Source organism: Temnothorax americanus, unplaced genomic scaffold (genome assembly GCF_048541705.1).
Source record: "Temnothorax americanus isolate GAGA-0224 unplaced genomic scaffold, ASM4854170v1 Scaffold118, whole genome shotgun sequence".
Lineage (NCBI taxonomy): Eukaryota > Metazoa > Arthropoda > Insecta > Hymenoptera > Formicidae > Temnothorax > Temnothorax americanus.
Window position 1 is genome coordinate 1 of NW_027509251.1, and position 106502 is coordinate 106502.

At 34.6% G+C, this 106502-nt stretch overlaps 3 protein-coding genes across 6 annotated transcripts; 2 read left to right on the plus strand and 1 right to left on the minus strand.

The window, feature by feature from the left end:
• Window positions 1-11178: 11178 nt before the first annotated feature.
• Spri (Src homology 2 domain-containing protein sprint) lies at window positions 11179-72227 on the plus strand. 4 transcript variants are annotated; one of them, XM_077426682.1, is made up of 17 exons: window positions 11179-11527; window positions 19377-19683; window positions 38082-38205; window positions 48554-48745; window positions 52703-52887; window positions 54351-54526; window positions 54819-54923; window positions 55243-55823; window positions 56453-57101; window positions 57961-58437; window positions 60404-60554; window positions 60882-61117; window positions 65628-66097; window positions 66235-66366; window positions 66692-66934; window positions 68275-68467; window positions 68880-72227. In XM_077426682.1, exons 2-17 carry the CDS (start codon window positions 19544-19546, stop codon window positions 68981-68983), a joined length of 4158 nt encoding a protein of 1385 aa, XP_077282808.1. In that variant the 5' UTR covers window positions 11179-11527; window positions 19377-19543; the 3' UTR covers window positions 68984-72227. The 4 variants fall into 4 exon arrangements, with proteins under 4 accessions (XP_077282808.1, XP_077282807.1, XP_077282809.1 ...); XM_077426681.1 differs by having other exon boundaries at window positions 19445-19683; XM_077426683.1 differs by having other exon boundaries at window positions 11179-11416; window positions 19445-19683.
• A 10144-nt stretch (window positions 72228-82371) lies between these two features.
• On the minus strand, window positions 82372-87509 carry LOC143908865 (uncharacterized). Its single transcript, XM_077426694.1, has 2 exons — window positions 86742-87509; window positions 82372-85800 (listed from the first exon to the last, which is right to left on the minus strand). Exons 1-2 carry the CDS (start codon window positions 87507-87509, stop codon window positions 82372-82374), a joined length of 4197 nt encoding a protein of 1398 aa, XP_077282820.1.
• Window positions 87510-89028: 1519 nt separating this feature from the next.
• On the plus strand, window positions 89029-92975 carry LOC143908866 (uncharacterized). The gene is made up of 10 exons (XM_077426695.1): window positions 89029-89164; window positions 89343-89603; window positions 89726-89816; window positions 90157-90429; window positions 90563-91022; window positions 91110-91187; window positions 91265-91556; window positions 91643-91805; window positions 91899-92091; window positions 92451-92975. Exons 7-10 carry the CDS (start codon window positions 91322-91324, stop codon window positions 92871-92873), a joined length of 1014 nt encoding a protein of 337 aa, XP_077282821.1. The 5' UTR covers window positions 89029-89164; window positions 89343-89603; window positions 89726-89816; window positions 90157-90429; window positions 90563-91022; window positions 91110-91187; window positions 91265-91321; the 3' UTR covers window positions 92874-92975.
• The last annotated feature ends 13527 nt before the right edge of the window (window positions 92976-106502 follow it).

Here is a 106502-nt window from a genome sequence, read left to right on the forward strand (position 1 = left end):
AAAGCGTGAAAAAAGGGCCGTCACGGTACAGTGTTTGCCGAAGAATCGTCAAAGGAGAGAAAAAACCCGCTGGGAATGAATTTTTTACCATTCTCGGGGAAAAACAGTTTTTGGGGGGAACTTTTCCCTTACTTATCTCCCGGTCCTCGCCGCTGATCGCGTTCGGGATTTCTCTGTCCGGGGTTTTTGGGGACGATGGGATTACACGTGGGGGCACCCCTTTCAAATTTTTTTCGAGGGCCTTAAAATGTGCGGCGAGTAAATATTCTTTCGGAAACCTGTGAAACCCCCGGGTCCCCCCCCGTTTTTTTTTTGTCGAGACACTTTACCCGTTATAACTTGGGAGAAAAAAAAGCGGTTTCTTTATGTCTGATCCGGTTTAAAAATTTTTTTCCCTCATTTGTTATTTAAATGATACAAAATACATGCTAGATAAAATATTTTTTAAAATACATCGAAAATAGGTTGCCGAGCTAAATGGGCCCCCGGATAAAAAAAAAAAAATTTTTAAAATTAAATTTATTGTCAACTTCCCCCGTTTTGTTTTTAAAAAATTGTGCATTTAGTTTTGAGAAACTCCCAAAAAGGAAATTTTGGAAAAAAAGGGTTTGCCATTTTCCCTCCCCAGGGGGGGGGTTGCCGGTATAAAAAGGTGGTAACTTTTATTAATCCCCCCTTTCATTTTTTTTTTAAAATCAAATTATTATATGAAATGAAAGTTATTTAATTCACAATCCAACGTATTAGGTTGCTTAAAAAAAGTGGATTGCTCGGGGGTTGAAAAATTTTTTAAAAAAAATTTTTTTCGGGGGCTTGAGATGACAGGAAGCGTTGGGCGCAACTCTATTTTTAAGTGGTATAAATTTTTTAAGAATCCCAAAAAAAAAAAATTTTTTTTGAAAAAAATTTTTTTTGGGTTTTTTTTGGGGAGCGAAAAATTTTTTTTAGGAAAAAAAATTTTATATTTTTTTTTAAACGCATTTTCCTCCCCAACTCTTCCCCTGCTCTGAGCCATAAGGTCCCCTGGGAAAAGTCAAAAATTTTTAAAAACCGATAAAAATTTTTAAAAAATACTTAAAAGTAAAAAAAAAAACTTTTTTTTAAAAAAAAAATTTTTATTATTTTTCAGGGAACCAAAAAACTAATCCCCCAAACCACCCTTTTTCGTGCCTAACGAAATTTCGAATCGTTTGCCATTTCGAGAATAATGAGTTGCGGCTCTGAAATTTCTCCCTTTGGGGTTTTTCCTCTACAACAATTTTTTTTTAGAGGGGAGGAGGACTGTTTATCGATCATTTTTTTTTTGAACAACGATTGTAAAACCAGGGACACGAAAGGACATGGTTGGAGGGATTAGATTTAAAAAAATGAAAAAAGTGTTTTTATGGGGTTTTAAGGGGAAATCCTGGGAAGAAATCTATTATTGATTTTAACATGAATCCTTTTAAGATTGTTATTTAAAGTTACTGTTTCGGAAAAGAAAAAATTTGTGCATGGTAAAGTTAGGTTATTTTGGGAATCTATTGATAATTTTGGGTTTTCATTCTACTTGCTAAAAAAAAGTAACTGTTCTAAGCAAGAATATAATGATAAATACCCCCAAAATTTTGGGCAAGGAACAAAGGGGGGAGTAAAAAAAATTTATTTTCCCTTTTAAATTTTAAGGTTTTTGGTTTTTTTTTTGGGGCCCCCCCGTCCCCCCCAAAAGTAGCAGGAAATTTTAAAAACGGGGGAATTAACCTCCGGGGATCCCAAAGACAAAAAATGTATATAAATAGTTACGGAACTCAAATAGAATGAAAAAGAAAATAGATTTATGACCGTAAATAACTGTTACTTTTTTTTTTTTTCCAAAAAAAAATATTTAAAAAAAATTTTTTTGTAAATCTTTTTAAAATTTTGTTCCCTATTTTTTTGGGGTTTGTTCATGATCATTTTTTGTGTAAAAATTATTATTTGGAAATTTTTTTTTAATTTTAAAACTTTTCTTTTTTAAAACCCCCTTTGAAAAAACGGATATTCAAAAATTGTTTTTTTTTTCCACTTACCAATCAGAAAAATACCCTTTAAACGAAAGAGAAATTTTAAACAAAAAAAAACTTATTTTTTCATAATAATTTTAAACCCCCGCTGATAAAAAAATTGAGTAAAAAAAATTTTTTTTATCGTTTTTTAATATTTAATCTGACCCGGGAAACCAATATTTGATGAATGGAACGCGCTTACGCATCGGAAAAAACTTATTTAAAATTATTTGACAAAATTAAAAAAATTTTTTGACATTCCACAGAGGACCATTATGGCTCAGAGGCAGGCGGAAGAGTTGGGGAGGGAAAGCATTATAAAAAAAAAATAATTTTTTTACCTAAAAAATATCTTTTACGCTCCAAAATTTGTCCAAATTCGCCCTTTTTTTATTCAAAAAATTTTTTTTCTGGCATTCTTAAGTCTTCTTTACCACTTAAAAAAAGAGTTGCGCGCCCAAACGCTTCTCTGTAAACTCCCAAAGCTCGCGCTGAAAACTTTACATCTAAAATCTAGGTAACCATAAATGGGAATCCATTTTTGATAAAAGCAACCTAATACGGTTGGATTGTGAATTAAATAAGCTTTTATTTCATTAAAAAAATTTGATTAAAAAACCCGATGAGGGTTATTAAAAACGCTTTTTCTCACCTTTTATAAACCCGGCAACTCCACCCCTCGCAACGGGAAAGTAGGCAAAACCCTTTTTTTTTCCAAATTCCTTTGGTATGTTCTCTCAATAATGCACAAATTTTTAAATAAAAAATCGAGGGAAATTGATCGAAAAAAAATTTTTTTAACATTTAGTTATTTTTAAAATTATCCGGGGCCCGATTTAGTCGGCAACCCATTTTTTCGATGAAATTTAAAGTAATTTTTTTTAGAGTTTTTGTACTTTTTAAAAAAACAAAGAGGGAAAAAAATTTTAAAAACCCGGGGTCTCGGACTTTTTTTTAAAAACCCAAAAAATTGTCGGGGGGGAAAAAGCGACGCGAAAAGCCCCCAAAAAGGGGTTTCGTAAAAAAAATGACGAAAGGGGCATTTTTAAAACGAATGTAAGGGTTTTAAAAGTAAAATATATATGAGAAAACCCCTATGGGGGGCACATTTAAAGATAAAAAAGGGGTTTTTTCAAAAAAACCAAAAATTAAAAAAATAAAAATTTTGGGGGTTTTTTCGGTTTTTGGAAAAATTTTTTAAAAAAAATTTTTTTTCCCCCCCAAAATTTTTTTCCCCCCAAAAAAAACAACATCGTTTTTGTTTTAAATTCGGTAAGGTATTTTTTTTGAAAATTTTAAACCTGCGCGGGGAGCATTTTAAAAAAAAAATTTTTTTTTTCGTTTTTAAATGGGACTTCATTCCCCCAAAAAAAATTTTTAGATTTTAAAAAAAAAGGGCCTTTTCCCCCCAAAATCATTTTTAAAAGCAAGTAAAAAAAAAATTAAAGATAAAAATAAAGAAACCAAACGCGCGAGACAAAAAACCGTTTTTTTTTTTAAAAAATTTTTAAAAAGGGAAAAATTTTTAGGGTCTCCACCAAAAAACCCGTTTTAAAAAAACCCCGGTTTGGACACCTCGGAACGTTTAAAAAACACAAGTTTCAAATTTGGGGATAGGGGGACGACGATTAGTTGGGATCGCAATCTTTTTAAAAAATCCCCCAAGGGTACCGGGTTTTCCCCCCCGGGAAAAACCCCCGGGCCTTTTCCCCCCTCCCCTTTGTCGTAAAAAATGTCCCCCAAAATTAAAAAAAGCTTTTAAAAGTGCGATAAACGTTTAAAATTTTAAACCCCCCAACCGTTAACCCTGGGGAAATGCCCCCCCTTCGTCGCCTTTAAAAGGGTCGCTTTTAAAAAACCATACAGGGAAAAACATAGCGACGCGGTCTTTTAAAAAAAAAAATAAACCGGGGAAATAATTTTTGAATTTCTATGTGGGGGCTTGTTGAATTGTAAGGGTTTTTAAATTTTTCTCGTATTTAAATTTTTTTTTAAAATTTTCCCCCTTTTAAATTACCACTGGGTCCTATATTTTATATGTTTAATTTTAAAAAAAAACCCAAAAAAAAAAAAAATTTTTTTTTAAAAAATATTTTTAAACCCATTTACTTCCAACCCCCTTTTTTTTTCCCCCTTTTAACCTCCCCCACAACCCAACGAATTTTTTGAAAATTTAAAATTTTTAAAACGCAAATTAAAAAAACTATTTTAGCTTTTTAAAATTTTTTTTTTGGGGGAAAAATTAAAAATTTTTTTAATTTTTCGGGTTAGTGCGAGGGTTAAAAATGGGAAAACGAAAGGGGATGGGTTGGGGTGAATAGGGTTTTAAATTTTTTTAAATGGGGAAAAAAAAAAACCAAAAAATTTTTTTAACCCCTTATTTATTTAAATTTCACCTTTTTAAATTTTTCCCAAAAAGTCCCGAAACCCTTTTAAAAATTTTCCCCGAAAAATTTTTCTAAACCCAAAAGGGGGGGGGAAGAAATCCCGCTTTTTTGGGGGGGCCCCCGTCTTGCCTTTGTTTTTAACAAAACCCTGGTTTAAAATGTTTTGTGTTAAATAAATTTTTTTTCGACAACTGGTAAAAATTTCAAAAAAGTTATCCACCCCTATTGATTTAAAAAATTTTACCTTTTCAAGTGGGCCCCAAAAATTTTATAATATTTCCTCACAATGGGGGGGCCCCCCCAAAAAGAAGAATTTTAATTTTTTTTTCCCTCTTTCCTTTTCCCCTCTGACAAAAAAAATTTCGTTTAATTTTTTTCCAAAAAACCCCCAATCCCGAAGCTTTTTTCAAAAACGAGAATAAAAAGCGGGGTATTTTTAAAACGATCGATTCCGACGTCGGCCAAGGGTGTCCTCAATTTTCCGGACCTGGTTGGGGGCCGTGAAGGAAAAGGGAAAGAGGATAAAAAAACCGGGGAAAATCGAAATGGTATTTCCCCCCCGTTGTTTTCAAAAATATTGTTTTTGATAAACCCTTTTTAAAGGGCCCTTTGGGCGGGAAAAAAAATTTAAAGCAGAAAAGTTTTTTACTTTTAAAAAACTGGAAACAAATCGGTCGGAATCCGTGCATAAAGTTAAACAACAAACCCCCCCTTTAAAACGTTCATTTCGTTTTATCTCCAAAAAAATTTAACGAGTTACTTNNNACCATTAATGGCTGATTCCTCAAATCAATTACCATATATTTTGCCGCATAGTCCATAGCAGCATCGACAAAGATAAAGTTGGCGCTATAGTCCACCAGCATGAGACTCAAAATTATAATCCAACGTTAAGAGCGCTTTCGGCTATCGCAAAAAAAGATGATACCTCTCATGCCTTGCAAAAGAGTCGAATCAAAAAGGATAACGAAAGTCTTCAGAGTATTATTGAGACTATAAAAAATACACTGAATCCCTTCGTTGAGAGTATTGATAAAAATGTCCTGTTTAATATTTCAACTGGTAAGGCAACATCTCCTGAAGTTTGTGATAATCAACGTTAAGTCGGTTGGAAGTCAACAAAAATTAACGTTTATTTCAGAATGCAATTCTACTCCCAAAAGGTTCGAAAAAACCGATAAAGCGTAACAAAATCCTAAATTTTGCTTCACAGTCCGCCGTCAAAGCTCAAACCAGCAAAGATAAAAGTAAAAGAGCCGTTCTTAAAATGGAACGAGACATCTTCGGCCGATTACTTGCGATTAGTATTGAGAAAGACATCAACATAGAGCACTGCTTAACGTTTCCGTTAGCGCCTATGCCGCCTGCTCTTTTCTCGTTTACTGGTGAGTTCCTGAAAACTGATAAATCCAAACTAGCCCAAGCATTGAAGTCTAATGTCAAAACGGTTGAGCCTACCGGTGTCGATATCGAAATTATAGACGGTTTTTATTATTTGTATGTTATCGGATTATCTATGCCGCAGACATTTGACAAGGTTGCTGAATCGATCTTAGTAAAATTGTGCTCAACTAACGCCTCTGAATACACCACATAATTTTTGATAGGCACATAACACCCTCTATCAAAGACTGTGAACGTAAAAGTCGGCTGGAATTCGATACACCATATGTCATTCAAGGACCTCTTTAACCAAGGCCTAGCGATTTTCTCGGAAATCTAAAAAATTACAGTTTCAAAGAAGCCCTAGTTCAATTCTTGGCTAATTACTGGGAAAATGATAATCTAGCGTCAATAATCAAAAACAAAAAAATTTTTATAACGGTTGGAGAACACTGTTTTTCTTACCATACAATCGAAAATCACGTCGTGAAACGTCAAGAAGAAGATTATTTATGTCAACATGAAGAGGCAGATACGCGGATAATGTTTTATCTGTCAAAAGCACCACCTAATTCGAAAATATTGGTCAAAGCGAATGATACCGATGTCTTGGTAATTTTACTGGCCACAATCCATAAAATTCCACAAACTCAAATTTGGTTGGCGAGTTTATCATCAAAAAAAAGCAATAAGAAAGATCTTGATTGTATTAACTGTACTGAGCTTGCAATGAAGTTGGGTCCTACTTTATGCTTGGGTCTGCCAGCTTTCCACGCATTTACGGGCTGTGATTATACAGCTGCATTTTATAACAAAGGAAAACTCAAGCCTTTTAAAATATTTTCTAAACGAACGGATTTTCAGAAAATATTCGCATCATTGACGGACCCAGTAGATGTACTCGTAGAAGAAAAAATTCAATGTGTTCAGGAGTTTACTGCCCTTCTGTATGGGATCAAGCATTGTGATAACATTAATGACGCCAGATATCAGCTGTTCCAAAAAACATATGCAATAAACAATAACAAAGAGCAATTTATGAAGAAGATTAAAGGCATCGACTCCAATCTGATTCCACCATGCTGGATCTCCCTCAAACAGAAAATTTTACGTACAATCTATGTAAATTCAATGTGGCTTCATGCAATAGATGCATGCTGCGTCAAACTAAATCCTGAAGATTGTGGTTGGTTTTTAGATGCTACATGGTTCGTAGGGGACCCAATACCCTTACAAGTTGGGGATATACTCAGAGAATCAAAGGAAAAAGAAAACGATGAAGAATTAGAATTAGATTTTGACGGAGACGTTTCTGACGAGTCAGAATCAGAATAAGTTTTTTACATAAAAATTTTTCACTGAGATATTTTATTAATTTATTTAATAAATAAATAATTAATATTTGTTAATTAATTTATAAATTAATAAATTTATAAATTTATAAAAATGTTGATATCATTATGTAGTATTCTATCTAACTTTTACTAGTATTTAATCCGCACTTACACAATCAGAAAAATATCCTTACGAAAGATGTACATTTTAAACATAAAAACTTATTATTTCATAATAATGTGTAACCGCTGATAAATAAATGTGAGTAAAAAGAATTTTATATCGTTGTTAATATTTAATCTGACTTGAATCCAATATTTGATGAATGGAACGCGCTTACGCTATCGGAAAAATCTTATTTAAAATTATTTGACAAAAATTAAAAAATTATTTGACATTCCACAGAGGACCATTATGGCTCAGAGGCAGGCGGAAGAGTTGGGGAGGAGAATGCGATTATAAAAAAATATAATTTTTTTACCTAAAAAATATCTTTTACGCTCCAAATAGTCCAAATTCGCCTTTTCTTATTCAAAAATTCTTTTTCTGGCATTCTTAAAGTCTTCTTATACCACTTAAAAATAGAGTTGCGCGCGCAACGCTTCTCTGTCATCTCAACGCTCGCGCTGAAAACTTTACATCTAAAATCTAGGCAACCATAGATGCAATCCACTTTTTGATAAAGCAACCTAATACGGTTGGATTGTGAATTAAATAAGCTTTCATTTCATATAATAATTTGATTAAATAACTGATGAAGGTATATTAATAACGCTTACTCACCTGTTTATACCTGGCAACTCCACAGCTGCGCAGACGGGAAAGTAGGCAACCTTTATTTTTCCAATTCCTTCAGGTATGTTCTCTCAACTAATGCACAATTTTTATAAATAACAAATCGAGGAAGTTGATCGAATAAATTTAATTAAACATTTAGTTATTTAATATTATCCGGACCCGATTTAGCTCGGCAACCTATTTGCGATGTATTAATGTATATGTTATCTAGCATGTATTTTGTATCATTTATAAATAACAAATGAGGGAATAAATTTATAATACCGGATCTTAGACTATAAGAGCCGTTACTGACTTCAGAGTCGCCGGAGTCGCGACAGCGACTTTATAGGTATACTGGGCAGTATCGAAACTACGTGTGGAATCAGGTGGTTTCCAGAAGGTTGAACAGACCGATCGAGCGCGAAAACCATTTACGATTTCCACTCTCCGGGCACGAAAGAAACTCTCTAGTCGCCCCACTGCCGGAAGAAAAAGCTTTTATTGCCACCCCATTCGCGAGACGTGCCATGCAGCGACATATACAGAGTGAACCGCATAACTCATCACGGTCTACAGCGGAGTAATCGAATCTTTTCATTTTAAGAAATTTTTTAATTTAAATTGCTTACGCGATGATTATCTATATTATTTTATCAATTGTCTCTTGTAAGAAGTAAATATCAGACATAAAACTTACATGACATTAATGGTATATGATGAAAGTATGTTGTTTACCTTGTATGTACGAAGCATTCTAGAAAATTTGTCTTTCTTGTAGACTTGAATTTTTCCCGAAAACAATGTGATAACGTATTAATTCTCGACAGCAATTACAGTTCCAGTTTTTACCAAAGCGAACTTTACTGGATGGTTTTTTTTGGACTATTCCGAATAGGAAGTGAGAACATCATTAGAGAGAGAAAATATATGTATATTGGTATGCGTGATAATCAGTGCGTGTCGACATTGCCACAGGATAAATATGTTTCGCGGCGTGATTTTCAGGTCGATTTATATATACGGTGCAATTTTCAGTGCTTCCAATACAATATTGTTGCAAACGTAACTTCCGGATGCAAAACAGCATTCGCTTTGTTGCTCGTTCAAGATACTAGTCCGAATTTATATTCGATACAAATTTATCGTCCGGTAAAACACAGAAATTATCGATAAATTCAAATAACTAACAAAATTGGAATTTTATAGAAAAATTATGTACATAAAGTAAATCCAATAAAATGACTATAAACGGTAAAAAGAGGATTTTGGCCATGAGTTGAAAATATGGAATAAAATTTGTACATATATAAAACTGCGTTTTAGAGAAAAATAACTTTAAAAATCAGAAAATTAATTTTTTTTCCAAAGAAATTTTCAATACAAAGCTTCGTATTCAAAATTTTATTCTGCAGTCTAGATTTATATTTTTATAAAGAATTATTCCTTTGTCGATTGTATTATAGGTTTGATGGGATTTACTCTCTGTTTAAGAATTTTCTCACTTGCGAAATTTTGGAAGGTTTTTTACTTTATATTTGTCAGAAACGCTATAAAAATAAATATATGAAAAAATTTGTAACTAAAAGAATATGAATTAAAACTATTGTTGCATTCTGTGCAACATGTAATACCATATTATAATTTGTATTTTATGTAGTCAGTTTAGAGCTTTATATCAGTTTTAATGTTAATTTTATCTAACATTTTTCTTTGTGCTGCTCGTGCTGCTCTTCTCATTCAAAAAGTTAATATATTCCACATATATAATCATACTTTATATACGATTGTTACATATATATATATATATATATATATATATATATATATATATATATATGTATATAACTATAAGCTGTGAGGTCGCTCAATGACCAGACCGGGAAATAATAATAATAATAATATTATTTTATATCATAAATGTACAGGGTTGGGTACGTATACAAAACGCCCTTTCAGACCCCTTGAAGTAATAAAGTATCATTTCTAATTCTAACTATATGTATATGGACAGTTTCTTCTAATTTTCTCACACTTTACTTTTAACAACAAAAAACAATGCAAAAATTACACTTTTAATTATATATTTTTTTTTGTATGTACACGAACAGAGATTATATAAGAGAAAAAACACACATATATGGACATATATTTATACTCAGTAAAAAATTTTTTGTTAAATTTAACACATTTTACATGTCCCAATTTATCCACTCTAATCTTTATGTTAATTTAACAGAAAGCAAATATGTAAATAAATAACACAAGTAATATGTGAAAAATTAACACAAAATTGTGAACACATGGAAACTATCTAGAAACAAAGTTTATGTTAAAAATTAACATATTTATATTTAATTAAAATAAAATGTCATTCTTTCTTCTCTTCTTCTTGCAAAAAACAAAAAGCAATATCTCTTTATAATATACAAGATAAGAAAATGTCGATTTAGCAGATGAAAACTCTTATAGAAAGGAGAAAAGTAACGCAACTTGGGTGTTTATTTTAACACATAAAATATGTCACCAAGTATATTCGTGCATTTACATACCTATAAATTGTGTTATTTTAACTCTTAGAAACGTTAAATATTAACTTAACGCAGAAAAGTCAAAATAACACAATGACAATATATGTTAACATTAACACCAATGTATGTTACAAATTTAACACAAAAATTTCTACACGGATACAAATCCACTCAAATACGAAATATTTCTTTACCGCCGTGTATATATTTATACATGTTTTTATATGAAACATTTTTTATCCGGGGTGTATCATTTTAGCATCGAGTCATAGCCAATCCTCTCCGTATCAGTCCTCGATATCAATATCAACATCAAAGTATTCCTAACTATTCGCTTGTCCATGACATTCGTTAATATTGGTTAATATGCTCTCCCTTCGGGGACAGTGTCGATGAGGAAGGGTGGAAGGGAGGAATAGAGGAAGGGATGGGAGGGAGAGAGGACGGGAGGGAAGAATGGATGGATGGATGACAGGACGGTCCAGGTCCAGACGTAACAGATGCCGGCGACATGCAGTGTCGGTCCATCTCCAGCGGACCGCCGGGACCGGTTCGGAATGTTCGAATGGTCGCTACGGTCCTGGGTGACGGCCGGCGGCCGGCGCGGCGTGGCGGCGGGATCGAGCATCTCTAGAATGAAACGGCGCCCGCACGCGCCTGCGCGCTTCCGACATACCCAACTCTCCCCTCTTTGTCTTCCCCCTTTCGCGGTACGCCGCGCGAGCGCGAGGAAACCCTCGTCCCGCTTCGGCCGGCAGTCGGCTGGCGTTCCCGTACGCGTTTTACGTGTCGTCGCGACGCTGCTGGTAGTGCGTCGTCGACGGGCGTCGCGACGCGTCCCGTCGTCGCCGTTGCCGTCGCCTTCGCCTTCGCCGTTTACGTTTACATATCGCGTTCGATAGTGCGTGACAAAAAGAGAGAAAGAGAGAGACAGGAAGAACGGTACGCTGTGCTCCATTCGGTGCATTCGGTTGAGTCGGTTGGTGATACGTTACGGTTACGCGATACACAGCGTGTTGAATTTGAGTTTTTTTATCCGCTAGTCTCTGGAGATGCGAGGACTGTAATCCACAAGTCTTGATACATACATGTATAATATATTACATATACATATATACATTAATAATAATAATAATAATAATAATAATAATAATAATAATAATAATAATAATAATAATTTTTATTAACGGGAAAAAATACCCTTTGGCATACAGTGAGAAATAGAACATACATTTTACAAAATCTAATGCGAAGAGCGTTTTTATGTCAAGCCGAGACTAGATTGATTTATGAATTAATATTACGAGAATAATCTAGAAAAAGCTTTAGTTTGGAAGCATAGAAGATACAGACCCGCAAAAGAAGTCTACCCTATTGGAATAATTGCTCGCAGGGCATTTAATTATAATTGTTTTAGTGAACTGTCAGTTGCAGATTATTATTATGTTATGCTAATCAATTTTAAAATGTATGTACATGTATAATTGTCGTGATGAAAGATTGACACGATGATTGTCAATTTTTTGTTGTCAACAACGATCAATGAAAAAGTTCAGTGGAAGATAGTTTGATTTACGGCGACATGGAATTTTATTCGCTACGATAATTTTCGTGAATTTTTATGGGAAGTGAGGTAATATATCGGAAAAGAAAGAGGAAGGAGAAAGAATGGTTATTATGCTCCACAAGCTATTCATACAAGAAGAAACTGAAATTTATATAAAGTTAATTTTGGAAAAAATTGAGCTAAAATAGATTGGTTCTATATCTATTCATGGGAGATAACGTGATACGATATCATCAGAGACGTCGTGATTGGAGTAAAAAGTGTGAAGCCCAGTCTAGACGAACGACATTTGCTCAAAGTTAGCAATAGTATATCTCCCTTTAGCTGCACCATATTACATTTTGAATTCTAAATAAGAAGGGTTTGTTTCCAGGAAAAAGCAAACAAAATAGTACAAAAAAATTGATTAAAATCAATTTTATATTTATTTAAAGAAACCTCTAAAGAGAGAGATAGGTACCTACATATCTTTCTCGTTGCGATAAAAGCTGTCAGCCTATAGGCTGAAACACACATCTCATATGTAATGCATAAAAAAAAAAAAAAAAAAATTTTGTGACATTAAGACTTATTCGACAAAACATTTCGCTAAAAAACAGTCAATATTCTCTGAAAATCGGAAAATAATAAAAAACAGAATGTTAATAAAAGTGCGCAGTTTAAAATAATAGATTCGGTATGTAACATATCTATATTTCTCTTTTTCAATTGCATAGACCATAGAGAGAGAAAGAGAGAGACTAATAATTATTTACATTGAATTTTTTGACAAAATTTGTCCAAAAGATGCAAATATAAATAAAAAATCCTTGAAACGGACATTTATTAATATGATGAAATCATATTTCAGATGTACAAAATAGACGTGTAAATATATTTTTGCAATTATTTCAGTTGTTTTTCATGTTTGGAAAAAATAATGTTTGATATAAAAGTTTTACAGTGAGGAAATATGATATATGCGACAGCTCTTTTATAAAATATGCGCATTGTTTATGAAATATTAAAATTATATATATTTTTTTTTAACGGAACACTGATTTTTTTTATTACAATTCGATTACTCTGATTATTTTATGTTTAAACATGAAAATAAAGTAAAAAAAATTAATAGTTTACGAGACGTTATTTTGACATATTTTGAAACATATGAATTATATCTCATAAAATATCTTTTTTTGATCAATTTTTTATTTTACTTCAATATTATTTCATGTAGAAAATTCTGAGATGACGTAATGTCGATTGACATAAAGAAAATATAATCGCGTTTAAGAAAGAGCATAGCACAATTTGCAATGTGCAATTGTAGTTCTGTGTAAATAGTTAGCGCGTCTCTCGATATAAAAAGGGGAAATGCTGCGTCATAAAGCAACTCCGGTCGGCGACATCCGAACCACTTTGAAAAATGCGTCGTTATTGATTGCCGTGATTTTCGCGGCGACGCGACGGGGGGGAAATTGCTACTGTCGTTTTCGCGAACATTATGGGCGAAGGGATCGTTCTCTCCACCGCCACCGACCGACGCGATGAGCGACTTCATCTTACTTTCGCTGCGTTGGCTTCCTGATTGCGCATTCGCCTTTATTGCCCGTCTATTTTTTTCCGCGAGGACAGAATAAACAGTATACAATAATAGAAACGCGAGGTTTTATGGCCCCGGAAATACCACGAAGGTCGCGCGTCTCGAAAAGTCCCATTCACTTTCGTTTCGTAACAAAGACCGATCGGTTTCTTTTCTTATTTTTTTTTGTGCGTCCATTATTATATTTCAAGGTACGCAATAAATACTAATCGCTGTAGTTAGTCCATTTGTAACAATCTATTATATCGTAGAAAAGTTTTTTACAAAATTTTTTGAATAAATATTTTTTGAATTAATATTATTGCACATATATTTCTTTTTTCTATCTTTTTTTAAGAATTATATAAATTATATATAGTCAAATATTTTCAATCTTTGGAATTTAATAATTTATTATACATTTGTTCAGTAACTTATTAGTTATTGATTTATATTACTTATTTATTTTGTATGAAAGTAAATTGTATACGATATTGTAAGAAAGTGCGTTTAAGTAATCTGCTATGAGGAAAGGCGTTATTTCCAATCGTGAAGTATGCAACGCGAATATTCTGACAATTCTGTTTTCAAATAGATTGTTGGAAAGTTATCCGGCGTGGAATTTGCCCGACTATCCAGATAAAACGGCCGTTCGCATAAAGTATTGCGGAGCAATTAGCATTGGATGGAAAGTTGTTTGATCGTTTAATATATCTATATGCATTTTATCTATTTGGAAATATTTTTACCTAGAAAATTTTATACTAAAAAATTATCTCGAAAAGAGATAAGAGGAATTTATAGTATAAAAGAGATATATTTAGTGCGAAATCTACTGTTGGAAAAAATAGAGGAAGTTCGGATATTCTGAAACTACCCTAAGCCTTTTTCAATATAACTTGAAAACTATTAAAGATAGCAGAATTTTGTTTACGCTTGTAATGCCAAATGTTTATTACAACGTGTTTCTAACTAATTTCGTTTATTTATAGTGAGTTTAATGTTATAACAAAATTTTCGAAGGTAAATTTTTGTCGGATAATTTGAACCATGTCGGGCAAGGTGAACCACTTTATTAATCTTTATACAAAAAATAATTTTTATCGTACGTGTTTTAAGGTGTCAATAATAAGTATTTAAGGTGTTAATAATAAAACAGTATAATAATTATTATATTATACATTTATTTCATTGTAATTTATTACAATCTTTATCAACTTCTCTATTTATTTATATAAAAATTGAAATTTTTAATTACGCAATTACGTAACATTGTTATAATCAACATCGTGCATAAAGAAATTTTTATAAATTTTAAAATCTTTGAACGCATATTATCTTAATTTTCCGAAGTTTTTAACGTTAGCATTTTGCATTTCTCGGACATTTAGTGAAAAAAATTCGATTAAGTATACATATATTTAAGGTATAAACAACTAAGTTAGATCAGATTCATTTACAGCACAGATGACTCAACAATCTTTTATGAACCTTTATTTTCACAAAAATGATATCGCACTCAATCATAACTTCGTTACTGATCTGCGCACAGAAAATCATCGTGCGAAGTTTAGTCTTCTTATTGCTGATACGAACCGCACACGTCTGAGCGTGATAAAAACGGCAAATCTGCTAACGGAAAGTGATATGCTTTTATGACCACTCACCACAATTGTAGGTATTGTTACTTTTACTTTTAGTCAAACAAATTATATTTAAGACTTTATTTTGCATTTTTGTTTTTATTAGGGGAAAGTTATTTCCAAATTTTTCATAAATCTATAATAATTTAAAAAATATTATGTTACAAAGCTTTTAAAAATATGTATTTAGGAAAAGTAGAAAATGGATAGTATGTGGAAAAGGTGACTATAATATAATCTCAACTTCGATTTCTCTTTTCTCTTATTCGTCAAAGGTAACATTCCGACAAATCTTAAAATTGTGTTCTTTATAGCAATAAGTTCGAGTCGATAGCGCTTATATTCCTGGAAGGAGATGCGCTCTTATCGCGAATAAAACAGCTTTATCTCTGGGCCCACCGTGAATGGTAGCTAGCTTGCTTAACGATCAGAATGCAGTAAACTGACCGATACGATGAGTAATCGCTCTATTGCCGGGATAATGCTCAGACTTGTATGCAGTTTAACGGCTTTGCTCCGGGGAAACAACGCGAAAGGATGCTATGTCGACAGATATTTAGTTCGAAATTCAATCTTAAAACAATCTTCTATTTTTAAAATAATATAACAATCGACTTTATTTTTTTTATTTTTTCTTAAGTTACTAAATAACGAAATGATTTGGATCTTTCGCGATAAGCAAAAATATGATTTTGAGATGGTTTGAGGATAAGTTCTTCGATTTATATCTCGTCTCGAAACGTAGAACATGAGATCCTTGAATCGTCCGATGCTTCAGATGAGATAATAATTCATTTGGATCGTATCGTCGCGTTGTAGATAAAGGGTGCGAGAGATTAATAACAGTCCACAACGTATGATTAAGCGTTCGAAACGCTAAGAGGAACGCCGCCCGCCGCGTCTGTTTCTGTTTCGCATGCAGCACATCTACATGTACATACGTCCTTCCTTCTTCAAACTATGATTTTTCACGTTTCATGTCGGTATTTTTGCCTTCAAGTATAGAGCAACAAGCAAGAAAAATGATGTCGCACTTATTTAGCTATAATACGAGTTATCAAGCATCCAGTTTAAGAGAAACGAGAAGGGGACGGAGTATATGATTTATCGTTGTACCTATATATAATCAATCAAGCGTGAATAACAAATACAGCGATGTGTCTCAGTCTGTTAAAAATAATGTTAAGAAGTGTTGGTATGTACAGAAGGCGTCATTAATGCCTTCCTAGCTGTGTTCTTGGGATTTCTATAGTGCACGTGACATGTACTATGCTTCAGGTGGAAGGCATTAATGACGCCTATACTATACAAACGCGAGGTACAACGTGAAATTATGTATGACGTTCAAGTTTTTCTAGGAGTTACATGTTTTTTCCAACAATACGAAAAGAGAGGGAATGGAATAAATAATATTTGAATGAGGAAATTATATTTTTTAATAGAAATTAAGCATCTCGTGAGAGATGCATTTCAAATCAAACATTTTTCTAAAACAATCAATTTTGCTATATATTTTGATAGAAATAAAAATAATTCATATAAAGTAATATATTATATATGTATATATAAACATTAAAAATACGTGTTTCTCTAGAGCTATTTCTTCAAAGAAAAAATATTATTATTGACATTTATATCATTATTTGACATTATATTTATATTAAATTATGTATAAATAATTTACGAAAAAACTTTACATCAATTTTATATCAATATAAACTAGCGCGACTGAAAATAACTGGAAGTCGATTAATAGTCGGCTATTTCTATCATGCTTCACGAACAATTAGATCGAAATAGAAAGCATGTGGAGAGAAAAGTCGTTCGTATCTCTCACTGATACCAGTAATTATATAGAATATCCGACAGGACATTTCTTTCGGAAATTCCGTGATCGATTCGAAGATAATTTTTCCGCGATAGAAACGAAACGAACTCTATTTAAAAAGCAGAATTTTACTTGACACACAAGCAGATATAGAATATTTTTGTCTTTGTGTGTAGATCGAGTTTAATTTCACGCTCTATATACGGCGGGACTCTAAATTATTCGCCCATCGATCGTCATTAAGTCTCGTCGCGACTGCTGACGTCGGTATATCGTGTCGGACTTGCGAAAACGAGTCGTAACTCTCTCGATTGAGCAGCGAGAGCAAAACCATCAATCACCATTAGAATGTATTTTTTTTCCATCGGTGAAAACGCGGAATTAATAACGAGAGATAAATTACAATTTTCGCATATGTCGCTTCGTCGAAGTAATTAACTTGATAGAGAGGTATTAACATTATACTCTTAATTATGTAAGACAATTATATGAGACGTCTCACTTGATATAATATTATATAATTATTTCCACGAATTCTATCACAAATAATAGTTTTATAATTAAAAATACAATATATAAGTCGAATTATATTTTATTTATTATATTTATTAAAATTTTGTATATATTTCTTAAATATACAATTTTATATTGTTTAAAATTCTATATTTTTATAATTCTAAAATTTATAAGCACATTATTGTGTTAATAAATTATTTTTTAATGAATTTTTTAGATTTTACATACCTTTCTAAATCTGAGAAAAGAGCTCGAGAATCAATTTATAGAATTGTTTGCGCAGTTTGAGAGAGAAAGTCTCAGTATTCTCGATTCGACATTCGACATCTTATTGTTAATACGATCGCACAATTGTCCGCAACCTTACGATCAAAGTGCTGAAATAGGATTGCGATAAAATCGATCCAATTTTTGGAATTGTACAAAAGAAACTATCGAAAACTTTGCGGCGCGGATCTTTATCGGTTATCGCGCAATGTAAGCAGAAAGTTTCGGGTTATCGCTATAAATACGCGAGAATCAAACAGAGAGAAAGTATCAGCTTTAAAACTATAAACACAACTATTGCGTGTTTTACTCTCAATTACTGTCCACATATATTATATTACTTTGTAAACAAAAAAGAATTTAACATAGATTATGACATGTTATGATGTTTAATACAAATTTTAATTATACTGTACAATAATACCGAATTAACATAAATGCAGGGCAATATGCAATGCGCGCGCGCGCGCGTGCACACACACACACACACACATACACCACAGGTTTGAAAGCGTCGCAAACCACTAGTCCGCGTTACGCTAGTGTCGAAAATATGAAGGCCGGCTCTATACGACGAAGGCTGCTCGCAGACGTAAAAAAAAAAAACGTGGTGATCGTGGAAGGGGAGCGAGGAACGTGTGTTATTATCGATATCGCCTCGGTGGGCGAAAAAAAGAGAAGGCCTCCGGAGCGCGTCCGTGGATATTGGCCGACCGAGAAATGAAAGAGAACACGACGGAAGTTGCCGGCCGGCCGGTGCAAACACGATATCTCATTCCCAGCTCTCTTCTCGGCGTTTAACTTCGAACCCACCTTTTTCTTCATCGTCGTATAGCTCGATTGCTGCCATTATTTTTTCACAAAAATTGTAGAACGTTTTTGAACCATAATAAATATTTTCTACCGTTATTAACTGCATTTGATTTGAGATTGTAGTATACATAATTGCAATTTAAAACGATTTTTTTTATTATATACTACTATTGCTATGTATTCATTTTTTGAAGCTTTTATATTAATATTGGAATTATTAAATAGTTTATAATTTAGTTTAGAAATTAGAAAATTAGGGCGGCGGTGTGGTCTAGTGATAGAGCGCCAGACTCGTAATCTGAGGAACCAGGTTCGAGTCCACTATAGAGCCATGTAACATGGAAAAGTTTTTTTCCGAAAAACCGCGCCCCTTCGTGCAAGATGCGGAGAAAACTGGGCTCCGTCTTTCGGAAGAGACGTTAAACCGTTGGTCCAAAGCAGGAAACAGTTAAGGTAGTGAATGAATTGGAGGTTAGGGTTGGGTACGTCTCTTCAAAACGCCCTTTAAGGCCCCTTGGGGTATATGAAGTAAAATTCTTTATTCTTAGAAATTAGAAATTGTTTTTAAGGAAGATTATATTTAACATTAAAATTATTTTACTTATAATAAAATTGTCCCAAAAACGGGCCACCGATTATATTATTAATAAGTTGACAAGTGATGATGATGATAATGATGATAATAAATAATAATAAGTTTGCAACCGATATTTCACATCTCAATCGTCCATGAATCTCCAGAGATCCATTTTCGTCGATAAATTTTGAAGCGATTGAATAATCGAACGGAGTCTTTTTACTATCTAAAGAATCGCAAAAAGCTGAATACCGACTCGCATCATTGCGTCTGTAAAATGCTGATCGTCGTTGTTCAATCGTGAGAAATCCGATCGTGGATTCTTGCCATAATGTTGCCGCCGATCATCGGCAACATTAACAGCAGCGACATACTGACATTGTATACGAATCCCGGCAATGGCAACGGCAGAAACGTGGTGGCAACGCGAACAGTCAACAGAGGCCGCTATGCGGAAATTGGCGTTAAGAGGTAAATTTTTTTTTGTAAAATAGATAATAAAAATCTAAGACTTATACTATAAAGAATAAATCTAAGACACTATAACTATCAACACCGAGAATGTCTATTCTATTTCATGTTTTTATAATTTCTTCTCTTTGTCAAACAAACGGTATTCATAAATAAAGATAAGATAGTGGAAAATGATGTTGAAAGTAGCTCGAATTTATATAACACGTATTTAATTATTATATTAAAATTATTATGTATCTTATATAGGAATTTACAGCGTGTTTACATGTTCTCGAGAGTTAGAATGTATTATTTTTCGATGTAAAAATGATGACGCGGTACACAGATGATAATTGAAGCATGCCTTCTAGCTAGAACGTAAACATAAAAATAGATCGGTAAATTGTGTAATCGAATTTAAATAAAGGTCTATTGCACGAGCAATCCAGGATCAATAGAGTAAGTTAGAGGAAACTGGGGATCTCGCGCGCTGTGATTGGTGCGAGGAAATCGATTTTAATCAGTAGTTAATATGAAATATGATAGCAAAATGGCCGAGCGCGAGAGGAAGCCCTTCGGTTGATTCTTATGTAAGCCGCTTTAGCCATAATCCGCTTACGGTCCCACGAATAGACCCCGGACGAGTCTCGTTATTTCTTTTTCTCTCTTGTTTTCGCGAGGAGTTCGCCCTGTTGTTGCTTCAAAAATCTTCAAGAAGAAACAAGATTTTTTTTTTCAAATTAGAAATTAAATTGATTGAGATTGAATTCAAAATAGACTTTTTACTTCAAATAATAGTAAATTATATTGTATATTATACATATTAGACTTTTGTTTTAAAAATACAAAAAGCGCAAGATATTTTTGCCAATTATAATTTGTTTGCTGAATAAATTTAAAAAAATTGAAATAAAGATACTTGCTATAAGCATTACATCTGTAACTAAAAATTAAATAATTTAACACAACGAATACAAATTGATGATAATTCTACCTTCGGTTTTCTCATAAACGTCAAAATAAAATGCAGTATTTTTTGTAATTATTTAAATAATTACGCAATTAGACATTCGGCAATAAAATAAGGGATTCTAATACTGATTCATATAATCTTTGTTTATATAATCCATATTTATTGGAATAATGATATGCATACAATTATTTTCCATAGAAAACTTCATGTACGAAAAGAAATAAATACTTTTTCAATTTGATACCTAATAATTAACGTGGCGCGCAAATCGTCCAGAAATGTGATTCCAATGATTTTCCACGATTGTGTCTCTCACTTAAACAAAGAGACCTCCGTGGAGTCCATAGTTTCCCAAAAGGCACTCCTCTCTTTCTGGAAGCCATCAGATTGTTTCCTTTTTTTTATTTTACGGCCTTCTTCCGCGATATAAAAAAAAAGCAAAGCCTCTTGCTCGTCGTCATCATCACCGCAAGATTAAATGATCGCTGAACTGTGCGAGTCTCTTGTAACGTTAGACGGAGCGTAGAATATAGTGTTTCGCATGATTTCCTCGGTATCTTGACGAGTTGCTTCATTCACAAAGTTAGTATTGTTCAAACAAATAGGATTTTTTTCTTGATGTTTGACCACAATCGTGGTTCGTCAATATTTATCAAAATAATCACAACATTATAATTAATAATTAAAACTATTATATTAATTATATCTCATATGGTTAGAATGGACTCCATTGACGTCACATAAGTTATCACAAATAATGAGTGAATTATTATATATTTTACAGAATACTAGACTAATGTTACTATATAATCATGTAATATAATCAGGGTTAAATTAGTATGTACCTACTTCAAAATTGTGTGAATTGTTGATTTTCTAACAATAATTTACTGAATCCTAGCGAGTGAAATTCCCTTTATTCCAAAGAATCGTGTAGAGAGTGGGTGGAAAACATTTTCACAAATCCACGAGGACGTGTGTCGAAGGATAATAATATCAATGCAAGTCTCGCTTTGACGAGATCCTTTCTCCGCAGAATTCCTCGCGAGCCTACGGCAGAAAAACCCATTTCTACTCTGTGGAAATCGAGTCTGACTTCCAAATCCTCCAGGGGAAAAAAAGAGAAGTCTCCCGGTATTTTCCGAGTTGCGGATATATCGACTCGAAAGTCTTTTGAAAGTTGTACATTGAGTCTCCACGGGGATATGCACGTCCGCCCGATGTTCTTCCGGTTTCCCTTAAGCCGAACAGCCACTCGTCATTGTATTCGCTTTAAGAACGCGTATCGTTATTCATCGTCGAAGAGGAAAGACGAAAATATTACTTGCGAGTTGATATTACACAGGACAAAAGTATGCGACACTTTGGCACCGTGCCATAAACGATGACGATGAGGAACAGTTTGCAGAGACACACGTCATTGGAAACTTTTTTTTTCATTAAACATACAGTTTCATTTAAAAAATGACTTGTTTTCAAGAAAGAAAATTAGTTATTCCTCGTAGTTTTTAAATGTACCTAATTGCTTTTGAAATACTTTGTCACGTTTGCAATTTTGAGAAATTTGAAATTAAAATTATAAAATAGTTATTTGTGCAACAAGTGCTGTAAGATGAAAATTCTCGGGTGCGGAGTGACGCACGACTTGCACACCCTATATGTTGCAAGTGCGTGGAAAGTGGTCTATCACGCACGCGTAGCGTGCGCAATAGGCCACTTTCCATGCACGTGTTACATAAAAGTATTTTAACGCATATTTATTATGCTTTACAGTTATGTTATGACATGTGAAAGTCTTGGAACAGTTTTTGTTCCATTCAAAATGAAGTATATCGTTAGAAAATCAAGCCATTTTGGAATTTTGGATCACAGACAATCTATATTTTTTAATTGCTTATTTAATAAACACAAGTAAGAATTTTTCAAATTGTTGAACACAAATTCGATGTTAAATGATAAGTAATACAGTATGGCAAATGATAAATACAATTCTCGTAGATTGTTTTGATAAATCCGTGTTTCTTTATTTAAGTTTCTGCAATGTAATATAGATTCAACATTTGATCACACAACTGTTATTAATCTTTACAACAAATTTTTTTAAATTAAAAATTTTAACAATATTATTAATTTTAAATAGGAGTTTCTAATACATTATATGTGGCATTATAATTACATTAAAATAGATCTTTTTTATGATTTAATCTGAAATTTTGTAAAATTGTAGTATATATGACAGGATATTTCTAAAACCAAAATTGTAGTAGGTGTAAAAACTATAATAATTATTCTTTTTTTCCGTGTCTTTTATTGAACTGTCGAATAAATAGTGTAATGTTTTTAGTTAATATTTTCAACTTTTGTAATTTAACATTATTTTTTCTGTTCCACGTCTTTTTGGACAATTTACAAAATGAACAATACATTTTTAACAGGCTTTTGTTTTGAATCATAGACTTAAGATCAGTTAAGCTTATTATATTAGTATTAAAGGTATTCATTGAAGATTGCAAACGTAAAACAGAAAATTGTATGGACAGTCGAAACCGTCCGTAATGCTTAGCGAGCGGAGAGTGTCGCGTATTACAACTCGGGTAACTTAAACTCGCTGTAATACGGTGAACGGGTCTCCCAGGCTGAAACTCAAGGAGACGCTCTTCGGCTTCGGTTTCGCTCTATGCAAGAAACCGGATAGGCCGATGCACGAAAGTCGTTCTAAAACACCTGACTTCTGTTCTCCTTGCCCCGTTCTCGCTTCCTTCTTCCTGTCTACCTTCTTTATTCAAACTTTTCTTTTTACTCTCTCTCTCTCTCTCTCTCTCTCTCTCTCGCGAGAATAAACGACATTTCACCTCGTAAGTCGAGTATTGTCCTCAAGAGTATCGTCAAAGATCTGTAGAATTTCTGAAGCCTTATTTAACGATTGATTGTAAGAATAACTATTATTCAATTCTTTTTTATGTTTAATTATTATATTATTATATTTAATCCTTATACCATAAGAAATAAAATACATTTTTTACGCTATAAGCTATTTTTTCTAGATAATAAAATATATTTTTTATATCTCCAAAAAAAATAGTATAATATATAGAAAATATAGAAATATTTAAATCTACCTAATAATATACGAAAAGTTAGGTCATATGAAGGAGATTAAAACTTAATGTTAAAATTGGAATATTCGCAAATCATTTTATTCTGACATATTTTAATTTCAAATCTGTTTTAATGTGTAACATTAATTTTCCTACAAAAATTATATCAGACATTTTGCCGTCGGACATGTTGCAACTCAATACTTTTATTTTTACATTTTTTTAAATTCTACACTGTTGGAAAATTTGTGTTAAATATAACATAAATCACATGTCCCAAACGGTCCACTCAAATTGTTGTGTTAATTTAACATAATATGCATATGTTAAATAGTAACACCGCGATACTATGTTAAAATATTTCAACAGAAAGGAAATATAATTCTGATCGTAATTTCAGGTTAATTATGTGTACAATTAACATAACTTTTATGTTGAAGTTAAGATTGTAAGATAAAATCAACACTCTTTTTTTGTAAATTGTTATTCCCACTTCTGTTATAGAGTAAAATCAACATTTTTTTTCTGTAAATTTTAACATATTTAATAAATACGTTCAAATTGTGTTACTTTAATATATTTTTTAAATTATTTTAATAATTTTTTATATTTCAAATTTGTTAAGTTTAATTAACATAGCAGGTATATGTTTAAATTACACAAATTAAATCTGCACATATATGTATTTGTTGATTATTTTACACAAAAATTTTAACAAGGATCTTTTTTAACAAAACTACAAAAATTTTCTAGCAGTGTAGAGAAATATTTTAGTAAAAAAAAAAACAAGTAAGTCAAAGACAAGATATAAAAATAGAAAACTAGTAGATGCACAAATTAGATTTTGCGCTCGAGAAAATGATTTTCACGAATCAAAAGTTAACTGTGCTGGACAAATATAAATTTTCTATTTGTCCTAAGTCTTACTGGGAAGAGAGAGTGGCATTGATGTCATTATCCTTTCTCCGTCAACGAGAAGCGGAATTTAATGGCACACGTCGGAATACACCTTGACGCGTGATCGATCGACAATGAGCTCACTTTGTCGCACGTCGTTTCATCTCTTCCCTTTTCTTTCTCTCTTGTTCTCTATTTATCAACGATGCCGACCGTTAGATCAGACCCTTCCGAATGAACCAAGAAAAACAGCGCCCATTTACGAGGGGCGTTTAAACCAAACCGGGACTTTTGAGACATAGAATAACAGAACGTATTTAAACAAGTAAAAATACAATTATATCTTGATATGATTTCCTAGCTGCTACATTTTTGCACTTTTCCTAGCATTTTATTAGTGCCTGAAAAGTATCAGCATAGAAAGATTTGTCTAGATTGTAAGGAGATCGGTCAGCGTGTTTTACTTTGTCGTTAGTGCTGAAATGCTGATGGCTTTCCAAGAAGTTTTTTAAGGGCCCAAAAGGAAGGAAATCACTCGAAGCGAGATCCAAACTGTAAGGAGGTTGAGGCAATATCTTCCAGCCGAGTTCCAGCAATGTGCAGGTAATGCGTATACATGGGCAGTATATGGAGTCGTGCATTGTCCTTTAGAGAAAAAGAACGCTCTTGGTTATCAAACCAGATCTACCGATGATAGGAGACACATGCCACTTACCATCATGAATAACGTTTTCTCGTTGCAATCACATTCGTTTTATACCCTAAACAACCTAATTCCGGTTTGGCTTGAACGCTCGTACTATACGAAAAACTTAGCTATCAAGCGATATGTTTTTATCGATGCAGTGATATGGACGACATTCTATTTACTACTATTTGCTATAACTGTTACTATATGAGGTAATCGTGTCTGTGCCTTTATCTTGTTGTATTTATGATAAATGTGTGATAAAAAGGGTTATTGCAGAAAGTAAAAGATAGTATATGTATATTAAACAAGAAAAGAAATAGTATTATTAGTTACAGTCGACAATAAAGAGTAAGCATATTACTTGATTTTGACAGGTATTACTTGGCTATTACCATGGTATCAATAAGCTGTATTTTAAAAATTCTCCTTAAGAAACTGGCATTACAGTAAGCATTGATAAAGTAGAGTGGGGAAAAGTACGCACTTAGTTTTTGATCCTATACATATCTATCGTTGAGATATAGCTATAATATAGTCTTGAAATTTGAACTGTAAAATTTTCAAACATTCTTTTTTAAAATTCATTAAGGCTCATGTTTATATTTTGAATACATTCCATGTAATAAACTTTTCTTGAACTGATTACAAAAATGCACTTTTGCCCCACCGATGGGGCAAAAGTTCGCATGCAGTAGGGCAAAAGTGCGCAATGCAGATATATTTGTTTTCGTGTAAATTAGGTTGACAATACTGAGTTAATTTGTAAACTGTCATGACTGAGTGGCGCCGTATGACAGCCGATTCAACTCACTTCTAATAGTTTCAACAGCGTTGAAACTATTAGTATTTTTGATTTGTTGACTCGATCCGACTCGGGTCAGATCAATAGTTCAGTTTGAAACTCGATGACTCTAAACTATCATGGTAGAAAGCATTTATTAACTTTCATCAAATAGGTATTCTTATTATCATATTTCGTTATCATTTTTCCGAACTTTTAATCTGACTCGAGTCGGGTTGAGTCAACAAATCGAAAACACTACATGAGGTAAGTTTTGTTTTTCTTTTTTAATTTTCTGATATAATATTTTAATTTCTTCCAAACTGTATTTCATGAGTAGAAATAAACTTAAGTAAATCATTGATAAGATATTTTGATTACCTTGTTTCTGGCGTGTGTCATGCATGCTATATTAGACATTTTAAATTGTTATCCGTAATTTGAAAGTGTCTCATCATGCCACTTAGAAAGAGACGAAGAGTGAGTTAACCTAAGATTAAAAGTTAACTGACGTTTGTGGAACTGAGCCTTAGAGTTAACTTTGGATAGCAAGTGCAAACTTTTGCCCCACGAGAGACACTTTTAAATTACCCGTAAGCGTTACTGTTTACGGATAACAATTTGAAATGTTTACTATACCATGACACACGCCAGAAATCAGTTAATCAAAATGTCTTGTCGATGATTTACTTAAGTTTATTTCTACTTATGAAATACAGTTTGGAAAAAATTAAAATATTACATTAGAAAAACAAAAAATAAAACTTACTTCATAGTTTCAATGCTGTTTAATTAAATCGGCGGTCATTACATATGGCACCACTCAGTCATGATACCTTATAAATTAACTGAAATTAGTGTTACCAACTTAACTTACAGATAAACAAGTATAATATCTGCACCTGCACTGCGCACTTTTACCCCACTCTATATTTTTTATGTGAGTGAGAAATTATATAATCCTTGATCAATAACTTGTGTCTCGATTAAAATGTTCCATTTTGTATAACACTTTTAATATGTATGTAATGCTTTTTTTAATGCATTTTTTTATTCTATATATTTTCATTAAATATCAAGATTTTTATCCAATAAAACAACTTTCTTAATTTATGTCCGTATATATATCATTTCTGTACATTGTCTATTTATCTTTGCCCCTCGCAGATTTTAAATCGTTGCTAAGAAGAGATGTTTGTCTTTCTCTCTGCAGTTTATCAGATGCCGCGCACGAAAAATAGTATTATGACGTACACGATCGCTTCGAAACTTGATTCGAACTCCATAGGACATGATCTCTCAAGACGAGGAGTAGCGACGAAAGTAATTGTCTCGGAGAGAAAGGAAGCTCTCGCGTACGTCGCTGAACATAACCGAGTTATCAGGCGCCATACGACATGGTGTTAATCAAGAGAGAGATTAAATCGACCAGCGTGCGCGGGGTAGTATCTCATCCTTCTTCTTCCGTTAGACAATACCGGATATTGGCGGAGGCCGTCCCTCTATTCGACGTGTTAATTAAGTTTGCGCTTATCGAAATTACCGACTATGCGGAATCTGCAAGGTGCTCCTGCAGTTCTCGTGACATTTGAACATATCACGAGATAACGGTGTTCGCAAAATTGCGAACGTAGAGTTAATTTTACGATAAGCAAGTGGAAAGGGGGGAGAGTTCTGTCTACTTTTGAGATAATCGTAACATACTTTTTGAGAAATATTTGTATATGTAATATATAATGCATATAAAAGATGTAGAGTAGAGTGGGGTAAAAGTGCGCGGCGGATAAAAGTGCGCAGTGCAGAGGTACTACTTGTTTTCCTGTAAGTTAGATTGGTAACACTAAGTTAATTTATAAGGTGTTATGACTGAGTGAGTGACGCCATATGTAATAACAGCCGATTCAATTGAACAGCATTGAAACTATATGATGTAAATTTTATTTTTCGTCTTTCTGATGTAATATTTTAATTTTTTTCAAACTGTATTTCATAAGTAGAAATAAACTTAAGTAAATCATCGACAAGACATTTTGATTAACTGATTTCTGGCGTGTGTCAAGGTACAATTTCACGATGACGCTCGACGCTGGATTTGAGCGTCAAAAAGCTAAACTGCGTTTAGCTTTGACGGTCGACGCTCATTTCAGCCAATCCAGTGGTTAAGTTATATTTCGCGGCCCTCTGAATTTATCACGTGACCAGATTTGACGCTCGAATCGAGTGTCGAGCGTCGTCGTGAAATTGTACCTTAATTCATGCTTTCAAATTGTTATCCGTAGACAGTAACGCTTACCGGTAATTTAAAAGTGTCTCGTGGGGCTAAAGTGCGCATATCATGGTGGGGCAAAAGTTTGCACTTGATATCCGAAGTTAACTTTAAGGGCGCCTTGGCACATAGAAAAACTTAAGCAGTAAAACTTAAGCAGTAAGACATCAACTCAACGGTATGGATTCGCTACCGCTTAGGGTCGTGCCTTAAGTTCTTGACTGTGGTTGGCTGATTTGCTTACTGCTTGAGTTTTACTGCTTAAGTTTTTCTATGTGCCACGGCCTTAAAAGGCTCAGTTTCACAAAAGTCAGTTAACTTTTGGCGGAGAGCTGACGACACTTTTGGCCAAGTGATTTTATAAATCACGATTTTCCGTTATAACCTGCGTGGACGACTCTCTTTCGATAATCCGAACACCTGGCTGGCCGTACTTAGGGGGTTTAGAAGTACGCAGGTGAGAAAAAAAACAGATTTTCAAGTCATAGTATAAGTCTTAATTTTTATCGGATATTGATAATTGATCACTCAGGAACATGCAAATAAATTGCCAGTTCGATTGCTCGGGGAGAATTAGTCGCCAGGCTTAATTTAAAAAATATTAAAAATAATTATTTTCAAGTCATACTATAAAAGCTGGGTTTTTTTATATTAACAAGTATAGTGCTAACACATACCACCCAAAAAAGCCAAGTGAAAATTTTGGTGGCAACATCTCTAAAAAAGTCTATCTAGTACGAGTGATATGCTGATAATAATTGTTAATAATTATTTAGAGATAATTAATGGTCAGAACTGTACGGAACTATCGTCAGGGAGTATAGAACTATTGTTTAAAATCTCAAACAAGCCGAGAACTAGTCGCAGAAGCATAGCATATCACTCTAATACGAGTAATATGCTTATAAAAATTGTTAATAATTATTTAAAGGTAGCCAGTGGTCAGAACTGTACGGAATTATCGTCAGAGGGCTTAAAACTATTTTTTAAAAATTCGAACGAGCCGAGAACTAGTCGCAGAAGCATAGCATATCACTCTAATTCGAGTGACATGCAGCTGATAAAAATTGTTAATAATAATTATTTAAAGGTAGCCAGTGGTCAGAACTGTACGGAACTATCGTCAGGGAGTTCAGAACTATTGTTTAAAATTTTGAACGAGCCGAGAACTTTTCGCAGAAGCATAGCATATCACTCCAGTACGAGTGATATGCTGATAATAATTGTTTATAATTATTTAGAGTTAGTTAATGGTCAGAACTATGTTACAGAACTATAGAACTCGTCAAGAACTATAAAATTCATTCTGAAAAAATTATATGATATACTAACTTTGCGGGAAGTTAGCATATCATTTCTCAACTTCCGTTTATTTATATTTAATGACCAGAACTATTGTTAAAAATTATCAGGAACTATAGAACTCGGTTATATGCAAAGAGAACTCTACTTTTTTTATGTGCTGACAATTGATATGCTAACTTCATACACATGCGTCAAGTGAAATGAGAATTTCATCGGGCAGGATTTTCATGTTCTTAATTTTCTCCACAAAACACCAACTGTCTTTTATGTGCGAACGCGGCTTAGGAATGGAATTATTCAAAATTTTATGGAGAAAGAAGGCGATATTATATAAAGGGCTACCCACAGTGGAAACAATGAGGCGTAGTGGAAAGCCATTTTTGTGAATTTTTAGGTATAGTCCGTAGCATCGGGGTAAGTTGCCGCAAAAAAAAGTGCTGCGTAATTTTTTTAATATAGGCTTGTCGATGATTTCCGAATCATACCATGAGCGAATCAAACTATTAAGTTTGGTGGTTAAGCGTTTGATAGAGTCACGATCAAGTTTTTTATATGTCGTCTGGTCATTGAGTAAGTCAGTCATTTGGTCAATATAATTATTTCTGTCCATGACAACAGTAACTTGGCCTTTATCGGCTTTTGTGACTAGAAGATCATCGTTATTTTTTAAGAATTTTTTACATTTATTAAAAGAGTCAGAAATATATCTATCTTGCATGTAGTTGATATGTTTTTTGTTAGTGAGAAATTCTTGCAATATATTAGAAATTGACAAGCATGTTTCCGACCGACAACCTTCCGGTGATATATGACAAAATAATAAATTTAATGTAAGCGCTTTCGGTTACCTCTGCCTTTGTTTTTCACTCATTGTCAGTCGTCCGTTGTCATCTGAGGTGATCTCACACTGAACACCACACGAATATGACTCCTCAATTAATTTATTACCATTTAACACACAAAACACGTAAGCGGCGCTCTCTTTATATGTATAATCTTTTTATCAGACTCTTTCCGTATTATATTTTAGTTCGTAAACTCATTCTCTTTTTGTCGTTTAGTTCGTAGACTCATTGCAGCCACACTGTGTACAATGAAGTGTTTTGCAAGCGTTTAAATTAATATACGCACTTGATATAAGAACCGGAATCTTGGTCGAAACGCGTTGTGCTTTTTAAATAAAGAATGCCAGTTTGGTTGAAGAAAAGGATTTTGCTCGATTTATTACTCACTGGCGAAATAAACAAATACGTAATTACTTTCTAAATATATTTTATTGTTTCTATTAAAAAAATACAATGTGTGTGTGATCAAATAGTTTATTTTGTATTTGTAAAATAATGGCGTTTCATATATAAAATTATCGTAATTGAATAACTAGAATATATAAATTGGACTCTTGTCGCACTTCGTCGCTGCGAACATATTTTAAACACACATGCATGACTCAGCTGCGAACTAGAAATACTTTTCTCATAATGCGTGATTCTCATTTCGGTGTAAGAGCTGTCCGCTACATATTGCGAGAAGCACTTGAGAGTTCCTCGAACTTTTGTTATATGTAGTGGCGCGTGAGAAGCTGCAGGTCCAGTTCAGTTTCTCTATTAGTGAAGATTAATAAAGAATAATATATAATATGTATTAAGTAACTTAATGATAATGAAGCGAAATATCATATAGTAGTTTTATTAATATTGATATAACAAACTAATCTTTCATGCACATACGCAAATTTAATAACACACTTTATTCTAATTGAAACTGGCGTACTATAATTATTTTGCTTTGTCGCGCACAATCGCGTGTATAATAACTATCGAAGATATTTGCGGTCTAAATTTTTCTTGAAACTTTTACTTTTAGCTGTCGATTCCATCTTTCTTAATATCCTCACAACCGCATTAATTGTAATATTTTTTCCACAGTGATAGAAAGCTTTCTATCAGGTGACATATAGAGAATAAATGAGGAAGAGAGAAAATAAGAGAAAACATCAGGCAAAGGAAAAAGAACAAAGACATTGCCGGTGAGAGCCCGAATTTTTCCGGTCGATGATTATCATAATCGACAGCTTTTCTAATTCCCTTTCGCTCGCAAAGTCTCGTGACTGGAAGCTGTTACGAGAGTATACCACTAGCCTGCTTTCTGGCACTTTTCCGACATGACATTCGATTACCGTCACGACGAGAATTCCTTTGAATCACGACAACTTTATAAAGTAACGACGTTTCTCTACATCAAAATACCTAAAGATGCACAGTCTGCAGCGTAAAAATAATTTTTATACTAAATAACCAATACCGTGACATATTATAAGATATATACGTTTGTTATTTATATTTATTAAGAAGATTTTCTACTGCATAGCTTGCGGATATAATCTTAGCAAATAAACAAAATTGCTTTAATAATCCGCAAAAGGAAATCACGGATCGTGTATGTATGTGTACATACATATATACACCAGGCAGGCGTGCGAGAGGAATCGGACGAATTCGCCGTCGCGTCGGCGCCATAAATTTTCCTCTAAGATTGGCGGCGTTCCAATTGTAACAAGACGACCCTCCCCCTCTCCCAATGTCTGGAATCGCTTTCGAGCGCAAGCCCGCACTTTGAATACGAAACCAGATTGCAATTCCTATATTTGAATAGATAAACCGCGTTTTTTATTGCATTCCCATACTACCGCTAACTTGCCTCACGATCACTCGAAATGCCTCGATACATTGTAAAATTTGCTCAATATAAAGAAAAACCGAAAGCATCTTGGATATTGTACATCAAATATCTTAATGTATTTACTTTTATTTTAGGCTAACTTGGGTAAAATACATTATCTACTCTGTATGAAATGAAATTTGGAGACTATAACCCGAAGAATACAAATTTTTTTATTAAAAACCAAAATAATAAATAAAATAAGTTGAATAAATAATTTGCTAGTCATGAATTTATTTAATTATAAATTAATGAAATGCGGCTTTTTTATTTAAATAAAATTTATTCATTATTTAATGCATTTATTTAATTATTACTAATAAGTTAATTATTAAGAGTTATTTATTTACTTTAGATCAAAAATTAAGATTTCGCAAATGCAGAATATAAATAAATCTGTAATAAGAAAAATTGAATAAGTTTGACAGATCTTGCGTATTTATGCAAAATTACACGTTTAAAAATTAAAATAATCTGTAAATGTACTTTGATTAATGAGAAAAAATAAGTTTTAAGTTTTTAAATAAAAATGTCTATTTTTTAAGATTGACAAACAGTCAAATTTTACTTACTCAAATATTTTTTTCTGAAAAAATTGCAAATATAAATTTAGAAAGTTTGCTTTAAGTTTAAGTTTTTTTATTTGTATTATGTCGAATTAGTTCTTTGATACTATATATATATTAGATGCTATATTGTGGTCAAGGTCATATTTGGCAACATTTAATTAAATTGTAGAATTTTTACATAATGCACCTGCTGGTTTTGGTTTAACCAGGTTGATATTTTTTTTAATGTATTTTGCTCGTGCGTGCTTATATCCATTGCGACAGAAACCTCGATGTTCCGCCCCGACTACTACCTTACGCTTTCTGTTTATGAAAGCGTTATATGCTTCCATCTCAGAGGAGCGTATTCAAATCAACGCGGCTCTGTTAGGATACACAGAGATTCGTATTTACGAAAACATCGAAAATGTCCCGAGACATCGCTGCCTTTTGCCACTCTTTGATCATCCTAAAGGAAGACACGGGGACGCAACCCCAAACATCCCCAAATTTTTATCCTTTATACGCCCTTTCTTTCATCACGCACATCGCTATGACAGCGCGTTTGAAGTTGCGCGTGCTTAATTACTTAAATATCGCGAATTCCTCACAATGAGATGAGAATATTGGAATTCTCATGCGCAATTTCTTGATATATTGTAGCATGGAGATATTGTTTTATTATTCACATGCATTATAAAAAACTACAAAATTATTAAAGAGCGAAAAAAGTCGTAAGAAATTGCTATTATAGTTAAACAATTAATTGGAATTCGCTTTTTTATAATTGACAATAATAAATAATTAAAAGAAAATTTACTTATAATATAACAAAGAATCATATAAAAGCGATATTTAATTAAAGTATTTTTAGTAAAGCATTTTATATAATATTAATTCTTTTAATTTTACTAGTTCAAGAATTATTGCTTATTGAAGCAAATATACAATGTGACGCATAATTGTTAAATGTTCAGGTTTTTCTACTATTTTATGCTATGTATCCTGTGTATCTATGAGTCAATAAGAATTATACACCATTCTGCCGCTAAATTTCCGCCGTCTTCGCATCCTTGAACGAAGGAGACGCGGAAGAAAGCGTGTAAAAGTCTTTCTTCTTTAAACTCTTGTCTTTGCAAGAGGGTGCGACCCTTTTTATGCACCCGAATGCACCCCGCGGCTCGTTAATAGGTAAAAATGTCACCGGCGCTCGCCAGCGAACCACGTGTTGAGAACCATCCCATCGCCATGGCAACCCCCATAGTCCGATCTCACAGACGGCCAACATCACTGTCGGTCCAGGAATGTATCCTCAATATCATCACCCTTGCTTTCCACGTTATTTTCAGTTTGAACGTTTCAGTTTGCAACGTAAAACCTGCTTGATTTTTAAGAGTCCAAAATGTTTTACTGAATTGCATATACACGTACAAATTATTTTATAACAGATTTTCTCTATAGACACTTTAGGAAATTTGTGTGTCGTTGATTTTTTATAGCAAAGTTTTATAGAATGCCATCCTTCTTTATTTCGCAATCTTTATTATTAAATATCGATTTTTAACCTTACATTTTAATGTTAAAATTTTTAGAATAAGACTATACGTACATTTCAATATTCTCGTTAAAAAAAATATTCACTCTAAATTGCACAAAGAATTTGTAACTATAATAGCAAAGTTCGTCGGGCAGGTCGCGGAACATCCCGTATATGGATATTGCGCTTCGTGGACTCACGTATGTATTCAGGTTCATCGTATATAGTCTGTAATGTTGGCTCGAGGATCCTGTAAACAAGACGTATGCAGACTACTACAGACTTCACGGAGGAATATATTACTTTTTGTGCCGTCTATCTCAATATATATTATACAGAGAGATCGATATACGTCTCAACATGACATTACGCTTTTTTTCATACATCATTGCGTTAGTCTATTTTATGCAAATATACGCAATTGAAACTAATAAAACTTTATATTGTGTAGAAACTTTTAAGGAAAAAAAAGGCTTATAGGATATTATAGCAAATATATTTCTTATGGAAAAAATATATTAATTTGTTGTTGTTTGTAAACTGTAATAATATAATAATTATGTTATTTATAATAAAATATTTTAAATATAATAAAATATATAATATGTAAATATTTAAATAAAAATAATAAAACACAATATGAGATAATACATTAACATAAATAATACAAATATAATTTCACGCGCAGCAAATATAGATTTACAATTGAAAATTTTAATTGTAGACACTGCTTATTATCAATCTATTTTAATAACATTTTTAATTGTCAAAGAAATTATTTTTATTATAAATTGTTATTATGTGATTCAAAAACCATTTATATATATATTTATAATATATATATATTTATATTTATATATATTTATAATATATATAAATATGGTTATATACATATTTTTATTAATTGTATATATTTTTATTAATTTTTCTACTTGTTAAGAAATTATTTTGATATATTATTGTAGGTATATTTTAATTGTAATTGCGAATTTTTTAATATTTTTTTTCTCAACTTCCCAAAGCTTATTAGACACTCATCTTTCGAATTTTATTCTTTCTTTGACTCAGAAACTGTCATAAAGCATCAAGTACTTTATAAAGAATTTATTGACGGCAATCGGAAGTCTATTAAACACAAATTTATCGTGGATTTTATCAGAAACACGCCCTTAGCGATTCAGTCATCGTGGAAAATACACCTAGCTGCCAAACATAAAGTAAAGAGAGACCGGGGGGGGAGCACAATACATCGTGCCGTTTATACCGACAATGTGGGCTTTGCATCGTCCACGCCCCAAATTTGACATTCAACTATCTCACAAAGTTCGAGACGAGAATAATGCTGTCGCGCGAACTTCGCCGGAAATAAGCGCTATGCTGTGAAATCCATGCAACGTCAGTTATTCATCGTTTCCGGGTAACTTTGCCGTCCTGGCGCACAAAACTTGAAATCGACACGAAATGTTTCTGAATATTGCAGGACGGAGTAAAATCTTTGAAGTTGCTCAAATATTAATTTTTACATATTCATATATCTTTCTAATTATTATATTATGCAATTTGTTATATGTTTATTATCATATATTGCTACATGTTATAAATTAACGTAGAAATAAAAATTGGATATTGAAAAAATTTTGAGCAAAACTATTTGCTATTAAAGTAATTTTAATAATAAAATTTAAAAAATTAGTCATAAGATTTTATATAATAAAACTAATAAAAACAAAATTTTGTATATGCATAATTATATATTACATTTTTTAATTATTGCAATGTTAAATATATAATTAGAAACCTCTTGCAAATATGTATAGTTAACTTTCAAATAATAAGCTTTGACAGTAATTATAATAATGTATTAATTCTTAATTATTATACGATTTAAAAATTTCTAATAATAATGCTAATAACAATTCGCGAGAGAGAATTGAATTACTCTCGTAAAACACGACACAGAATTCGGCGAAAGGCAATTACCGAGTTATACTTCTTTGTCCTTTCATGAAATAATTCTATGGAAATTACATAAAGGCCTATTTACATCACAACACAATATATCCTCACTATATAGCCTTACTTTTTTTCCTCTCTCTAGAATTTACCTGCAAGTTTCCGAGCAATTACTAGTACGAGGGTACTTCGTATAGTATGCGGTATAACAAGAACTCGCGCGCCCAATAAGCGAGTCCTTCGTAGGGGGTTAGGGGGAGACATCTTTGTCCGCTGGTTCTTTCATGACGCTTTCCAGATTGTAAGAAAAGCGCACGCGCTCGGCTTCCGAGCCTTCAAGTTAAATTAAATAGAAAATCTAGAATTTCTATCTTCAAACCGCTTGGTCAACGAACGAGGGTTGATCATATTTATCAGAGCTTGTGATGATGAATCCATCAAATAAGATTAATATCTCGTAAAATCAAAGTTCGCTCTATGCAGAATGCATATGCGATTCTCCGGGATACAACCTGTTAAATTATTAAAAATTATTTAATTCAAATAATTTATGACGACCAATATATCCCAGTTTTAGGACAAACCATTTTTATGTTGTTATTACTTTATTAAACATTTTTCTTATTTTGTTAATTGTATTTTTTTTTATTTATTAAGATTTTATTATCAACATTAAAAAAATTATCAAAATGATTTTAGTAAATAATTTGTTTCTATTTTTATTTTTTTATTTTTTTAGATTTTTTATTTAGTTTTATTAATCTTATTATCAATGAATGAAAAAAATGTTAAACTGATTTTAATAAATAATTTGCTTCAAATCGGTATTAACGTATAACGGCAAATCTAGAAATTGAAGAGATTTCGAGATGTCATCATTTCATACTATCGTCGTTACACCTCGTTACCTTTCATGCCGCAACTAATAAATATTACGTTCACACAGCGGCAAACAACAGATAATTCTATGTACCGTACAACGTGGCATTTTCTTTCCGCGTGACGCGTAAAATTTGTTCAAATCAACTGAAATAATCTATGATTTATTATGAGATAAAAATTTGACTATTAAAATTATTTATGAGCGCTCTACCTTGCTATGTATAAACAAATACATATTCCGCATCTTTATTTTTATATGTGTTAAAATTATTTTTATTAAATAGTTTAAACAAATCAAATGAAATTCAAACTTGACAGAGAAATATATAATATATGCGTAAAATAGCATTTTTCTTGTGTACAATTCTTATTAAATCAATTATTTTTTTTTATTATCAACAAAATTTTTACATAATATAATCTTTTCTTTTTAAAAATTGTTCGATTTTATATCTTATTTTATATTTAGCACAGATACAATATTTTCTTTTCTTATTATATAAGCAGATAGAATATATATATCCAACAACATTGAGCGAATTTTATATTGTACGACCTGTCGCCGATTGATCGCGTGTACCGGCTGATACGCTATATCGAGGCGCAGGTAGGTAGGCGCTCGCGTGGGAAAACCAGTGTTGCTCTGCGTCCCTTTCCGTGACACGACCATCTCCGCGTCGTAAACCCGTCGTAAAGCAATTTAATTGATGCGAGGGACACGAGCTGGCGACAGATTGTAATTCTTTTTCCCCCCTTTTGTGTTGCAGAAGCGATGTTTTTCTGGAACCGTACCTGCAGCAGCACGGCACCGTTCAAGTGGTCAGCTCGCCGAGCACCCCGCCGCCAAATCCGCTGCAGCATCATCAACTTACGCAGCTACATCATGTACAGGTGAGTCGTTGAAAGCGGAAAAGGTGTAAAGAAGATACTGTAATGTCTCCCCTTGAGTTGTAATATTCGAATTAAAAACCTTTCCGTCTTTAATGCACATCTAATTTTATTTAAAAAATGGCTTTAAAAAGTTGATCTCAATTCTCGAGATATTTAGCTGAAATGTTTAAAATGGGACACCCTGTATACATGTTTGTGCGACATTCCAAAATTACAAAAATATTAATATTTAGATAAATATTTATAAAGTATTCACGTGCACTCTAGTTTCTCCCCGAGAAAATCGAGCGTTGTTAGAAAATATTTGTTCAAGATATGAAATTGACAATTGATGTAAACTCTATATACAATTTAATTCGGAACGCATTTATATTAATAATTATTCACAAATTATATATTGGAAACATTGTTCAATTTGCATGCATACGGTAACTGCAATGTTGCATGTGCTAACATGATTAACAATATATCACGTTTAATTAAACGTACTATAACGTGCGGAATAAATTTGCGGTTAAAGGGCCATATTCATCAACTTTGTGACGGTACTCGTTCCACAAAAAAGACATTTATGTTTCTATACATATATAATAATACAATATAGTGTCCACACGAAAAAAATGTACAAGAAAATATTATAATAACTTGAAAAAGATTTTGCTTTGTTGCAAACTCAAAGATAGACGTATATTTACAATGTAATAAATTTAAAAAAATATAATTTTAATGCTCAATATACAGTACCGGTCAAAAGTATTGCATCACTATGGTAAGGGAAATCATTACTTTAAGGAAGACGTACATAAATGTTATAAAATTTTATTTTAGTACTGTTATTTTATATGCTTTGATAGGAATACTTTGAGAAAAAAAACAGAGATTTTAATGATTTAATGGACTTTAAATAATTACATAATTATTCAAAGCATAAAATAACAGTACTAAAATAAAATTTTATAACATTTGTGTACGTTACTTATTAAAAAGTAACGACTTCCCTTTCCATAAACGATGTAATACTTTTTACCGGAACTGTATATTAAATCTACATTGTATATGTGTATTAATATTATTTATTTTGTTACTATTTTTTTTTTTTTATTCCTTTTTTATGTAAACATCAACATTTATTTTCACACGTAAATATCAAATATTTTAATTATATTTTATATGTAGGTATAATATAAATACTTATGATATAAAAAAAAATACAAATAATACAGAATAAATAAATTACTACAGTTTTTTTTCTAGATTCTTTTTTGTGTGATCTTTTACCATTTTCAGAGATTTACTAGATAATATAAATATAAGTGAAAAATGAAATAATTTCGTTTAAGAGGTCTTAGCAAGAAATATTATCATGTTTTGTTAATTTGAATTCTTTCGTCTTCCGTGGAACTTTTAATTTTTCAGCAAATAAAAGCTATCATAAAAATATCATATAGAGTATAACTGGGGGAATATGCGAGTGTAGAGAATATGCCACTCGTTATGTTTTAACAAAGCTATACGGCTAAAAGCGCACTTATAAATACTATGAAATTGTATTATACATAATTTTATATCTGCAGACGTTTTGCATAAGTTTTGTTTATTTCCTCTGGCAGTATTATAGTTTTTATGAAATAAGTACATTTGACAACGTGCTTCTTAGAACTTTCTTAATGCTTTATGTAAATTATTTTTTAAGCGTTACACTATTTTTAACTCGATTAACTTGTCGTTCTGTTAGTATTGATTAGGATGAAAGTATTTAATATAACACTGATTTGTTTTACTGACAGCCATATTGTACAGACTCATTACAATATAAAGCTACGTCTTGGAGGAATATGCAACTACATGAGTAGGGATAAAATCCCAGTACTGTTTGCAGCTTCCTAACTTACAGTAGAGATTAGGAAGTTGTAAACAGTATAAACATATTTTTTTATTATACGTATAAATATTGAAAGAGAATAAATCTAAATATTTATTTCATACGCGATGAATAAGCTACTTTAATATTTTGCAAAATTGTATTCCAGATAATTTAGATTATTTGTAGTACACAACACTATTAAAATACAAAGAAAGTAAAAATAACATTTTTTACATGTTTTAAACAAAAATGTCTCGAATGTAGGGGAGACCGCTCGTTGGCACCGTTTTCACAATTTCGGCATTTGAGTTTTTAAACAACTAATTATCATGGGTAATTATGCAGTATAGGGGAGGCACCTCAGATGACCTTGACCTTGACATATGTTGTCAAGGTCACCCTCTTGAGTGACCTTCAGAAGGTTTTAGCCGTCGCTCGTTTTTTATTAAAAAGTTATTAACAAAAAAAAGTTTGGCGACCTCACCGATTTCAATGACCTTGATATATGTTGTCAAGGTCATGACCACGAGTGACCTTCAGAAAGTTTTAGCCGTCGCTCGCTATTCGTTACAAAGTTATTAACAAAAAAAGTTTGGAAAGTATAGCATATATAGGTGCATATATAGGTTAGTTGACGCGCTTTAAACACTTAAATACTTTTAAAGCGCGTCACTAACCTACATAGGTACGATTTACTGCTTTAAATGTTGTGTTTTGGTAAAGCAGCGATTTTTTCGCAAAATAATGTATTCTTTGCTTTAACAAAAAAATTTTAATTTATCAACAATTTACTGCTTTAAATGTTGTGTTTTGGTAAAGCAGCGACTTTCTCGCGAAATAAATTATTCTCTGCTTTAAAGAAAAACGTAATATTAGTCGTTTATGCCTCTCAGTACTTAAAATAACTGCTATATTTTCGAAACTTTTTTTGTTTATAACTTTTTAATAAAAAACGAGCGACGGCTAAAACCTTCTGAAGGTCACTCAGGAGGGTGACCTTGATAACATATGTCAAGGTCAAGGTCATCGGAGGTGCTTCCCCTATACTGCATAATTACCTTATCATGATTAAACAGTACTAATATGATAGAGAGAACCTTTCTCATACATTTTCGTGCTAAGAACGCTTCTTTATACTGTATACTGTATAGTTTCTTTGTAATAAGTGAAATACGAAACGAACATGTTGCATTGTAGTCAAGTTGGCTATGCGACAAAAGTCCATGTTAAATTAATGAAAACGTAATAAAAACACAAAACAGGTAACAGATATGTACTTCTTAATAAAGATTGTATATTTTAAAGTTATTTTATAATGATTGAATAACAAAATGCTATTGCAAAAGAAAAATTTGTGAACTATTTTAGATGTAGTTTTCTTCAATATAAAAATATTAATATAAATATATATCTAGCTTCTATCAGCATTGTAGGTAGCAAATCACATGCTCAAACAGGTCTCACGCGCGCAGCAACACAAGTCAAGCTAATAAGCGTGTCTTGATATAAGCCAACATACCCCATCCCTACATACGTTTTATTTCAGTCATTTTATTACAATAAATTACTGTTGTTAGTCAAAATAACATGTCTATAGTAACAGAAACTTTTCTTTTAACATAATGATACGTCACTTTGATTTACTTCTCAAGCTGAAGAACATTAATAAGATATTTTGGAAGCTCGAAAATTTACTTGCCACCTCTTGAATCAGAGTTTTCTCTTTTTCTGTTGTAGTACTTGTTTGATTAAAATAAAACTTTGGGAAAAGTACCTATGTCATATATATAAGAAATATTTTGTGATAACTTTTTCATTGTTTTTTTTGCTATAAATACATAAACGGAACGCATTGCCAACTTGCCTCTTGTGCCAACGAACCCCGGTCTCTCCTAGACGCTCTGTAAAAATCAAAATTTCCTATGTGTTTTTTTTTTCTTTCTTTTTCTTGGATCGTATATCAATAACCTTTAATATATATATCTCTCTCTCTCTATTGTTCTTCTATTTTCTTTTTAAAATTTTTTAGGTTTATAATTTGTATATTATTCTTACATCTTAATAAACTTCTTACACACAATTTTTATAACTTATTATGACATTTTATTGCTTTATTTATAAACATTATTTGTAATTTTTTATAAGGCATATATTTCACCCACGAATGTCATACCTCTATCCCACCCCTAAGGGATATATGGTAAAAAAATGCAAGAATTTATTAAATACAAAATACAAAGAATGAATATTTTATATTTCTATTTTTTTTACAGTATTTATTGGTATAATTAATATTTGCCTTAAACATCTAGTAAATAATACTCGATAAATTAAGTTTCCCTTAGCTGCGGCGTATATACCGGAGTTGCCCTATATATAAATATGGTGAAAACACTTATGAAAACACTTGAAGGACAAAATTACTGTGCATGTGTGCGTATGTGTGATTGAAAAGAATTGGAACGCAAAAAATTGTCACTTTTTGTGTAATAGATCTCGAAATTTTGGGATCGGTTGCACCGATTTTATTCACTGATCGCAATCGAATGATTATATATCGAAATTATATAAAATTATATATTATATAAGAAAAGTGGTTTTTTGTAAATGGTGATTTAATTTCTGAGATATTTTACTTAGGCTATACGTTCGGGGAGCGCGCTATTAGCGCTATATTGCATCATTCTATTTTTATCATTTATCAGGTGTAAAACAAAGATATAGAGAATAAACAAAAATAGCGCTAATAGCGCGCTTTAACAGAAATTGGTAACTCCTTTATTATTAACAATTTTTATCAATTCTATTATATTCTTTAGTCTTTTCTACCTCTATTTCATATATAATTCGTTAAGATTAGTTCTGGATTTGGTTGATTAGTTACCAATTTCTGGTAAAAAAAACAGCCAAATTTACTGAAATTTCTATAACTCAAGAACTAATTAATTAAATTTTAAAGAATTATATATGAAATATATATAGGGGTAGAAAAAATTGAAGATTATAATAAAATTAATAAAAATTGTTAATAATATAGAGGTTACCGATTTCTGTTTAAAAAAATCTACGTGATTGCTCTAATTTCCGCAAATTTTGAGATATCAAGCCAAATACAACACCAATCTATTAAAAAAAAAGTGTGCAAGTAGAAACTTGCATATTGCTTCCTCATAGTTTTTAAGTGTGCAAGTAGAAACTTGCACATTGCTTCTTCATAGTTTTTAAATGTGCAAGTAGATACTAGTACATTGCTTCCTCATAGTTTTTAAGTGTGCAAGTGGAAACTTGTACATTGCTTTCTCATAGTTTTTAAGTTTGCAAGTGAAAACTTGTACACACACATTGCTTTCTCATAGTTTTTAAGTGTGCAAGTAGAAACTTGTTTAAGTGAGCAAGTAGAAACTTGCACATTGCTTTTTTATAGTTTTTAAGTGTGCAAGTAGAAACCTGTACATTGCTTTCTCTATGAGGAAGCCAAATTAATAAATATCTACTAATAATTATGCATAAAAAACAGGCTTTCTCATAGAAAAAGCAATGTACAGGTTTCTACTTGCACACTTAAAAACTATAAGAAAGCAATGTGTAAGTTTCTAATTGCTCACTTAAACAAGTTTCTAGGTACTTGCACACTTAAAAACTATGAGAAAGCAATGTACAAGTTTCCACTTGCACACTTAAAAACTATGAGGAAGCAATGGTACAAGTTTCTACTTGCACATTTTTTTGTTTTTCAGCCTGTATATAAAATACTTGATTTTTTTTATTTTTTGAACTTTTAAAACATGTATTTAAGAGAAGTCGATCTTTTTACCCCTTCTCCAGATAATAATATTCTCCTACAACCTCTTTCAAGTAGTGTTACATCCCGATTATTTTATTTTTTGGATTTTGATTCAAGAAATCGGACGATAATTTTTTATGCAAAAATAACTGCTCAATATTTAAACGTAGCAATTATATCATGAAGTATTATTTTTAATACCTAATGGAATAAAATACTTCAGAAATAACGCATTTCTCTAAAAAATGTTTTAAACAAAAATTGTTTGTTTTTGAAAGAGATAAATTACTTTTTAGTTAAGGAGTATATTTTTTTGTTATTTACATTTGCATGGAAGCTTTACTTATATAATAAAATGTTTATTTTTAATTATAATTAATTTTATTGCCGTCTGGCTATTTTTATAAAGAAGAATTGATTGCTGTATAAATAAAAGTAAACAGATATAAATATATCCTCATAGTATAATATACGATACGGCAATACGATCCGTAACTTCATATATAGTTGTATCGTGTTTTAAATTCAGACAAATCGTCAGAAACAGCATCTCATCGCGGGGCGACTTTTTCTGACGAGCAATTAAGGGATTTGCAATTAGCTCTTTCGCTCCTCCCTCTCCCCCTCCTCCTCCCCCTTTCTCTTTCTCGAAGAGAGAGTATTCAACACGCGACGCACGTCTGCATTTAATCCCGTTAGCTAGAAACCGTGTGTCAGTCTGCATTTCAAATTGAATTACACTCGAACCCCTTCACTGGTGTGCCCTTGCTTACTCTCCCGCTCCCCATTTCCTTTTCTACCATTCGTTTCGCTTTGGCCATCATCGATTTTCCCTTTCATCTCCGTTGATATGAAGGGGGAGGGGAGAGGGATATGATAAAAAGAGTTACCTCAAGTTGGGAGAATATAGAAAACGAATCGTTCGATCAATATCGATCAAATCATTGAAAATAAAAGATGGGGAAAATCGATAGTTTTCAATACTTTGAATACTTAATCTTCATCACAATGCAGTTTGCCTCTAGGAGGGAGATTAAAAAACGATCGATTAACCATTTTTTTCTATAGCATGATTCTATATCTCATGTAAAAGTATTGAAATAGGAAGAGAACGAGAACGATAAATAAATTGCGACCGGGCACGTTGGCTGCGAATAAAGATAACTGCACGCTGACAATGAATATAATGTGGAATTAGGGGCGCATTGTGTGACAAAGCCGGCGGGATTTACGGCCTCGACACCCGAAAGAGACGAAGATTTCCGTGTCGGTGATAAAACAAATCGCTGAAAATTCGCGATTAAACATTGAAAGATTACAATCGCGCAGATATAGCGAATTAATTCCGGCAATTATTTAATTAGCAGATTTATATATAAATTAATATTTGCAACTTGTTTGAAGTATAATATCTCAGAAAACACATTATTTAAATTATTTATATAATTTACGAAAGAGAGAAATTTGTCAGTTATTAATTACTAAATTTAATTATTAATTATTAATTAATATTGATGAAAAAAGTTTAATTTAGATAAAAATGTTGCAGTAAGTTATTTCTATTCACAATAAAGGATATAATTTAGATAAAAATAATTTAAATTGTTGCTGAGATCAAGAGACACGGTAGTGTATCGCGCCAAGTACACGCGGAGCGAGACCGACCGTGACTCTTTTACGCGACGCGACGGGTTGCGAGTACTCGAGATGTTGAGATCTCGATAACGAGTGAACGGATCAAGTTCTAAGTAGGCTTGATCGATAGCTTGGGGTCCAATTAGGGGGGGGGGGGGTTTCTCTTATAATATTGCGCTCCGTACCCTACGAGCGGAGATATTGCGACGCAAAGTCCAAATGTGAAAATTTTTTATTAAGATATTTCTTCTTCTTCTTCTTCTCTACTTCTAACTCCGACGTTTTATATGATGACGTCATAATCAGAAACGTTACTTTCACTTTTTCGACACTGGCGGCTAGCGGCGTTAGTATCGCAGTGCAGTGCAGTGCAGTGCAGACAGTGCGTTCGTTTAGAGCGCTGTCAGTCAGTTCATCTGATCAGTTAACTTGTTTCGATCAATCGAGAGACACGGTAGTACGCGCGGAGCGAGACCGACCGTGTGACTCTTTATTACGCGACGCGACGATTAATTCAAGGTAATAGTTTTATGTAATTATCCTATATATTGAGTCAACGGAAAAGAAGATTCTCTACGCTTGGCAGAAAGTGCCGCTAGGGAATTTTTAAGTCGATTCTTATGAATCAAGCTTGAATTCAATGTCTAGGTATCCCAGGTTGCCGATGACGAGGTCCACATAGTGCGCTTCGTAGTTTTCGGTGTCCAGGTGTAATAATACGTTGAATGCGATGTTTAGGTGTCCCAGGTTGCCGATGACGATGTCTAGATAGTGAGCTCCGTGGTTTTCGGTGTCTACGTGTATTAATACCTTGAATTCGATGTCCACGTGTCCCAGGTTGCCGATGACGGGATCCAGATAGTGCGCTTCATAGTTTTCGGTGCCCATGTGTAATCGTACGTTGAATTCGATGTCTAGGTGTCCCAGGTTGCCGATGACGAGGTCCACATAGTGCGTTCCATAGTTTTCGGTGTCTACGTGTATTAATACCTTGAATTCGATGTCCACGTATCCCAGGTTGCCGATGACGGGATCCAGATAGTGCGCTTTATAGTTTTCGGTGTCCAGGTGTAATTGTACGGTGAATTCGATGTCTAGGTGTCCCAGGTTGCCGATGACGATGTCTAGATAGTGAGCTCCGTAGTTTTCGGTGTTTACGTGTATTAATACCTTGAAATTGATGTCTAGGTGTCCCAGGTTGCTGATGACGAGGTCCAGATAGCGCGCTCCGTAGTTTTCAGTGTCTAGGTGTAATAATACCTCGAATTTGATGTCTACGTGTCTCAGGTTGCCGATGACGAGGTCCACATAGTGCGCTTTGTAGTTTTTGGTGTCTGGGTGTGTTAATAACTTTAAATCTAAATGTAGGACACGTAGACATCGAATTCAACGTATTATTACACCCGGACACCGAAAACTACGAAGCGCACTATGTGGGGTTACAGAGCAAAGGGTTACAGATTATTATTTTTAAGAAACTAAGCTAAATATTAAATTGTTGTTTTCTTTAGAAATAATAGTCCATAACACTTTTAGCTTCATACCTTGTATATACTGTTTATAAAATTATAAAATATATTGTTTATAAGATTAAGAGGCGTAACACTACAAAAAGGCGTGATATCCGTACAAAAAACCTTTTAAAAAAAAGGTGAAAAAAGGCGCCAAGTACATGCTTAGTGTATATGTATTATGTTGTTACCCTGTTATGTTGTTACCTCGAAAAAAACAAAGTGGTAGTATTATACCTCCAAATAGCTTTACCCTGTACATATTATTTATAAAATGCGTAATACTACAAAAAGGCGTGATATCCGTACAAAATATCCGTATAATTAAGTAGAGGATAAGTTTATTTATTTATTTAAAATTTCGAGGTCTAGCAGCGCAAAAACTTGGCGCTGCTGCAGCGCCAAGTTTTTTTACAAGAAAAATTTATGTATTTTAATAAAATCTTTTTATTTTGTACTGTTACTTCTGTAATTCTTTGTGACCACTAAAAAATACACATGTAAACTTTGTATTTAAATATCTTGTATTCCCTTATTAAATTTAAACACAATTTAAAGATTTTTCAAAGTAATGCAACAATTATTTTTTGAGGCAATATATATGTTCTCTCTGTAATTGGCGCTGTAATTTAAAGAGATATCATTTCTTTTTTGTAATTGTAATAGATCACTTGAAGCGCGACTCTTCTTTTTGATAAGGTAACATAATTTTGTGATGTGTCTTGATAGATCACTTGGGTTATAATTTTTCGGAAATAAAGATACTACTGCTTAGATTTTTCCGAGATTTTTCGAGATATAAAGATTACGTCTACCACTTGTTACTTAAATTTTTTCGAGGTATAATACTACCACTTTTTTTTTTGACGTAACAACATATAGTTATTAAATTACTATGCGTGAACTTGGCGCCTTCTTTTACCTTTTTTTAAAAAAAGATTATTTTAACAATAATAATCGGGATTAAGCGACCCAACTGGCCAATTTCTATGTATTCGTCTCACAACGTTTCGACCCCGATTGGGGATTATTTTTATCTACGCACTGACGGATCCAATAATTTATTCCATTGTTATTATTTTAACAATTGAGATTATTTTACATATTTAAATTTATATATCTAATAATTGATAGGTGATAAATAAATTTATTACTTGTTAATTATTAAATGTATAAAATTAAATACAATGTATAAATTTATCTCAGCAACAATTAAAATTAATTCCGTAATATGCTGTATAGGCAGGTGTACTTCCCGAATAATTAAAATAATACCTTATATAGTCTTAATTAATCAGAAACATATTACATAGTTTATGAAAATATTTTTATAATAATAACATTTAACATTGTATATAACAGAAAATTATAAATGTAAGATACAATTGAATAAATCTATCCCAAAAGTACACTTCAGAAAGAAACTTGTATATAATCATAAATTTAATATTTTTTTTATAAAACTATTTATTTTGTTCTGACATATAATAAGTGTATTATTTTATTTACGTTGTATATCTATTATTAATATGGTAATATTTTTTTTCTTATTAGAGCGAGGAATCGCTTTCATCAGAAGAATCGGCCACTTCGGGAGGATCTTCAAGATTTACAGAAGATTCTGGCAGCGAAGTGGCTTGCGATATTACCCTAATCGAAAGGCTCATACGCTCTCATCCGATCTGGTTCTTACCGGGCATTCAGAGAGCCGGGGCCTTTCACTTGTTGCAGGGCAAAGAGGAGGGGGTAAGTGTACACTTACATCATAGAATTTCTCTATTCTTAACATATTGGAATTAAACAAATTTTTATTCTAAGTATTTTTCTTCATTCCCAATTTTATTTCGATAATTATACAACAATAATAAAAATATTTTTGAACATGCGCGGTGATATTTTCATCCTTCATATTCTATGCATTGCTAATTCTTATTTTTATTTTGAAGTAGTGTGGGAACACAGCAAGAATAAATACTAAGAATATAAAATTTAGAAGTACTAAAAAATAGAAGTATATATTAGGAAGAGAGATTTGAATATAGATTAAAATAAGAAATTTAAACGTGTGTCATACTGCATATTTGAGATAAGATCTCGGAGATAAGATGGATAATTTGAAATAAATATCATTTTTTTAGAGAATTGCAATTCATCTTTAGTGAATACCATGCATTTTTGATCGAGATATCTATAGGTATAGCATGAAAAGTGTAAATCCGTGATAAGAAAATTGGACATTATTAGTATGAAGTTACTAGCTCATTTTTCTCAGGTTTTTTCATAACGTAAAAATTCCTTCGTGAGGTCTTAGATTTGTCTTGCATAAATGAGAATATTATGTAATCTCGGCAAAAGAATATAGTAAATCATGTTTGTAATATATTACAAAAGAATACATTACAAAAATATTAAAATGTTATAGCTAAATTGTATTAATAACTTACTTATTACTTACTAAATCATTACGTATTTATTATTACAGAGTTTTAATATTCATAATAAGTCTATTAGTCTAGTGATTGATAGCTAGTCTAGAGATTGATAGCTAATTTAGTGATTGATAGCTATAGTCTAGTGATTGCCTAATTCTATTTTCATGCAGAATAAGCTCCTCTCTCCTAGCAAGAAGTTTAAAATTATTAATGAAAATATAAATAGTTTTATTAATAATTATTAATATAAAACTATATTATAGTTTTGTTAATAACTATTTATGTTAATATTATTGCACAATTTTTATACTGATTATTACGCAGTAAAATGGTGAAATTTTTATTTACCTAATATTCGCCTTTATCGAATCATAACAAAAAGACATTAATATAACAACGCAAAAATTGTAAACAACGTATTTATTTTTACACATGAAATTCACAAACATCTTGCAGAAGTTAAAGTATATTTTTTGCAAAAGAATAATACTCTAAAATTTATATGTATATTTGCATGGATATTGGATTGTAAAAAAAATTTTATATTTAAATATAAAACATAATAATTACAAAATTGAAAATTTCAAAACCCAGTATTTCCAATTTTTATGGAAAGAAATTAATTTTTATTATTCTCTCTTGTTCTCTCGTTCTTATTCTCCTTGTGCCAAATATTATTTTTCTGAATAAAAGGTCATTTCCTCTCAGCACCGTTTTTTTCCTCCATCTACGTATACATCTACTGCAACATGCCTCAGAACAATGAGCGTGAGTATGTCGGCTCGTATCTGACATGCCGTCGCACCGCGCCGCACCGGGCGGCTCGAAGAATAATGGTGTTCTCAGACACACGGAAAACCGTGTCAATGCCTGACGGCATGCAATCGACGCGAAGTTGTATTAAGGTGCCTTTTCATGCTGACGCTCGACGCTCATTTTCAGCGGCAAGAAGGTCGCATGACCACAATTGACGCCGGCGTCAATTGAAATTCATGAAAAGGAAAACAGCGTCAAAATTTCGGCGTCTTCGCGCTGCTTTGGCTTTGACGCTTAAAGCTGAGAAAATCCAGCTTTCTTTGCTTGACGCTAGCGTCAGATCGAAATCACGTGATCTCGCGATACGCTGAAACGGAGCGTCCCATGAATTCGCACCTTTAGGACCCTTTACATATCCGGTGTCTTACGTAAAAGATAGCGAGGTTTGATGAAGCGCAAAACTCGTTATTTACGGACACATCGTTTTTTTTTAGGATGTGACGTTAATGCGCGTACATAAAAACGTCCTTCCAGCACGTGTCCAAATTCATGGAACTGCAATCTATAACTTCTTTTTTATTAAACGTGTAATAAATTCAGCACTAACTAGTATGTTTTGAGATTAATTAATATTCTCTTTTAACGTAAAGATTGACAAAGATTATTTTCTTGGTGTTTCGACTAGCAAACTTATTCCGGAAAAGGTGAAGAAGAAAGGGATTCAGATGCACACTCTTATTCTTATGCGTGCTCGTAACGTTCTCAATGTATTTCGCGCCGAGCGCTTCTTTCTTGGTACACTGTAGCCAACTTAAAACTAGGGACAAAATCTAGTGAGGATCTTTGTCCAATGAGATCCTTGCAGAGATCCAACACTTGGTATAATTTATATCTTGTAGTCGTATGCACGTTAAATAATTTCCGAATGTTCTTTTCTAATTTATTTAGCAATAAATTTGAGATTTTTTTTCATATTTCGAGAGTATTTAATTTAATAAAAAATATCTTAGGCTGATATTGTTAACTTTCTATTTTTGGTCATTTGCTGGTGCGATTATGATAATGCATATCGGTGTACGTAATCATTCAATAATGCTGACATCTATTTGTAATATTTTAGGCATTGTAGTTAATTAAATATATTTATGCGTTTTTTTATTCAAAATTTCTATATTCATTTTTCTATCTTCACATTTTTAAAAATAGAAGTATAACTAGTGCAAATTAGTCTCACTGCACTAACTCCCAATTTTAATATTAATTCTCTGCTAAAAAATTGGTAGGGGTAATAAATTCTAGACTAATTTAATAAATCAGCATTGAATTTTATAATTATATAAGAGAGCATTAAAAATAATATTATAAGAATTAAATATTAATAAAAGGATGTATACATATATCTAAAAATTTATTATCAAGATAATGAAAGATTTCTTACTAATTAATTAAATAAATTTTTGGCTGCATTATAAGAATTGAGCGAGAAATAAGAGCAATAATTACGAATATTGCAAAATATTTTTTGATGAGATTAACAAAAGAATCGATTAAGACATAGCGGTAAAATGTTTGCCGTCTTCTCTCTTCCACGTCAACTTTCTTTTTTTTTTCTTTTTTTTTCAACGTTGTGTAACAGCGCGTAGAGCTCTACACTGTAATCAGCACGAAAATGACTGCGAACAAACGAGTGACGGGCACCGCTCTTTTGCCATTGTTTCTACCAGCGGGTTATTGTTTTGCACCTTTCTTAATTGTCCTCCGTCATTTCCATTCCTTCGGGGCCCTTCCGCGGCCTCATCGTCGTTTCGAACGAATTGCACTGTCGAAAAACAATGCGCCTCGCAATTACTTTCCATAGATAAGAAACGGAACTCCTTTTATTTCTCTGCAACGAAACATGTAACAACGATTGCACGCAAACGCTTTTGCCATCAAATCTTGAATTAGAAAAATCTTGATTGTTTTCTTCTTTTTTGCTTTCCTTTTTTTTTTGTTTCAATTAATTCTTATTTTAATTAAAATTTATTTAATTGAAAAACTTTTTTGATTTGTTGTCTCTTAAAATTGAAAAATAATAAAAAGCTGGTAATATATATAGATAATAATACAGAAATATTTTTCATCTAGCTCCTCTTTATAGCTATTTGAATTGCATTCGAATTGCTTGCTGGAATCTTTCTTTTGTCTCAATTTTTTTAATCATAAAAATTTATACATTATACACTTTTCGGAATCTAAATTGTCATTTCTTCCTTGAGTCCTGTTTTTTTGAAGAAACATTTCAAAATAAAGAACTTTTAGATCTTTAAAATGGAAATTTTAAAGATCTAGTTGATCGTTGAAAAGAATAATCTTAATAATTAATGACAAATTAATTATTTATTAATATAAAAAAATGATTGAATAATCTTTCTCTTATATTTATATCATTACTTCTTAAGTGTCATATACCTATACACATTACAATTTTATTAAACATAAGTCATTGTTTATTATAAATATTATTTGGTTTCAGAATTTCGTAGTACGACAATCGAGTCAGAGTGACACAATGGCTCTCTCAGTGAGATTACCTGTCGGGAAAGGACCCTACATCGAGCATTACCTGATCCAGGCCAACAAGGGCAAGTTGAGCTTGGAAACGAGCGAGAACAGGTTCGACAATATCCCCTCGCTGATTGCTCACTACTCACAGTGCTGGTAAGTGCCTTGTTTTCTCTCTCTTTATTTATATGTGGATTTCCGCTCCAGAAATGGCATATGCTATCATCTTCTTCATCATTATATTCTAATCTGTAGAAATTCACCTGTCACAAATCGTGATTTTGATTATATATTATCCAACCTCGTAACATTTTTTTTTTTTTACTCTTCGTCGTTTTATTAATCTTTCTATAGCTACATGTATGCTCAATTAAATAACAATAATAATAGTTTAAAGTTATATACAGTTGAAGAGAAAATATAATTTTATATTGTATACATATATATATATATAAATATGGAAATATGTGCGTGTATATTACACACACACACACACACACGCACGCACGCACGCACGCACGCACGCACGCACGCACGCACGCACGCACGCACGCACGCACGCACGCACGCACGCACGCACGCACGCACGCACGCACGCACGCACGCACGCACGCACGCACGCACGCACGCACGCACGCACGCACGCACGCACGCACGCACGCACGCACGCACGCACGCACGCACGCACGCACGCACGCACGCACGCACGCACGCACGCACGCACGCACGCACGCACGCACGCACGCACGCACGCACGCACGCACGCACGCACGCACGCACGCACGCACGCACGCACGCACGCACGCACGCACGCACGCACGCACGCACGCACGCACGCACGCACGCACGCACGCACGCACGCACGCACGCACGCACGCACGCACGCACGCACGCACGCACGCACGCACGCACGCACGCACGCACGCACGCACGCACGCACGCACGCACGCACGCACGCACGCACGCACGCACGCACGCACGCACGCACGCACGCACGCACGCACGCACGCACGCACGCACGCACGCACGCACGCACGCACGCACGCACGCACGCACGCACGCACGCACGCACGCACGCACGCACGCACGCACGCACGCACGCACGCACGCACGCACGCACGCACGCACGCACGCACGCACGCACGCACGCACGCACGCACGCACGCACGCACGCACGCACGCACGCACGCACGCACGCACGCACGCACGCACGCACGCACGCACGCACGCACGCACGCACGCACGCACGCACGCACGCACGCACGCACGCACGCACGCACGCACGCACGCACGCATGCACGCACGCACGCACGCACGCACGCACGCACGCACGCACGCACGCAGACGCGCGCACGCACGCACGCACGCACGCACGCACGCACGCACGCACGCACGCACGCACGCACACGTACGCACGCACGCACACACACGCACGCACGCACGCACGCACGCACGCACGCACGCACGCACGCACGCACGCACGCACGCACACACACACACACACACACAAAGTTGTTATAAATTAATTATTTAATTAATTTATCAATCATCCTAATGTTACATGTAATACTAGTATAGAATTATTAACTCAAGCCATAATATTTTTATTTGGCACACAGTGACGAACTGCCAGTGCAATTGATTTTACCGAGAGCGATGCGAGAAGCGAAAAATAGGCAGCAATTATCGTCGCTGGCGTTGCTGGGCCAAGAGTTTTGGCGATATCCAATGGCGAATCCGAAGCCACCGGAAAGCAACAGCAGCAATACCTCTAGTCTGAGCAGTTTCCATGGGGGTGTGTTTCTTAATATTTTTTTCGCGTAAATAATTTTAAAAAATAAATTATAGATATAAATAAATAAATTTAACGAGACAAAAAAAATTACAAATTAATTTAAAATTACAAATTCCAAATTACAAAATAATTTTCTGATAATTATGATTTTTAAAAGGCTTATAAATTAAATGCTTGTTACATTTATTTATTTATTACATTTGTGTTAGACACTTATATTCAAAGTTTAATAACTTACATAGGTAAACAAAAATAATTAACAGATATTTTTATAGAAAAATTTTTTTTGCAGGTAACAATAATCACCATATTAACAATAATAATAACATGGATAATACGCCAATCACGGAGAGCATAGTGCTTAATCTGGCCCCAATATCATCCTACAATAATACACGTGAGACATTAATATTCAATTTTTTATTTTCACAACACATTTTCTTGTTCATTATGTTAGTGATTTTTACTAAAATATTTATTTTTTAATCGGAATTATATGACTCACTGTCAGTCCTTTCCTAATAAGTTTTTTATCTAAAATTTTTTTAAAGTAGATTATTACTTTTTTTTAATTCTAAATTTAGCATTGTCTCCCACTTATATTTGGAGTTATTATTATAGTTTCTGAAAATCAGAGTCAAGACAATATCCTTCGAAAAATAATCCCAAAATTGTCTCAAAAATAATCTATTGTTTAAATTTATATTTGTGTGCAGATACTCCCTCTCCGACAAATACCGTTAACACGAACACCTCAACTTTTGCGTCGTCGTTGCCGCGTCAGCCACGTCCAACTCCGCCGAACACTCTCAATCTGACAACTTTCAACGAACCTCTGAATGATACCAAAAGGGACCGGATCTCGTCACCGACTGACAAACTCTCTCACAAACTGATCTCGCCGAATCTCGTGCAAAGCGTGCGATGTCCCTCGCCGGTGGTCCACAACGTGGAAAACAACGTTTTGAGTCCTGTTCAGGATATGAGAAATTTTGACGCTCTAAAGAATAGTCTGGATACGCCAAAATTAACGACGATTGAGTTTACCAAGAGCTCGGGGAAGTTCGCGTCCGTCTCGAGTTTCCATCAGAACAACCTGTCGTGCACCACGTCTCCAGAATTGCCGGATAATAGGAATAGCATCGCTGAAAATCAAGGAACTAGGCAAAGTGTGAAGACGCCGCCACCGCCGCCGCCAAGATGGGCCAAGCCCGGCATCAATCAGAATCAGAATAATTTTACTGTGACTACGACGGTGACATTCAACGTGAACCAGGGCAACGTGAATACTTCACAGGTAAAATTGAGAAAAAAGTGTTGTTTTTCAAACTTTTATAATTACAAAAATAATTTTTAACAAATTTTAAATTTACATAATTATAATAGAGGTATTCAAATAAGTTAATGTTTTACGGTTTGACAGGTTATGTCGGGTTAAAGTCGAGTAAAAAGTTAATTAATTAACTTTGGGCGCGCTACTCTTTAAGGTTATGCAAAATACATAAGTGACTCATTAACCTATCACATTAATCTTTGGGTTAAAAGTGTAAAAATTAACTTTTTACCCGACTTCAACCCGACATAACCTGTCAAACCGTTAAACGGTAACTTATTTGAATATCCCTATTATAATATTTATAAAAATATAATAAATTTTTTTATAATACACTTGTAATATTTTTTTGGTTTATTTATATTATTATTTTATTTTTTATATTTTATAATAAATTTTGAGTTTTTAATGTAAAATTAATTTTCTTATTCTAATTTTATATACACACATCTATTTTATAACGCATCATGTCTTATGTTGATTATTGTTATTGTTATGTGAAGTAATTTAATTAATAACTAAAAAATTACAAATCATTTCTCTTTGCTGCCATTGAAATAATTACAACCTCCTTTCTCTCTGTTTGCCAACAGCAAAACACTCCATCAGATCCCAATATGTCGCTGCTGAGTCCTCAATCTACTAAATCTCTCAATTCCAACTTTTCCATCAAATCACCTCTTTCGCCCACCACTCCGATTGTATCCCCCACGTCAAAGCTGATCCCAAAGACACCCAACGTGCTCTCCCCAAATACTCCTTCTAGCACCAGTAAATCAAAAAGGCGGCGCGATCGCGAGAAAAACTCACGGAAAAACTCCCAACACTATCAGGAATCGGACATCTTGGAGTCGTATTATCGCAGCTCGCCGGCCGATAAAATTTCCGATTACGAAGACATCTGGAACACGACTGACCAATCGACACAGTCGACCTGGAACGACAGGTTGAAGGATAACAGGGTCGTCTGCACTCCACAAGATTGCGCGAGAAATTCTAATGACCGTCTGATGAGTCCCAGAGAATCCGAAAAGAGTCTTGTCAATGAAAGATCGCCAACGGGAGAACAGATAGCTCTGAAGAACGACAGATTTATTCCAAAAAACGACAAAATGCGATACAAAGAAATGATGAGTCCGGAATTTAGTAGTTTTAAGCCTGTTCCGGAGATGAAGAGTCCTGACCAGAGCTCGCCGGAGGAGACTGGTATGGGGAAGAGGCCCGATCTGCTATCTAGAGTTTGTAAGAGTCTATTAGATTGTTATATAAAAAATAATGCAAATTAGAAATTTGCACTTGGCTTCCTCATAGAGGAAGTGATGTCTTAAGATCACGGTCTTACATACAGGTCTCTCAACTCTGATGTGTGTATGTGCCAAATTTACCGAAATTTCTATAACTCGAGAACTAATTAACCAAATCTTAACGAATTGTATATGAAATAGGGGTAGAATTTTCCGGGGAGTACTATAGAGTGTATAGTTTTTTGTTACCGATTTTCTGGAAACTGTTTTTTTTTATTTTTCTAATTCTTGAGTAAAAAAATTTGACGAAGCAAAAAAAAACCCCTTTATTATTAGCAATTTTTATTAATTCTATATATTCTTCAGTTTTTTTACTCCTATTTCATATATAATTTGTTAAGATTTGGTTGATTAGTTCTGGAGTTATAGAAATTTCGGTAAATTTGGCACATACATACACACATACACACATACATACACACATACCGATATTTTTTAAAATAGCGATTTTTCGACGTTTGAAAAAGAGCTTATAATCACATAGAAATAGAAATTTTATTAATTGGAGATTATTTTATAATTATAAAGATTATTAAAATAATTAGAAATTTATTTTAATTTTTTTTTATTATAATATTCTTGTGTGTAACTTTATTAATAAAAAGAATAACAGATATTGTGAAAATAACGAATATTATATTGAATATAAAGTTAATGTTTCTTTTGATCATTGGTTTCTAATTTATAGTGATTTCTACTTTCTTTTTTTTATTATTGAACTTTTTAAGATTAAAATTAAAAGAGTGTCTTTTAGAGATTTTTCAAAAAAATTTTGAGATTAGAAATCCTTTTCGTAGGCAGTGCCAACTCTTTGAACAGCCCCAATACGGTGACGCCCCCGAGAAACAAATTGGGCCTTGTTTTGTCGAAGTCGGAGAGTAACAGTCCCCGGACCCCCGAATCTAAACAGAGCAGTCCCTTCTACGCAGAACCGGCCGATGCCATTGTTCAAAATGCCATTATAATCCCGAGAAGACGACCAACCAAAAATAATCCGGCGTTGAACAAGTACCGACACAGCGAACCAGGTTGGTTACAACCGACGGGGAATGTCAATCAATTGCATCCTATTGATTGCTGGGAAGAGCCCTCCGAAGAGACGGAGGAAAAAACGCCATTAATCTCGTCGTCAGTCGACAACCTAGCGAAAAGATTGGTTCAAGCTAAGGAGACGAAGAAGATTCCTCGGGCGAAGCCCGTTCAACCACCAAAGATCAAGACCAAAGTGTTTAATGACACTTCTTGGGCGGTAGATTCTAGTTGGGAGTTTATCGGTACGTTCTACACATATTGTAGAAAATATAGATTACTCGAAAAAATTATTTTTTTAAACATGTTATAAATTACACTAAATACCCCAGCGATCAAAAGAATAAAATACTATAATTAAATATTTATAAACAATTATATATTTTATTTATTTTATAAAAATGACTTTAATAGTACTTATTTTAGGAAAAATGTATAAGGCATTTTTTGCTAAATCGGTTGGTCGCCGACCTTGATTTTGCTCTTAATTTTTTATTTTAATCATGTAACTGAAATAAATATCTTTGATTTTTTTTTAATTTTTATCTCAAGGCGTACTTGAGATATAGATATTCAAAGTTTTGAAATCCATCTTTTCCGGAAAATATTTAAATAGCTGTAACTTTACTTCTATTTATCGGATCGTTAAAAAATCGGTCATGAAATTAATCGGAAAGAAATGTACTTTTTGAAGAAAAATGCTTCAGAATGCTATGTTTTAGTTTTCACAGTTAATTTTACGTTCAAAAACTATAAGTTCTATTTTCAAAATGTATGTTATTTTTTATTTTTATACAAAAATGTTTGCGTCAGTTATCAACATTTTAAGTTTGGTTCGCTGATGGGAATCTTTTTTTTCAATTTTGTTAGAATTTTGAAAAATTATAAAAATATTTTTTTCCCGACTTTAATCTATAATATTGTATATTGCAAACTGTTTGGAAGATATCGTTATTTTGTTTTTTAAATTTATAGATTAGATAAATAAGGTTTGCTGGGGCAAGTATAACAACATAATTTATTACTGTATAATGATAAAATAGGATTAATCAATTTTTAGATAAGTGAATAAAAACACTCGTGTAATATGGTTTTATGTAAACGCTTATCGGGATTTACATTTCTTTTTTTAGTTAGATTTAAGACAATTATAAATCTCTGATACTCTTTTTAAAGTTCGAAACGTTTTATTAGTGAAGTACTTGATGAATATTGCAATGAATTTTTTTAATACTAGGTACACATGATTTACTTTTGCAAATTGAGTTTCAAGTTTACTTTTTACAGTCTCATATCGCTCCTTTGGAGAAAATTTTAAAAGGAAACGTAAATCCCGATAAGCGTTCACATAAAACTATTACATGAGTGTTTTTTATTTACTTATCTAAAAATTGATTAATATTTTATCATTACAGTAATAAATTATGTTGTTTTATACTTGCTAGCAAACCTTATTTATCTAATCTATAAATTAAAAAAACAGAATAACGATACTTTCCAAACAATTTACAATATATTATATATTAAAAGTTAAAAAAAATTTTTTTTTTAATTTTTTAAAATTAAAAAAAATTGGAAAAAAAAAGATTTTTATTATTGGACCGGACTTAAAATGTTGGTAATTGACGCAAGAATTTTTGTGAATTTTTGTATAAAAAAAAATAACACCTCCATTTTAAAATTCGGACTTTTAATTTTTGAATGTAAAATTGACTGTGAAAACTCAAACATAGCATTCTGAAATATTTTTCTTCAAAAAGTACATTTCTTTCCGATTCTGATTATATGACTGATTTTTTAACGATCCGATAAATAGAAGTCAAGTTACAGCTATTTGAACATTTTTTGGAGGATGGATTTTAAAACTTTGAATATCTTTATCTCGAATACGACTTGAGATAAAAATTTGAAAAAAAAATCAGGGATACACTATGGGGGGGATACACAGGGATACACTTATTTCAGTTGATTGTAATAAAAAATTAAGAGCAAAATCGAAAGGGGTCAGGGCCGGCTATTTGGCAAAAAATGCCCCATATGTGTATATTATATTTATATAAAGAGATCTATATTTATTAATGGTTAAGCTTGGAGATTAAGAAAAATGTTTAGAACATCAAATATCTGTTAAAAATTTTATTAAAATATTATTTTTAGTGTAAAAACTGAAATATTGGATACGCTATAACAATTTTTAATTATATCGGATAGGCAATGAAGCTGAAGAGCCAAATTGCGAACCGGACTATGACTGTGATGCTGATTATGATGGCGACAATGTCGCTAGAAAATTTCCTAGTGACGAGGAATGCAATAGAAACATTCGGAATACCTTGACTGTTCAAAATATCATCTTACAACGGTAAGTTTTCTAACGTGAACGAAATCGCAAATAATTTTATGACAACTTTGTATAAAGACATTAGATACATTTTTGAAAAGATTTTTTTTGCATTAAATCTTTACTCTTTCCTATATTATATACCCAATAACAGGTAATTTCTTGTTCAAATCTTAGAAAGCACTTATCATGATTTTAACTTTTTATATCTAAATTATAATATAACGATGAAAGACAAAAATTATCCAATTAAAACTTTTTTAAATAGTTTGCTAAACTAACAAGAAATGTTCATGTGTAATCGAGAATGTTAGAATGTTGAACTCGATGCTTCAAATCTCCTTACAGGCACCCGGAACTACTGAAGCCGCCAGATACGTGTGAGTCGTTATACAGCGACCGGAACTCGTCGTATGACAACGTGGAAAAGCGGAATGTGGAGCGCGAGGATACCCCGGACTCGCGGAAAGATCGCACGTACGATCCTTCAGAGTGGGAAACCATGCTGGATACAGACGCGGAGAGCGATGTGGAAAGAATCAAACAAAACAAGAGTTTTAAGGAACGACTGGATCCTCTCTTGTGTAAGTTTTATCTTTTTTATAATATATTTAATGTGTGCACACAGAGAAAAAATCATAGTGATGGCTATATAGGTAACAACTATACAAGATGTATTTATAGAATTATTGTACATAGTTAAATGAACTATTTTGTAGTTATTGCAATTAAATTGGTTAAAATAATTATTTATTAGTTCTCTTAACCATCAATTTAGTTGCAATAACTACAAAATATTTCATTTAACTATGTACAATAATTCTATGAATACAACTTGTATAGTTGTCACCTATATAGTTGCCATCACTACACTGTTGGAAAATTTGTGTTAAATACAACATAAATCAGATGTCCCAAACGGTCCACTCAAATTTTTGTGTGGACCGTTAATTTAACATAATATGGATGTGTTAAATGGTAACACCGATACTATGTTAAAATATTTCAACAGAAAGGAAATGTAATTCTGATCGTAATTTGAAGTTAATTATGTGTACAATTAACATAACTTTTATATTGAAGTTAAGATTGTAAGATAAAATCAACACTCTTTTTCTGCAAATTTTTATTCCCACTTCTGTTATAGAGTAAAATCAACATTCTTTTTCTGTATTAACACATTTAATAAATACGTTCAAATTGTGTTACTTTAACATATTTTTTAAATTATTTAGAGAGGAATTTTAATAATTTTACATTTTTAATTTGTAAAGTTCAACAGGCACATGTTAAATCTATACATGTATGTGTTGATTATTTTACAGAAAAATTTTAATAAGGACTTTTTTTAACAAAACTACGAAAATTTTCCAACAGTGTATGATTTTTTCTCTGAGTGTGTGTATATCCGTGCGTACGCATTAATTTATAAATTATATATATTTGTGAATAATAGAATATACATTTGTTTACATTAATTTTAAATGTAATAATTTATATTAAATTACTATGTTTAATAGTAATATTAGTAATTTACACATTATTTAAATTATTAATATACATTAACGTAAAGTTTAATAATCTTCGAAGAAAATTTGCCCTTCTTAAGAGGTACTCTTATTCATTATTCCTCGAGACTATCTAAATTATACTCGGTATAATATTGCATCTTTGAATCGTGGAAATGCATTTAGATATAAAGAAATTGTTGTTATTCTGGTATAAAAGAAAAAGGAAAAAAGCGAAGAGATCGAAGAAAAGCGAAATGAATAAAAAACTGAAGAGACAGAAAGTATAACTTAACTTTATTGCGATTATACTTAAATGATAACAATAAAATACCGATGAGATTATCTCGTTATCTACCGATTGTGGCTGATTGATTGGTTGTAAAAAGAAGAGCTCGGCACTTCTTGTCGCTAAAATGCAGCAGCGACACCAGCTACTAGCGTTTCTTCCTGCTACCTTTGACAGTGACGCTTGGTCAGTCGTTAATCGGTCGACCGTTAATCTGATCGCAGTGTTTGAAGTGATGGGTATCTTTTGTAGCTGCGTTACGTCGCACTTTCCGCATTTAAAATAAGATGGATACTTAGACGTTGGAGAGGAAAAGAGGAAAAATGATAAGTACAGCTGCAAAGGACAAACCTAATGTGAAGTATCTTCGTGAGTGATGATTGATTGTAAATCTATTAGTGCTTCCTTGACCTTGTTGAACTCGGAGTTGTTTATGTTTAGTTTTTACACAAAGCGTAGAACTTTGCAAAAAATCTGCATTGAAATATTAATACTATCGAAGTCGAGAAGGAAAAGGAAACTTTAATTAAATTTAAAGAATCTTTGGTTTCATCTTGAGCTTTTTCGCGATGTAAGAGTTCTTAAAAAATTATTTGAAATATTTGAGATAATTAAATTTTAAACTCAAAATTAAATAAGAAAGAAAACACTTTATATTTGATTGATTAACTCATACTTTCTTTGATAGTTTATGCCTATTCTCTATTATGTTGCTATCTTTAAAGAATCTTATTTATCCAAGTTTTAGGAATGCTTGGATTTCTTTGGATTATCTGAAAAATACTTGATCTGAACCGATCAAATTCCAGTTCCAGAACCGGAAAAAACTAAAGAATTTGCACACATTAATTTGTAAAAAAAAAAAGTAGATTTATGAGACAATAAGTTGAGAGCTTTCAAGTGGATCATATCAGAAGGAGATAATCTCATGATGGAGAAAAACAGAGTCCAAAAATCTGTTCTATGCCACGATATTCATCTAATTCTAAGACAGTCTACGATAAAGCTCATAAAAGTGTGTCCACGTGCTAGCAAACGCGACAACAATTGTGATATGATAATTTGTGACGACCAAAGAAATTTAGAACATACATAACTACATTAGACAAATAACTGTAAACAACAACATTGATAGAGTAAGTTTAAAAGTAAAGCGTAAAATGAAATGGATCGGCACCTTGAATAAATCATCCGACAAGAACCTTTTCGCACGCTGACAACTTAAGTACATCTGAAAGGAAAGCGCGATATCTGTCCGTTCCACGCTCGCGAGTGCGATAAGAAGTCGTTAAACTCGATAACGATTATTTGTACACGTAATTGCCGTCTTAATCTTTAGCACTGCAGACATTTGTTGTCACATAAAAGGAAAATTACTTAAATCTCGTGATAGTTGAATGTATTCAAATTATTCTTATTTAGTGTCTTTATTTAATTTATTTTTAATTTACAAATTATTTACTTCGAGTATATCTTATTTGAATTTGCTAAAATGAGATAATTAACCCTTCGAGAACACAAAGGGTCAATTTGACCCTTACCTCGAGTTTTTACTACATTTTTAGAATATACACGTAAAGTTGTAGCCAGAAATATTAAAAATAAAAAAAATAAAAAATACAATTTTTTCGTAAATTACATTTTTTTCAAAACAATAATTTTTTTCTTGACTTTTTTTAAATGGGGGTAAATAATTCCAACGGCACTTTTTATTTATATCAATTGATTTAATAATGTTCCAAGTACATCTGGAAATTTCTTCAAGCTGATCGCACTCGTCAATTTAAAATGGTGGACGATCAAAGTGTGTGTAGGGTCAGATTGACCCTGAGTGTTCTCCGTGATTGAAAAAATAGGTGTGTTCTCGGAGGGTTAAATATCACAATACGTATAATTGATGCTGATATTGGTAAATTAAAATTGCTGGAGAAATTCCAAAGAAACTTTTATGATTTTCGCTTTCTATAGCAAATATATTTCTTTAATTACACAAAGTAGGAATACTTTGAAAAAGGAGAAAAATTTTATCTAGAATATGCTGACCTTTTATCTGTCATACGAATCGATAGCACGATTTTAATGGCATTTCACATGGACGAGATGGATGGAGAATGGATGATGATTAATTGTTCGCTGGAGGAGTCTAGTCGCTTGGAAATGGAGATGAAACGCGAACTGAAGTTCTCTGTTAAGAAACTCTTGCAGAGAATTATAAACTGTATCCAACGTTTTTTGAAGATGAGCGTAAACATTTTTGAATGTAATTAATAATTAGCAACAATTAATACAGTTAAATGCGGACTTTGTTGTTTTTAAATATATTTTAAGGGTTTGTTTATAAATGTTAAATTTAATTTATAATTTTTGATTGGAAAATTTCTAAATTGATTTTTAGAAATATTTATAATTTTTAATTACCAATTGTTGAAAAAGTATTTCACATTTATTTGAGCGCAATAACATTCTTTACGTAACTACAAAATAAAAGTTTATGCTGATCTCTGATAATCTTGAAAAATTATTAGACAATAAAGTTGTGAAGTACTCTAACTTTTTGTTGAAACTGTAAAACTGAAAGGAAAAGTATCAAAAACTCTTAATTTTGATTTGAGCAGTTAATATGACATTTTAAATGAAATTTTTATATGGAAATATTGTAAAATATAATTTTCTTTAAAAAATTTAATTAATTTTTTTATTATAATAATATTTATGTGATACCTCATTAGAGACTTCCATCTTGACTAATATTAAACGCTTGGACAATGTGTCTTTTATATATGTTTAATATATCTATCGATTGCAGATGTGTGTGAGATTCGAAGGGTAATAAAAATAAGAGTATTTATGAAATTATAATAAGAAGATTATTGAAGATTAATTTTCTTTGAGGCTAGTTTGAGACCACTTGTTTAAAAAATGCTTTATTAATAAGTCTTGGTTTTATTAAACTATTTTTACTTATCTAAAAATTTTTTAAAATTTAATATTTATGAAACTACGAGAAAAGTGCAAAAGTTATGCAAAAGTGTTTCATATGTGAATTTAAAAAAAAAAAATAATTACGAAAAAATTTATTACACGAAAAGTATCATTACTATAAAAATCATTGAAAATAAAATATTGCATAAAAAAATATTACATGTATGTACATAAAAAAAAATACTATATATATATAAACTATATTATATAAATAAAGTACTATTAAGTACTGCTAAAAAGTATTATGAATATATAAAATATTATGTGACCATTTCTCCTTCCACAATCTAATCTTTATAAAAAATTCTTTTACAGCTCCGCCACGAGTACAAGCGCTTTCAAAAAATCGCGACCATCAGCTGAACGGAACCGGGGCAGCTATTAGAACTTACGCTCTTCAACTTGCGGCGGACAAGACTACAACCTTTTCGCAGAATATCGACAACTTTATTCAATGTACGCGAGAGAGCAAGGAAGCGATGCCGCATGTGGTGATGCGCAACATGCGGCAATTCATGTCGGGTATGAAGAATTACTTGGTGAAACATGGAGAGCGTGGATTCGAGAGCGAGGTGGAAAATGAGCGATCGAAATTACGGCCGAACGAGTTCCTCAATCTCGATGCCATTCTCGAGGATGTGATGATGGGCCTGGTGGTGAGGCCCCTGCGGGAACACGTATGCCGGTTGTTTATCGAACATTATTTCGCTACCGGTGCGCTACAGACCCTGGCGGAGAACATCCAGCACGCCCAGGGCAAGACCATTTACGACCTCGGTGTTCAGGTAACTAGATTTCCTTAATATTAAGAAGAAAAGAAAATTTCGGAGAGCATCGGAATAGCTTCATGAAATTTATAAAATGTATTAATGAAAGAGATGAAATTTATCGCACCTAAATCTCGATTGTTTGGCACGTGCAGTCGAAAATCGTACCCCCTTCGGAAGAGAGTCTGGATCGCATTCTCAAATACATCGAGCGATTGCAGAGAGCCGATTCTCCACTCGAGAAGCTAGAACACCTATTAGCAGCCATCTCGGCCATCTTCAACTCTGTAAGTTCTATAAAACGTAATACTGTTCATAGAAATATATAAATATATAACAATATATTTTCTATTAATATATCTTTTTAGTATTTATTATTATTACTTTTTGTCATTTTTTAATACAATATTGCTAAATATAGATTTACAAAATAAATTTATTTATTAAAAATTACACGTTTCTTTTGTTTTGATATTCTTTTAATTTCTTTGATATTCTTTTAATGTTTTCATTATATTTTACAAATAAAATAATATAATAAAATTATAGTAATTAATAGATAACCAATAATGTAATACGATGATATGAAATTTTTTAATTGTGATTTTGCAGGTGAAGCAAGCTAACTTGGGCAGGCATGTTACATTGGGCGCTGACGATCTTCTGCCGCTGGTGATATGGGTTTTAGTACGCGGTAAAGTGGTGGACGCGGAGATCGAAGCCGAGTACATGTGGGGCCTGCTACATACTTCCCTTTTGAGCGGCGAGGGCGGTTATTACCTGACAACGCTGTCGAGTGCGGTGCACGTTCTAAAGACCTTTAAGTCCAGTCAGAGCACCATGTCCACGTTAAACGTAAAGAATAAATATCAATGATTATATCTTGTAAGCCAGATTAAGTTGATGTAAATTACAATTAAATAATCATAAATGTCCAATTTGTGACGCAAGACCATTTAATCTCGTGTTATTGTCTTAAAATAAAATGTTTTATTTGGTTTTGTAGATTATTAGATATAACATGAAGTCATAATATGTGATATCTATATATATAAAGGAAGGTGTCCTGACTGACTGACTCACTGACTCGCTGACTCATCAACGCCCAGCCCAAACCCCTGAACCGAATTTTTACCAAAAGTATATGAAATAGGGGTAGAATTTTCCGGGGAGTGCCACTATGTGTATAGTTCTTTATTTTCTGGAAACCGGTTTTTCTAATTTTTCGGGAAATAATTAACCGAATTTCAAAGAATTGTAGATCAAACAAGGGTAGAATTTTCCGGGGAGTGCTATGAAATGTATAATTTTTTGTTACCGATTTTTTGGAAGCCGGTATCGAAATATTTTCAATCTTTCGGGAATTAATTCACCGAATTTGAAAAAATTGTATATGAAGTAAGGGTAGAATTTTACAGCAAGCGCTATAATGTGTACAGTTTTTGTTACCGATATTTTTGGAAACAGGTTTTTTTAATTCTTTCAATTTTTCGGGAAATAATTGATTAAATGTCGAAGAATTATACATGAAGTAAGAGTAGAATTTCCCGGGGAGTGCTATAAAGTGTACTATTTTTTATTACCGATCTTTTTAAAAACCGGTTTCGAATGACTGAATTTCAAAGAATTGTACATAAAGTAGGGGTTGAATTTCCCGGGGAGTGCCATCAAGTATATAATTTTTCGTTACCGATCTTTTTGGAAAGCGGTATCAGAAGTTTGACGAATTTTTCGGGAAATAATTAATCGAATTTTAAAGAATTGTATTTAGAGAGAGAGAGAGAGAGAGAGAAAGAGAGGGGGAGGGGGAGAGAGAGACTATTTGCGTGTCTGATTACATATGTCCTCCGGGGCGAAGCCCGGGTAACCAGCTAGTTCATTTATAAATCATTATTTCGGACACAATTCAATTTTTCTAGCACACACACACACACACACACAGTCCTAGATATTATTGAAAAAATTTTGATAATTAGCCAAATAAATTCCATTTTATTGACTATTCACTATTCGAATAAAAATTAACAATTTTCTCTTCTGTGTAAATAATCAAATATAATAACATATTATTCAAATATATCTTAACACTTAAAGACTTTCTGAGTTGCTATATAAATAGGATTAAATTTTATCTAAGGAAAATTGGAAAATATCAAATTCAATCATTTTTTCACGGGAATATCATTTTTATTTAGGGATGTGGAACACCGGACTGTTCGTCTGTGTTGCGGATCTTGGTACCGGATGAGTTGCATGGTTCTTTAAATACTAGAACACTTCCGGTGCGACCAAACATGAATACCAGAGAAATCTGCCGCATCCTTGCGCATAAGATTAGATGCACAAATCCTCAGGACTATGGGCTCTTCAAGTTGGTGCATGGGGAAGGTGAGGGCATTTAATGTAAAAATAAATATATTTAAAGTACTATGAAATAAATTATATTCTATATTTTTTTTCTCTTTAATATAAAATATATTATAGAAAAATGTTGTGTGCAATAGTAGAATTTGTAAATAATTAAATAGATATTCTTATTGATTGTTTTTATTTTAACTATTATTTTATTTGTTACATCTCTATTTGTATTACGCTTATTATTTTTATAATGTTAACATCATAAAAATAATTATTACAGTAATTTTAAATATTAATACTACTAATTACTGTCTACTAATTACCACTAATAATAGTGAAAAATTAATTATGTAATATTGCATATTGATTTTTTCAAATTATGATATATTTAATTATTTATAATGACTATAACATTTGTATTTTTTGCCGGAAATTGTTTTAGAAACGTTGCTCGGAGATCATGAATCCCCACAGGAGCTCTCTCACTGCCTTTTCGCCTACAAACGGATTGACGCCAAGATAGCATGGCCCAAGACCAGTTCTTAAGAGAGAATAGCAAAGTATTCTATCAATTTAAAATTAACTTTTAGACACCTCTATCGTGAGTCGATATCCCGCTTTTCAAGATATAAGTATTATATCTTGAAGATACATGGAAATTTATTGAAGAATATCATATTTTTTCTACAAAAACATCTCTTTCAAGATTTTGAATATTGAATCACTTAATATCGTCTACATATTCAAGGATTTTTATTAAAAGTATTTTGATAGAAATCCTTTCGACACTGCCATTTTTATAAAGTGTTTGTCATAAAAAATTAAATGTGAAAAACTAGAATTTTTATCATTTGCGTAAGTAATGTGGGTACTTAACTGCAAAGAAAAATTAAGTAATCTGAATTACATGGTCATCGGAAAAAAAGAATAGATTTAAATGAGTTTCGTAAAATTTTTCCAACTGGGATAACGTGATTTTAAACAGTATCATGCAATGTACAATTGTTGATTTTTTATATTTTAACCCTCAGCAGATAAATTGGAGTTTAATTATTTGGATTCAAGAATATTAAAATTAATAGTGGAATGTTAAAGATAAATTTTGCATACACAAAGTAGTTATAAAATAAATAATATAAAGTTTTTGTTATACTCTAATATTTATATATAACAAATAAATAATAACATGTTTCTTATCTTCTTCAACTCAATTTTTCATTTTCTAATTTTCTAATATCGATAATTCTTTTTAACAAGGTCGTGTAAGAATATTTAGGAAGCTAATACCAAAAACTTAATAAAATGTATATTTGTGCGGTTTTTATAATATCCTAATTTTAATATCTCTTTATTTAATGAAATTTTATACTGTACGATTCCTGAGGGTTAATATATTAAAATACGTACAATTAAAAATCGCGTTATGCGTGCAAATATCTACTCACCGATTGACTCGACGGAATTGACCACTGATTAAATTGCATCGGGTGTAAAACTAAAAGAAAAAAAACGTACAGCTGTGTACATATATGGGTGTGCGATTAACGATAATCTCGAGACGCGTATACATTTGCAATTGCACGCAGGATACACGCGCGCGCGAGTGCGCGCATGCACATGTGCACAACACATAAATGTACACACACACACACACACACACACACACACACACACACACACACACACACACACACACACACACACACACACACACACACACACACACACGCACACACGCACACACACACACACGCACACACACACACACACACACACACACACACACACACACAGAGAGAGAGAGAGAGAGAGAGAGAGAGAGAGAGAGAGAGAGAGAGAGAGAGAGAGAGAGAGAGAGAGAGAGAGAGAGACACACACACACACACACACACACACACACACACACACACACACACACACACACACACACACACACACACACACACACACACACACGATGTATCGTGAAAAGTCGTATTGTATGTATTTACTCAGTATTCAATGTCACGTGGACGTCTGCAATAAAAAAAGGGAGGACGCTGCTATTTGGAAGCGAACCTGTCTTGAAAGAATAAGATAGAATATTCTAAGTCCAGAGAACGTCTTAAAAAAAAAGTAATAAATTGATTTTGTTAGTTTATAATTTAAAAAAACTTTCTATTTTTACTAATTAGATAGAATCGTTATTATTGTTTATTTATTCATGATAATGTAAATGAAGCGATTATCATATTTATTTATTATTCAGACAAGCCTTTTCATATGAAAAACTAAAAGATTATGTTTATTATAAGAAATTTATATTAATGAAAAATTTGTTTGATTTTTTATTTAAAAAATCTAATTTTTTTACTTACTTTAGCATTATCTCAGAAATCTGATTTTAATCGATAAAGTTGTTTATTTTGTTGTCATACATATAATGGCATAAATAAGAGAAAGCTTTTTATTAATTGTTTATATTTTCCAGAAATTTTCTCAATGATAATTCATTAATTTTTATATTAATATTTTATTTGAATTCTTTATTGATATACCATCTCTTAGAACTTTTCCCTAATAATTATATAAGAATTGATAAAATCGAATATTTAAATTAAGGTAATATTATTACAAAATTTTGTTTTTAAATTAATGAAAATACTTACAATATAATAATATATTGACATATATGATCACTATGATAATACGCCGATGATCTCTGGACTTTGACCGGCTTTGCGAGTATTATACTTTATATATATGTGTGTATATATAATATTTATATGCATATATATATATATATATATATATATATATATATATATATAGAAAGAATAATACACAGATTTTTCCCTAATACACATATGAAGGAACGCGCAAATTGCTATACGTTTTCTATATAATATCGAGTGACAAAAATGATTCACGAGAAAACTTCTTAACTCGTGACCGCGAATTTTAGAATAGAAAACAAAGAAGATTAGCTTATATATAGACGTTCTATTTTAAGTACTTTCTATGATACAAAAAAAATCGCAAATTCTGGTAAGATAAGCAATCCGTAATCTTAAGCAAACATCGTGTATTTATTACTACAAGTTGTAGACAGATTTTTATCCATATTTTTCACATGTGATGCCTCTTTTACTGCTTCTTTTTTTCCTGCAAAAGAATTTGCTAGGCTGATTTTTAAATCTAGAAGGCTGTGTATAACTCATATATGTGTCAATAAAGTTGCGAGATAATAAAGAACGATAATACATATGCAATAATGATCAGCTGTGTGAAATAAAGAAATATAAATAAATATCAATTCTATTTTAAATTTACAAGAGATCGCGATGGCATCTTTTAAATTCATAAAAATAATACGGAAAATATTTTGCTAAAGAGAATCGTACAAATCAGCCTCGCATTCTTTTACTGTCTTTTACAATTTATGCACTCGTTACATATGTAATAATAATTAGCAGTTTATAAATGTACATTTCTCTACATAATTTATTAAACACGTTTTTTTTTTTTAATTATTCCTATAATGTATCGTGATCTTTGCGTAGACGTGCTTTCGTCCTTTTTCCACGATGATTAACACGATAATTTTAATGTCGATAATATGCTTCTAATATGCTAGTCAAACCGATACGAGTCGGAAAGGTTTATTAAAAATTACACTTAAGTAAATAACTTTTTATTTGTTAAAGAAATCTGTACCATTAATTAATTACCATTATTACACACTTGTCATCAATGATTATTATTATCATTGTAATATGTAAGTCTATGCTCAATAAACACTTTTCTATTACTCGAATGGATCAATCTTGGAAAACCACCAATTGTTATTTTTATTTTTAATAAATATGTGATATTTCGAAATAAGAATTCTTTTTAAGGTTCTATCCTTTTCGTCTAAATAAAACGTTTCACATCAGGGGAGCGGGGAGATTAATGAAAAATGCAATTGTACTTTTCGACACTTGCAGTTATCATAATTTTGTTCCTTTTCTTATATTAATATATAGAAAAAGAAAATACATTATAAGCACAGTATATACTGTGCTTGCGGCCCGGGCAACCGGCGTTATTCGTTTCTTGTTTATCAATAAGTGAAGACATGTTTCTGACTTTCTGCCGTATATTCTGAATTCGGTATTGTATTAATGTGAGTCGTTCTGACGATAAGTTGTGAAACTCTAAGTAATCGATTGAGAAGTACGAGAGGATCCGAGGGACTGTAATGAGAAGTACGAGACGATCCAAGGGACTGTAATTGACGCACGGCAGAACCAGGGCTCGATTTCATTCTCAAACGTCTGAGAGATCGACGTCATTACTCCGTTTCTTGATGATGACGATGACGGCATAAGATTGACGCCATTACTCCGTTTCTTGATGATAACGATATGATATGGATAAATGAAAGGGAAACGACTCTTTAGAAATGCATCCACACGGTGGACACTATAATTCAGGTAACTCTTAGATTTCTGATAGAAGCCATCGATCACGAATAAGATAAAGATTGTCGGAAAAGTTTACAGTCTACTCGATCTTTGGTTTCAGAAATCTCGAGAGATTTACCGTCCAGTAAAAGACGTTTAACAGGCTTCCGCGCTCTAGCGAATCATTGATTGACCGGAACGATAATCGTTCTTTTCACTTGAATACTCAAGATATTTATTTACGGGTTGCAACCATTTTTTGATTGTTCATTCGTGCTATTTTATTTTGGTCAAGTAAAGTAAATTATGCAAGCTTGCGATGTGTTTGATTCTATTTTTTGTGATAATTAATTTCACATATTTCTCGATACATATTTGCGAAGAGATTCATTTGTTTAATCAATATGAATTATAATGCGTCAAATGTTTAAGATAAGATGTATATTGCTTCAATTGTTCTGAAAGAGATTCGTTAACGTATTTAATGCTCATTTATTCAGAAATTATAATCAAAGATTTAACACACAATACATTGATTTATGTGAAATACTTTGAAATCTTCGATGCGTTTTCACTAATTGATGTTGAATTAATGCATTTAATAAAGATTACTATTCAACGCATTATTCACTTATAAGTTATTGTGTATGAATGATTATTTTAGTTAATTATTGATTGTGATATCATTTTTTTGTCATGTCTAATAGTCTTTTCAGTGATTAAATAATTTAAAGATACATTTAAAGTTATCATATAATATTAATTCTTTCTTTATCATTACCTTGTAATATATAATTATTTTACGTTTCAAGTTTCAAATTGAGATCATACATTCAACTAATGTTTATATTCCTTTCATTGAACGGACTATTACAATGTGAATTATATATTGATTCTGGATTAATGTGATTATTGAATTTTGCCATAATGGTTTATGAATATGATTGAAAATTATCCTGCTATATTCTCTAAATATATTCTATTTTGTCAATAATTAAAACTCAGTGTTACCTTCACCGCCATATAGCCCACGATCTATACGGGTTGTGTATAGAAGTGTTTATGAATAGGCCTAGTGGCCCCACGCAGTTGATCTTGTGGCTGCCTCCTCAGGATCGGGCGTGGTCGAGAAGGAAAATAATCACTTCCCTGCGTTGACTAAATTTATTGAGATTCACTGAGGTGGTACAAATTCGGTCTATCTCTCGACTTGCGCGGCGCGTGCTTCCTGTACGAGGATCACGGGGATTCTGGTCTCTGCCGACCGCTAGCGGCAGTGGGGGGATGCGCGGATCGCGAGCGCAGTCGTAGTTAGGCGGGATAGCCCGAGAGCGCCCGGATGGCGGGCACGCTAACGTGGATCGGTAAAACAGGAGCGGACTCAGAATGTACTATACAACGCCGCCCCCCTTGAAAGGACTTGCTTTCAAAACGAAAGAACGCAATACAAGGATATTTGCTTAGATTAGAATGGTTACATAATACTCCTTTGAATTGGGGACACATAGTACAAAACGTGGTATAACTAAACCAAACTTAAAATAATTGACTCGAATGTATAAAGTAAATAGTATTCGCAATTATGATTAAATAAACGCTTATAATGTAGGAGTGGCAACCAATGTTTTGTACGATTTTTAATGCTAACTAGAACTAGACGCGAGGCTTGACATTCACGCGAGTTTGGTACGCTTAAGGGGATGCTAAAGCTAAGGCCGAACTTCCTCGACGTCGGTAATGTCAACTCTGTCAACTAAAAGCAAAGGCCGAACTGATATTGGAGACCTCGCGTGGTGACAACGCGAAACTCCGGTTTCAGTGTTACCAACTAATTTCAGGTTCTATGAAGTGGTGTATGTCCGTACACGTACACACACCACTGAATTGCTCAAACGGACGCACGGTGGAGAGACATATGCTATAGACGCGGCAACGCCGCGCGGCGTTGCCGCGTCTTGGATTCTTTAGCAATACGGCCTGAACCTGAAAATGCTTTCTGGCCGTCCGCGTAGCAGAAGGCAGTAACGTATCAAAGCTGATAAGCACCCGCTTTTTATAAATTACATATATTCTTATGCACACATGCGTATATATATATAATATCTATCTAATTATTATGTGTATGTTTATAATTGTCTGATGACAAATAATAACAGTAGCACAATTGAGAATGTGAATTAGTATACATAGTATATATTGACGCGGGTACTTATTAGACTTGTCAATTTACTGCATCTCTTGCACCTCAAATAATTTTTTTCTTGTAATGTAAATGAATGATGTAAAACTATTTCAAAGGATCTATCGATCCATTCTTGATGGGGTAAAACAATAACTTCTATAACAAATGCAATAAATATTAAATTTATATAGTATTGATTTATTACACTCAGTCTCTTAGCATCAGAGTAGAGGGTAACGCAGCTGATGAACAGTATAGATATCAAACTGAATAAAAATCTTAATTATTATAACATAATGATATTAAGAATTAAGATTTTTATTCAGTTTGTTAATTATCTATAACTGCATAACGTGTGCAGTTTACGCCGAAGCGGCTGTTTTAACGCGAGCGATATGTTTCGTCGACGGATGATTAGCTAATTATGATTGTATACAGAATACTGGATATTTGCGTAAAGTATCGTTGCCTCGCGAATAAAGTCGAAGGACCGTCGAGAAGAGGAAACTCGCGGTGCTTTCATTTCCCTTCCGAGTGCGCTTTTCAATCTTTTATCCGTTTTCGCCCTCGTCTTTGTTTCCATTGTTAGTATGCGACAGCCGTTACTGCACTCCATGAAGAGTATCATTGCTTTGTCGAATAATACATAAGCAAAAGAGATGTTTTTCCTTGTGCTTAGAAATCCAAACAGATTTGATTTCGAGAATCATAAAGAAATTGTATTGTGTTACTTTCTTTCCATCGCGGCGAGTACCTAATCGTTTTTATACATTTATAGTTTACAAGTATACAGAGTACTTGAAAAGAAAGAAAAAAGGTGATCGTCGCGTTTTTTTTTCACAGAGACGGGCAAACGTGTAACTGTGTTCACGTTGCCCGACTAAATCAAACTCGGATGCTACTAAGTATTTAGTTTTTATCCATCGGGACTTTAGGGTGCCGCGAATGCTGATATCAAGAATAATTATAATTTATCTTAGTGGAGTACGTACATCTTTTCGGCTTAGAAACGAAGACGATGACGATCAAACGAACGCTTCCGTTCTTGTCCCAAAATTGTTTTTGTTTTCTTTTGTAGCGAACGTTTCGAGGAATTTGCTTACGACGGTTCGTTAGCGGTAATTAACGATTATACGGAGCCGTCATATTTTCCACAACGCGTCGGGAAAAAATTGAATGGTTTCTATATGTATTCAGAGAATGTTGATTCATCATATTATTCTTTCAAACTTGCTTTCTCCTTTTAAAAATTTACACCAAGAGAAACTTTTGTTACATATTACTTTATTTTGATTTTTTTTAACATCTTTATTTTTTAAAAAAGAAACGAAAACCGTAGAAGAAAATTATTAAACTTATCTTTATCGTGTTGGAAATTCATTCAATTTTATCGCTACGTGTCTCAACTTCTCTTGTTAAAAACAAAAACTAATTTATAGCTTTATGATTTTACATATAATTGTTAAATTTCAGTTTTGTCAGATGCGATTTGTGCGAGCTTATTTAGTGGAGCAAATATTTTGTTGCGTTTTTTAGAAAATGTTCATCCGATCATTAGCGAAGCGACGCGATCCATTTATATTCGATTACGAGGGACTGCGCAAATTTTCGCATTATTTGCGGATTTTATAACTTTATTGACAAGTATAAGATCTAAGATCTTTCGCATAACTGATTTACGATTAAACTTGCGCTTTATTGAGGCTCAGATGTACACCCGTCTGTATCACGTCAATAAAAATCTGGCTGCAAAACGTGTATGAATTCATTCGTTTAGCAAAGGATGCGCGTTGACCTTAGAAGTGCACGTTGGAATTTCATCCGGAGGGAAAAAACTTTGTCGCATTTTTTTAATCTTTCTGATTCTCAAAATACATTCTTCGTGTATATTTTTTTGTGCAATGCTCATAATATTATTTGATTTTTGTAGATTAATTTTCTTTTCATGAAATATATTTTGGCAACTATGCCGTCTATAGAAAGAAATCTGTCGGACCTGTGCTAACTCGGACCACGTGCGTTTCTGACGTTTAAATATTAGTGAAATTCGGCTAGAGAGAGTGATTGAATTCTCTTAGAAAACAAAAAAATGACCTGTCTCGTTTTTTGATAGAAATTCGATAGAGATGCTAAATATTAATTTATTAGGTGCGTTCGGGAAGACGCTATTAGTGCTATTTGCTTATTTTATCCTTGTTTTACACCTGATGAAGCGATAAAGATAGAATGATGCAATAGCGCTAATAGCGCGCTTCCCGAACACAGCCATTGTGTTATAAATTCGACGTTCGCTTTTCGCGTGAGACTAGCTGGCATCGGCTTCCTATTTCGCTAAACGGGCCTTTTTCAGTAAGACACGTTTCTTTCATTATAATATAGAGAGGAGAAGAAGCTATAGGGATAGATACACATACATTTTGTACGACAATATCGAGGGTCTATCGTTTGTATTACGATTATTTTTTCTCTGGGCCCGGAGCCTCGTCCACGATGACGATATCGCGGACACGGGATGTCTCCAGGATTGTGCTCCGATTACTTTGTACTAAGAATAATTTTGCATAAATTTTTTTTGTGCTTTTTATATCACATGTATTTTTCCAGCAAAGTTCATTTATAGAATTTACGCGATGGAAGATATATATAAGACGTACCGCGCCAAATCGGACACCATTTGGGTTTTGCATCTCCGATTTTTTAAAAATTTTTTTATGTTATAGTATTAGTTGAAAAATACCTCCATGATTTTTTTCAAATTTTTTGTCGAACCGTTTTCAAAATATCGATTTCTGAAAAATTACGTTACTTTTTTTTTAAACGCCCATAATTTTACGAAAAATGGGCCAAAAAAATGGGACGTTTTTTTTCAAATTTTTTTTTAAACACACTTAATAAAAAATATCAAAAAATATTTTCAAACTGTGTTTCTATAAGATTTTCAAAGGACCCCGCACAAAAACCTATGGAAATAGGTTCTCGGCGAATTTGTCTGAAACTTTGGGAAAATGTTGTTCATGTCATCTTGATCAAAAGTTCTCAAGGCAACAACTCTCTTTAAAGCAGAATTTTTGCTCCAAAAGACCTCAAAGATGGATATTTTATCACGCGATCACAGATGATTTCACCCATTCAGCTTTCAGAATAATGATTGTGTGTGTTTGGGTGTATATTGCATAACCCATAAAACCTAATAACCTAATGTATTGATGAATAACAGTAATAACAGTATGAACCGTCGGGATTAGCGTTATCCAATGTGCACCGCAAGAAGGTTGCGCAATCGGATTTTGCACATTATTATGGCCCTGAAAAGGACCGATTTTGTTCTCAGGTTTCATGGGTTATGCAATACACACACACAATCATTATTCTAAAAGCTGAATGGGTAAAATCATCTGTGATCGCGTGATAAAATATCCATCTTTGAGGTCTCCTGGAGCAAAAATTCTGTTTTAAAGAAAGTTGTTGCCATGAGAACTTTTGATCAAGATGACATGAACAACATTTTCCCAAAGTTTCAGACAAATTCACCGAGAACCCATTTCCATAGGTTTTTGTGCGGGGTTCTTTTTGACAAAAATTTTTAATTTACAAAAAACACGTATTGATCGATTTTCTCCAAAATTTTTTGTAAAAAACTCATCGATTGATTTCACAACTTTTAAGCCTAAATTTATAATGAAATAATAACGGGATCTATTTCTTTTTTCGATTTTTTAATTTCCATCTTTTATTTATTTGTGCTGAAAAATATCTGAAAAGAAAAAATAATTTACACAGGAACTACTATTAATAATTATCTAAGACATAGTGATTACTTACTAAATAGTTTACAAATTGATTTCAGAAAAAAATACAGTGAAATTAAAGCGTTTATTATTTATGCTTGATAAATTTTTTTTTATTAAGTAGCGTTTATTTTTCTACACGTTTAAATATTTTAAAAATTCGAGATTCAACAGATGATGAAAATTGTTTAAATCTCAAAGTGCCTTCTCCGTCTGGAATTACACAATGATATTTCTGCGTTCCTGTTATTGTCTTAGCTCTAATATATCGCTTGTCTAATGATTCTTTGCTCTGAATATAATCTTTGTTAGAGAAGAATTTATTATCTCATTATAAATTTAGGCTTAAAAGTTGTGAAATCGATGATAGTTTTTTACAAAAATTTTTGGAGAAAATCGATCAGTACGTGTTTTTTGTAAATCAAAAATTTGTGTCAAAAATTTCAAAATCTTATAGAAATACAGTTAAAAAAAATTAAAAAAAATTTTTTTGAAAAAAAAAAACGTTCCATTTGGCCCATGTTTCGTAAATTTATGAACGTTTAAAAAAAAATAACGTAATTTTTCAAATATCGATATTTTGAAAACGGTTCGACAAAAAAATTTGAAAAAAATCATGGAGGCCTCTTTCAACCAATACTATAACATAAAAAATTTTCAAAAAAATCGAAGATGCAAAACCCAAATGGTGTCCGATTTGGCGTGGAACGCCCCATATAAACACATGGTGTAGTGTGTGAGTCTGTTACTACGTTTACGCGAGCGTTACTTCTACTGTAGTAATTTACGATAATTCCTTCGCGTAAACGGGATTTTGTAGTAACTTACGATAATTTACTCCGCGTAAACGAGTGATATATCGTAAGTTACTACAGAAGTAACGCTCGCGTTAACGTAGTGTGTGTGTGTGTGTGTGTGTGTGTATACATCTTCCATCGCATAAATTCTGCAAATGCACTTTGCTTGAAAAATACATATGATATAAAGGCACAAAATAAAAATTTATGCAGAATTATTCTTATTGTTAGTACAAAGTAATAGGAGCATGATCCTGGAGAAGTCCCATGTCCGTGACATCGTCATCGTGGACGGGGCCTGGGGCCCACAAAAAAAATAAAAATAATATATTTATGTGCGTATGCGTATCGTGCTCGTGCGATTGCGTGTGCGTGTGTATGAATATGTATGTTCAATTGCATTACGGTTTTATATGTAATATTATTTACTTTCGACAGTAACAATAAAAAAAAAAAACATATATTTCATTTATATATGTATTTTCGTTTACATTTCTCAACATTTTATCAACGAAATATTAAACAGAGTTTTTTGTCCTAAATAACATTACCGTTTTTTTTTCTTCAAATATACCCTAGAATTCCAAAAAATCCTGATTTTACCATACTAAGTGTACGCTACCCAGTGTATTAAGAGAGAGAGGGACAGCAATGAGAGAGGGAAAGAGGGAGAGCGAGAGAGAGAGAGAGAGAGAGAGAGAGAGAGAGAGAGAGAGAGAGAGAGAGAGAGAGAGAGAGAGAGAGAGAGAGAGACAGAGACAGAGAGAGAGAGGAATAAATGGGTGCATGCAAATTACATACATAGAGAAAGGAATAATAATACGAGAGATATCTGTCCTTGTCTAACGAAGCATCTGTACGACATATCTGTCAAAGCTCGTTCTTTGAAACGGCTTCATAGATCGCAAAATCCTTTTACAGGAGTAAAGTTTAGGTACTAATGAAGGGTGGGATTGTAAAATAATTTGTAATAATTGAAAAAAATGTAAAATTGCCTAACGAGATATCTGTACCACATGGGCCCGATTCTCTAACGAGAAACATATGCGCAAACACTGCTCTAACAGAAAGGCTGCAAACTGATTTGCTCTGTCGCACAGTTTTTAGCCAATAAGCTTGCAGCTTTTCTGTTAGAGCAGAGTTTACGCATACGTTTGTAGATAGAAAATCGGGCCCCATATCTGTCAAAGCTCGTTCTTTGAAACGGCTTCATAGATCGCAAAATCTTTTTACAGGAGTAAAGTTTAGGTACTAATGAAGGGTGGGATTGTAAAATAATTAGTAATAATTTAAAAAAATGTAAAAATGTCTAACGCGATATCTGTACCACATATCTTTCAAAGCTCGTTCTTTGAAACGGCTTCATAGATCGCAAAATCTTTTTACAGGAGTAAAGTTTAGGTACTAATGAAGGGTGGGATTGTAAAATAATTAATAATAATTGAAAAAAATGTAAAAATGCCTAACGCGATATCTGTACCACATATCTTTCAAAGCTCGTTCTCTGAAACGGCTCCATAGATCGCAAAATCCTTTTACAGGAGTAAAGTTTAGGTACTAATAAAGGGTGGGATTGTAAAATAATTTGTAATAATTGAAAAAAATGTAAAATTGCCTAACGAGATATCTGTACCACATGGGCCCGATTCTCTAACGAGAAACATATGCGCAAACACTGCTCTAACAGAAAGGCTGCAAACTGATTTGCTCTGTCGCACAGTTTTTAGCCAATAAGCTTGCAGCTTTTCTGTTAGAGCAGAGTTTACGCATACGTTTGTAGATAGAAAATCGGGCCCCATATCTTTCAAAGCTCGTTCTTTGAAACGGCTTCATAGATCGCAAAATCCTTTTACAGGAGTAAAGTTTAGGTACTAATGAAGGGTGGGATTGTAAAATAATTAGTAATAATTGAAAAAAAATGTAAAAATGCCTAACGCGATATCTGTACCACATATCTTTCAAAGCTCGTTCTCTGAAACGGCTTCATAGATCGCAAAATCCTTTTACAGGAGTGAAGTTTAGGTACTAATGAAGGGTGGGATTGTAAAATAATTAGTAATAATTGAAAAAAATGTAAAAATGTCTGACGCGATATCTGTACCACATATCTTTCAAAGCTCGTTCTTTGAAACGGCTTCATAGATCGCAAAATCCTTTTACAGGAGTAAAGTTTAGGTACTAATGAAGGGTGGGATTGTAAAATAATTAGTAATAATTGAAAAAAATGTAAAAATACCTATCGAGATATCTGTATCATATATCTGTCCTGGTTCGATTGCTGTGTAGAAACCAGACAATGTAGCCAACCCCGAAACTGCCCACAGCTGCGTGCGCCATCTCGCCATCTCTCGCAAGATCCGTGAACTACTGCTGTGACATAATTGCTGCTCTGCGTGAATATTTTTGTGAAAAATATACACGATCGTTTCAAAGCTCTCATTTTTATTCCAGGCTTTCAATCTCAATTTCAAAGGTACGTTATTGTTTGTGCACGTCTTCTGAAGGGTGGGAAAGTTTAATTTCGTACATATTACGTATACAACTGTTTATATCAGAAAATAAGGTTTTGAGGTGACAGCATTTTAAAATTTTTTTCAATTATTACTAATTATTTGACAATCCCACCCTTCATTAGTACCTCTACTTTACTCCTGTAAAAGGATTTTGCGATCTGTAAAGCCGTTTCAAAATGAGAGCTTTGAAATGAATTGTCGGTAATTTGGACGGCTTTAGCATCCCCTTAAGTGTCTATGGGTAACACCGCGAGCCTAGAAAGGGGTCTCATGAAGGCACCCTTTGCTGTTCGGACGGTGGCGACTCTTGTGGCGCCGTCGGGTCCGGTGTGAACGTCCTGAACTCGCCCTAAGTGCCACTGCAAGGGAGCTAGGCCTTGCTGTTTTATGAGCACTAATTGCTCTGGTTTTAACTGTATGCCCTTGTTGACCTTCCATTTAGTTCGTTCTTGCAAAGAATTAAGGTACTCGGAGCTCCATCTACGCCAAAAATGTTGTTTTATTTGCTCTACCCTTTGCCAACGTGTAAGCCGATTCTCGTTAATATCATGTAAATCATGGCAAGGGAAACTATTTAAGGGCGTACCAACAAGAAAATGACCGGGGCTAAGATACGCGAAATCATTTGGATCATCGCTTAGTTGCGTGAGCGGTCGTGAGTTCAGGATCGCTTCCACCTCACAAAGTACCGTTTGCATCTCTTCGAAGGTTAAATGCGCGTTACCTATGATTCTAGCCATGTGATACTTGGCCGATTTTACCGCGGCTTCCCATAAACCGCCGAAATGCGGCGCGTTAGGCGGGATAAAGGACCAGGAGGTTTCCTGTTCGCGAACAAACTGTTTTATATCGTCTCGTACTTGACTGTCGTTCAATAAGTTGTGGAACTCTTTGATTTGCTTATGCGCTCCGACGAATGTAGTTCCGTTGTCGGAGTAGATGCAAGCAGGTTTGCCTCTTCGAGACATAAATCGCCGAAGTGCGCCAATGAAGCTTTCCGTTGTAAGATCGCTTACTAGTTCGATATGCACGGCTTTCGTGGCGAAACATACGAAAATGGCGATGTACGCTTTATGAAAGCGGGCGTTGCGTCGCTTGCCCTCCTTCACTGAGACGGGTCCGGCATAGTCGACACCACAATGCGAGAATGGCCTTGAGACTGTGACGCGGCTGGAAGGTAACGAGACCATTACGGCCTCCGACTGGCTCGGTTTGGCCTTGAAGCATGTTACGCAATTTCGAATAATTTTTCGCGCGGTTGAACGAAGTGATAAAGGCCAGAATCTCTGTCTGACTGCGGCCATGGTTGCCTGAGTCCCGGCATGCATGTTACGTACGTGCTCTCGCCTTATTATACGCTTCGTAAATTCGTGATCGCGAGGTAGTAATATGGGATGGCACGCGTCAAATTTTAACTCAGAATTCTTTAATCTACCCCCCACCCGGATCAGCCCGGTTTCGTCAATGAAGGGAGACAAGGAGAGGATTTTGCTGGACGCGCTAACCGATTTCCCTGTGCTTAGTGCTCTGTGCTCGTCGGGGAATGAGCTCCGTTGTACTGCTTTGCACACGGCATCTGATGCGTATGATATCTCGCTATGAGAGACGGATTCGGTGTCCAGACTTGTCCGATGTGCCTTGCGGAATCTGAGACAATACGCTATGATGCGGTGTATCTTGCTTAAGTTCGAATGTTTCTTGATTAATTCGTCGACGATCGAAGGACTGATGGTGACGACGGCTACCACTGTTTTTCTTCTTTCGGGAAGGTTATCTCCTAGGCGAGTGATATTCTTGTTTGGCCAGCGGCATTCTTCGTGTTGTAAAAATACGGGCCCATGCCACCATAAACTTGCGTCCACGAGTTCGTGTGGATAAAGTCCGCGTGATAGTATGTCGGCAGGATTGTCTGATGACGGAATGTGCCTCCAGTCTTCTATCTTGGTCAAGCGTTGCACCTTACCGACTCGGTTGGCTACGAATACCTCCCACCTCCGGGAAGGCGAGGTTATCCAGTTGAGTGCAATGGTAAAGTCGGACCAAAGGAATTTCTTGTAGTGCGTTATGTTGGTCGATGCGCTGACCTTATCCGTCAGTTCCGCCAATAACAATATCGCTTGTAGCTCCAGCCTCGGGAGCGATATGGCCTTGAGTGGGGCCACGCGGGATTTTGAACAGAGCAGCTCGGTGCGATAGCTGTTGCCGAGCTTCGTCCGAACGTATATACAGGCTCCGTATGCTTGCTGGCTGGCGTCACAGAATCCATGTATTTGTATTAGTTGAGGATCCGTGGTGAACTTTACGCATCGTGGAACTTGTACTTGTTTTAGAGCTGATAATTGTTCCTCCAGTCTCGACCAACGGGCATGGACGTCTTGTGGTACGGATTCATCCCAATAACTGCCCGATTTCCACAGGTCTTGTAGGATGAGCTTCGCGATCACGATGACAGGTCCGAGGAGACCGAGAGGATCGAATAATCTGGCGGCTCCGGATAATATCGTGCGTTTGGAGATGGTGCGGTGACTCTCTTGAATGTTATGTGAGACTTGAAATGTATCTCTGGTGTGGTCCCATTGCATTCCTAGAATGCGGGAATTTTCGTCGCTGCAAATTTCTACCGGCTCGTGGCTCTGATCTTGGACGTCCTTTAGTAGTTCCGGGCAATTGGATGCCCACTTGCTCAGTTCGAACGCTCCTAGTCGTAGTATTTCCATCACTTGATGACAAACTATTTCCAAGTCTTTCTTGGTGTCCGCCCCGGTCGCGACGTCATCCACGTAGCATCCTTTCTTGATGTGGATTGATCCCACCGGGAATCTCGTTGCGTTTTTCTCGGCTACGTTATTGAGACATTCCGTGGCTAGGTATGCGGCAACTGCAGTGCCGTAGGTGATCACCACAGATTCGTATGTCTCGACGTCGAGGTCTGGCTTTCTTCGCCATAATATACGTTGAAGATGTGTCTGCGATGGGTGCACCAGAATCTGCCGGTACATCTTGATTATATCGGCCACGAAGACGTGTAGGAAGAAGCGAAAGCGAATCAGGAGGGAAATCAAATCTGGTTGGACGACTGGTCCCACCCTGAGTGCGTCGTTTAAAGATACTCCAGTACTGGTTTTGCAGGATGCATCGAAGACCACTCGTATCTTGAAAGACTGCCCCGCCATCTTGACCACACAGTGGTGAGGTAGGTAGACGGCCGGCGGGTCATCGTTGGGTTGTTCGTTTACCAATTTCATATGACCGAGCGCGATGTACTCTTGCATGAAGCGCGCATAGTGCTCCTCTAAGTTTGGATCACGCTTGAAGCGCCTTTCCATGGCTATCAGTCGCTTCATCGCGATGTCTCTGGATTGCCCGATTTTGGCCATGACGTGTTCCTTAACTGGAAGCTTCACGATGTATCTGCCTGATTGATTTTGAGAGACGTTGTCCGCGAAGTGCTTCTTGCAGATGGCCTCTTCGATGGTGTAATTAGCTGTACGATTAGAGATGTCCTCTTGTTGCCAAAAACGCGCTAGCTCCTCGTGTATCTGTAGGTTGGTTATTGTTGCGTGGCAGGCTTGTATCTTCAGAGCTTGTTTCGATGGATTGCCTAACCTGCCTGCTAGGATCCACCCTAGACGCGTCTTTTGTAGCGTTGGATGTGCCTGAGATGATTTGACTTGTCCGACGCACAATAGTTCCCAAAACAGATCCGCGCCGATGAGAGCGTCGACGTGCGATGACTCGTGAAAGCGTTTAAGTCGTCGCGATTAAGGGTAAACGATGGAAGCTTGTCCGTGACTTGATCCGTCACAATGCATTCAGCGTCGAAAGAGTATGAATTTATGCGCGATGACATTTTTAATCGAACGATCTGAGTAGATCTTGTGTTGGCGCCGTTTATTCCCGAGATCGAAATGTTTAATGAACGCGGTTTTAAACCGAGAGCAGACACGTAACTTTTCGAGACAAAATTAGCCTGAGAACCACAATCCAGTAACACACGACACGGTTTTTGCGCGCCAGTATTGTCGTAGACGTATACGACAGCCGTGGATAGCATGACGTACTTGCTGTCCGAAAGACGCGACGCGTGTGCCACTATCGCAGTCGGCGATGCCGTCGAAGCCGGCTTTGCGTTACTCCCTTGCTCACTTTCGGTTGTCTCGGAATCCGACGATGCATGCAATAACGTGTTATGTTTCGCCTTGCAGACTCGACAATTACCTGATGGGCACTTGTTCGCGACATGAGTTGTAGAGCGTAAACAATTGTGGCAAATTTTTAATTTACGAATTTCCGCATTTCTACGAGTGACAGGGAGAGCTAAAAAGTCCTTGCAATTATATATAGAATGCTCCCCGCTGCAGTAAGAACACTTAAATTTCAGCGTCGCGACACACGCTGCTCGGTTCTTTCCGTTTGCTGACCGCGCGTTAGCATTCTTTGTAGAAGTAGCACTTGGCTTGCTGGTAGCTTCGAGAACCTGACAACGATGTGTAATAAAGGTGACGAGTTGCTTGAATGTTGGAATCTCGTGTCCGGTTAACGAATTCCGCCATGATCGCGCTGTGTTTGGATCGAGTTTAGCGCTTAACATACATACGAGTAGATCGTCCCAATGAGATGTCGGACGTCTCAATGCCTGCAATGCATGTATGTGCTTTGACGCGCCGTCGGCAATTTGCCTTAGTTCGCGAGCGTTTTCCTTACTCATAGACGGAAGCTCCATGATGGCTTCGACGTGCTTGTGCACGATTATACGCTTGTTATCGTAACGCTCTTTTAAAAGGTCCCACGCGATTGAATAATTGAGACCCGATGTCTCGAGGGACCCGATCACATCGCTCGCTTCGCCGGTTACGGACGTTCGCAAGTATTGTAGCTTCTGGACATTATTTAACGACGGGTCCGCATGTATGATCGAATTGAAAACGTCGAAGAACGGGAACCACTCGTCGTATTTACCGGAAAATGTCGGAAGGTTTATCTCGGGCAGACGTACGCGAGTTGCGGACTCTGACGACTCAGAAACCATTGAGCTCGACGGCGACGGTGTCGCGGCGTGACGCGACGTGGTACGATGCGAGTTTAGAAGTTCCCGCATTTTGGCGGAAAGATTGTAAAACGCCTCTTCGAATGCTGCCCGATCGTTGTGTTCAGCGTCGTCTGTCATTTCTAACTGTAACTGCACTGAATTGTACTCTGACCAGTTGTTATCTAACCTCGACCGACGCTCCTCGAGCTGAGCTACTACCGACGGAGTGATATTGGCGGCGTCGATACTGTCAATGTACGTTTTTATCCGCGTGCAGGATGACTTGATAATCCCGCGTTGTTTCCGCAACGCGGTCGGATCTCGCTCGGTAGCCATCTTGAAATAATGGCGCGAAAGCTTTCTCGAGAACGATTGTATGAAACGCGATTGTACCGAACCGACGCGAACACTGGGTTGCCACCCCTACCTGATAACGCAAGCGAGTGCTAATCCTCTCGGCGAGGCTCTGGCGTGGTCCTCCTGGTGCCCGGACGCGACGTCGCTGGGCTGCGGACCTCTCGATGCGTCGTGGTACTGCGGGGCGTGGCACGTACGACGTCGGGCTGCGAAGAATCCCTGGTCCTGTCGTGGTGCAACAGGCGATGGCGTGTGGCGTAAGGCTGCGTTGGCGCCTCTGGTACCTTTGTGCGCCCTTGCGTTATGTCCTCGGCAGGCGTATTCTTGCTCGTCCTGATAGGACGCGAAATGCGACTGGTAGTTCGCTGGCGGGCCTTCTATGGCGGGCCCTGGATTGGCGGGCTTTCGTGCCCACGATTTCTCGACGGCGTGTTCGCAGTCTGGCGACAGGCTCGTCGTGTCTCGGTGCTGGGATCGTCGTAGCAATGCACCGAGGCCGAGATATTGCTTGCGACTGGATGCTTGCTGACCACCTCGAGTGGCGGATGTCTTGGATATCCGGCTCGAAGGACCAAATTGTTTATGAATAGGCCTAGTGGCCCCACGCAGTTGATCTTGTGGCTGCCTCCTCAGGATCGGGCGTGGTCGAGAAGGAAAATAATCACTTCCCTGCGTTGACTAAATTTATTGAGATTCACTGAGGTGGTACAAATTCGGTCTATCTCTCGACTTGCGCGGCGCGTGCTTCCTGTACGAAGATCACGGGGATTCTGGTCTCTGCCGACCGCTAGCGGCAATGGGGGGATGCGCGGATCGCGAGCGCAGTCGTAGTTAGGCGGGATAGCCCGAGAGCGCCCGGATGGCGGGCACGCTAACGTGGATCGATAAAACAGGAGCGGACTCAGAATGTACTATACAAGAAGGTTAACGATATTTATAACTATATAAAATTAATTATTAATTATATTAATTTTTGTTAAATAATTATCATGTTAGAAAAAAATAGAGATAGGATATCAAGAGACACGGCGTAGTGTCTCGCGCCAAGTACACGCGGAGCGAGACCGGCCGTTACTACATTTACGCGAGCTTTACTTCTGTAGTAACTTACGATAATTCCTTCGCGTAAACGGGATTTTGTAGTAACTTGCGATAATTTACTCCGCGTAAACGAGTGATATATCGTAAGTTACTACAGAAGTAACGCTCGCGTAAACGTAGTACGTGACTCTTACGCGACGCGACGGGTTGCGAGTACCCTAGATGTTGAGATCTCGATAACGAGTGAACGGATCAAGTTCTAAGTAGGCTTGATCGATAGCTTGGGGTCCAATTAGGGGGAGAGGGGGTTTCTCTTATAATATTCCGTTACGTGCCCTACGAGCGGAGATATTGCGACGCAAAGTCCAAATGTGAAAATTTATTTTTAAGATACTTTCTACTTCTAACGCCGACGTCTTATATGATGACGTCATAATCAGAAACGTCACTTTCACTTTTTCGACACTGGCGGGTAGCGGCGTTAGTATCGCAGTGCAGTGCAGTGTAGACAGTGCGTTCGTTTAGCGCGCTGTCAGTCAGTTCCTATTCATCAGTTAATCTATCTCGAGAGCACTCGAGAGACACGGTAAACGGTAAGTACGAAGTACGCGCGGAGCGAGACCGACCGTGACTCTTTACGCGACGCGACGATTAATTACTATTATACTTATTTTATTTACTGTTTATTACTACGTTTACGTGAGTGTTTATACATACAGGTTATAACCTATTTACTGTTTACTACGTTTACGTGAGTATTTATACATACAGGTTATTGACGGCAGGTTTGCACGAGCCGCACGCTGTTCCGAGGTAATAAGATGCGACAACGCGCGTATGCGAAACAGCAGTAACACCGTAATCGTGCCGGCGATATACTGAATTGAATTGCTTCGTGCTTATCTGGAGATTTTGTATCCCTACATTGTGTTACCACCGCTGCCGGAAAAGAAGGTTCTCTACGCTTGGCAGAAAGTGACAACTGACACGTTCGATCCCGACTTCGTTGATCGCAGAAGAGCTGGACTCGAGGTACGTTTCCGATTTACAATTATAATAGTATCGTGCGATGAATGTTGTACCCAATTATAACCTCAAATGAAGTTGTGCACGTTGCTAGTATTCTGATTATACAATACATTTTTACTTTGTAGAGGTATCAAGAGACACGGTAGTGTCTCGCGCCAAGTTTATATATTGACAGCAGAGAGCTGATATCGAGGAGATCAAGGAGCCTGTTTACAGGTATATATATATATATATATATATATATATATATATATATATTGATGGCAGGGAGCTGATGCCGAGGAGATCAATCCCGTTTATTCACGTTTATTCTTTTCCAGTTTTAATCTTTACCATCCAGCTGTATCAAAATAATTCGACTAATAATTTCTATACTATTGCAGTTATATACAAATATTAAATTACAGCACATTTTTTATATTGACCATATTTTTCATAATTTTCAATACCATTTTCTCATAACTTTTTTTTCACAACTTTGCAAAACCACTTGCGGATGTTATATTGTAGCAGTATTATTCAATTTGATTTTTTCTAAGTGTAATCACGTTTGCAGAGTACAATGAGCCATGCACGAAAAACCAGGAATGCTCGCACGTGGAGGGTGCTATCTGCACGGATAACATGACATGCGGATGCGCGGCTGAGACGGTGCTGAATATGGACGGCAAGAAGTGTTTGGCGGCCGCCAAAAAGATCCGGGACGAATGCACGGAGTCAATACAGTGCACGGCAACGTTCGTGTTTTCAACTTGCGTCGGCAATATGTGCCAGTACGAGCGGAATTTTCATTACGAACACGAGCTGACGAGATGTTTTTCCAACAAAGGTACTCGAGAGTTTTCAACCGATAGTTCTCCCGTAGAATCACGCGTCATGTTTTAAAAAATCCAGTTCCAAAAATCTCTTTCTCCGCACCACGTCATAAGAGATAACAATTAATCGTTTTCATTATTTTGAAGCGATCGGCGATGAGTGCGCGAACAATTACGAGTGTTACCAGGCCAAAGATTACGAGAATGAAGGCCATGGCACATAAAAGTACATAAGCAGTAAGACGTAAGCAGTAAACAAATTGACCAATCACAGTTGAGAATTAGGCAGCCATATTAAAACGTAGGACTTACAACGAAAAATTCCACAAGGATAAATTCTTATGTTTTACGTTTTACGTCTACCAATCAAGAGCGACTAGAAAACTCGTTATATTCTATACGCAGCTTTCAAAGGGATCAGAGGTTATTTTTAAGAAACATTGAAAATATTAAGATATCGGGTAAAAATTTGTGCCCTCGTGCCACAGTACTGTAGCATAGTGGTTATTTGGCAGAGATATCGGGTAAAAATTTGTGCCCTTGTGCCACAGTACTGTACTGTACGCATAGTGATTATTTGGCGGTTTTGGCGCTCACGGAACTTTTGGTAAGCATATCCCTTTTACGTTTAAAAATGTATTGCAAATTTTTATTCTATCACATGAATTTATGTAATACATTATTGCACTGACAGATAAACTGCAGAAGCACAGCGTCTGAAGTGTCAAAGAAGGTCGTACAGGTTAGGACATTTCTTTCAGCTCCTTGCCAGGTAAGTTTTGACAGTAATACCAATGAACGGCAATATCGAATATTATAATCAATTTTATCATTAGCAATTTATTGCAGTTGCTGTTTAATCTGACGGCAGCTGATCCGCATTGGACCGCGGCTGTCAAAACCAAAATGGAACATAACGAACATGAATATTGTAGTGGTTCATATAATAAAGAATTCGAAGACGATATACATGAAGTCGTCGAAGTTGAAGGGGAAAGCCTTGAAAAAGGAACTGATGAATTGTTGATAGATGCAGTAAGAAGTTATCCGCATTTGTACAATTCATCTTTGAAGGAATACAAAGACACAAACATGAAAGAAAATTCATGGATTGAAATTTCAAAAATTTTGGATATGTCAGGTAAGATTAAAATATTAATTTTTTAATGTTCTATATAAACAAATTAATATTAATATGTGTATGTAACAATAATGACTTTCTTGTAGTTTCAACTTGTCAAAATCGATGGCTACGCTTACGTGAACGATTTTCGAAGGAGAAACGACTTCGCGAATTGGAGACACGAAGTGGTAGTGGTGCCACTCATCGACCTGTATTCCCATTATACCACAATCTCTTGTTTTTGGATAGCCATATAAAACGAAGAAAGTAAGTTTGATTAATATAGACTATATGTGGTAAATAATATATATATAATACATAGTTTACTTATATTACACTGTATTAATTAATGTTTTGTAGATCATATACGAACGTGTCTGCTGCCAAGAAGCAATTAATGGATGCATCAAGTACATCTTCTCTTCCTGATAGGATCAACATAAGCAGGAGCAACATTTCCATTGCCTCAAACAGTTTTAAATACAAACCCAAACGACTCTTTTCCGTATTCATTGTTCTCAAGTCCATCTCAGGCTTTAAAGGTATCAAACACTAATCTTGAGAATGTACTACCATTGTTAGCCTGATGATATATTCATGCAATTAGAGACAGAATTTAAGGTAGAAGTACCAATACCTGGACACGTATCTATATTTGGACACCTTTAATTATTATTTATAAGTATAACGCAAATTAAAATCAAAGATAAAAATATTTTTTTGTAGTTTAAAACTTTAGTTATATATATACTTTAGCTATAGTATCCAAACGTTTATTTCCATAAATTTATATTTTTTAAAGGTATCCACATAGGTACGTGTCCAGGCATTGGTACATTTACCTACCCTTAGGTGTCCGGGTATTGGTACTTTTACCTTAGTAATTGTATTCCTCTCCATCTAAATATTTAGGAAAGTAATATACAACAAACTAAAGAATTAACAGAAACTGATCGCAGATCACTGCTTTCATCATCATCTCAGTGTGAGTCACTTAATTTTTCTGGCACGAGTGGAGCAACATCAATATCAAGAGATTCTACACCATCTCCTGCACCACAAACGCTACCCTTCAATATAAAAATGGATCGCTCAAGAATAAAGAACAAAAGTAACACATACTCAGAGCATTCACTTGCAGCTCTGAGCGATAGTCTTCAAAAGCGTGTGACTAATGCAGAACCATCTCAGCAAAGGGGTTGGAATCTTAATGATTTAACACCTGATAAAAGTTTTGCTTTGTTAGTAGCAACAGAATTGGAAAGAATGTCTGAATCCGAAAAATCGAGACGAAAGCAAGCGATTATAGAAATCTTATGGAAACCATTAGGTTAGGTTATAGCCGCATAACTTTGTTTCTTATTTTATAATAATATAAGATCTTACTGTGTTACTTTTGTTCTTCTGATATATTATAAAATATTTTTTAAAAATAATCTTATATTATTCTTATATTACTCTTATATTAATCGTACAATTAATCTTTTAGTTTATTTTTACCTGAAAAATACATGTTTGTATATTTTATGTAATAACATTTTATTCAGCAAAAAATGTTGTTTTTGTTCTGTGTTGCTGCCAAACGCTCCAACACAAAAAATTATTTTACTTTGTAGTTTTTGTACTGGCAGGAATGTATACAACAAATACAAATAAAAGTAATCAAATGCATTTTAATAACCTTATTTATTTATTAATAAATGACGGAGACCGATCTTATATTAACTGATATATAACTCTATTTCTAGAATACACATATTATTGTCACTCTTGAGCAAATCACTGTATTCTAACTTCTTGGCTTAATGGAAATCTGGACTGTTGAAACCTCTATTAATGTACTCGTATTGCCATGAAACTTTACCCTCAGGCGTTAGCAAATAATCTGCTATTTCATCTCGTTGCTTGTATGCCAGTGTGGTTGAACGACGAGCATTGGTTGCTCTAATACGTTCAATTTCTACTACGTTACTTGTAGAACATTCACTTCTCCAGCCTCCACTAATAATAGTGCCATTCTCTTGCTCAGTATCGACGAAATTGGGAGGACAATAAATTCTGTGTTCTGCTGGCCTCAAATCGTTCACAGTTTTTAAAAAATTGTGGAGACATATCGTTGCTAATATGATCTTGTCGACATTTTCAGGATGTAAAGTAATAGATTTTCTTAAAATTCTCCAGCGTGAGACAAGAATTCCGAATGTATTCTCTATAACTTTCCTAGCTCGTGATAATCTATAATTAAAGATTTTCTTTTTTACATTTAAATTGCGACCTGGATATGGCCTCATCGTATTTTGTGTTAGTTGAAATGCCTCATCTCCAACGAAGAAGCATGGCGTCCTTGTTCTACTTCCAGGCAAATTGGCTTCACCTTTTGGTAAATTCAGATTACCATTGTGTAGAGCTTTGCCAAACGCCGATCTTGACAAAACTCCGCCATCACTGTTGCTGCCATATGCTCCAACATCTACTACTGTAAATTTACAATTGTGATCACATGCCGCCATTAATATTATACTGAAAGTTTTTTTGTAGTTGAAGTACAAGCTCCCAGAATTTGACGGAGCTTGTATTTGTACGTGCTTCCCGTCAACTGCACCACAACAGTTTGGTAGGTTCCAATTTGTCCAAAATCCTTCACATACTTTGATCCAATCTTCTTCTGTAGGAGATGGCAAATATAAGGGCGCTAATACTCTTATAATTGCAGCACAAGTCTCCTTTATTACTTTACGTGCCGTCGACTCTTCAATGCGATATGCTAAAGCGATTGATAGGACTTGATCTCCTGTAGCAAGGAATCTGATATAACAAAAATACAAAAAAATTTAATTGGTTAATTTAATACTTCCTTTACATAACATATTATCACTGAAATAAATACATACCTTAGAGTTAAAGCAAGGCGTTGTTCGGGTATCAATGCCCGATGACTTTTCTTTACCAAAAATGGTGTCATCATTTCCAGCAGTTGATTAAAGATGCATAAAGACATTCTTGTGTAGTGAAAAAACATAAATGGATCATTTTTCATCTCTTGCAGTAAGTGATTAAAGTCTCCTTGATCAGGGCGTCTCACATTGATTGGTTGTACCCAATATTGTCGATTGACCCAACGAAAAGATATTCGTTTCTTTACAATGTATATACCAAGCATTAGAATTAGTAATGCATGTATGAATATTTCTTCCTCATTATCCATTGCCTACAAAAAAGAACATAAAATCTTATACATACAAATTATCCATTATTCTAATTTATAAATTAAGCTAACAACTCACATCACATGGCGATTTTTTTACTTCTGACAGTTTATAGTATATCCTGTATATCAGCTACACACCCGTGGCTCCTGAATAAAAATGGATGTTAGAGATTAGATTGTTACACATTTAAAGAAAAATAGAAATTGTTCTCTGACATCTTATTTTCAATGTTTCTTAAAAATAACCTCTGATCCCCTTGAAAGCTACGTAGAACATAACAAATTTTCAGTCGCTATTGATTGGTAGACGTAAAACGTAAAACGTAAAAATTTCATCCTTGTGGAATTTTTCTACGTTATGTTTTAAGTCCTACGTTTTAATATGGCTGCCTTTTTCAACACTGTGTGTTCACTGCTTTATGTCTTACTGTTCATGTATGGCCTTAAGTTTTCTCTGTGCCTTGCGCTTCTGCTTACGGCTTACTTTTTACGTCTTATGCTTACGTAGTTTTATGTGTCCGGGCCTTGAAAGTCTGACAACTCCAATCCGTCCTGTATTTGACGCCTCTTGCAAAGATGGGCGTGCACCGTCGTTAAACGAGTGCTTAGCTAAAGGGCCCAATTTGACTGAGCTCCTACCGACTGTATTGAATCGATTTCGTTGTGGAAATATTGGTGTCTCAGCTGACATACGAAAGGCGTTTCTGATGATCGAGGTGGCTACTGAGGACCGAGACTCCCTTCGGTTTCTATGGTGGGAGAGAGGATGTGAAGGCCATTTGATAATACTGCGACACACACGGGTTGTATTTGGCGTCAATTGTAGTCCTTTTTTGCTTGCAGCCGTAATCCAATTTCATCTGTCTAGGGTGGGTTCTGAAAACCGAAAGGTAGCAGAGAAGTTATTAAAGTCTATGTATGTAGACAACGCCTTGACAGCTGTCAACTCAGTGGAAGAGTTGAGGCGCTTCAAAAACGACGCCACCCGCTTAATGGCTGAGGCGAAGATGGAACTACGACAATGGGCCTGGTCTGCCGGGAAATTAACTGGTGAAGGAATTCTAGTGACAGGGACAAACGACGTGGATCTGTCCAGCGAGTCTTATGAAAGAGAAAGAGCTCATCTGACTCCAGTGCTCGGCATGATGTGGGATCGAAGAGAAGATGAGATGTGGTTGGAGTGGAAGAATCAGGAATCTCTTGCGGTTGTCTCCAAGCGTACAATTTTGTCGGTGGTCAGTCGAGTCTACGATCCAATCGGGGTTTTGTGTTCTGTCCTTCTGAAGCCTAAGAAGATGCTGTAACGAGCGCGGTTGGCAAAGAGATCTTGGGATAAAGCTTTGAAAAAGGAATTAATTTCCGAGTTTAAGACCTGGTACGAGGAGCTATCTTACCTCTCAGTTATTCGCATTCCTCGGAACGTTACCGGAGGCAATATCGATCGTGAAAGCTGGCAGTTACATGTATTTTCTGATGCTAGTCAAGATGCTTATGCTGCGGTCGTTTATTTGCGAACCCAGGGGATTGATAGTGTTTCAGTGCAGCTGATTCAAGCCAAAGCTAGAGTAGCTCCGACCAAAAAGGTCTGTATTCATCGTTTGGAATTATTTGGGTGTGTCATCGCAGTCAGACAGGCTACAAACGTGAAGATATCTTTGGAACTCGAAGAAGTACCGACGTTTTACTGGACTGATTCCGCAACAGCCCTAGCGTGGATTCGTCGTAACGACCAGTGGGGTACTCTGGTCGGCAATCGAGTGAAGGAGATCCTGTCCTACTCTAATGTTGAAAACTGGCGTCATGTTCCTGGAAATCTTAACCCGGCGGATCTGCCGTCACGGGGTTGTACGGCGAAATAGCTCAGGGTTTCTAGATGGTAGATGGGCCCAGCTTAGTTGAGAAATGGACCGCAGGATTGGCAGTTCGTAGAAGAGAAGCCTAATGAAGAAGTGGTGGCTTCGGAGAAAAAGAAAGCTAACGTCTGCATCAATGATCAACGTATTGCTTGGAGGTTCAATCCAGCTTCGGCACCTTGGTGGGGCGGATTTTGGGAACGCCTCATTTAATCTATTAAGGATTTACTGAAACGGATCTTGGGCAGAGCTCGTCTGTCTTACACGGAATTAATGACCTGTGTGATCGATGTAGAAGCGGTTATTAATCAGAGGCCGTTGACTTGCATTACCGAAGATAGTGAGGATCTGATTCCTCTCACGCCGGCGATGTTTCTTTGCGAGATTTCGGAGTGTCCGTCCCGGATCTCGACCAATTGGAGAAAAGCGGACTTCGTGGACGGTATCGGCATCTGGCCCGTGTCCGTGAGATGTTAAAGGAGATATTTCGAAAGGAATACCTGGCGGAACTTGTTCATCGTGGGAAACTACCGACATCACGTCCAATTAAACCAGGAGACGTTGTACTAATTGGGTCGGACAATCGTAAACGTTTGGAGTGGCCGCTAGGTAGAGTTTTGAAGCTGTTACCCGGAAGAGATGGAATACCGCGACTAGCCCAATTGAAGCTCAACTCTGGAGAGCTGATTCGACCTATCCAGCGCTTATATTTGTTGGAGGCTGATCCTGTAATATTAGAGGGAGACGATCTTGCACCTACAGCCAAACCCGAAGAAACAGCGGAGGTGATCAGGAGCGACCGGAAGAAAGACAAAGTTGAGGTGATCACACACAAGGGCGACCGGAAGAGAGAAACAGCTGAGGTGATCAGGGACGACCGGAAGAAAAAGTTTACTGTAATGACGCGAACTGGACGTCGAATACGAAAACCTCTTAGATTTACCTATTGAAAGCGGAAATCGACAATCGTTTGTAAGGGTTCTAATATTGACTTTATATTCTTTCCGTGTTTGTGTTTGTTTACGTTTAGTTATTCTTTTGCTTCCTCAAAAGAGGTGGGAGGATGTTGAGAATTGAATCTAATTCCTAGGGGATTTTAGTTACTGTGTTCCTAAAACCATTAGGCCGGATGGCCGTTCTTTAATTTTTCTGATCTATGATTGTGCAGCGCCTGGTTCTCGCATAAGCGCGCGCGTCTATCTATCTTTGATTAGTCGAGTCGATCTCTCTGCCACGTTTTGTTACGCATATAATAAACGTCTTTTATCAGTAGCTACTGTACAAATTATTTACGCTGGTTATTCGCCCCCCTTATACCGTAGAAAAGAGATACTGACGGGTAGTTGGTTGAGCGTTTCTACATGATCTATTACAATTACAAAAAAGAAATGATATCTCTTTTTAAAATTACAGCGCCAACTACAGAGAGAACATACACTGAGATAAAAAATTTGTCAATTCCAAGAAATATTTAGTCTGATACGTTCAACTAAACATTTTAGTTAGCTAACTAAACATTAGTTGAATTAATTAATGCTTTATTAAAAATACAAAATAAATTGTTGAAACAACTAATATTTAGTTAACTAACTAAAATGTTTAGTTGAACATATCGAACTAAATATTTCTTGGGATTAACAATTTTTTTTCTCAGTGTATTTTTCGAGATACAAAGATTACGGTATGCCCAATTGCAGTAAAAAATTCAGGAATTTTTTTCTCGTCGCCAAAAATGGAAAAAAAATTGCTCTGTCAGACGAAAGCCAATACAATGTAGATAATAAGCATATTTTTTATTTTTGTTTTAGACGACTGGTTTTCGCGAAATCATGTACACCATCCAAAAATCATAGGGAAGCGCAAAGCGGCTTAACTCGACGAGTTTTATATTTTTTTGGGCAACATAATTTTGACACGTTCTTCAATGTGTATAGTAGATAATAAAAAAAAATTACTGGTGTTTCATAAATACTTTGTTAGAAATTAATTCCTGAAAATTATCCTGAAACACAGTGGTCTAACCCCTTAATTATAAGCCATAAGCCGCATTATTCACCGTCTCACACACACACACACACACGCACGCACGCACGCACGCACGCACGCACGCACGCACGCACGCACGCACGCACGCACGCACGCACGCACGCACGCACGCACGCACGCACGCACGCACGCACGCACGCACGCACGCACGCACGCACGCACGCACGCACGCACGCACGCACGCACGCACGCACGCACGCACGCACGCACGCACGCACGCACGCACGCACGCACGCACGCACGCACGCACGCACGCACGCACGCACGCACGCACGCACGCACGCACGCACGCACGCACGCACGCACGCACGCACGCACGCACGCACGCACGCACGCACGCACGCACGCACGCACGCACGCACGCACGCACGCACGCACGCACGCACGCACGCACGCACGCACGCACGCACGCACGCACGCACGCACGCACGCACGCACGCACGCACGCACGCACGCACGCACGCACGCACGCACGCACGCACGCACGCACACCCACACACACGCACACACACACACACGCACTCGCGATCGAAGGATGCAAACGATTTAGAGAGAGCAAAAAGACTATTCAGTGATGATATAAGTATAAGATGATAAATGTTTTTGTTAAGTTACTTACATAATAAAACATAATAAAAGATTCTAGTTTTAACTAATGTAATGTTTCTTTTATAATTCAATAACATTTCGCCGTTTTTATTTATACCTCCTCCTCCTCTACCAACACAACCGACTGACATAGACAAATTTTTATTGTTTGTACAATTTACAATAATACCGACATAGTTATTGTATTGTTGCATTTATCTACTCTTTTCTTTTAGACTTAAGGGGATGCTAAAGCCGTCCAAATTACCGACAATTCATTTCAAAGCTCTCATTTTGAAACGGCTTTACAGATCGCAAAATCCTTTTACAGGGATAAAGTAGAGGTACTAATGAAGGGTGGGATTGTCAAATAATTAGTAATAATTGAAAAAAATTTTAAAATGCTGTCACCTCAAAACCTTATTTTCTGATATAAACAGTTGTATACGTAATATGTACGAAATTAAACTTTCCCACCCTTCAGAAGACGTGCACAAACAATAACGTACCTTTGAAATTGAGATTGAAAGCCTGGAATAAAAATGAGAGCTTTGAAACGATCGTGTATATTTTTCACAAAAATATTCATGCAGAGCAGCAATTATGTCACAGCAGTAGTTCACGGATCTTGCGAGAGATGGCGCGATGGCGCACGCAGCTGTGGGCAGTTTCGGGGTTGGCTACATTGTCTGGTTCCTACACAGCAATCGAACGACGTTGTCGTTGCGCAGGTATACTATATGGAAAAAAAGCTGCGCAACGACGATATAACGATACCGACACTGTCGTTAGAGTTACAGAATAGGGCTTCAGGACAGATATATGATACAGATATCTCGTTAGGCATTTTTACATTTCTTGCAATTATTACTAATTATTTTACAATCCCACCCTTCATTAGTACCTAAACTTTACTCCTGTAAAAGAATTTTGCGATCTATGAAGCCGTTTCAAAGAACGAACTTTGAAAGATATGTGGTATAGTACAGATATCGCGTTAGACATTTTTTCAATTATTACTAATTATTTTACAATCCCACCCTTCATTAGTACCTAAACTTTACTCCTGTAAAAGGATTTTGCGATCTATGGAGCCGTTTCAGAGAACGAGCTTTGAAAGATATGTGGTACAGATATCGCGTTAGACATTTTTACATTTTTTTCAATTATTACTAATTATTTTACAATCCCACCCTTCATTAGTACCTAAACTTTACTCCTGTAAAAAGATTTTGCGATCTATGAAGCCGTTTCAAAGAACGAGCTTTGAAAGATATGTGGTACAGATATCGCGTTAGACATTTTTACATTTTTTTCAATTATTACTAATTATTTTACAATCCCACCCTTCATTAGTACCTAAACTTTACTCCTGTAAAAAGATTTTGCGATCTATGAAGCCGTTTCAAAGAACGAGCTTTGACAGATTAGGGGCCCGGTTTTCTATCTACAAACGTATGCGTAAACTCTGCTCTAACAGAAAAGCTGCAAGCTTATTGGCTAAAGCAAATCAGTTTGCAGCCTTTCTGTTAGAGCAGTGTTTGCGCATATGTTTCTCGTTAGAGAATCGGGCCCATGTGGTACAGATATCTCGTTAGGCAATTTTACATTTTTTTCAATTATTACAAATTATTTTACAATCCCACCCTTCATTAGTACCTAAACTTTACTCCTGTAAAAGGATTTTGCGATCTATGAAGCCGTTTCAAAGAACGAGCTTTGACAGATATGTCGTACAGATGCTTCGTTAGACAAGGACAGATATCTCTCGTATTATTATTCCTTTCTCTATGTATGTAATTTGCATGCACCCATTTATTCCTCTCTCTCTCTGTCTCTGTCTCTCTCTCTCTCTCTCTCTCTCTCTCTCTCTCTCTCTCTCTCTCTCTCTCTCTCTCTCTCTCTCTCTCCCTTTTTCCCTCTCTCATTGCTGTCCCTCTCTCTCTTAATACACTGGGTAGCGTACACTTAGTATGGTAAAATCAGGATTTTTTGGAATTCTAGGGTATATTTGAAGAAAAAAAAACGGTAATGTTATTTAGGACAAAAAACTCTGTTTAATATTTCGTTGATAAAATGTTGAGAAATATAAACAAAAATACATATATAAATGAAATATATGTTATTTTTTTTATTGTTACTGTCGAAAGTAAATAATATTACATATAAAACCGTAATGCAATTGAACATACATATTCATACACATGCACACGCATACGCAATCGCACGAGCACGAGATACGCATACGCACATAAATATATTATTTTTATTTTTTTTTCTGTAGGCCCCAGGCCCCGTCCACGATGACGATATCACGGACATGGGACTTCTCCAGGATCATGCTCCTATTACTTTGTACTAGAACAATAAGAATAATTCTGCATAAATTTTTATTTTGTGCCTTTATATCATATGTATTTTTCAAGCAAAGTGCATTTGCAGAATTTATGCGATGGAAGATGTATACACACACACACACACACACACACACTACGTTAACGCGAGCGTTACTTCTGTAGTAACTTACGATATATCACTCGTTTACGCGGAGTAAATTATCGTAAGTTACTACAAAATCCCGTTTACGCGAAGGAATTATCGTAAATTACTACAGTAGAAGTAACGCTCGCGTAAACGTAGTAACAGACTCACACACTACACCATGTGTTTATATGGGGCGTTCCACGCCAAATCGGACACCATTTGGGTTTTGCATCTTCGATTTTTTTGAAAATTTTTTATGTTATAGTATTGATTGAAAGAGGCCTCCATGATTTTTTTTCAAATTTTTTTGTCGAACCGTTTTCAAAATATCGATATTTGAAAAATTACGTTATTTTTTTTTAAACGTTCATAAATTTACGAAACATGGGCCAAATGGAACGTTTTTTTTTTTTCAAAAAAATTTTTTTTAATTTTTCTTAACTGTATTTCTATAAGATTTTGAAATTTTTGACACAAATTTTTGATTTACAAAAAACACGTACTGATCGATTTTCTCCTAAACTATCATCGATTTCACAACTTTTAAGCCTAAATTTATAATGAGATAATAACGGAATCTATTTTTTTTTTCGGTTTTTTAAATTTCCATCTTTTATTTATCCGTGCTGAAAAATATCTGAAAAGAAAAAATAATGTACACAGAAACTACTATTAATAATTATCTAAGACATAGTGATTACTTACTAAATAGTTTACAAATTGATTTCAGAAAAAATACAGTGAAATTAAAGCGTTTATTATTTATGCTTGATAAATTATTTTTATTAAGTAGCGTTTATTTTTTTACACGTTTAAATATTTTAAAAATTCGAGATTCAACAGATGATGAAAATTGTTTAAATCTCAAAGTGCCTTCTCCGTCTGGAATTACACAATGATATTTCTGCGTTCCTGTTATTGTCTTATTAGCTCTAATATATCGCTTGTCTAATGATTCTTTGCTCTGAATATAATCTTTGTTAGAGAAGAATTGCGCATAGATATTTGGCAAAAAATTTAATTTTATCGCCCAGTTATATAGTTCTTGAGGAGTTGAGATTTGTTCGTCATATGGAAGTTGAAGACTTGCTCGTGCCGCTATTCTCTTAACAGTTCCTTCTACTCCATCACAAGGACCTTTGCCATGAGCTGTTGCAAAATAATGCTATTCAGCCAAAGTCTTCTTCATGAAAATTAAGATTTACAAAATTTTTATAATTTTTAAATTGTTGAGGTGCTCCGTCGGAAAATTTGCCAAATATCTATGCGCAATTCTTCTCTAACAAAGATTATATTCAGAGCAAAGAATCATTAGACAAGCGATATATTAGAGCTAAGACAATAACAGGAACGCAGAAATATCATTGTGTAATTCCAGACGGAGAAGGCACTTTGAGATTTAAACAATTTTCATCATCTGTTGAATCTCGAATTTTTAAAATATTTAAACGTGTAGAAAAATAAACGCTACTTAATAAAAAAAATTTATCAAGCATAAATAATAAACGCTTTAATTTCACTATATTTTTTTCTGAAATCAATTTGTAAACTATTTAGTAAGTAATCACTATGTCTTAGATAATTATTAATAGTAGTTCCTGTGTAAATTATTTTTTCTTTTCAGATATTTTTCAGCACAAATAAATAAAAGATGGAAATTAAAAATCGAAAAAAGAAATAGATCCCGTTATTATCTCATTATAAATTTAGGCTTAAAAGTTGTGAAATCAATCGATGAGTTTTTTACAAAAAATTTTGGAGAAAATCGATCAATACGTGTTTTTTGTAAATCAAAAATTTTTGTCAAAAAGAACCCCGCACAAAAACCTATGGAAATGGGTTCTCGGCGAATTTGTCTGAAACTTTGGGAAAATGTTGTTCATGTCATCTTGATCAAAAGTTCTCATGGCAACAACTTTCTTTAAAACAGAATTTTTGCTCCAAGAGACCTCAAAGATGGATATTTTATCACGCGATCACAGATGATTTTACCCATTCAGCTTTTAGAATAATGATTGTGTGTGTGTATTGCATAACCCATGAAACCTGAGAACAAAATCGGTCCTTTTCAGGGCCATAATGATGTGCAAAATCCGATCGCGCAACCTTCTTGCGGTGCACATTGGATAACGCTAATCCCGACGGTTCATACTGTTATTACTGTTATTCATCAATACATTAGGTTATTAGGTTTTATGGGTTATGCAATACACACCCAAACACACACAATCATTATTCTGAAAGCTGAATGGGTGAAATCATCTGTGATCGCGTGATAAAATATCCATCTTTGAGGTCTTTTGGAGCAAAAATTCTGCTTTAAAGAGAGTTGTTGCCTTGAGAACTTTTGATCAAGATGACATGAACAACATTTTCCCAAAGTTTCAGACAAATTCGCCGAGAACCTATTTCCATAGGTTTTTGTGCGGGGTCCTTTGAAAATCTTATAGAAACACAGTTTGAAAATATTTTTTGATATTTTTTATTAAATGTGTTTAAAAAAAAATTGAAAAAAAACAAAACGTCCCATTTTTTTGGCCCATTTTTCGTAAAATTATGGGCGTTTAAAAAAAAAAGTAACGTAATTTTTCAAAAATCGATATTTTGAAAACGGTTCGACAAAAAATTTGAAAAAAAATTATGGAGGTATTTTTCAACTAATACTATAACATAAAAAATTTTTTAAAAAATCGGAGATGCAAAACCCAAATGGTGTCCGATTTGGCGCGGTACGTCTTATATATATCTTCCATCGCGTAAATTCTACAAATGAACTTTGCTGGAAAAATACATGTGATATAAAAGGCACAAAAGAAATTTATGCAAAATTATTCTTAGTACAAAGTAATCGGAGCACGATCCTGGAGACATCCCGTGTCCGCGATATCGTCATCGTGGACGAGGCTCTGGGCCCAGAGAAAAAATAATCGTAATACAAACGATAGACCCTCGATATTGTCGTACAAAATGTATGTGTATCTATCCCTATAGCTTCTTCTCCTCTCTCTATATTATAATGAAAGAAAACGTATCCTACTGAAAAAGGCCCGTTTAGCGAAATAGGAAGCCGATGCCAGCTAGTCTCACGCGAAAAGCGAACGTCGAATTTATAACACAATGGCTGTGTTCGGGAAGCGCGCTATTAGCGCTATTGCATCATTCTATCTTTATCGCTTCATCAGGTGTAAAACAAGGATAAAATAAGCAAATAGCACTAATAGCGTCTTCCCGAACGCACCTAATAAATTAATATTTAGCATCTCTATCGAATTTCTATCAAAAAACGAGACAGGTCATTTTTTTGTTTTCTAAGAGAATTCAATCACTCTCTCTAACCGAATTTCACTAATATTTAAACGTCAGAAACGCACGTGGTCCGAGTTAGCACAGGTCCGACAGATTTCTTTCTATAGACGGCATAGTTGCCAAAATATATTTCATGAAAAGAAAATTAATCTACAAAAATCAAATAATATTATGAGCATTGCACAAAAAAATATACACGAAGAATGTATTTTGAGAATCAGAAAGATTAAAAAAATGCGACAAAGTTTTTTCCCACGGATGAAATTCCAACGTGCACTTCTATGGTCAACGCGCATCCTTTGCTAAACGAATGAATTCATACACGTTTTGCAGCCAGATTTTTATTGACGTGATACAGACGGGTGTACATCTGAGCCTCAATAAAGCGCAAGTTTAATCGTAAATCAGTTATGCGAAAGATCTTAGATCTTATACTTGTCAATAAAGTTATAAAATCCGCAAATAATGCGAAAATTTGCGCAGTCCCTCGTGATCGAATATAAATGGATCGCGTCGCTTCGCTAATGATCGGATGAACATTTTCTAAAAAACGCAACAAAATATTTGCTCCACTAAATAAGCTCGCACAAATCGCATCTGACAAAACTGAAATTTAAGGTAGTCGTCTCGTCAGGGCATGTATTAGATAAAGTTTTCGATTTCGGATTTTATATCAAATTATATGATCAGCTTTGCAGTCGATTTTTTCTGTGGCTCTTTACCGACTATTTACTCTAGAAAATCGATCTCGAAAATCACAACTTTTGCATTACTTCATATTATACAGACGGCCAGAAAAAAAGGCTCTATCACGGTTTCATTCACATATTTTCGCATTTTTCGATTAGATGAAGTGAGAAGAAACATTGCTTTTTGTACATTAGATTTCGAAGAATCCGATGCAACCATAAAATATATAGTTTACCGGAGATTTCGCTGCTAATTTTTAAATTTTTTAGTTTATTTTAGTGAAAATGCGGTAATCGAGCAGACTTTTTTTGGTCGAAGTGAGGTTGGGAAGACTTGGCAACGCCGCCTGGCTAATCACTGTAGTTGCAGGTTATGGGGCTCGTCTTTCTTAGCCGAATTGGATAGTGATTGACACCCCTGTCATGCGTTTTGAAACCCTTTCTCAGTAATTGTCAACATTCAATCGAAAAGTATTTTTTTCACTTGTAACCTTTCTCGACGACTCGCATGATCAGCTGATCAAAACAGAGTCAAATGAGAAAAGTCACATAATTTGGAAAAAGTAACATACTTTGTCACGTATGAAATTTTACACCATAATTCATAAAATTATTTTTCTCTTAGCAAAAATTGCCTGAAATATATTTCTGAACGTGAAAACCTACAAACAGTTTACCTACAACATGACCTACAACATGACAAACCTACAACATGACTAGCACGTAGCGAGACGCCTACCCTCTTGCCCCCCGCCCCCCTATTCTCAACCCCCTATCCCTCCCCCCCTCC

Bases quoted from the DNA above. Each gene is read 5' to 3' on its own strand.
- Spri (XM_077426682.1), top strand. From the start codon at position 19,544: ATGTTGCCGCCGATCATCGGCAACATTAACAGCAGCGACATACTGACA. The intron at 58,438-60,403 runs GTACGTTCTACA...TATATCGGATAG, and splicing joins TTCTAGTTGGGAGTTTATCG to GCAATGAAGCTGAAGAGCCA. The intron at 66,935-68,274 runs GTAAAGAATAAA...ATTTTTATTTAG, and splicing joins GCACCATGTCCACGTTAAAC to GGATGTGGAACACCGGACTG.
- LOC143908865 (XM_077426694.1), bottom strand. From the start codon at position 87,509: ATGGCTACCGAGCGAGATCCGACCGCGTTGCGGAAACAACGCGGGATT. The intron at 85,801-86,741 runs GTATGTATGTTA...AAATCATCTCAG, and splicing joins CTCATTGGGACGATCTACTC to GCACATCCAACGCTACAAAA.
- LOC143908866 (XM_077426695.1), top strand. From the start codon at position 91,322: ATGGAACATAACGAACATGAATATTGTAGTGGTTCATATAATAAAGAA. The intron at 91,806-91,898 runs GTAAGTTTGATT...AATGTTTTGTAG, and splicing joins AGCCATATAAAACGAAGAAA to ATCATATACGAACGTGTCTG. The intron at 92,092-92,450 runs TAATCTTGAGAA...CTAAATATTTAG, and splicing joins GCTTTAAAGGTATCAAACAC to GAAAGTAATATACAACAAAC.